This window comes from Trichoplusia ni, chromosome 10, assembly GCF_003590095.1.
Source record: "Trichoplusia ni isolate ovarian cell line Hi5 chromosome 10, tn1, whole genome shotgun sequence".
Taxonomy (NCBI): Eukaryota; Metazoa; Arthropoda; class Insecta; order Lepidoptera; family Noctuidae; genus Trichoplusia; species Trichoplusia ni.
Window position 1 is genome coordinate 8,036,228 of NC_039487.1, and position 114,357 is coordinate 8,150,584.

The following is a 114,357-nucleotide window of genomic DNA, read 5'->3' on the forward strand; positions in this document are numbered from 1 at the left end:
CTCATAACATGCTTCAAAATTCCCCGGATAACGGAGAGTTGTTAACACTTTTGCAACGACCGGTCCCGATGTGGTGAATTTTTGAACACAAAAATGCACTACAGGTCAAGTATAATGCCTGCCTTATTTTCAACCAATGCACAAAATTGCTGAACATGAAGGTATCGCTAACGAAACAATGTCAATAACTTCTTTTTTTCATTAAACTCCCTGTTAGAGATGATGTTTTGCAGTAATTTAAAATATGTAGTATAAACATATATTATAAATAACTATAACAAAATGTAATTTATTTTATTACTATACAGCGAAACTATTATACACTATAGGCTGGTATACTCATCAAATTGATTTTCATTTTCGATTTGAAAACTTTACCTACCTTATTTAGCATATCTATAGGTGATCAAGAAAGACATAGTTCAAAATATGTCTAACCTAAAGGATATCTACTCATTTAGATTATAGAATAATTTTGTTAGTATCTATTATGAGACAAAACTATTTTTCAATCAATCGATAATTTGCATCCTTTATTTGCAATAACTAGTCTTACCTGTTGATGTGATCTGGAACGTGACCATAATGTTGCAATTATAAAAAAATTGTTACCGATTTCTGATGGCTCAATTTATTATACCACAGACTTCCAGCTAACAATTTTTACTTTGTTTAAGAACTTATCGATTTTAGTATAAAGAATAGTATTCCTTTATTAAATTAAAAATATTCACAAAAAAAACATACCATCAGTGACATCGCCATATCATGTTTATTACATTTCATGTGTCGGAAAATGAATCGATTGTACAAATCTGAAAAATCTTCAATTAAAGTTGAATTTCCATGAACACTTACAGTTATTAAAATTATTCCATATTAGTTTAGGGTGGAAATAAAAACGTAAACTACCAAATCACTTTGTTTTAAAACATGTGCCAACACCAAGATTTTATCAGTAGGGTAGCAACACTGACAAGCCCTTCAAAAGTGTCACTTTTCGATTTGTGCGAAGTCGTGTGTCGCGTTATTTATCATGACATAGAAAATATTTGCATTAACAATCGTTCACGGATACCTTGATTTAATACAATGTTTACTCACGCTTAATTAACGGTGTCATGTAAATAGACTGTGGAGTCGTAGAGTTGTCTAAAGGGCTGATAAATGGGTGAAGTATTAGTGCAATTGTGTGAAGTGCATCAAGAGTAACGATGGATCGGCGCTGTTCACAGTCCGTCCGGACACTCGTGTTCGACGATTCAGACTCTGATCCGCCTAAAATCGGACAGAAGAAGGATCTGGTGTCGACTGCGGCTCCCTTGTCGTTGAACCAGAGCGCTGAAGGTTGGTGAAATTATCAATATTATGATTGGTAAATGTGTGAAATGGGAGACTGGAGCGCGGTTTCGAAGTGTTTTCAAGGTTTATCTGCTGTCAATATAATTGCGAGGGCGTGAATAAACGGCTCCTGTTCATTGGCTGATCACGTTTTGTGCGCCAATTCAAAACTACATGTTAATAATATTGACGCCTACTTTACGAGCATGTTATGATTGCGAAACGTTTAATTGCATTACACTGACCCAGATGATGGTTTCAGTGATAAAAATAAACATTATTACTTGACAATATTTCTTCTTTGTAACACACTGAAAAAAAAACAAAAATCGATTAGAAAATAATTGTTGACACTTATCTAAACTCCTTGATAATTTAAAAGTTATACATACATAATGTGTAATTCCTACACATTGATTTTAATCATAAACTCATGAATGAAACCTCATGTGTATGTGTCCAATATTAAAAAAAAACCCATAAAAAGCATTTCTAAACTTACCTACTTGTTCACCTTGAACCAAACTATAGACACAGCACATACTATTAGAGTTTATAAACTATAACCTTCAATTTAGATAAATAAAAAAAGTGCATTGTTATTATGTCTTAAAAGAAATATATATAATTAATTAAAATATTAATTAAAAGAACACTTGCATTAACTATGACTGTATGGTCAATTAATTTGTGTTAGTTTAAAAAACATAGTCAAATAAAATCTTTTTTCACCGAATTTTTAATAACACTTATCACTTACCAAGATTGTAGGTCTATGATTATTTATATTATGTGAATGATAAGACAGAATAGAATAGAAGTAAAATACTACTTAAAGAGATTTTTTTTTACATAAAAAACTTTGTATTAATATTTACTTTCTTGCTTTGCCATAGAACGTAACCATACTTGTCAGTAATTTGCAAAAAATATGCACAATTATTTTTGATGAAGAAAAACAAGCTTTAACTTCAGTTTATATAATTATAAGGAAATAATAATGAAGCAATGTAGTTCCATAATAAACTATCCTTATTGCTATTTATTAATAAGTTCTTTATTTATGCAATATACTTACCTATGCTTTGTTGACTGGATATTGTCACTATATTTATTTTAAAATTGTTATTGTAACTTAGTCATTGCAAGTGTCCACTGGACACACCATGTTGCACTTTTGTACTTACCCCTTTTAATTTACCAATTCCATTAAAATACTACTTGATCCAGTGTAATTTTTTTTAGCAGTATTTTCTATTATTGCCTATGACCCTCAAATAAATAATGAGAATTTCTATTCTTCTGTTTCTCTCTCTAATCTTTCTTAAATAATTTTTAACTCTGTTCAGTGGATGGACTAAGATTGCATTCAAACATTGTCACAATAACATAAACTTTACCTCTTTATATATATTTTGTATCTTATTTTATTTTTGAGGTTTGTTTCTGTAAAGAATATGTTACCCTGTCTTTATAATTTTAGTGTAGATTTGTTTTATTATCATAAAGAATAACTGCCCACAAATATTCTTTATTAGAATAAAAATGTTTATATATGGTGTACTATGATAGTAATAAATGTCTTTCATGGCTTATTGAAGGCCTTCATGGTCATGGTTTGAAGGTGGCCATGACACTAACAAAGGTATTAAAACATTGACTCCCTAAAACCAATATCAATTAATTGATGTTAAAATCCATGAAAAATTAATAATAATTGTTTAGCATTCTTGTCATACAGAATTGATAGATGCATAGAATAGTCTATTTTGTAAATCATAATTAAAACAGCAGTGAGTTTAATAACATTCAGTGAAAGTACTATAAAAACTATAACATATATAATTATACCATTATAAAATATAATTTACCAGTATAAAACATGCATCCCACTTCCGGTTCCCATAAATAAGTATATTAGAAAATACAGCTCAGATGACTAGGTTGTGGTTTCAACGTTAGTATTTCTCAATAGCAATGAATTTTGGAAGCTCCATTTTTATAGGTAATCAAAATTAACATATTCAGAGGAATAAAATGCTTAGAATTTACAGTTAATTGAAGAATTAAAATGGCAGATTTACCATTCCAATCTAATCATATTATGCAAAGGAAGTAAATACTCTACATATCTTTGAAAGGAGGTTATTATCATTATTGAGTCACTGACAAACACTTATGCACTTGCCACATAATGTTTATCATATAAAATATTATTTATGAGTAAATGTGAGTCAATCTTCTGCCAAGAAATATTTGTTTTTTATGTTATCTTGTCCTTTTACCTTGTATATGATAGGAATAATATTATTTAAAACTTTGCTAGTGCTAATTAAATATTATATATTTTTTTGCAGTAAAATTAAAAAAGGTTATTTATATTAAATACTTATTCGTTGGGTCTCTATCTGGTCCTATACCATTGTTTTTATAAATTGATCGACTTGTTTTGCTATGATAGTTCAACAAAGAAACATTAAGTTAGGATCACATGCGAAGGTTATTAACATACTGAAAATAATTATACAGGAATGTAATCTGAAAGCACAATAGTTCATTTTTGTTATGTAAACATCATATAAAACCTAATTTCAGTTCAAATATCTGTGAAAATCATCTAAAAGTCATTCAAACTCAATAAAATATTATAGATAAACTAACTTACTGCATTTCCCAGGAATCCAGAATGTCATATATGTAATATTCAAGTAAACTATAGTCTTATTTAAACCTGAATCATATTTCTAAGAATATATGAAAATTCATGGCATCTGTCACCATCTTAAGACTATTGATAGAGCATTTGTGATGCACTGTAGTCTTTTATCGTTCATTGTTAAACTTTGATTAGTCACCAGATTGGGTATTTTAGAAGATCATCGATATATCAATATATTAATGTTCAACTAGCTGTTACCAGTGGCTCCGCTTGCTACTAGAAGTGGAAGGTTACTATAAATCGAAAGTAACCCCACAAGTATATAAAACCGATATAAAAACGATCTTATGTTTTAATGTAAGTTATAAACTATCTGTCTACCAAATTTCGTCTAAATTCGTTCAGTGGTTTTTGAATGAAAAGATAACAAACATCCTTATACACTTCAAACTCGCGATTATGATGTGAGTAGGATAAAACACAATTTAATGTTACATAATGAAATAAAATATAAACAATGATTTTCATTTTCATAATAAAAAAGCAGATATTATAGCCCAAAATAGTGTAAATAGTAGACACTTCAATACTTAAATTTATTTCCTAAATTGTCTACACGAAAACATACGAGATTAATTCAAAACACAATATGACTACAACCTGACATATTTTTGGTATTCCCCACTGTGTTGTTGTGGTTTTGAACCACAAATTACCTATGCTTTTAACTAAATTGTAAGAGTACCTTCCTGTCCCTGTTTACAAGACAGACTATCTCTATCTAACCTAACCTAACCTAACCTAATCTATTTTACGTAAATATATTATTATTTTGATGTTGAATCTTTATTGGAAAGTTACACAGATTAATTGATTGATATCCTGGCTCACGTGGCTTTACGCGATCTTAAAATTATCAGGTACCTATGCTGATATCCTCGCGGTATTTTTGTTTACCATTTTTATCAAGTGAAAATTACTATTAATTAGTTTGTCAGACTAGATTAAACGTCTCTTCGTCTTCGATTTGTCAGTCCATCAGACATACCTAGCTTATCACTGGTTTTGTACATGTGACGTGAATGTTTGTGAAACACCTCGCGAGACAAGGATTATGTACGTAGGTACCTTAGTGTGGAGGTCAGTAATGAAAATAATTGAATAAATATGTTTACTTCACGTTCACGTCACAGTCAACGTAACAAACCGGTACCATTAAAATATGGTAATATTTCACCCAATTACATAGGAATAATTAAATTATTAATAATTATTATGTTAATTAATTTTGCGTGAGCCGCGCCCGCCCGGGGCGCAGCCAGTATTTAGATCTGACGCAACGTTTCGCAGCCCCAGGGTATTCCAGCTACATAAATCTATACTGATATTAAAAAGCTAAAGAGTTTGTTTGTTTAGTCGCACTAATCATAGGAACTACTCTTCCTATTTGAAAAAAAATCTACAGTGTTATATAGGTCATATAATTAGTGTAAGCAAAGCAGTATGTAGAACAAGTATATAAGTTAACTATAACTATGTAAGATAAAGTATATTCAAAGAAAAACTTCAAAAAAATCCGTGCACTGTAGTAATCCGATAAAAAAGGAACAAAACTAAATTAACTTAATATCTTGAATCTTCATAGAAACGCGAACAAAGTCGCGCGCAACAAATAGTTAATATTTTATACAAGGTACGTGTGAGTATCTTAATTAGATATCTAAATATCTTTCTAGTTTTATGTGACCTTTTTGCTACAGCGTGTTGTCTATAAAACTCTCCCGGATTCAGTTGGTGTGTGAATATTTGCTTCAATAAATTACTTGTTGATTCTATTGTTATAAGTGTTTGATCTAAGAATGCTTTTATCTTGCCTCCTATCGATAAAGTATTAGTATCAAAGAAGTTGTATTTGTTTGGAGAATAGTGTTCACAAATTAAACAAGAGATATTATATCTATTTAATATATAAAATTTACGTGCTACGGTGTATGTACTTGTACTTCTCCGAAAGGGCTCGACCGATTCTCATGCAATGTTGTGTGCATATTGGGAAGATCTGAGAATAGGACGTCTATTTTTCAAACCCTTAAACTTATTTGTAAACGTCCTTGTACCCCTTCTAAACGGCTGCACCGATGTGAATCTACTGACTGCGGAAGAAAAACCCAAATATTATTAAAATATGCTTTAACCTAATCTCTTATCTTAAAGGGAAAGGGGAATCACTTCGAAGGTTTTTTTGCAATGACATCCTGGACCCCTATTCTTTCCAGCAGTTTCGATTATCTTCTATTTTTTTCTAGTTCTTTACATCTGCAATGCCCATTATGACGGAACTCGGTATGTAGACCATACAAGTAGAATATGACCCTATAACATCCACGATTATCGCAGACGTATGCAAAGAAAACGGTACATGATTATATGGTGCGTTACCGCCTCAAAATACACATCCATTATGTTAATCATCAGCTAGCTAAACATAGGCTTTCGCATTATTAAAATTACTATTATGTAGGGCACATACGTTAAAGTTTAATGGACTAATGGCCGAATAAGGTACAATTTAAGTCATCGACAACCGCCATACTTGCAAATTATTGGTATTCCGTTAAAGTTCGCCCTGATATTCGGTCTTAAAATGTAGAGCCAAAATAAACATTTTAGAACTTTCAGTGTTTTTGTGAGTAGAGGTGTATTATGTCGCACTATCCCTTTGAGATATACCCACTCAATTTAACGATAGTTACCTTTAAACACTGAACTGATACCTTCTTTTTCAAGCTTTTAGTGTCCTAGACCTGGGCAAAGACCTCCCCCAAACTTTTACCAGATCGCCTGAGGCCATATCCCACGGCATTGTGAGGTTGTAGGGGTTATCTCAGGATCTGCTGAACCAATGTTGGATACCGCTTTTTACACAGCTTGTATGAGTAGGTACTAGATTTTTCTTCACAGTGTTTTTTCTGAAACGGAACTTTCTTGACCGTCACAACATTTTTCTATAGGTTACTGGATCACAGTAATTACGTTTATTGTGAGATAGTTACCATTGAAAACATTCCATTATGCGTTACGTACAGAATTATATACTTGGATGGGAATTCACTTGTTTGTTATTCAGGTTATGGGTGAACATAACCGCTGTTTTGAGTGAATGTGCTGTTATGTATAAATTAATGAATGATCTTATTAAAGTTTGGTACGGTTTTGTAAATTACTTGCTGAACCAGCGTCCATTTCTAGGCGTTGTTACTAGTTTCCAATATCGGTAAGGTGATCCTGAGATTATTCCTTATCATTTAGATGATTATTCGACGCTAATATGGCAATTTTCAAACAGGATGAAGGCGTCACACTGATTTTATAAATGCGAAAGTAAGTGTGTATGCTTGTGTATATTGTTCAGGCCAAACGGCTGACCAGATTTCGGTGAAATTTTCTATTTAGGTAACCGACTTTAATAAAAGAGGGCTATGTTTTTGCACCTATAACGGAATACTAAGCCACGAGCAACAGCTAGTTCACATAAATAGAAGTCGCAGATCGATAAACACACGTTCTGCCTCTTTTATCTATTATGCAACAGACCTCCTTGAAGGGAAACGCTTTAGTAATAGTTAATAGACCCAAAGACCTTACTTGTATGACGAATTGGGCTCAAATATTTTAATGGCATGTAACTAATTAGAAGCAAGTTGTTGGCTGGCTGCCAGCGATACGGTTACAACACATTTCTTTTTAATAGCTTACAAAAAATCTCAATTTCGCGAGTTTTTTTATTGTTTCACGATTGCTGCTATTGAGTGGGTCCTTTTTTGTCGCTTAGTCATGTCTTAATAGATAGTTTGAAGTTTGTAGTCTCTTAAATGTATAATTAAGTGCACGGATATATGAGTGGATGCCAAACCGACTATGCTCAACGTGTCGTAGTTCGATTCCCACATAGGACGAATGCTTGTTCTGGCTGGATCTAGGTGTCCTCGTGCAGGTGACTTTAATTTGATTAAATTCTATAGTGCGGAGAGTCAAAATGTCAACTTTCAATTAAATTTCATTATTTATTTACGCGATAAAACAAAATAACACACAGGTCTCGCTATTTTTTGGAAATATACCTGCCTGACTAATTTCTCTTTTTTACTCAGATACCTAACTCTTTTTATAGATGTACAAGTTCTATTTTCAGTCTAGTAATTTTCCTATTCCCTTTTTACTAAATAGTGTTCTGAAAATCTGCCCCTTCACGTGTTATCTGTATTTAAAGTGGCTTTACATATGTTTTAGCGGAGATAAAAGCTGTCTGCTGCACGCTCGGGTTTATCAGACCGTGTGCCTTGTTTTTATTTGTCTTTTGTCTTGCTCCGCGGTGCAGGCCATTGCAATACGAGTTTTATGCGAAACGTGCGGGAGAATATTTGTCGGGTCTCATCCCGGTTTCACGTAGAATTAAGGGTAATTAAATATCGGCTAGTGTGGAGTAGGGTATTAATTGTAACTAATATCTTGGCCTAGTTTTGAATCGCGATCGTTTTTGCTGTGGAAGTCAGATAACAGCTCTCTCTTCACTCTACATATCCACAACTGTTATATTCTTAGATTAGGGAGATTTTGGTGGGGTTGATGGGTACTTATTACTGAGGCATCCCCTTCTGTCCTGTCACCAGGCTGTATCTCATGTATCGTGATAGATCCTAGACATTTGAAATTTTTACACATAATATATTTCTTTGGTCGCTTAAACAAAAAATATAAAGTTCTTTACCTGATGTGAGTCTGAAATATCTCCACAACTTGACCTTTTCTTTTAAAAGCATGGGCAGAGCAGTAACCTTATTAGCTTATAAGCAAAAGAAACCCAGCAACCTCACCTTGCCCTAACCCACTCTTGCTTGAACCTTCTCGTGACCCTTAAAGGGTTCAAAAGTTGGTGATTGTCATTAAGAACTAAAACTAAACATCGTTAAGTTAAAAGCTTTCTTCAACTGTTTTCCTAACCCGCTTCCAATGTTGGTGTTAATGTTAGAAACATCAAATATTCATTCATTCCAACCGTTATGGGTTAAAGGGTTACCTGTACGGGACTACCCTCTTTGCAATATTAATACTGGGTTCGGATTAACTGTTTACATGTTAAATCTGACTTGTTTTGGAAAGGGTAGCTAGGAAGCTTGGTTTTCGTGAATGAGTCGTCTTTTCCCAAGTATGTTTGAGTCGGATTCCAGATCCGCTGTTTTCTATGAAGCTGACTATCTGACCTCCTTAACCCACTTATCTTGGCTGCACAGTACTCGATGCTGAATAAGTCAATGCCCTTAGAATTCAAATCAGGTACTTAACTAAGGATTTGCCTTAGTTAAAATCCTTAAGTATGCTGTATAGGTCTTCAATCGGAGAAAAAAATTGAACTTCTGCCATTCTTCTACCATTTGCTTTGTTATTAAATAATAATTATGAAAACAACAAATTTCACTTTATTTTTAGCAATAAGCTTGATAATTATTGTTTATCAGATTATTTTTAGTGTCTAATTGCTAATTATGTGGATTAGATAAGATTTTGCACTAATGACAATATTTAATCGTTTCATTTGATTTATTGGTGCAAGCGATATGATATAAGGAGGTATGAGGTCTTCTTATCACGCCCCTATTGGCAAAACAACATATATATGTATCTATTAAACATACCACGCACTGCAAAACACATAGCTATGCATCGTTCTTCCATACGTCAAGCAAGACGCATAGTAAAAAGTCGCTCTTATGTGTCATTTTATCTTTGTCCTGTTCGAGAGGAATATAGAACCAAAAAAAGTGTTCTTACATTATCCTCCATAGTATGTTTTCAAAGATTTTCGTTTTTTATACAAAAATACGTGAATGAATGTAACATTAAAATGAATCAGAATTTTCACCGCTTACAAAAGCACGTTTCCCGCAAAAAGTTTGCATTCTCCATTTCTGAATTTCGTCCCTCATTTGTGGTTTCCCGTTTGCGGAACGATGTGTAAACGAGGGAAAATACATGAATTTAAATTGTATATTATGAATAGCAAGGCGAAACAGTCAAAGCCTGCGCTAGCACCAACTGCGGTCGACCTCGTCCAAAATGAGGATCCCTTTATAATTATCATTATGAGGAGTTAATGTCACACTGCGGGGAAGCGGTTTCTCTTTCCTCTTTTCTCCTATCTCTGTTTTTAGCTATTTTCGACGAGAGCTTTTGGGAGAGGAGTTCGCTTCGCCATTTTCTGGCTCGAGGTCCCTTTTGCCGCTCAAAATCCAGTCTAGAAACTTTCATTTGATGTATATTAACTAGGTCTGTTAGGTAAGTCCTCCTAACATTAAAAAAAATGGATATATTTTATTTATGATGCAGCATTAAAAATACACACCACCCTAAATTTTTACCCCTCTACGATGTACTCTATGTTTTATAATTTATATGACTAAACAACGCTGGGTCCACTTAATAATTTCTGGAACAATATTTCACGGATTCAGTCATTGCATAAATTCAGACTATCCCACATTCAGTATGAAAGCTGCTCTAACTACGACATTGTACACTACAGGTCTGATGTTATCAACTCATTACAGTTTCGTAAGGGCTGTTGATCTCGATACCAATCAAACGATTCGATCAAACTTTAATCAACGATAAAGTTTCGCAATACCGTTATTTAATATGTACTTACATACAAGTGCTCTATATTGTGACGTCATGGTTGTGTATCGTGTACACTTTGGTAGGTACAGAATTAATACACAGGTGGTTGGTACTTTGACTGATTAAGCAAGTGTGAGTGTATTGACGTAAGCAGACGAGGTGGTTAAACATATAAACATATTGTTTGCGAAGAGGTTTCTAGTAAGCAGCCTTTAAGTTTAACTAAACCGTGTATGCCTACGAGAAATAAGTAGAACAATAGTATGCTGAGTGTACAAACCCTGTGTAAGCTACCCGCTCCCCCGGCATTGGCAAACGAAACCAGGACTTTAGAAGGTCCGACAAAATTCCCATACTTTGTCTTTCCCCTTAGTGAAAAACGTGTATTTCCATGGAATTAGGAAATCACTTAAAATCATAAACGTGTACGGTAAGGCTTGTAAAGCTCACGGGGCTTGCAACCTTTTTAAGGAAAACTCTTTTACCAATTTCGAAATTTAATGAGAACGCTTTTATTCGATTAACCTTTTAGCTTCTGCGTCAATGTTTACCTCGTATCAAAACCGATGTCCCTAAAACAAACAAGTTGACCCCTCTACACTAAAATCACACTTATCCACCTGCAATATAGTCGCAATTCCGACAGCATGAAGATACTGTAAACAAAAACACATGTTGCCAAAACATTTTGGCTTGTATCGGGCGGACATTGATAACATCTGTCGGACAGTGCTCGTTGAAGTGCATTCTGATAACGATACTGACAATTGAAATACAACTGAGTGTATAGATAACGTTATCAGTATTGTAAATGAACGGGCTTCGGTGAACCTGGGGCCCTTTACCTCGTTAAATAATTTTATTACAGTTGTGCAAGAGAGGTGCCAGTTTGGACGGACTATTGGGCAAAAAGTAGGACTCACAAGTCCCTCCCAGTTCAGTGTTGTTTGGGTATAAAGTATTTAAGGGTTTATGTTCAGTGTTGGGCAATGGCCAATAGTTTGTACAATGAAGCTGTTTTGATTATTAACCTTAAATCGTGTAGAATTTTCATGAAATATTATGTAAAATAGAATACCAAGTCAGTCTAACAAAATCCGGACAAACCGGACACCGTTTATTTTGACCGGACGCGCAATCTAAAAGCCTTGTGTGTATGTCCGGGTTTATTCGTTCGACAACCAACCCTACTTGGGATCGGGACTCGTTCTGTGTTTGCGGCAAATTTTAACGTTATTTATTCAATTACAGTTTTTTTCTCGAGTGAATTTCATAACTGAATGTAGTTTTACAAATTCGTGCAGTTTCGACTCAATCTGCAGCTACAGTTGGATATGGTCTCCCCAAGTTTTCCACAATTCCCGGTTCTCCGCCTTCCGCAACCATTCCGAACCAGCTATCTTTTTTTATCGGTCATCGGACCACCAGGCTGGAGGGCGACGAGTAAATTGCCAACTCACTGGTAAAACATCAAATTCTACATAAACAACGATTTCTCTTTACATTCAGATTTAATATCACTTGGAACAGTCTTAGACATGTTATATCTGTACCAAGGGAGCCGTGTTTCCTTTTAATACACACTTTGTACCTTGTTTTCATTGTAACGTCATGAATTTCATGTAAACGTCCAACTGGGGAATAACTGAATGCTTGTAGGGCGAAGCGCTGCTAACATTTTTTATTTACATAGTGTTGCCTGTACTATGAACTCTTCAAGTAATACTTTCAACGTCGTATAAGCGGGATGGTGCTATACACTGCGCGTAGCGATATCTCTTTTTCACAAGCCTTATAGTTTTGCTTGAGGGTTTCATGGTACGGGAGCAATACTTTTCTGAATAATGTGAGTTTATGGTAGAAATGTGGTCAAGGATCTACACGAACCTACAGACCATAGCATTTCTATGTTGATTCTGTAATTGCAAGAATTCGATTGTGTAGTAATTAAAATAAGTGGTTTATTTGTTTGGAAATTGTTTTTTGGTTTTGTTACTGTTGTTTTGTTTTGCTATTTGTTATTGTGTAGATGTTTATTTTTCTAAGTTGTTTCTGTGTTTTTCTTTTTGTTCTTATAGTTTTCAAATTATATCCAGGTTGTCGGATAACACTTTGATAAGCCTATTTCAAATCGTCGTAGCTAGCGCTGAATGTGCTGAACAGCGGTCAATAATTTAAATTACTAATTAATTTATGCTCCTTTATTAGTGCCACATATCACGTTCGAACGGTTTATTATTTAACCATTTCAATTTGCATTTTCCATTTGATTGTCCAATAATAGTTTCGTTCATTTTAATCAATACATCATTGTGAGGTGAAATGGTCGGGTTTTGACCTAGTTTGTTTCAAATTTCGCTTGGGATTGCACCCGAAACCGCGTGTGTAATGACCACGCGATATTGTGGGTAGTTTGGATGTTTGTGTAACTGTTTTGAATTTATTTGACGTTTGCGGTTTCAATAATGATCGTTCCGAATGTTTGTGTCCAGCGTCACTGAAAAGTAAACCCCCGAACTGCCCACATGCAAGCGTATGGGGTTATCAATAAATGGAGTAGTAGGCATCCAGTTTACCAGAGATTATGCCATGTCATCTGGAGTAATTGCGATTTTTCTGTGTGGTATCTAAGTTACGACCTTTTTGTGTGTATATATGACTCACATTTTATTACCTTTCGATATCGCCTGCGTAACCAATTCATCTTCAAGAGCTCAGTTTTATGCCCAAGAGTTATCTAAGAAAATTGACCTCAAACATTTTTTCCAAGGTGTCAATGCCTGTGATAAAATGCCCAACCTTCAGCCTTCGTTTACGGTGTGATAGTGAAACGCCCAAACATAATATACATTATCTATAAAGTATCTAAGATAAGGACTCTTCGTGCCGATTTTGGGACCTGCCAGATACATAGATATCTTCGGAGTAGTCGTTGGATTTTTATGATGGCTTCGGTACACAGCCACACAGCCATTTTCATAGCCAGCCTTGTAAGGCTGGCTATAAAAATGGCTGAGGTTTTATTGAACGTTTTCTTTTGTATCCGAGGTCGGAGCGCTTGCTTAGATGTTGTATATTTAGTAAGGTATTGAAATATTTATAAGCCCTTATAGCAATCAATCTAAATTGAAAGCATCTGTCAACTGGAGAACTATGTGAGTTGCAGCATGACACTTGAGAACTACTTCTCACCGAATATCTTTTTGGAATAATACGGCAAGAGTGAGCGGAGATGTAATTTCAAAATGGCCAACATGCCAAATATACCAAGACTAACCTTAGTATCCTTATAATCGCCATGACCTAGTTCCCTGAGTATTGATAAGTACTAAAATATAAATATTGGCAAAATATTTATTACAAATAGGTTTGATTATGTAAATTGTGCGCTTAGTAAGCGGAACCCCCGTTCCTACCGCCCTTGGACATAAAACTGTCTCGTAACATATCGACCGTCTATAAATAAGTGTAATTAAATTAGATTAAAGATATGACACAGTTTAGTGTTTGTTTTCGTGATTTGTGTGTATCTGTATCTATCGGGTTTTGGCATTGGTAGTCGCATGCTTTATGATCAAATTATCTATTAGGTATTTGATATTAACATAGTGTAGGACGTCCTCAGGCACGGTGGAGTGATGATCTACGCAGGATGGCTGGCAGGAGCTGGATGCGAGCAGCCGAAGATAGATCTCGGAGTGCGTGCAATTTGGAGGCCTATGCCCAGTAGTGATATTTGATCTGATATTTGACAGTTAGTAAATTACACTAGCGTTTGGCTTCGGTATCGTCGATGTGGAAAAAGAAGTAAAAAGCAAAGGAAAGGCTACTTTTCGGCCAGCCAGCTCTCTCCTCTCTTTCCGTGTTACAAGTCACATCATGCTAGTGATGCTAGTAAGCTAAACTTCTAAAAGAGTCATGCTTAAATTGGGCTACATACAAAAATACTTATCTTTCCGTATATCGAGCGATTTGGCGACATATCAATTGTCTGGAGGAGTTGGTTGGTTCATGCAAACCTGAATATTTTCCAACCCGCATTTCTAAAAAAGGACTCCTGCTGTTTTTGAATTTTATCCTCGCGTCGCGGGGCGCTTTGCAAACACTCAAGTCACATGTAGGTATAAAGACACCTAGACTGAGATCAAGGATTCGACGTGGGTATCCACGACAAGTCGCGCACAGTGGGTTGACCTATTCCACTCGGCTATCGCTGCTATCAGCATTGCAGAAAGCTAGTCACATCTCCCTTAAGACCTGAGGTTTAGTAGTACAGTTAACGCTAGTACGATTGTACAACAAGCACCTACGCATGTATGTCAGTTTCAATTGAATGTATTTCATCTCTCGTTCCGTGTGACAAAGAGACGTATTGTTTCTCGCATTTTGTTTACATAACATTCGCGTGGTTACCATGACGACGGACTTGTAGTAAATCAATCTTATCACGATGTTGTGTGTCATGCAAATGTTTGTGAATCGGTTATTGATAGTACGTTGTACGAGTAAAGAAACGACGGGTTACTGAGGGATGTGAAGGAAGTAAAGATTTATTTAAGCTTGTATGTGTTTTATTTATACAGGACTAGGTGTGGCTCGTGGATTTGCCCGCTTCGATGTCGGTTATAGCTGCGGAGACTTGACATGAAAGAAAGAAAGAAAATAAAAAATATTTATTTGTTACAGAGACTTATACAAAAAAAATTATAAATCACATTTTAATATAAATAATATAAAGATCAAGTTCGACAAGTAGGTGACCATTCAGCATTGTGCCGTGCTATGGCGCGGACCATAACCCGGCGCTGATTTTCAGTAATCAATAGATTTCAACTGATATTCCAAGTGGACCCGGACGGTTCCAGGGTCTAAACTAGGTATATAATATAAGATAGTCCCGGTGTCATACAATTCTTTCAAAATAATAAAAATAAGTCTCCTTGAATATCGTTTCAATAGTAACCATGTAGGGCCCGTCTTACCACTCACGCCTTAACACTCGTTCACGACATTCCAATATACGAATTAGTTTGATTCGACCCTGACTTAGTTATGTTTGACGCGGTTTGATGCCCTTCATTTAGTTATTGTTCTTGATTGATCGTGATTTATCAGACGATGTAGGTTAGGGCCGGTTAGGGCGGCCATCATTGCTTTTATTAATGGTGTTTTAGTGAGTTTGAGAGTATTGCTTCTTATATAAACTTCAAGGTCGCGAATTCGACCCACATTTGACCAGTTTTATTACCTACTAGCTGTCCCGGCGAACTACGTACCGCACAACAGTTGATGTACAGTTGAAGTTCTCATCGTTTAACCCTTCCCTGGACTTTCACGAATATTTCAAGTCTAATGTAAGCCAAATCGGTTCAGCCGTTCTCGAGTTTTAGGGAGACTTACAAACAGCAATTAATTTATATGTATAAAGAAGATTATCACTTATTGCAGTCTTAAGAGTACCAATCGTCCCTATCTAGGATACTTCACATTTCTTTTAATATTATTTATGTTTAATGCCAAGTACACAAGCTCGTAGTTCGTCAGGAAGTCGATTACCTCATAGCCGTAGGACAAACCGTTTTCGTAACGCGATGAGCTAACATCCTGCCATTATTAATACTGTAAACTTGCATCTAATTAACTTCACATATATTTGTTTGCATAGCCTTTTATTGCATAACTATTACGTGGCTGTATACCATTCCCAAAAACGTTTACCGTTCATTGACAGCAATGGATGTTATCTAAGTTATTGTACTTATAATATCTATATAAGAGCCGTGGTCGAGTGGCGTACCGGTTTCAAGGTGTCGCTAGCTCTGAGGTGCTGGATTCGATCCCCAACTATATTTTACTTACCAGCTCATGCAGCCATTAACTTGGACGTAATTTTTTGGGAAAATAGAAGATCTATTTTCCCATCGGCTACTTTCGTTTAAAAACAATTTTTGCCTGTATATTATTAGTTTAAAACTCTTTCAACTTCTAAATATATAGCCCAGGTGTAGCTCCACATATTCCAGGGTAGAAACAATGAGAGGCCGACAGGCTGACCCTGGAGAAAATAAATACTTTCACATATTCTGAGACAATACTATTTTAAATTACATTGTTCATTTCTCCATGTTACACAACGGCATGTGCTTCTTCTATTTGTGTACCATATCAATTTCATCCCGGGAATGCGGCCGCCCAAGTATAGTTTGATAAATTTCGTAAAACACGTAATTCCTGCACGATGCATGCCAGCATGCATGTTTTGGCATGCTCTCGCAATGTTTGTGAACTCGGGAATAAATAGGCTATCGGTGTGATAGTGGCGTCTAAATGTGGTGGACCTTGGCAACAAGTCAAGGTATGCTCTGCGGCTTCTGCGGTTTGTATATCTAAGTGTATGTCTGTTCGTTTGTCTGTATGTTTATGTTTTGATTTTTTTTCGTCTTCCGGGTCTCGGGAAATCTTGATAATGGATGCTTACTGTGGATTAAAAAATATTTGAGTTGATGTTTTCTATTTCCGTGATTGTTTTTTTTTTTGTGGGCTCGTAGAAATGTTGTATGTTATGCTAATTCAGGGCCACTTTCTATAATAAATTAGGAATCCAATGGTTTTTTTCGTTTCGTCAGTTTGATGAAACTTAGTGTTATTGTTTTTTTGTTATTGTCGTTTAACTCTACATTGTTACATAAAACGAGGCTCATACATTGCCATCTTCTAGCCAACTTTAAATCATGTTTTTTTTTTGTTTAAATAAATTCAATATTTGTGATGTAAACACACAATAATAATCCCTGCATAAAATATAAAGCCAAATGTTTTATTTATAGCCAACAAACACAATTTTGCTGGCTTTGATATTCAAATGATACATATTCGTATGCAAATTGAAGCACGTAAAAAATACTCATATGATAATAGGTAATTATGTATTAATAAGCGAATGAGTCAGTTGTAGGCGTGTGACCTCAATTTCTAGCTATAGCTATTGATTGAAAGGTATTCCAATATGTTTCTACATCGGGGTCGAAAGACTTTCATTAGTTTCTTTTGTATGAAGATTGTTACGCTTTTCTTTCTGAATAAGTGAGACTTTTGGCTATTATGAATGCATAATTCGCCTAAGTGAAATTGCTGGCGAAATGCAGTTTGAATTTCATTTGCAGTTTCTCTAGGTGCGAAAAATAAAATGGATATCCTTTTTTATATTATTTCGAGAGGCAGATTCATACTTCCATGATGTGACGGTTTTGAAATTGCCGACATTTTTGTATCTTACTAAGTCGCGAAAAGAATTGGTGTACATATGTGGAAGTCGTAGTTTGGAGTTTGCTAGTTACAAACTTTTCATTTCTTATATTTTGTCCACACATAGGTTAGGTGTTGTCATCTCGGCTCGCTGGCACATCTCATGCGTAGACATATTTATTATGACGTTAAGTGCATCCCTTCAAAGCGGATTCGGCAAAAATTGGCACGCGGGACACGCTAAGCTAGACTTATTAGATGCAAAACTTTAAATCTCGTTTTTTTGTATGGTGTATGGATATTGGATTGTACTATAGTTTCCCCCTTCTTTAACTGTATTTTCGTCTTAATATACTTGTAGTCTACTCACATAGCGTACTCACAAGTATTTAACTTTCTATTGGCAAAAGAATTCCCTTAATCGTTTCAGTAGATCCTAAGCTTATTTTCTACTACGAAACAGGCTCACATTGAATTTCTTTAAAATATATTCGTACTTATAGGTTAAACGGTTATATGTATTTTTTTTCGAATTCTTGGCCAGTGACCACGGTATCTTAGTTGGTAAAGCGACTTTTGGAATCCTGTCTAGGGTTTGATTCTCTTTCATTGTATTAATCGCATTGAATTGCAAATAAATGTATGTATGTTTGTATTTACCGAAATTGGAACTTATGCGTAACAATTTGCTCTCCATTATTCCATATTCCGGAGTGATCACGTTTTATGTTACATCATCGGCACGTGTTGCGAAATTAAAAACGAAATGCGAGATGGTTCCGAAATTCGTGTTTACCGTGAATCGAAAGTGCTGTTGCCTAACATTATTGGAGCAAGCCCGGTAGCGGATGTGTATGTCCTAGGCTTAAGTAGGACGAGACTAATTAAATTAGACTTGGTAATTTTTGGTCTAGTTTAGATTGTTTATTATATGGAAAGGATCGAGGCCTAGTGGTATTAGCTGTTGGTAAAAATGGTGGTTATAATCACATTGTTGATGTGTAAAACTCTTTTGCAGGGGAATACACTTGGATACTCACTTTCTAGGGGGACATACTAAACCTGAGCCACCGCGAAATGTTTTTAAGTCAACCATTCTTCTTTTCAACCGGTGAAGCAAAACTCTGCGATCGTAGAAAATTAAAGCTCCCAGCATTCACAAAACTCGTTACGAACACAATTTTAAATTCATGTTCAGTGTGCACCCTACCTAGAAATTCATTCACCCATCGACTTCAAGATGAAAAGTACAGCTTCATTCAAAAATAGGGTAAAAATGACGCAAGGCAGGGCTCAACCCCTAGTAATTACGTTGAGACCCTCAAATATTGCACCGAAACTTTTTTAAACCCTCGCGTTGCAATGATCATTTGAATGCGGACCACGTGTAGAATATTAAAAGGGGTTGTCAGCGCCCGTACCGGATAGAAACGAAAACTCATCAGACTAAAATAAAGCAAGAACAGCCGTGCGAAAATCAGTAAATCTAAATTATATTTATTAACTAACTTGGTGTTTAGATAATGTTTGGGTATTAATCTCTTTTGCTAAGTGTACCTTATTTATTGGCAATATAGTGGGCGTCTATTATAAACTATTGTACATATTTTTTTTTGGTTGAATATAAATTAAAAATATGAATTTTAATGAATTGACGTGAAGAAGTAACAAACATACACACTCACAAACTTTCGCCTTTATAATATTAGTGGGATTAGTGGGATAAATTAATTATTTATATTTGACTAGCATTATACTAAACTACATACATACACTATACACAATCAATTTAATAACCTCTAACTCAAATATTTGTCTTGTCAATAATATCAAACGGTATAAAAACTTTTGGCACTGTTTTCAATGTCGGCTCGCCGTGACGTAGATGTTACGTAACGTAATGTAGTTAATGTTTGTCCGTTTGTTCTATACTTCTGTTTATATTGTAAGTATGGTTGAGGTTTGATTCTTTGTGTGTAAAAAGATGTTGTTATTTTAACGCCCGTCAAGTTTAAGAAAGCTCGGTTTGATCAAGCGATTTATAAAAAAAGGAGCTTCTCAATTTATATTTATTCTTTCATGTTTGTTACCTTAGGTAAGGCTTTGCAGTGAATAGGTCGATTTTGTTGATTCTTACCTAATTCTTATTTTAATTGTTACGTGCTATTTGCATTCCACAAATCTCACAAAAGTTTAATTAACTTTTGCCGCGTAGGTTTTATTTCAAGTAGGTTGTATACTATTGTTGTTCAAAATAATACGGCTTTTATTCTCAATGACGCGTTCTTCAAGAAATCCGATAGTAAATATAATATTTAATTTTCTATTTTGGGTGAAGCGTAATCTAAAATCTATTTTATTTATTAATTTCCTAATAAAGTTACTCAGTTCCATTTATTAATATTACTGTAGTCTTATAAAATTTGAGAATGCATGACATTTGAATCGCATTCTTGATAATATTAATGATCTTATCTTTTCTTATCAACAACCGATGACATTTCAATTTATAACTAACCTTACATAATAATCTAATGATATCTCTAGATATTATCTATACAGCACTGTTTGGCATAAAGTGATAAAATCTTCTTTGATAAGTTGATAATGAAAAGTATGTTTATAGGTCTGTCCAACTGTACGATAGCGGTTTCGTAGGAAATTTTCCATGTTTTTTCAATACTAAGAAGGTATATATTATAAGAACTAGTAGTCGCCCACGGCTCCGCCTTCGTGGATCTCGGGTATCGCTGTAAAGCACGTGTTTTTAAGTCGAATAAAAGTACAAGTTCCATGATGATCGTTTCAATCTATATCGAGAAAGCGTAGCAAATAACCGACACTCATATTTTGATGATTAATATAGCTATAGATAAATCATTTCCTACTATTTTCAATTACACTTATTTATTGTATTTTACAATTGGGTAAGCGAAGCACCGCTATGACCACTTTAGAACTCCCAACTCTTATGTATTTAGAATTAAAATCCCGTCATTTCGCACCAGTTATAAAAACCCATAAAAATATAAAATATATCTACATTTCAAAGGTATACCCACGGGAGCGTAACGCCGAATATTATCCACGCTCGCACAGACATCCTAACGTCACTTAGAATAAGACTTGTGAAGAAGCGTGACAGCAATACAACGCTTGTAGCGCTGTCCCTTTTTAAAAACTGCAATAATATTACTTTAAGCTGTAGTGGTAGGCTCTAAGATCTTTGGACCGCTTAGCATAGTGAGTAATGCCTCAATGTCGAGACGTTTCTGTTAGTAGGTTACGCGTCAGTGGGTTCAAACTGTAAGGCCACACGATTCCTTGTTGCTATCAAAATTTGTGTCGGAGTTGAGTTTTTTAAACGATAAATCCTTACCCAAGCAGCCGAAGATAGATCACGATGGCGTGCAGTTGGGGAGGCCCATGTCCAGCAGTGGACGAATATGGGCTGATGATGATGATGAATCCTTATCCGATTGATAATTTCCCAAAACGTTTTTTCCTAAATAATAATCTTATGTTTAAATATGGGTTTATTCAATTAAGTTAAGAGCTTTGCGCCTACCACCACGTTCTAATGTAAAGTTATTGTAGGTGTGAAAGGGAGAGGTTCCTTTACGTCGTATAGTGCTGTCTCTTTTCCACTATAGTAATCATATCATTTAAGAAAAGTTAGTAGTTTTCGTGGTGAAACTTTTACCTAAAATATGATAGCACTACTCGTATGATACTGTTCAGTAAGTCTGTTTGTATGACTATTGCATTATCATAGTGAAATCAATTTCGATATTTGTGACAAAATTGATTTGATTCCTAGATAGAATTTAGTGCTGTGGTGTACAGGTACAGCCGCAAGCGAAAGCCAATAATAAACAAAAACATAATTAATTGACAGTGAGCTTGTCACCGTTATAAAACAGCTCTTTCATATCGTAAATCATATCGCAAGACAAGGTCTTCTATTGCAATTGAAAAACTTGATTCGCTCAGCGGTAGGTCGGTACTCGATATCTACGATGTATCGCGATTTCGATCTGAATTGAGTCTAACATATGATAGTATTGTATGTGCTCCGTTATGTTATAATATCGATACTACATATAAAAACACTATTTACACTGTTATTATAGGTACTCTATAAGAACTACAGGTGTAATGTTTGTAATGTTTAAACTGTAAAGAAATGAGCAATACGACAGTAAGACGGAATCATTAAAATATTGTGTTTAACTGATAAAACATTGTCTATGTGTTGTGGAAAACATCTCCTTTTTAAGATTTAAGACGAGATTATTGTTTTATTTTACAAAATAAAATTACAAAATACTGCCATCCGCCATGCTTTTTAAAACGCCAATCAACGTGTGTTACGTCAGCCCTCAGTAAATACTGTCACTGTCAAATTCTATACATTTAGATCTCTAATGTTTACAAGTTTGCTGACTGCGTTTTGGCGCGAAATTTTTTAATAAAAGTTTAAACTATTGTGTGGGTTTTTTATTGCAAATTTGGTTACAAGCGATCATCTCAGAAACTGCTGTAACAAATTGCACAGAATTTAACCTGTAGAATCACACTGATCAAAAAAAACGCAAGCGAAGTCGCGTTATACAGCTAGTGTAGGCTATAGACTAAAGTAAACCAATATTGTGTATCGTCAATTGGAAAAACATCTGTTGTATCGTTTGTGTCTTTGCTTAGCTTTTCATTTCCGTATCGGCATAATATTTGTATGTCCCACATACATATGTATGTGTTTGTATTCGTTCGTAAATGCTCTGTGACATGTACTACTGTTAGCTTTTGAAACTATTGTGTGTGCAAGCAAATGACAAACTTGGGGTTTTGGAATAAAGGTGATTTTTTATTGTGGAATTATGTTTTGGGCTGTTTTTTTTTTACGGTTTTCATTAGTTTTATTGATTTGATATAAGTATAATGTACTTGTATAACTAAGTTTGTATATTTTATTATTAACTAGCTGTTGCCCGCGACTTCGTCCCCGTGGGTAGACGCTATAAGTTATGATTTATACCTGCCCTATTTTTTCACATTTTCCTTTGTATCTTCGCTCCTATTAGTCGCAGCGTGATGGTTTATAGCCAAAAGCCTTCCTCGATTAATGGTCTATTCAACACAAAAAGATTTTTTCAATTTGGACCAATAGCTCCTGAGATTAGCGCGTTCAAACAAACAAACAAACAAACAAACTCTTCAGCTTTATATATTAGTATAGATTAATTATTTTGGTATTTTGATTGTGATTTCTGAGTATCATTTCTGTACCGTGCATAACCACAAATTATTTCAAACGTATCTAACGTAGATCAACTTTCTTATTGTCTAAAGGTCTTTAAACAAATGTAGCTTGAAATAACTGTTCGTTGAAAGACAAAAATCGTCATCCTCACAAAAAACAACTAGTAATATACCGAACTGTATAATGAATGCATGTAAACCAGATTCTCACCGAACACTTTATATAAGTCACATTGGTCTGATTTTAATTTCCTATATTCCGCCGGCAAATCCGGCTATGAAACCATTAAACCACTTGCGTAAAATGTATACGCTTAAATTAAAAAAAAAGATAATTGACTCTCCGTAATTGATACCACTTACACGGTAATTTATTATTTATCTCATGATTAACTCGTATTCAAGTTGTAACTGTAAGTAGTCTATATCTATATAAATAAATATGAATGTTGGTAATCGCATAATGGGTCGACCATTTCGGGTTATTCAATACAAAAAAAAATTGTATGTTTCTAAGGTCCACGGAAGGATTTTTATACCTGTTTTAGATCCCACTGCTATGCAAAAACCTCCCTGTTTCTCTTCCAAACCTTTCCATCTTTTGCGAGTTCTGGTCAAGTGCGCCTCGCTCTATTTGACTAGATCATCACACCATCTTCGTAGCCATAGGTTTTATAGTCAATAAAAAAAATAAGTTAAAAATAAAAAACAAATATCGGAAACCACCGCGCGCTGTAAACTGAAGTCCACGCGAACACAGTCGCGGACAACCGCTAGTTTATAATATAAATTGACAATAATTCTTGTTAATTCTTAAATGCATGTTAATGTGAATGGTTTCTCTTGTCATATTAACCAAGATTTCGAGTTTTCATTACTCGATAATGTCACTGAGTACGTTGACTCGTCGCGGCCTCCGTTTTAAGAAATTGCCTGTTGCCTTTTGAATATTTGTACCTACGTTTGTTTGAATAGCAAGTAAATATGTATGTTTTTTTGTGGGATTTTTTTTACTTCGTATATTTATTTGGGCTATGGTGAATGGATATGACATGAAAAGGTTGCTAGGTTATGAATAGCATGAATGCTACCAAAAAGTATTCGTATTCAATAATTTATAGAACGGTGAAGCGGTCAAAGCCAGTCAGTGCTCAGTTGACAGCATGTATAAAAAAAAAGAATTTATCGTATCCTCACGGAGGAACTCCGTATCAAATATATCTTAGTCTGTGATCGATCAAATTGTGCAGTTGTAATAGCCACGAGAACGAGAACTAAAAAAAATGAAGTTAAAAACTCCATGCTAATTGCAAGTTTAGTGTTAGAATCCATAGAGATCTTTGCTGAGTTCATACCTCACATTAAAGGAAAAATATAACGAAACTGACTATAACATTATTTATGTATATAAACAAAACAAACGTTTCAATGTTATCTTGTTTGTTCATAAGTAAATTAAAATACCAGAACAATTCGTGTCATGTGTGATACGATCAAGTGCAGCTACCTACGAATTGGAGCAAACGTAATGGTCCGTCCATTCGCGATATTGCAACGTTCATGCTCAACCGTATTGGAGTAATATAATAACTTCTAATTGTGTTACTACATTAAAAAGAAGATACTCTTTTTTATATTATTTTAAAAGGAAAGCTGTAATAGTTTGTGTATTAAGAGGTCTTAACGTTCTGAGAGTATGATGTCGCTCTGTGAGTCTTTTAGTGACTTCAAGTAATATAAATAGGCTGGTTTAGCGGTTAGTAGCCCTGACTGCTATACCAGTGGTCGTGGGTTCGATTCCCACCCAAGACAGTTATGAGCACAATCACTTTTTTTTGTGTGTAGTACTCATAATACAAGATTTGCTTGAGACTAGATGGCGTTGTGGAATAATATATAATATTATTGTAGAAGCGTAACAGCGATATACACGGTGTAGAGCGCCATCTCTCGGTGTCAACAATTTCATAACAACAATGATATTAATAAGACGTCCTCCATACTTCTGCCACCAGGACTGTTGCTACTGTTATTCCAAAATCTGAAACTTATATCTTCATAAATAACCTAAAGAACGAAGCCGCGCGCAACGACTAGAAGTCAAATATACGAACTCAGTTGGGTATAATATTTTATTTACAAGTTGTTACGATACTCGCTTTGTTACGCGATCGTAAACCATGAGAATTATTTAGTGGATATACGGTTGTGATTGGTTCAAAGAAACTGATATTTACTCTAAAAATATTGTTTTATTTTGATTTCTTGTACAAAGAAATACTTGTGTACGTTTGGAATTTTATTGACGCAGCTTTTGAAAATAAATTGTACAACATTGGTATCTTAAGCATTTAGTATTAGGCTTTGAGATAAACTGTGATCAAAATGTTATGAACTGCGTCTGCATGAATAACAATCACGTACCTAATTATTTATATTTAGCTCATTCAAACATGTGGGCCCCGAAATGTGACAATTATTCTCTAAATTACATTCACAGAATTATCCCTATTTAGAGTATGTGGATTAAACCGACTTTGCCAAAGGGAAAATCAAGTTTTATTTTATTTTTGTAAACTGTATTACATTTTAAAGCCGGATTTTCGAAAGGCTTACCGGGCTAGGAAAGCTCTGTGGTTAAGCACAGGCTTATGGACTTAATTCTGGGTAGTACCTAAGCACTAGGATAAAATATAGTATACGGAAATTGACATTATTAAGTGATGAGTTGTATGGGAGTATTAAAATTTTATTCATGATGAAACTGCTTTTTACAAAAAAATATTAGATCATTGATTGTTTTTTAATAAAAAATATTTCCATCCCATATTCCAAAGTTTGATTTATTTTCCATTGGACCTTCATTCAATTTTAAATAGCTATATTAATTTTAATACAATGAGTATGCATTACTTAAGCAACACTGTAAAGAAAAAAACCACCAAGGACTAGAACTTAAAAAGTACTTCCACACTAAGAAATTTAATCCCTGTGTCGCGTTTCACAAATCTCCAAGTTACACCCACAAAGACACCCAAACTCATGACAAACATACGAATTGATCAAACCGGCGGCACGAATTTCGCGTGCTGACCACAACCACTCAGCTGTCGTGAGAATGATTCATTCGCGACAGTTCGACTCGCGATCCCGCCGCGTCTGCTCATGATTAAGGACTCCGGTTGGGTCCGAAACTAGTCGGGCTACCCCGATAAATACGCGTGAGTAAACCGTTACATCATTTAATAACCACTCAGCTATCCGTGCAAATCTTTTACCAATGCACATTAAATACTAAGGATCCTTATAAAACAAATAACATGCCATTAAGTATCTATCTAGCTGCTATCCAAATATTTACACCACATATAATAACACGGTTGAAACATATTTGTCTGTCCTCAGTCTAGATAATATTATGTTGATTTGATAAGGACAATCAAACATTGTGTTCTCGATGTATACTATCGGACATCATATTTGACCTCAAATGTTTTAATGTGTTAAGTCCTTTTGTATTCGGGACTATCTGATATCAAGAGGATTCCAAGCGACCACCGTCATATGAGCTTAGGTTTTTTTTAAGGTTATGTAGTTGCAGTCTTTGTATCAGGTATCAACCCTCCTTGGCCTAATATTCAAATCTGCATAGGAGGGGACGATGCCTATTAAACGTGTCATATTGTCCTAATGTTTTCAGTAGAATTAAAAAAAATATGAAAAAGTATTTATTGTCTCATAAAATTTTACAGTCGTTGATGTAGCCATCAAATTTGCTTGAACAACCAAAATAGGGACCAAAACATTTTAAAGCTCAGAAGCTCAGAGGTTACTGAAGTATTTTAGAATTTAAGTTAAGAAGTAAATTATTTCTATTAAATCAGCTAAACATAAAAATATCTAAATCGGTCCATTCTTGTAGGAGATACGTCATCACAAACAGACATAACCTTTTTCTTGTAAGATTGAGAATTACTTTCAGTCGACATGCTATATTAATAATAATAATATAATATTGGACAACATTCACACAACGCCATCTAGTCTCAAACTAAGCAGAGCTTGTATTATGAGTACTAGACAACTAGAAATACTTATATATTTCTAAATACATACATTATATAGATAAACTACACCCAGACACAGAACAAATGATCGTGCTCATCACACAAACATTTGTCCTGGGTGGGAATCGAACCCACGACCTCCGGTATAGCAGTCAGGGTCACTAACCACTAGACCAACAGGCCCGTCATTGATATTATTTAATATGTTTTGAAAGTTAGACCAGTATTTCCTGATATTAGTGCTTTCAAACAAACAAACTGTTCAGTTTAAAATTGTATTATAAAAAAAAAACAAATGATATAAGCCAAATAGATAATACATAATAACTCTATACGCTCACCCTATTTCACGTAAACGTGCTGTTTATAAGACAACACGTATAAAGAAAACCAGACTTTTACACCCCATGATAAAGTCTAAATCACAATGTTACTTACCCCGCCTTTATTATACAATTATTTATAATTTACGCGATAAAATCTCAGCTACAGTTTAATTAGTTGATAGCTCTCTTATTTTGCTATAATTTATAACCCTATCCGTTAAGATTAAAAGAGTTAAGAACGGTTATAGTTATGTTCTAGAGGATTTGTGCCTTCATTAACTTCTCCTACTGAACGTTGAACAATATGCTCACCAATTACAAGTGAATAAAATAAGAATTATGATAATATCACAGTGCCTATGCAATTTGGTAAAGAAGATAAAAAGGAATCCGCAAAGTGACTAAGGAATTTAGTCCTTGTATCGTGTTGGGCATTCTCTGATCCCATAAATGTTTGTCCTACGCAGGGTTCGATCCCGTGACACGTCGACCTCAATAAGTTTGGCTTGGTGACGTACACCATTCACATATCCTTGCAGTCGATATCATAATTGATGTATCAAAAAACGGATTAGGTACATCTGTAAACATTATCGTCTATGTGCAAATTGATAGCTTTGATTAAATCAAAAGTGTGTTAACAATGATACGAAACTTGTAGCCAACATAAACAAAAACATTTTGTAGTTTTTACTTAGAGTAAATCACCAGGTCTTAACGTTTTTGCAGTTGTGGATGCGTGGCAGTGTAATATACGGTTGCAAGCGTCTCCCCTCCAGAACTGTGCTGGGCTTTTTGGTCATGACTTAGAATCTGGATTGTTTATTTATCAGAATGAGGTATAACATATTTATATATAGGTAAATATTCTGGGTGAAGTTCGGCTTGGTATATGAACTTTCTAAGAACGTATTGTCCAAGTGTGTATTTATGTGCAATAAATAAAGTATGAATAAATACATAAAATAACCTAACATAGTTCATGGTGTACCAATATGAGCAATTAGATGATAGCTTATTATTATAAGAACGGGTCTCAAAAAGATGCCTATTTTGAAGCTCGAATAAATTCACCAGTTTGTTCTCGAACATCTGGCTTTACTTGGGAAAATGGAAGAGGCTTTTAAACTAGATCGAGAATTGACATCTAAAATTGGATATCTCACGGAAATTAGATTCCGATTCGTAGATGAGGAACGGTTTCATTTCCGATACTCATCTGTAGCTGCCAGTGCTAATCTGAGTACCAATCTCCATATTTAAGTGCTATTGACATGGTAAATCGTGTTTGTGAAGGATTGCAGTAATATTCTTGGAAATGCTCGCTCTTCTGATGTCTAAAATTGATCATAATCAGCATTGAATAACCCATTGCTGGGTATACACCTCTCTTTTTTTACGTCTGTTTCTTGCCCTTTGCATGCATCCTATTCCAGCTTTCTTATTATCTGCCCCACCCATCCTTGGCCTGTAGAGATTTTGCCGTAGGTTTGCCGTCATTACATTCGATTCAGAAATTAAAGTAAATATTGCCGATGGTGATAATTTGATGATTGTTATTGAATCCCAATAGATCATATGACGGTCTTAAGTCGGATTACATTAAAGTTATTTCTAGTTTTAAAGTAAAAAGAATAATAAACAAAAGCTTTCACTTCTTTATAAATGTTTTTGTTACTCTTTTCCCACCCTTTCTACAATAGTGTTTGTCTCGACTGTCCACAAATATCTATGTAAGTCATCGGCCTTTAATCTGAGCATCGTGTTGGCGTATCTGATCAAATGTTTGTTCAAAATGCACCAAATCTAGAGATCTTGAAAGCCGACGACAAGAAAATATTGTAGTCTAAGAAATGCGGGTCGTGAAATGATTCGGCACATTTTTGTTTGGGTATGGATGTTTTTGGTTGAGCAATTTATTCATTTTTAGCCTAAAGACATCTTGCTTTATAGAAACCCTCGTAGCACTAATTTTGAATCTTTCTTTAGTGTTGAGTGCTGACAATTTAAAGAATTATTCTCTGCTTATTCTGGATGGAGGAGTTCTTAAGACTCAACCAGCCAGTAATTGCACACTAAACGAAAAAATAAACGGTTTTATGTTGCAAATCATCACTCATTGAAGTGAACGACACCCATCCGTCCGTTCTCTATTGACATAAGGACTTTGCTCTGCATTAAACCGTTACGAGCTGATATTATTATACTCCTTACAAACTCACTTGCAATGTTCTTTATCATATTCGCTACTGTACTGTACCTCCAATTTGCTATTACCAGGTCCCGTATTGCGTTAACGTTAAGGTTTATATTAGCACTACCAATTGTATTATTGATTTTCAATTAATAATCAAAGCTTTATCGTAATTTATTGCATAGATAACAGGCGTAATGTCACGAGTTACATTTATATCATGTTGACACACCTCTGCCACTCCTTGATGTCAGTCTAGTTAGATGAAGGTTGGGCAGGATACCATGGTTATAGGAAATGGGTTTGTTTTGGCATGCAAAGAGGTTAAGTGGCGGGAAGTTTAGAAGTATGGACTGTTTGTGTTTGGGGTTGGCTGTGATAATGATTGGTTACTGAAAACGTATTGCTTCAGTATGTCTTGAAACCGTGTTAGGAATATTATCAAGCAGTAAAGTATTAATTGTAATCAATTTGCGTTTATGACAGTGTTATGTAAATTTTGTCGTTGTTGCTTTCTGTTTTATCTGCCTTGTTCTCAATCATTTGAAGTAGTCGCAATATATTATGTATATTCGCAATCAATAATATTGATCACTTCAAATATTCTATACCTATCGTCTTTTCGATATTCACTCCATTCTTTCGAAACTTTTCCTCCAATATAATATTTTTCCAACTAATTGGTTCTTACTTTATCACTTCCGCTATCTGGAAAGAAACCATGACAGTGCTAATACAGCTAATCTTCAGCTTCAGCCTTGATGGCCGAACCTTGAATCAAGGACCGCAGTAATTCCGCGTACACTCCACCAAGTGTTTTATCTTTGACTTTGGCAGTAACACTGGAAACAAATATAGGGATTAGTTGGCAGGTGTGTTTGTTTGCTTGTGTGATTGTTCGTAATGTGTGTTCTGAAATGTAATCATTTGTTATGACTGTAGGATATATCATCACTTTTACTTTTTTGAAGAACGCTGGAGTCGACATTTCATATATGACTACTCTGAGAAGAAATGTCGAAACAAAGTCAGGAATTGCGATCGCTTTCAAAGTCCAGACAATTTTAAAATGCGACTAAAGTGTATACTCCAATGGAGAGTATTTTTCTGGACTGGCCATCAGACATGCTTCTGTGTCTGACCTGTTCTTTTTTATTCAATTTAGTAACCGATCCTGCAGTGTGCATCAATTGCCTCTGTTTCCTGTCGACAATTTGACCTTATCATGTGACCAATCTTCATTTTGATTTTTCTATTTTTATTGATAACATGAAATACAAGTTATAGTTATAAAATACAATTATCCATCCACGAAATAACCTTCAAAATCTGTATTCGTCCGGTCACGCAGATTTACATCTAGACAAACACTTATTTCTCAATTTAGTTAGATTGGACCACGTTTCAGTCTAGACACAACAATGATTCATATTTCTAGATGTAGTTATGTGTAAGATAATGCTGTTTCTAAACGAGTTAATCTGTGTAAACAGGTTAGTCAGCGGTACTAGGATATGGATAAATGTTTAATTGTAAAGTAGAATATTAATAAAGTATGTTATAATGTTACTCAAATAGAATTTTACATGTTTTTTTTTTATAAAGTAAATAATCCCTCTATTGCATTATATAAAGAAAAAAGAATTTGAATTTAATATACAAATTAGAATCATTCGTTGTCTTCGGGTAAAGCAATTGGAGTCTGGACTTACTTTGGAAGCTCTTCCAAATTCTTCAGTAGACTATATAATAGAAATAGAAGAGAATCGCAAAAACAAAAGGAGGCTTATGCCCGCTGTGGCTAAGGTTGATGATGATTATGGACCTACATATAATATATGAATTCAGGAAATCGTTTTTATTAGTTATTAACAGACTCCATGTAAAGAAATTACCTATTACCTATTACGAAGAAATTACCTATTCCTATATTCTGTTACCTATTACGCCTAAATCTCGTCCAGTCCAAAACCGTTTACAATCGAGTATGAAGCTAGCTTTTTAACATTCTGTCCACAGTCCGATCTGATTCTAAACTCAAAGGGAATTTTTCCCGTTTTCTCAACTGTTTAAAATTACTTCACGTGTATTTTACTTATACTATTCGGTGCACGGAACCACTTAAATATTTATAGGAATACTTTAGACACTTCTACCACCAGCCTACCACCGCTGCTCAGAGAGAGAGAGCGCAGTACACGGTACATATCGCTGTCTCTCTTCCGCACCCGTAACAATCATACTTTGAATGTTTCACGGTAGTCCCTTTGCCCGCGATTTCAATTTGTATACATTATGCATTAGAGTTTTGTATTTTCGTAAGTGCAAGCGAGGATTACATCCATAATCGTGTTTGATGGATCGTTTGCTTTTGTTTATTTAAATGGTTATGTAAACTTAATTTTGGATTGAAGTTTAATAGTTGTAGTTTTTTCTTTAGTTATAGGTATTTTTAACTCTTTTACTCTCATTCAAATATCTTAGAACGAGGTGTTAACGTATACAAGATGCATAATTATTTTGCCAGGTTTTATCTGTAGGAATGACACTTTGCCGCAACAAGTCATTACTATAAGGTTTTATAAATGCCTGGAAAACGGCCTATAAGAAATGAAAACTTTTGATTTTAATTTTAACAAGAAATTAATGATTGTGATAAATTAAATTCATCGCGATCGCTATTTATCTCAGTTATTTTAAGCTAACCTCCTTACACAATGTAAATACATTTTCCCTTCGGTATTTTCTCAGTGTGATCAATATCTCAACGTCATGAAAACAGCTGTTTACGTTTCATATTCGAGAGCTAATGAAAATATTCTCTTATTCACGAGCATATACGCTAATAAGTGGGACTAAGGAGTTTGTTACCGAGCTTAAACTGTACCATTTAATCCGATCACAGGTTAAGCTACGCTTGATACGGACGGTCCGTGGATGGGTGACCAACTATTTCATAACGAGTTTCGACCGACTGTAAAAAGGTGGAGCTATTCAATTCGAGTGTATTTTTATATACCTTAGAACTTCGTACTGGATTGCCGATTTTGTTCATTCTTTTTTCGTTTACCTAACGTGAAATAGAAATCATTTGGTCTCATAAAAAAATCAAGAATTTTGAAGTTTATTAAATGTTTTTTTTTTAATAAAAATATTTTAAGAGCGATGATATGATGGCTTCGGCAACGAAAAGTTACTAAGTCAAACAGCGGTATTAAGCTATTTTAAATTGAATATGTATAGTTTTTCCATCCAAGTAATCAAGAAGCGACGACATACGAACAATTAGCCTACAAATATCTTCGTTTACATTAATTAAAGCGTTTAATTGTAAGTCTGGAGATAAGATAAACATTTTAGATGAAGCATTGTAAATAATACGGCAATGAATATCATTTGTGTCAATAACTAGTTGGTTTATGTGACTTCTGTCTCTATATATCCATGCTTGTCCTTGGAAAATTTATCGATGTACAATATCTATACTTTTCTAGATAATTTCCTTCCACGTTGTAGTTTCCAAAGGTTTTATTTGTTTTAACAAATGAATGGCGTAAATGACAGTGTGGTTCATGAGTATAATTTGAAGTATGCATGGTATGTTGCGGCTGTGGAAAAGAGATGCCGATATTAACATCGTAATGTGTTGTCTCACTTCCACTATAATAGCTGTCCTACGTAGAAAGTTCTTCATTCAGAGCTCAAATAAAGCTGTCTGATTTTGCAACTACATGTATAATTTATATCAAACTTAATCTTGTTTCATTTTGTTTCAGATGCGACAAAGACTCCCCGCACGAACCTTGTGCGCATGCGCAGGTCCGCTCTCGGGAAGTCCGCGCCGACGCTCTCTATTCACGTCGTAAGTATACCTACAAGATATATAAATTATAAGATATCCGTTCTTAGAAAACAATATTTTCGACTGTATGAAACAAAGTATTTGAAGATATGGTACTTATGTGGTGGATTTTGGTCGAAAAATGCCATTGGGTTTACCGCCTATTAATGCTTGTGTGAAAGAGATATCGCTATTCGCCTTGTATTGCTCTGTCACGCTTCCACAACCATGTTATTATTACTTTAAGACTTGGGCGTAAACCCTGTATTCTTAAAAGTATTTATCCTATGCACTTTCGGGTCCGTTCGAATCAATGCGCTATAGAGAAATCGTTTATAAAAATATTACACTCTACAGGCTTTTATAAGCTGTTAAACTATAGTTTACCAGCTATAGTTTACGTCATAAGGAAGAAAACCGACAACTGATGTCCCAAGTATTTCGCGACATCACTAAACTTTTACCATCGGACCGCACAACTCTTCTTACGGAGGGACAGCGACTAAGTAAAGTCGCGGCAACAAACTAGTTTAATAAATCAGCTTATAACTCACTCGGAATAAAGTTCCTACCAACATCCCTTAAAGAAAAACTTCTACTATGAAAGAGACGCCGCTATACTCTCTGTAGAGTGCTTTCTCCCTCCCACACTGCAACAGGATTAGTTTAAGAGTTTGTGGTTGACTCTTACTAAGCTCCTTATTAGTTTGCTCTCAAAGCAGTGGGCGATGTTTCATTACTTGAGATCTTGTGACTTGCGTCTACTTATCACGTTTTAATTGGTTTCTGGATAAACTAATATTTATTGCCTTATTTATTGTATTTTTCTTGCAATGTGTCACTTTTTACTCTACATATTATTACTATACTTATTTAATACTAGCTTTTCGCCCGCGGCTTCGCCCGCGTCGATGTCGGTTATATCGCGTTTCCAAGATAACTCTTCAAAAGTCCGGGATAAAAACTATCCTATGTTCTTTTTCAAGGTCAACTCTATATCTGTATCAAATTTCATTAAAATCGGTTCAGTGGATTAGACGTGAAAGGGTAACAGACAGACAGACAGAGTTACTTTCGCATTTATAATATTAGTAAGGATTATAGCATCCCCTAAGAACTCTTCTCTACTCTGCTTAATAAAAGTTCTTAGACATAAAGACACGACCTTTAATAAGTTAAAGGTCGTGTCTTTATGTCTTTCTCTCATCACCTTAGGGTGATGAGTTCATTTTGCAACCTCTTTGAAAGCAATTTCCCTGCGCTTACGACAGAAAAGTAAGATAACAGTACTATACTGTTGTCATTTCAATACTAAGGTCAACGATACGAATGAAAGGTTCGTCAGTAAGAATGTGTTCGTATGACTCGAAAAATTAATTAACCTTAAATTAAAAGATTCGGAGAAACTCATATTACTTGTAGCTCGAAAACACAAGGCTGTTATGGTACAGGTTGACTTTGTATACATAGTTGACTGATAATATATAATATAGGCTAGTTAATGAAAAAAGAAATCCCGACTCCGCTTGTCCCGACAGTATTAATTAATTCTGATTACTTATCTTTCTTTCCCTCCTAATCTAATATCATAAGGTACAAAACTTTCAATAAGATCACGACCTTCACTTCTTACTTCAAGAGGTAATCAGAAAGCAAGCAATTGTTTTGTTAACAAGACTGGAACAACTTTTACATCTGGAGAAATTACGTGATCAAGAAATAAAACTGCTGAAGAAACTTGTATTAACTAAGGGAATTGCGGAAAGGGGAAGGGGAAAATTGGAAGGGTGGATACTGTAGATACCTTGTTATAGTTACCGGCACGGATCTTGAGCGCTGACCTTCACCTGCGCAGAAGTGATTGTTTGTGTACCTTTTGCGGTATGAAGTGAGGCGCGGTGCGGACTAAAGTGCAGTGATTAGCCCGCAGCGCATCGCGTCATAGCCGTGATCAGGGATTCGTTCTTTGATGCAGTTGCATACACCTCAAAACGACGAACACGCATCATGATGGGCGTTTTATTTTGTCATGAGTGTACGATGCGCAAAGCGATCCCTATTCTTCCGCCGAGCGCTCAAGATCCGTGCCGATACCTCTACACTCAAAAAGTTTAATCATAGAAAGTTCTCGGCTGCCAATGAAATTGCGATTGCGGTTAAATTTTCATTGGGATTCGTTTCACCTGAATCTTTAAAAGGTTTTTAAGTTAAAAGGAATTTTCGGGCAGCTTTGCTTCCTGAATTAAATGTAATCAGATAAGGTGAATAAGAAATGTTGTTCTGTAAATTGTTTAATTATTAAGCTGCACATGTTGGGAGAGTTTTATTACGTTTCCTATTTAGGATTTATTCATATCTTTAGGTCTTGTATGATCTGAAGTTTATAAGGGTGAAAATCGTAGCTCATCGAAACGTCAAATTATTTAGAAACAAATGATTGTGAACGCCCGCGAAAATGCGCAAAATTGGTTTTAAATCTATATCTGCCATTATAATTTCGCCTGAATGACTTTCGAAAGTTTATTGACAAAGATGACATCAAATATAAACTATATAACCTTAACCGAATTTGATTTGTCATGATTTGATCTATCGTTTTCTAAATATGGGTATGAAATTTCAGTGCTATAACTTTCGCCATAAGATTTGTCACTCGTATGATAAAGGAAAGGAGGTTAGGTGTACGTAGGCGTAATAGGTGGAAAGATTGTTATGTTATTGTAATGGTAATAGATAGATGATAGGGTGTAGGAGGTTACCAAGACAACAGACACAGTACGACCTTCTTTAGTTTTGACCCCTCATGTTTTGCTACTACTTTTTTGTATATAGGTAGGTAATTAAAGTTTTTTTCCAAAACAAAAATCGACTGCAGACTGGGAACAGTACTCGATATTTGTAAAATTTCCTGCGAAATTAATGTGAAAGCCAAAAAGGTTATATTTCGAGTTGGCCATTTTTCAGAAACTAAAAAGTTACAAGAATTACTCTAGTACGATTCCGTAATGTCATTTCTACGGGGAAAACCGACAAAAAATCCATAAGTTACTTAGTTACTCTTTAAAAAAAGATAATACTGATACAGTATTTCGAGATGATCATACTTTCTTTACCAACAAATAATAAATAAATAACTTTAAGAAATTTTATCAATGGATTAGTCACTTATGTTTATAAATAAGAGTTATGTCTTTCACATTATTCAATAAAAAAAAAACCCGGTACATTGTGAGAAGTTGTGAGTTTTCTCGTGTGAAAACGTCCGTCGGAGTCATCAAGCGTATAGTTAGACGAAGTGTGGTGTGTTCGCAGAAGGAGCCGTGCGCGGCGTCTCGGCGGCCGTCGAGGCTGCCGCCGCCGCCCCCGCATCACCGGCTTTCACTAGTGGTGAGGATTACTCATTATATTAGAGAGCCTATAGCGTATACTAGGTTTAAATCATTCGTAATCATGGACCTGCCTGGATTAGACATAACAGCTGCATTTAAGAACGTCACATCATTAGATCATGCCAGTAACTGTCAGATAGGACAAAGGGCATAAGAAGTGCATGGGTGGGTTTTAGTCAGTGAAAGTCTGACACTCCCATCCGCTCAACCCAAAGCTCTTAAGTCATTTGACGATTGTCCATCAGGGAAAAATAATACTGATTCTCATCATCAGATACAAGTGTATTTGTTGGTGGAGCTTTTCCATCTTCCTCTATCTATCTTGATTGGTGACGATCTAATGTGCATTTATCTCTTCTTTCCATTCAACCATGACACAGATAGCATGACGACTAAGGGCGATATTTTGCTCAGTTTCGTTTTAATACAGCTGTTAGTGTTTTGTAGATCTTGTATGTTCTATAAAATCATGACACGATTTTCATCCGTCACTTTAGTCCGGCATGTAAATAAGGTCTAGATTACTAGTACTTAGAAGTTTCATTATTAGATTGTTTCATGCGAAAATGTATTAGCTTGCATTGATGCTTTTAAAAAAGTTTCAATTTTTTTAAATGATGCATGAATGTGGAATAAATGTTATCATAGCATGTGCTTGTCTTTCAAAAACTTTGATATTCATTTCAAGCTCCTTGTCATCTAAATAATATGATTTTATCTACGCAAGTCATCGAAACCTGATCATTTTATCATCCAACTCTCAAAGCAAATCAATCACTGAACGGTTTAATATAGGAAGATCACAATGAATACTAGTGATGCATTTATCGGGATCGCCCGACTAGTTTCTGAGCTAACGCGTGAGGTGGAGCTGCGACTCTAACTATGTTTCAAACCTCTCTTTTACATGAAACTATAAAGTTGAGCTACCTATGACATCTAACCTGGTGTACAATGCGCCTAAATTGTAACAATCTGTTGTCTCCTAACACAATGTGTAGGTTCCCTTAACAAAGACAATATCAAACCGCATTACAATAATGTTTTCCTCGTACAGATTGAGAAAGTATTCGATTCTGTTAATTCAACTGATGCTGTGTGGGTTAACGATAACAATGGTTCAGTGACTAATAAAGTGGTTACTGTGAATATAGTTGAGTTCACTAATCTATATGAGAGTGAAAGTATGTAAATTGTTTTATTGGTAGTCGATGGAGACATTTCGGAGAAATACGAGTACATTGTTAAGTGGGTTGTTGAGTTTGTGACTAATTTGATACATGTGACAGTTGAGGTATGGAATAAAATTATTTGAATTGCCATTTTAGGTGAGTTTGTAAATTGAGTCATTTTACTTTTTTGCTCTGAAATGAAATCTCTGTACATAAGATTTGTTATTTCGTTTTTATCCAAAACTTCCAGCGAATTGGTTATTTCTATCTTCGTTTACAAATATTTTTTTCATGATCTCTTTTTTATTAAATCTTTGACAATGGATTCTGTTGTCAGCATAGCTGCAATGTCATTGTGTTTTGTCATCTGTTTTTGTTCTGATTCGTTCGAGTTCGATAGGGATTTCTTCATGGCACGTTAAACTAAGTTTACAGATAAATAATAAAGCTTTGTTTGTTAGTCGTTTGGTCCAAAACTATAGTCTGATTAGATCCGAAAAAAATGTTTTATTGAATGATCGCTTTGTATATCACTTATGGGACAGTAATTCAATCTGCCATATAATATATGAAAAGTTACCGTAAGAAAAAAATAAATATAGCACTTATCTTGGGAAAGTATAACTGAACTAATCTGTTGTAAAGCAACATTTTCTATAAATAGAAATTGTCTAAGTACGTGACTGGATCCGGATTTGAAGTCTAACCAGCCGCCAGTGGTTCCAAGGATTAGTTACGCGAAGTGCTAACTGACAGATCACGAGACGGATCTTAGGGCCGGCAGACGATGCAGAAATGTTTTATAATGACGAAAAGATTTTGATGGAAATGAATATCATTATAGTTATGTTAATACTAGACATTTTTTTAAAGCCCCCGACACTTAAAAAATTCTACCCCACAACTATTTAATGATTCGTCCGATTTTTATCAAACATGTCGAAGAAGACTTAATATATTCACAATTAATACAAACTACTACATCATTGGCCTAGCCTTTTCCCAACTATGTTGGGGTCGGCTACCAGTCCAACCGGTTTCAGCTGAGTACCAGTGATTTTCAAGGAGCGACTGCCTATCTGACCTCCTCAACCCAGTTACCTGGGCAACACGATACCCCTTGGTTAGACTGGTTGTCAGACTTTTCAAGCTTCTGACTACCTGTAACAACTGTCAAAGATGTAGGAATAACAGCCGGGACCCACAATTTAACGTGCCTTCCGAAACACGGAGAAACCTTGCAAAAGAAAGTGCCTTACAAAACACTACTACACTATACCTAAATTGAAATGCCTCAATCCATTTGCGAGCTATAATGCTATAGACGGACAGGCCCGTCAAACTTACAGCACCTCTTTATTTCGTCGGGTGTTTAAGAATAGCCTTAGCAGCTCTTGGAATCATAATTGAACATCTTTCGGACAAACGTCAACCATTGAGGTTCAATTTTATTACTATAATGGATCATTACAGTCATTTTCTAAGGTTTAATATAAGTTTAATTATAAAAATTAATACCTGAATTAAACAGGTTTTCCTCTTTTCCTCGAGGGTGGCATTACTTCAAAACGCCTGGCATTTCGTAAGTAGCGGAATGACTTTAATTATTATAATTGTTTTGTAGCAATTAAAGTCACTTAAAATTATTGTTTCATAATTTGTTTTCTTTTGCTAGATGAAAAGGAGACAGTTCTCATGGTTTCTAGAGTTATAAAAATAAGAATGTTTCTGAAACAAGTGAACAAAAACATAGTAGATTATGCAATTGTGCTTAGAGGAGAGGTATAATATGGTCTGAGCGAATTTATTTTTTTCAGCCATTACTTTCCCACTGCAGGGCAAAGGCCTCCCTTAGGTTCTTCCATAATTTTTTTTATATTTTCATTTATATTAAATCTTGTAAGTCTCCATGCAATTGTTGTCTTTATCTTTGACGAAATTAATTAAGGAATGATTGTTCAAGTAAGTCAAGACAAGCCATTCTATTTGAGTGTATGATTCGAACCGATATATCTGGCTTAATGATCAATAAATTATATTTTGACAATGTCATTTGTTTTCATAGAGTTTAGTTCGGAATTTATAGAAATCCTTTCGTTCCACGCATAAACCTTATTTAACCTCCAACGTAGATCTTCTAAAGGCACTCAGATATGTGAAGTTATTCCCACTTTCTAGAAAGTTCTTCGAATAGCGAATGCTTTTAATCCACTAGGGAGTCACATCTCTCGGTCTGGTATAAATCTTAATTTGTTTCGTGCGGTGTCCCTAGACTGAGGTCATTGACGGTGACTTTATTTTTTAACAACGCCATCTAGTCTCAAAATAACCAAAGCTTGTATTGTGAGTACTAGACAACTAATAAACAGACCTATATTGTATTTCTAAATACATACAAACCCAGACAGAACACACAAATATTCGTTCTGGATGGGAAACAAACCCACCCCCCGTCAGACCAACAGCCCAGTCAAAGAGTTTATTTACTTTCTGGTGGACGTCTAATGTTTGTCAATTAGAAGCCTTCAACACCTATCAGGTTGTCCCTGAAATGCATTTCTTGGATACTTCGATCGTCTTCTTTTCATATGATTGATGTACAAATCTGGTGTCCGGGTTAAAGCTGTCCGCAGGCCTCTGACGTGGCTTTACATGCCCCATTAAATTTTTGTAAGCGTGATTTGTGTTGTCTCACATTAAGGGAATTTCAATAGTTTATCATTTCAATCGATTTATATTCGTTTTCCCTTGAATAATCTTATCAAACGGCTCCTTAATGGGTTAAAGTCGTGAGTTCCATATCAAGCTTAATATGACATCATGAATCATCATTGAGAAATCTTAATGCTTGTATGTTGCTGAGAAACGAAGGGCTATCAAGACTACTTTCCAAATAGCCCTCGACTCAAGATTGTCTCAGCTGTTATGTTTACCCAAGACTGTTGTTTAACAGAGTGTGACGGAGAACCATTTTACTTTAATAGCTGTAGTGCTCACCAGCCCTGGTATTTATATGCCAAGGATAGGAATAGAGAGATTTTCAGAGTCAAGGTCCATGAGGGGTTGTTTGTTTATATCAACGATTTATAAATAAATTGAAATGCGTTAAGTTTACGTTGACCAAATATTAATCATTGTATAAATTAGTCAATAGATTTCTAGTAAACTATCTGTACCATCGACTTTGTTCAATTTTTCTAAAAAATCTTTGAATTTTTCTGAAATAAAAGTAGCCTAAGCAACTCCTTATTATATCAGCTACCTTCCAATAAAATGCTATATGTATCGTGTATTTATCTTATATGCATGAAGTATAAAAAAAAACGGTTATTCCAATATGTCAAAAAGACACCACAATTTTTAGATATAAAATAATCCTATAGAGTATGGAAAACATTTTCAAAAACAACAAATTGGATCATTCATCGTATGACTTTTCCATACATGAAAAATTTTGAAAACAAAATCTATGAAGTAAACTTATCTCATAAATTCGATCGGTTACTTCACCGCAATGACACAGTACGTCCTTGCTGTAACCACATTACCGAGCAACACGAAACCGATCACGCGCTCAACGCAATACTTATTTACATATCGACTGACAACTGACAATCGATAGGTATCTACTGTGATATTTTAGAAGAAATCATTGAATAGAAAGTTGCGAAAAGACCGCCTACCGCTACGTTCTAAAGGAATATTACTGAGGGAGAGGAAGAGAGATGCCGCTCTTTGTGATGAATAGCGCTGTCACGCTTCCACATAGTAATGTTACTTTAAGACACCACGTCTTAAAGTACCTCTCTGAACTTGTGGACAGGTTAAATTTCTCCTAGTGCTAAAGCTGACGAATCGTTCGTTAAATAATTAAAGGGACGTATACGATCAATGAATGGTCACTTGTAGAAAAGAATGTCATTTCCGTATGTTTGAAGTCTAGGCCCTCAGCTTTTTCAAAAGCTTTTAAAACTTATTGGAAATAGACCAGTCTAATAAAATTACATTAGGTTGTGCCAAAGTAGAGGATTTTTCTTTGCCGATCCCCGATGAATGAGGATAGTAACAGGAAAAAGTGCTTAAGTAACAAGTTACTTTGGTTGTTTTGCACTTTTTGGTCTCATTTAACTTGATTTTATTTGAACCCAATCCGGAACGTGATTTCTTGAACTCTCCGGCAAGAGTGAACCCTTAAACACGAGGGTTCATTCTTCGAAAACTTCCTTTCCCTATTTTTCCTCGTGTATTTTTAGTTCTAAACTGGAGTTTCCTTCCGTCGTTACAGCGAAAGTAAGAAGTGGTTTCGGACATTTAATTATAATAGTGTTTAGTATTTTTATAAGCAAAAATTAAGAATTATTGGTAATTGGTATTTCTATCTGTACTAAAGATACAACAAAGGGGCATAATTTTATGCTACCGGATATTCATCAAATTTTTCGAAGCATCATCATAGCTTGAATCTGCACAAATATAACCGACAAAAAAAAACAAGTCTATCCCAAATATTATTTCTGCCAAAACCATATGTTTCTAAAACAATATTCCCAGATTTGCAGCGTCGCCGCCATATTGTATACAACATGTGTTCTCAGACCGTGACAGCATTACAGTTATGGTCGTTGTTGTAACAAAACATGATTTTATACCACATACGAATATATACGACTTAGTTAGACCTTATATGTACTTCTTGCTGGCATAGTAAGAGGTACTCAGACTGTCTCGTGGATTACAGTTTACTTCTCTCGAGTTCAAGCTGTTTTATATACTCTGAATGTTATGTCTTTCGTGTATCCTTATTATCTTTTGGACTGAAATGATTATTTATTGGCTTGCCATGGAACGTCTATGTCCAGCAGTGGACTGAGATCGGCTGATGATAATCTATTTTATCTCTGGTGGTGTTATTCTAGTTGGGAAAATAGGAAATAGTGAGACGAATATGATATTATTTTAAGACTTTCAATGGTATCTATGTAAATCGACAGAAATGACCATTCGTAACTAGAAAAAACACCTTGTAGTTTTTTATGACGTTTAAAGAGAAACCTTTATTCCTAATTTACACTAGGTTAATCTAAAAACGTGGGGTCATTTATTTTAAATTGCTTTATTATCTTTGTCGTGGTGCGAAAATAAGCTACTCGACTAAATCGGAAACTGATCCTGATAAGTGTAATTTTGCCCATTGAAATGAATGTGACTTTTCTAAGATGAGACGAAATATATTCCCGTTGCTATATGATAAATCTTTCAGTAACCTTGATGACATTGAAAATGTCACATTAGCACTTAAGATTGACCTTGCAGTAGCGCATACGATATAACACTTGAAAGTAATAGGTACTGTCAGCAACTAACGGTGATGGATGAATAAGGGTATTTATCGGGATCGCCTGACTAGTTTCGGACCCCAAAACACCGGAATCCTTCTATATTCTCAAAGCTGACGCAGCGGAGGCGGAGATTTACCAAAATCTTACAGCTCATGACTTTGAAGGCTTTTTTAGATTGGGGCATGAAATATTGCAACCCATTGCCATGCGCCGACACCAAAACATGGATGAAGTTTCGCATCGAATTAGGCTTAGTCAGTAAAAGTGAGTATGGCCGTGATACCAGGCTTCTCAGGGGAGGATTTCTCCACCTTACCAAAAAAGGCTTTTCTAGACCAAAGCGGTAAATATTTGTAACAAACACAGTTAGTTTTCCAATCACATGCTACATTACATTGTGTTCAATAGGTTTTTTAAACTTGTTTATCAATTCTCGTTGCTGGCTGTACACAGCAATATAACAGCAGAAAATCGTTTTACAATGGATGATGTTATGCAAGTTACATAATCTTAGATTACGGTTAAGGTCAAGCGTTATACTTGAGGAAATGCTCTTAATTGCTTCGTTACTGAATAATACCTTCTTTTTTTTTGTTTTGAGTGTGGCCACGTAATGATTTTCGTAACTCTCTGCGTTTTTTGATCTGGACGTTCAGTAATTTGATGAGGAATTAGGAAGGATTTAATATAATTTAATTCTTAAGTAAGTTTAAATGAAACCAGTTTGCTAATTACCTAGATCTTTGATTTGGTTCGTGATGATTAAAATGATTTCATCATTTACTTTTTACAGCTATTGGTAGCAAAGTATCTTTAAAATAATTGCTAGTGGCTTCGTCGGCGTTTTTCAGTTGTTGAGACAAAAACTAGTCGATGCCAGGTACTTTTTAGATTTGAGTGTGTGGTTTAGTCAGACAACACTTCAAATAGACACACTCTTGTAATATACGACGAAAAACGAATCGTAAAGAACATTTTGCATTACATTAAATGTGACTTATTTTCATGTTGTCATAGCGATGTTTTGCTTCTTTATATACGCATATATTTTAGGGCGTTTGAAATATAAAATTAATAAAAGTCGTTCCAAAATAACATACAATAAAAATCCTCAACGTTTTCCTAAGAGCCGTTGATATTTTGAACTAAAATACGTTTTAGTAGTATTTGCGTGGTAGTAGAAGAATTTTATATTTGTTGTTAATAAAAATGCCAAGTAAATCACAATTTATGATCTTACGTGTATTCTTGATAAAATCATTTTGTTTTACAAGAAGTTTTTGTATTTGACATACGTAGCTGATTTGTTTTGTGTTTATGCAAAGACAAATATTAATTTACTTAATGTTAAATATTGAAGTTAATGTTCTGTTGACTAAGCTGTTTATATACATTCATAAAAGTACGGTTAAGTTGCTTTAGAAGTAAGGTGCCGCCGCTTCGCACATATTTTAATTAATAAAATATACATATATGTAAGTAATTTGCCCTTTCGTGCAAGAACGATCTTGCTTTCCTTGTGTCATATGCGATAACTTTTAAGTTTAATTGTTTTTCTAATATTTATAAGTATTTTTCTACTTGGTACCTGTATAAACACTATATTAAGTAATCTTATACTAAGCATGTATGCAGTCTTACTTAAAAAGGCAGTCATAAACCCTCTAGGTACCTATCCTAAATTTAGATCTATACATTACGCATTATGTTTAATACACATGTTAATAAGTAATTGTAAAACTTATCTAAACAATAAATGGAGACCGTAACAAATTCTAAGAATGCTTCTGATACCAGGGAAGGGTGCCAAAGTGAGCTGCAATGAAAATGCTCTCCGCATACCAGCGTGACTATAAAATTTGAGCAGACTGTAATTTATTAGAGGACTTATAGAGAGAGACTTTATTGTATAATTGTTTTAATTTACAGATGTTTCAAAGCTATAAACTTTGGGGAGATTATTTGTGTACGAAAATAGTTTAAATGGTAGATTGAAAAGATACTGCGAAGTGACAAAATATTTAAATTAAGACTACTATTTTTTTAATGAAAAACATTCCGACTAATTTTAAACCTCCTTTTTTATGTTTGTTGAAGGAAGGATATGAAGATAACTGAGTAGACGCATAAACTACTTTATATCCTGGTGACGATTAGTATACTCATTAAATTACATAACATGACAGCAATATTAATGGGCCAGGCACACCAAATGTCACCATAAGGTGTAATGCTGTTTGTGTCAATTCCAAAACATTTAAAAACTTTACTTGTCTATATTTTTTCTTGCATACGACTGTCAGCTGATAAATCGCGGGTAACACCAAGAATCAAAGCTAGTATAAATAAAAGACACGAATAAATTACCTAATATTCGTCAACAGAATATTGAGAACAGTATTTTTATTTTCGAGTTTCCATTTATTTTTATCCGACTCTATATTGGAATTCTTGCGTGTTTAGAACCAGAATAAATATATTTTTTTACGTAATGTTTGACGTTGAGACGATGAGATGAGGTTTGTGACGACTAATAGTCTTGGACTTTTGATATTATGACATGTAAAAATAGCTTGTCTGGATGTATGGAATGTCTAGCTTGATAATTTAGTGAGAAAGACTCAGTGGCACTGGTTGTCTAGCAGTTAGAAACCGACGCGAAAAGGACATGGCCGGAAATTGTATGAACCTGTGCCCCAGCATGTACACGAATAAAATCTACGTCAATTAATAGTAAACATCGTCAGAAACAAGAATAAAAAAGATTTATTTTGCTCAGCAGTCGCTGACAAAAGTTATGAAGGTTTAAAGTTAAGTAAGGTTAGGTTGAAAGTTAAACTATGGTTAAAGCACTTTTATGTTTCTGGTATATAAATATTTAATCTAGACCTTTAATATTCATAATACAATCACTTGAACACTGAGAGCAGCATTATTTTTCAATTTGAGTAAATCTAATTGATTGGAAGTTAGAACAATATCACACAATATTATTCTACTGATAACATTTTGGATTAGACAGCAAATAAAAGAAATTAAATTGTTGAAACATTTAATATCAATAAAACATTTATAAAAGGCGGCTGGTGAAAAGACAGCTTCTTGGTATCTCGTCCATACCAAGTACCAAAGAATTGTCATAATGTGAGCACAACATCCAACAGTCCGGTTGCCAGATACACAATTACACCAATAACTTAAGATACCATTTCTAGGTTGGTCTACAAATGAGGGAAGCTCGTCATATAAAAAATACGTGTAATATTCACGCCTGGACGTATGTCTCGATTTAATACGTCCTTTTAATAGAAGAGGATGATTTCCTTCAATTTCAAGTGCTGCGAAAGTATTTGTTAAACTTGAGTTCTCCAATAATAACTCCCATTCATTAGAATGCGCATAAAGCTTATTATAAAACAGCAAGGCTGATTTAATTAAGGTAGGCACTAAATAACCTGCACTTTGCTGACCATCAAATATGCATCACCTAGATGTATTAGCACAACATCTATAATTAGTTAGGGCAATTGATGAAACATCTTGACCTGGGCCAAGATGAAGTTGTGGGGCAAGTGGTGGAGGAATTGGCATTTGGATATTTTGATCAGGTTGGTGATCTTCTAAGGCATCAAAACGGTTGGAATCAGTACTAATTCTTCGGCTCACTTCTCTGTTAGCTCTCATGTAACAACCATGACATAAAAACTTGGCTGCTCTAACCTGAAAAAAAAAGATGAAACTAATACCACTCACACTTGACAATCAATAGCTTAACTTTCTATATTTGTAAACTGAAATGTATGTACATAACAATATTATTATTTTATTGCCAACATCAAAGCAAGACACATATTACAAAATAAAATACCCCATCTCATCTCTGTCAATCAAACGGATACTCATACAGTTTTTACCAATATATAGAGTGATTAATGTGGAAGGTGAAAGTATATAATACATCCATATTATAGCATAGAAATACAGACTTCCAAAGATTTGTAAAATCCATGTGGAGTCAGAGTAAATCACTAGTTATCTAAATAAGGCAAGTAAAGACTTGTCCTAACTGATTCTTACTTGAAAATATTCCTCATTAATAATAATTAATATAAAATCAGCATTAAATATTACTTTATAGTAACTATATTGACTCGCCTGTTACATTTTGAATTAGAACATCAAATAAGTTTAAATTATTTAATGTAATTGACTACTACACTATTAAAACTGTAACAATTATTCACATGTAGATATTTAAAAACGTACTACTTACATGTTATCATGTAAGTACTGCCACAGTGATACAACTGAGGCAGGAGGGCTTCCCTCCAGAATTTCGTGTCTTTTGGCATGTGTAACTGATTTACCACAGCCATACATTGATATGACCGAGTTGTCTTTCCCTGGAATTCGTTGCAAGACATTTTGATATCTTGTCATAACACGCACCACAGACATGGCTATGAGATGATAACTGTGAAGGTAAAATAAGTATCTTTATTAGTCTTGAGATTATAGATAGGTATTTAAATAATATGAATGCTGTAGAAAAAAGATTTAATGATGCTACAACATACCTCGAATGTTAACCACTCCGATAAAAGAACAGTCATATCGGGAGGTAATGATGATAAAACATGTCTCCTGATACGTTCTCCGATTGTGATCCAGTTGTAAAAGGTCCATTTTCCTTAAGTATACACAGTACGACTAGTTAGTGGAGCACTCACGTGGGGCTACGACATATTATAAACGAAAAAACAAACCGGCCAGTTTATTGTTTACAAATTATGTGAGAATGTGATTTGACATTGACATAAGACGCTCGATATTCATCACTTCAATGTTGTCAGCACAAAAGTGACTATCTTCCTTTGTACGCGAAGTTCGTTTTATTTACTTAATAATATTTAGGGTTTCATTTATTTAAATAAATCAGAAAGCTTAAAAAAATATGTGCTATGTAAGTTATAATTAATTATGAACATTTTACATTTTAAGCTCGATGTCTATAGTGACGGACTTTCCCTACTTTGTTCTTTGTGAATATTATATGGCAACATTAAGGGTACTTTTGAGTGGAGTACAAACGAAGAAAGTCTTTTTATTGTATGTTTTTTTCTCCCGCTGCTACAGTAAATTGAGCTTTTTTCAAAATTCCTTATTCGTTTTTTTATAATTATTGGTTTTATTTTGGTTCTTGTACACTCTGGGGCAGAATCCGGCCAAGTCCTTTTTCAATTAAACAATCAAGGTATTGCATTTGAAAATGAAATTTTGTTCTGTTTCTCAAGCTTCCAAATTGAAATCTATATCTTAGCATATTTATTACACTACCCAAATATTATTGAATAATACAATTTTGTAAAACTTATTGTTTTTTGATAATGATGTCGCTAAATTATTGGACTTGCAGGTTTGGTAATATCGCAGTCAAGCTGCTATTTGTAGAGCCATTTTGAGAGCATTAGAAAAGCCTTTTTTTCCTTCTTTAAATAGCTTGTTTTCTTGTTCATGTCGTTCTAGTACTTGTGAAGTATTTTAATAAAAATCAATAGGAACTCGCTCGAGCAATTTGTTCTAGGTAAATTGGTCTTACCATTGCTCTCTAAAAGTTTTCAGAAATAGTTGCCCCGTACCCTGTAACTAAAGCATTAAGATATATTAAAACAAAACTGTCTCATTAAGGTTCGATGATAACGGGAACAATAAGTACCTCCGAAACCACTTAAGTCGTCCAAGGAAACCATACAACACATGACAGAAGAAGGAATATTAGTATAAACCCGGTCACATGTCGCTAATTAATGGTCTCCAATTGATCCCTAATTACTATTCAAGTTGATTTATTATCATCCCAACATTTGTCATACGAACAGACATGAAGGCGCTTCTAATTGATCGATGACGTCTATTCAAAGATCAATTTGAGACAATGCAATTATGTTGAATCATTTGCCGCATGTGAAACGACCGCATGATTCAATTGGGCATTTCAATTGCCAAAAACCGTGTAAATGATAGATGCTCTGAATTAGTCTGTAGTAAGCAAAAAGTAATAGATAGGTCAGAGTGGAAAAATCTAAGGGATGTCTTTGTCCTGCAGTGGGCAGTGAGGGCTAAACAAAAAGACAGGACCGACTAGAAAACTAAATTATGAGATATTTTACGTTTAGATTAGAACCTTGTTGATTTATTAACTATTATAGATGTTTTTGATTGCGATTAATAACTAGCACGTTAGCACGAAAACGTTTAAATGCCTTTTCAAGAGCTAAGACAGCCACAGACAGACAGACGCTTTAAACTCATAAACCTGTATTTTTGCGTCAGGGGCTTAAAATACATACTTTGTACCAAACTGTTAGTTTTCTGTAAACGTCATATTAAACGTGAACATATCGACTTCGCCTTAAGCTCGTTAAGTGGGATCGCGTCACGCCCCTATAATAGCCTGATAATGTTGGTACGTGTACTGCCAGGGCTAGCAGAAATGTGAAATTGTTTGAATAACAACCGCTGTGACTTAGTTACACAGTATTACAACACAGTACTTCCCGTTAATGTGAGATTAACTTTATCCTTCATTTTAGGTAGAAACGATAGCTGTTCCCTCAGATGTTTGTATTTTGGAAAAATTATGACCTTTTAATTGACTTAAGACATTGCGTTTTTAAGAGAATTTGCTTAGTGCAGAAATATGTTTACTCCAATTATAAACAGGCTTACAGACATTTATACATAGTGAAACGAAATCTCTACCAATCATGCAAGTTTACAACAGGCTTTTTAAGTAAAATTCGAACGTTTTTAGATAACCTCAATACGAAACATCGTGCTTATTGATATTGCCTTTAGGGCGAATATATAAATAAGCACAAAACCGGAGTAAACACCTGAGCGAATAACTAAGAAAGTGATACTAGAAAATTTTAGAAATCTCAGCCGTTGGGCGTTGTAACCAGTTATCTATGATACACAGTTTAAATGTCAATGATATAAAGGTTAGGTAATTTGCTGACGGGTGTCTGCTGGATGACCTCATGAGGTATATACATACATAATAGAAAAGTGGTCAAGAGCGCGTCGGAATCTTGGGTTCCACCAAGGGTTCCGTAGGTAAAAGAAAAGAAATTGAATGGGTGACAGATTAATTTGTGGGTAAATCTGAACCAGGCTGTATATCATGAACCGTGATAGCTAGAAAGTTGTAATTTTCAATGATGACGTTTTTCTGTTACCGCTATAACAAAAAGAAGGTCGAGTTTAAAAATCGTTGTTGCGGTCATTAATTTAAAAATAGGTTCCCAACTTATTTGCTTATCTTTAGCCTATTTATACGGAGCGCTTGTTTTTTTCATCCATAATAAATACTCAGTGTTGTCTTATACTGAGTTCCTAGATCACTTTAAAAGCCTTACAATAACACTGAATCTCTTTGCGTAGAACACGGTTTTGCTCCTAGAGAAGTTTCTAGAATAAACTTCCAGGAATATTAATTCCAAAACTTGTACAAGAACAGCCCTAACAGTGACATTCGTTTATCTATTCTGTTATCTCGTAGTTTTCCATTTAACATTCAACAGATATTACTTAAAACTTGTTTGTTTACATTTCGAAGCAGTCGAAAGTGCCTTTTGGTTATTTCAAATTGAATAATGAGTTGTTTTGATGGATGTCTGTTAGGGCACTTGCACACCTACATCTTGTTCATGGTTCTTTTTACAGTTTATTATGAAACTTTCAAACGCAGGGTTTGATTATATCTTAAGACTATTTGGTGTGACTTCAAGAGCGTCTTCCTATTTTGTATATTTATGTTAATCTAAGTCGGTTTAACAAGACACTGTGAAAACGAAATGCATGGACTTTTCCTCTGCCATAAAAGAAAGCACAGAGAACCTTAGACTATCTCGTAAAGTAATACTATAAGAGTTATGGTAATAAGACGCTGTCATACGCCGTAAAGAGGGCTGTCCTTCTTCGACAATTGTAAAACTGAACCTTTAAGATGTGGGAGTATTCCCCCTGTTGTGTACTCTGACAATTAATGCCAGTGTGAAGACGCCCTAAGTGACTGAGCGATGAATAATAAGCTGTTAAAAGGTGTGAAAAATGTTGTTTAATTACTGTATTCTTTGTTTGGAAACTATCTTTTATGCTTTAGATATGTAAATTGAATGTTTTTTGGAACTCGCTATTCATAGCACGCCTATGTTTTATTGATTGACTTTTGTTGAATATGTGTTTGAAGGTGTTGGCTAATTGATTAAACGTATAATATATAAGTAATTAGAAAGTAGAATGTGATTTGATTCATGAACTATTGTTTTTGAATGTACCATGTATTTTAATTGTTAATTCTATTGTTTAGTTCTCATTATAATTTTCGAACTTAATTATGTGTACTGGTTCTCACATAGCCGAGTAAATACAGTTCTTTTTTTCCACTACAATATAAAAAAGGCATAATAAAACCATAAAAATTTACATGAAAACTCACAAATAAAAATTAACATACATAGAACAGATCACAAAAATCCGTAATCTCGGTGACTCATATCGAGCCATCTTTTCCACCCATCCATAAAATGACCTTGGCACAACCATTATGAATTGTAACAAGCGAGTTCCTCCATAAAAACAATAACAAACGCGTCTGTGTGAGTCACGGAGTCAAAGATCTTACAAGGTGAAACTTTGGATTCAAATGGTGTTACTGAGCTTTATAAGGGTTTAGAACTTTTATTGTATGGGATTTAGGTTGTAACTTGGATTTGTTAGATGTCTTAGGTGACTCATTAAAAGGTTGAAAACCCCCGACCGACTCATAAACCACATGACAAATCGTCTTCAGAGATTGCAAGGCTGAGATGTAGTTACTGACAATCCCACTTTCACCCCCAACTTAGGAACGGCTCAAACTATTTTCGTTTAACATTCCTAAGAACACTCACACATAATTCACCTTCAATATAAAATAAACTACTCAATCTGTTTGGGAGCTATGATGCCACAGACAGACCGACAGGTTTTTTTGCATCGGGAATAGTATTTGTTGTCACCATCAACATCACTTACATGGAAGTACACTGTCCCCCGATCTAAGTGGATATATTGTGACTGAAAAGAAACCTTGCGACATTAAATGTGTATACAAAATATGGTAAATCAAGCGATAAAAAACTTAAGAAAAGCAACAAAAAAGTTATGACAAGAGAAGTAAGAACTCTTGAATGCAAAGTAGGTACTAGACTACAAAAGTACACGTAGTCTGGTCTAGCAGACGAAGACTGCACACACACAGCGTAAATCTGTGCAAAAGATAACCAGAATGATTAAATCTGTACATCTAAAGAACCTATAGTACTCATAGATACGAGCTAGTTTTAATCTAGACTTTATTTGCACAGCCGTTTGATATTGGGCCGGGACGTGCGCTCGGCCTGAGGTCAGACTATCCCGAGAGAACTCGTTAAAATAAATAGCCAGGCAAATTGGATGGCCCTAACTTTATGCTAGGATAAAAATCATAAGATACACTGAACATAATTTGCTTTGATTGAAAGCTCGGTGGAGTTGATGCTATATTTTATGTTCTTAATAGATCGTTATAATTTAGATGACTAGTAAGGACTGGATGCGAGCAGACGAAGATAGATCTCGATGGCGTGCAGTTGGGGAGGCCTTTGTCCAGCAGTGGTCGAATATGGGCTGATGATGATGATTAAAATGTGCACTAAAGAATCTGCTTATCGTATGGTTATGAGCTTTCTGGAATTGTATAGAAGGCCACTCACCGTTGTTGACCACATTGTGTACGAAGAGTCTTAAAAACCAATAAACTAAATCACTATCGATCTATCGTTGGGTTGGAGCAAATCCTAGCAAGTTACGCCAATAATCGCTCTTTTTTACGAATGGAGAATCATCAAATGGTTCATTCCGCTTTGGGTTGAGTAGAAGGGAATACTCGATCCTCCTGGTCTCTGAATAAATCCGTATACGTCAGGAAAAGACAACAAGATCATTAGAACAACCATATGACAGCACAATCTGATTCCATATGACAGCCCCCAATGTGATATCGTAAAGAACTACTTGAAATGCATCAGATTAAACTCAATATAGCTGTTACTCCACTGTGCAAACATTATGTTTATCAATTGATAACTTTGTTATTAATTAGTTTATCTAAACCCACATCCGGTAAGTGTTTAGACCGTCTGTTGTATAAACAGTAGCTGTCCTATTTATACTTACAACTAATTGCTTTACTGCTTATTTGTCTTGTCTTATGGGTTTCCATTTACCCTTAATCGTTTAAGTAATTATTTAACTCATTAAAGGTCAAAGCCTCTTCTTTTCTTAATGATGACAGACTCTGCCTCAAGTTTCATAAGCATTTTCGTTTTGCTTGTTTTTGAAACAGTACAATTGCCTACAGTACAATTTGACAATACAAGTTTGACAGTACAATTGTCAAACTTGCTTCTAGAAACGTCCAGAATCGTTAGTCTTAGATAGTTTAAACTACTTTCAACTCTCAATATTGGACTTAGGACAACGCTCAAATTTGAATATTAAAAAAAAATCTCCGAAAAAGAACGTGATCCAGACTTGTGTGGGCATTTAGTATAAATGTATTGGGCACATTAGTCCATGTAAAGAGTCGTCGCTAACGGTACGAAACAACGGCAGATGATTGACGCATTAACGAAATGGAGTGAAAATCATATCACAACGCCATAAGATGATTTTAAGAACAATGGTTTTGTTTTAGCAATGACTGGCGATTTTTATGACGTAACCCACCATAAATTTCCTTCAAAAGGTTACCAAATCGAAGGTCAGACAACAATGAAATCAGGAAGACGAACTATAGGTGAAGAAACTGTTGAAACACGAAATGTTTCCACACAAAGAAGACCTTGGCCATCTGGAATATTCTCAATTGTATTAAATAGGCTTGAAATAGGATCGCCATGAAGTCTGATGAATGTTAGTCACAGTAATTAGGAAGGATTAAGGCTTAATAAAGCATTTGCGTACAGCGTTTATTCGAGCTTTATTTGGAAGCTTTGAATGGGAAGTGCTTTTTGTGATACGTTAAAAAATACTTCGCTTAATTATAGGTTGTATATCTTTTTTCAAACGAGGAAACCCCCATTGAGGAATTCAATCCTTGTGTCGCTGGGGGTTTCACAAACATTCAAGTCACATGCACAAAAACACCTAGATTCAGGGCTCGCATTAGTGGATCACACAAATGCATGTTTCGTCTACAATTCTTGACATTAAACATTATAACGTTTGCCACTATCGCGATATCGGTATCTCAAGATGAATATCGCCGGTCTATCTAAAGGCCATTGTGCTCGTAAGTAAAACTAGTTTTATTTCGGCGGTCCGGCCTAACCGCGCCACGACGTCTCCTATACTGATAGGTTAATGTTTTATGTGATAACTGGCAAAAAACCTTTTCAAAGTGAAATGTTTGGGCACTGTAAAGTTTTATCAGAAGGTACGCTTGGTATGATTCGCAGAAACAATTCATGCAAAAGAATTAGAATGATGTCCACTTAAGTTACAAGAATCTTTGAAATATCGCTAATCATTTTAAGATCATATTTACTATAGGTAAGTTTAGATTAGACTAAATCTGATGGTTGGTATTTGAAAAGTTGCCTTATAGATTTTCCATTAAAGTATTTTATTTCCAGAAAAAAATATGCGAACAAATCAATGTTACATACTAACCAACTTAAAAAGTCTCAAAGTTTGGTCGTGGTACTTCTGCATTTTCCTTTAATATATTTTTTGCGGTCCCACCACGCCTTTGTGCCAGTAGCCCCGTTATGTTCGCGTGATGATAAAAAAACGTTAAAGCACCGATTATATTGTGGATACGTCGTTAATGTTACATCTCCGGATTTTGGGTAATCGCCAAATAAATGGGATGTTTACGGATGTTGCGGTCTACGATGATATCTCTTCCCATATTTTCTGTTTAGAATACTGGAATGAACAGGTTTCTTCCAAGATTGTGTCAATAGAAGACAGATTTCACTGATTCTTAGGGTTGTAACATCTCGATAAATCTACGAACGCCATCAACTTCTGATAAATTTTATCATGACCAAAATGTCTGATGAGTCTTAACTTCATCCTTATGTAAAATTTAAGCTTAACTTCATAACTTACCTTGCCGAATTAGACAGACTTTTAAAGGCCAAATTCTCCCTTATGTCACTATCACAGAAAGAGCTTAAGCGATGTCATTTTTCAAGTAGCATGATAGATGAAGCAAAACCTAACCCTTTCTATCAGTTTTCCCAATTTGATTTGGCAAAAACTTTTAATATATCTCTCTTCCCCAGGTCGGGTCTGGTCGCTGCAGCTCCCCTGGCACAGGACCGCTATCACCAGCCGAAGGTCCGCGCTGGCCCCACGTGCACCACCCGCACCCGCTGCACCACGCGCTCCTCTCGTCGAGCGTCAAGCGAGGAAAAGAGCTGTGAGTATCTGGGAGGAATGCCAAGACTGGTGGTCATGGAAGTATCTGTAGATCAATCTAAGTGGGAAATAAATAAAGAAAGCGGGATCACGACTGTTCGATCAACCTAAATGGGAATTAAGAGGGATCGTGAGGTTAAGAAGTGCCTGTATAATATGTTCTGGAGGCTACTGACTTCAAGTATTGTTAGTTCTGGATAAGAAATTCAGCCGAATATGTTAGTGAGATTTTGTTTGAACGAGGACACTGGAGAATGAGATTATATCTCGTGATTCATAGACTGGACTAAAGATTCACCTTTTCTTTTATTATTTTCCTGTCTGTGTTCTAAATTGACTGAATATACTTTTTCGTAAAAATAACGCCTTGCTATTCTGTCTAGTACATCCGATCCTAGGGATTTTTTATCCATATATGGTTGTTGTTAAGTGCCCAAGCGATGATTTAGTTACAATTGAAATGCCTACATACTTTTAAGCGGAAACAAAACTATAATAGGATGCTTGCTGTATTTGTGTGAAATCTTCTTTTCTCTAAGACATTCTGTTTCATGTAATGCAACATTGGATAAACGTCTGACAAAGGTTATTAGAGTAGATTTCTTTTGTTTAGCGATGGCAACACTGTCTAATAGACTGAAATAACTTTCTAAGATTGCTTTGTGCTAAAAGAAGATTAGACGTTTAATGTTGCCAGCGTTAAATAAAATGATAGTAGGAATGGTAGATGACCATTATTATTTTTACCCACCACGACCGTCACGTAACAATTTTTAAACCTCCCCTTATTAATACTAATTAATAAAATCCAATTTTGTCAATTTACTAATTTCTTTTACAACATTAATACTCCATTCGCGCCGTCGCAATTCATTATTTCGCCCAAAGATCAATTAAACCTCAAATACGGTATTTATATACACATTAATAATGTTCTCTTCACTTGCTGGTTGAGTAACAATAATTTTGTTGCTAACCATATTGACATTAAAAAAATTACATTATGTATGTTTTGTTACGATCCATCATCAATGCACACCCATCTTATATTCTATAGCAGCATCTCTTTTTCTAATCATTCCGAAACTTTTTATGAAAGTCAGTCTGACTGAGTTCTAGGCTGACAGTCCAGATATACAGAATTGTCTAATGTTTTTATTGTATTGCCTACATGTCTAACCGAATTAGAACTAAGGATATGTAAGTATGGGTCTGCGTGTGTACGTAAATGGGGTTCCTTATTTTTGTACTGTACATAAATCCAATTTCACTTTATTGATATTTTTCATAAATTTTTTGCACCTCTTCTCACTTTAGGAGCTACTATCATATTTTATTTACAGCTTAATGATATTAATATATTTTTTTTGTATGATGAGCCTGAGATTCTTATGAGAGGACATTATTTAGTCTGGCAACTTCAATATATCTGTCACTAGTGTTGCCAATAAATTGCTTTCTTTATTTTTGCGTTCCATTTTTTTTTGTAATTTATATATTATGACGTGTGTTTTGTTTTTTATCTAGTTATTAATGTTATTCTGTTTAACAGCGATGGTCGCAGGTGGTCGGTGGCGTCGCTACCGTCGTCCGGGTACGGAACCACGCCGGGCAGCTCTAGTCTATCAGTAAGTATATAATATTACATATCTATGTATACCTATGCTTAGGTCCTGAACTTTATTTTGACTTGTTCCGAAAAAGGATCCATGCGCGGTCTTATTCTTTTTACCGAAAATACAATACTAGAAATAACAATAACTGCCTTTTCGTTTACGAACTTCTGCTTTCATCTTTCTGTAAGTCATGATTTTGATGTATTTTTATGTATAAGACTCTGTTCTCAAACAAGTAGAACGCAGAAAGACAACCTAAAAATTCATCTGATCGCCTCGTAAATAAGTAAAACATTAATGTATTCAGAGACTCGACGAAATAATCTGATATTACTTTTCAACGAATTGTCCAGCAAAACAAAATTAATGTCCAATTCTCGAAAATGCTATTTAAGTATCGTCAACGTTCACCGAGTGATGTTTTCAAACAGATCTAGTTGGCTAGTTTCGCGGAAATATTTGGCAAACGTAATTACTGAATACTGCATACACATGCGCCCGCGACTGTGTCACTGGGCCATGTTTGTTTCGGGAAATCGGTACTTCGGTCATGGTACTATTGGCAACCAATTTTAAAGGACCATGTTTTTGCGTTTTTTTTGGCATATAGTCTTAAAAGGTATAGTGAGATCTTATTACTCCGTTGTCTCCTAATTTACTGTGAGAGCTTGACGGTTTAAATTTTTAGATTATATATTTTTGTTGCCTTCCATACAACGAGCATGTTTTGTTTGTTTTTGAATAATTATAATTATATATTTTTACCGTTTACTAGCACTAGGTCGTGTTTTTATTTTTTTTCCCTGGTCATTCGTGACTGCCGTTGTAAGCGTTTGATGACCAAATAGAGTGTGCCTTCATTGGTGTTTAAGCCCTTGTATAGTATTGTTTAGATAGCTAAGTCGCACTAGTCCTGGGTATTCGTTTACGGTCTATTTATTCCAAAAATATTTATTCCATAACACATTGTTATTGTTTTCATTTGTACCCAGAACTTTATTAAGTCACCAGGTTTTTGGGAAACGTCTGACTCAAACGGGAATTCCGTGCTTAGTGTGTCAGGTCCGTAATTATGTCGCCTTAAAACACGAAAGGCACATTACGAAAAAAGACAAAACATTAATTGGGAACAACGATGAGGAAAATGTTTGCTTTTCTGGAGATCAGTCCCGCCTTTTGTCTCTTTCCTACTTCGGAAAGGGACGCTGTGGACAACTGAGTCAACATATGGATTACAAGAGCCGCAATAAATACTCGAAGGTTCTCTTCAAAGTAAATGAGTGTCCAGATTGCCTACAGACACCTCTTAAAAAAGATCATATAACAGTTCTTGAAGCGAGATAGAGATAGCATTTCACGGTGTAGTGAATCTCTTTTCCGCAACAGAAATAATATTACGTCAAGTGTTAGTAGTAGGCTCTCCGTTAGCGTGTGTATAGGCCATCGAATGAGTGTATAGTGGACGTATGTCGGAAAACCCTCCATTCTTACCGAAACGCTAAAGCTTTTTGTGTGGGTAAAGGAGTGGTGAACTATTTCCTTGAGTTTTAGACGTTTTTCTGTTGCGAAAGTATAAAGAAAACGTTCTGGGAAATGTTTGTTTATGACCGAATTCAAATACTGCAACATTTTTTTTAATGAAATAAATTTTAAGTTTTATATTTATTTAAACTAAAAGGTCGGATGAAAATTAGAGGAACGTAAAAGACGAAGGTGAATAAAGCCAAGGAAAAAGTACAGAGTATTTTTATGACTAATGTTGAAGACATTAATTGTGATTGCATATTTGAAATGGAAATAAACAATGTGCCTTTGAAGTAAACGTACAGAATGTGTTGTAAATCTTTAAGATATGATCTCGAGATGACTGTAGTATCTTGAAATTGAGATACAACGAGAATAAATACTCTTTCTTTGTTTTTATTTACTGCTAATAATTAAATTTATCACGTGCAATGAACAGACATTTTTTCACGTTTTTGTTCTTTTAAATACACATGAAATAACTACGTCCAGACATTCTAATGGTACCTAGTATTATTCAACAACAGCTTTTCATCCGAGTGAAAATAGATTTTTCTCAGGCATTCAAATGAAAATATCATCAGAACTTTTACAATGTACATTACGACAAAAACAAAAAATAATCGCCCTCAATAAATCGCTTATCAACGCAATAGAGACTTTAAATCTAAGACAAAAGAGTTCTTTGTCATTTGACACATTTATGTCATAGTAAAATTGAAAGATTTCCAAAATGGTTGCGATACGATGTGAACAGATAAATCACGGTTTATCTTTGTAAATAGACAAGAGGTTTGATGACCGGTGGTACAGGATTTTAGGGTTGTCGACAATATGATGATATAATAAATTAAAAGTTTGATGAAGTGGTAGTTTAATGTGATTGTCATGATTATCAAGGAATAAAGTAGATGCTAACGTATTTCATATGTATTTATGTTTTTTCTGGAACTTAACAACGTATGTACCCACTAGTGACTGTGCCTGTTAATTAACTATAGCAAAATTTTTGCAATATATTTTCCACACAATATAGTTTTCCGTCGCCGTTTGTCACTGTTGTCTGAAAATAACTAGGAAAGAAAGTAAAAAAGTCATATTGATATCGAATCTCTTCTTCATGTAAATAGAGAATCGCGCGACTACCATACATACGATATACACCACTATATATTCAGGAAATATTACAGGTAGTTTCTAATTATAATTAGCAAACAAACAGAAAACAATCTTCCAAACAACAACTGACGCATTTGGACAACTTGCAATCAGATTAGTTGTTTATCTTGGTACTACATGTTTCAGTTGACAGCCCTATAAATACAATACAAATTGTTTTATTATATTATAGAGACTTTGTTCTTGTTTAGATGATAACGTTTGAATGATCGACAGCAAAACAAATATTATTTATGTCAAGACGCCAGATTGCCGATTGAAACATTAAGGCGAATAGCATGATGAGCTGTGGAAAAGTTTTGCGAAATAAATGTTTATAAGGTCCAAATGAGTAATGGAATCGTGGGTAAACTTATTGCACTGTATGCAACAATTTAAAAAGAGGTTAGAAAGTATTACCCACAATCGTTGATAATACACGCGGTAGTGATTCCAGGATACAAGGGCAAAAAAATAGGTTTGAACACACTACCCATGGCGAGAAGAAAGCTATTAGCATTACTCGCAAATACCACAAGAACATGGAGTTTTTCTTTAAAAATTAAAAACAGATCCCTATGAACTTTGATCTAAAAACTCAAACCATTGAATATCTGTAACGTAGTTTGAATATTTGTCTTCACATACATAGCTTTAATCTTGCCCAATACATCATCTCAAAGTGCGTCATCACGCCTAATGATTTGAGCACGATCTTGTTTTTTTATGATAGGTAGATGTGCTAAAGCATCAGAATCGATTGATGTATCGATTGAATCGATTCGACATTCCAAATCTACAGGGCCTTTTAGCTATGGTGATTCTCGGATGACGTGTGTTTTTAAATAAGTTTAAAAAGATAAGTCATTTTCAGCTTCTAATTCTGTAGTTCTAGCATAGTCAATAAAAGGTCGTTTTCGCTTTAAAATGTGCTTACTCTTCTAAATAATTCACAAAATAATTCGAGACTGAAAATAATTCTAATGAAGAGTTATTGAAGAGTTATAAGTTAAAAAAAAAATACTAGAAAAATAATAAATGATGGAAAGAAAAAGCGAAGTCAGCACATTCGCCACGTTTAATATATTAAAAGAACTTTAAGAGGCCCGAAGAGGAATCTGCCTCTAAAAGGCAGTAGGTACATGGGCCAACATAAGCAAAAAGCAGAAATGACAAGGATAACATACGCTTAACATAAGAGTCGTTCGACAAGTGCCCAGAGCACTTCGATAATCTCTGTTAGACAGTATAGCCAACTGCAACGAATACAAGTTTACAACGCCAAGGCAGCCACAACACGAACTATAGTCAAACATGCTGGTTTTCAGTCAGATCCCATAGGTGGTCAAAAGCCTCCCCCTTTTTTCTTCCAGACTTTTCTATCCTTCGCTACAACACCACGGCAGTCACAACATGACCTATAGTCAAACATGCTGTTTTGTTACCTTTGCCAGAGACACTGCTGGAAAAATGGCTCCATTTTATCTTCCAGACCTCTCAATCCTTTGATATATGTCCTTCTGAGCCGCGCGTATCCGAATATATCATCATAGCACCGCGGAACATGTTATTGTAACATAATTCGATGCAACCACTATTGGGCAGTTAGTATTCATAGCTCGTTTGAAGGAACTCTTGCGTAGCGACACATTGTTTGACTACTTGAGATTTGTTCCCCGTACAGTTTTACGACACTGCAAATGTTTTTAACATGCTAAATATTAGTTTAAGAGGCTCTTGTGTGCGTTTAACCGGTTCTAGCTTTGTTGAGAGTACTTTGTTGATAAACTGTAAGAGTTGTTTTGCTGTGAAGTAGAATTTTTTTTTTTTTTAAACTGAAACGTTTTGAGCTCGCGCGAAGGGGTTTATTCGTTGTGTCTCGGAGGTTTCACAAAAATTCAAGTAAGGTACAAAAACACCCAGACTCAGGACAATGATTCGTGGATCAGACAAGTGCTTGTCTTCAGTCCACTACTGAATATGGGCCTTTCCAAGTCAAGCCATCAAGCTCCATCTCCCGCTCTCCTCCAATCCCTGCCGCTATCTTACTAATATCATCGCCGCGACCGCGCGTCTCTAAACGTGGTGTAGGGCGCCCTATAGTCAGGTGAAGCGATGGTATTCCCTCTACAGTTGCATTGAAAACAATAAACATATTATTATAAGTAATGTCGTTCACGATATGGTGAGAATAGTAAGAGTAGAAACGATTCCTATTTAAATATAGACAAAGTTATCCAATAAGCTTTCCTTTACAATCAAATTGTGACGTAGTTTAATTAACCGTTGCGTTTGATTACCTCTAAGATATATGATACAACTTAAGTACCAAAGTGATTACAAATTTCACTTAGCACTATCACAATTCACACTAAGTGCTAACACAGAATAAAAACAAACGACGTTCAGTTATTACAAGTACTGCAGTGTACACAATGTTTCATGTTAAAAACCAATTCTGTCAAACAAAATATACTTAAAACCACGCTATCTGTCCCCGGTGGTCTAGAACTGGGCATAACGTATATTTGTACACGCACAGGACGATGGGTACAAGCATTAGGTCATGTTATTGGGCGAGGCGATTATTCCCTGGTTGGTTCAGGTCATTTTAATTTTGGAGTGTAAAACCCTTTGACACAGCAGGGGTCATTCGAGGAGTATTGTATGTCCGTCTAGAACAAAGCCGCCGACTATGTTATTAGATTATTCGCATGAGTGACAAATATTAGTATTAATGTTAGGTTATGATCAAGTACTATGGTACAGCTTTACGAGTATCTTGAACTTAAGGGCTGTTTGTGTCCCACTTTAAAGCCGGCAGTCATACTTATTTTCGAAACAAAAAGCCTTAAGAATTCTATCCGTGTATAAGAGATGTCTTCACAATCTTTCAAGCTTTGAAAAAAGACACACAGACTTAGAACAAGTATTCGTGGATAACACAAATGCTTGTCCTATGCGAAGATTGAACTCACTTCTCACACTTCGACATTTCGCTAAAAGGTGGTATGGCGTGGTAACCTAAACCCCAAGGCTACTTGTGCAGAGTATTACTTAAAAACAGGGACCAAAAAATATAGCAAAAAAACCTGTCTCATATTTCGACTTCATCATAATGATATGCGGTGCTGTCCTTGTTGCAGTCGCAATGCTCGTCGCAGGAGCGCCTGCTGGCGGTGCAGGCGGTGTGCGAGCCGCCGCGCGCGCCCTGCCCGCACTGCCACCAGCACCAGAACTCCCTCAAGTAAGTACGATTGACGATAGAGATGACAAGGGTCCATATAAAGTCATTAAAATCAAAGTCAGCTTCTTAGCAGAGGAATATCACCAAGAGTGGTCCAATTGTCCACCACCAGCAACAAGGATCTCAATTTCTTTTGGGTAATTGTCATTTATGAAAAGAAGCATAAGTATATTATAACACTTAAATTGTAATACTCCTAACTAGCAGCGAGTACCAATTTCTTAACTCTTTTTAAAATATTTATGTTGATGCTTAGTGCAATCAACGAGCAATGTCATGCGCCCTTAAACTATTATTCGTTCCCCCTCCATTGTGTGGGACCGTTTTATTTACATCTTACCCAAATTACACATTGCGGAGGCTTTCCGTCCTTTTATCCATTTTCTCATATCTTTAGCCAACATTGCAGGCCATTTCTTATAAGTGGCCTCCAGTCTTAGACTTACTGAACATGCATCTAATAATATTGTCTTTATAATTTGCAGCAGTTCCCAAGGCAGCGGCATGAACAACTGGGCGTCGCTGTCGGACAGCGGCGGCAGCGGCAACACGGCGGCGCGCGCGCCCTCGCCGCAGAGCCCCGCCAGGCGCGTGCGCAGCAGGAGTCTCAGGTATTAGAAATGAATGAAATTACAACCAGTTTAGACAATACGGGTTAATGAGTAACCTTTCTTGGTATTAATTAATTAATCTACTTACTTGGCTTATCGCTGTCCTCAGCTGAGTACAGGTCGCTCCAAAGTTGCGCTACAAATTCTGGTCCTGATCTTGTCCTTCCGTATCCAGTTCGTTACAGCTACTTGCTAATAAGTGTAATAGTTAGGTATTCATTTTTCGAAAGTCAATATATTAAATATGGGATGAAAGAGTGCTCCTTTTTACAACATTTTCGATGAGCAGAGAGTGAAGCTGACTCTTAGATTTACACTCCCTTGGGCTCAACCCAAAGCGGAAGGAGTCATTTGATGATTTCCCATCCGAAAAAAATGCTGACTCTTGATAAAGATCTGTCAACTGAGACCGATAGCGGTACCGATATAATAATTGTAGGTTCTCAAATGAAATTTGAGCTTTCAAATGATTAACCGTTTTTTTTAATCCATTCAAAGAAATAATCTGCAAACCAACTCACATAGTTCTCACTTATTAATTGACTTAGCAAAGTACACCTTTCGGTAATCCGTGCAATCTAAAACTCCTAATCATAATCTTATGACCAGCAAACCTCACCTTTACGTCTAACAGGCATGCTAACACACATTTGTCACAGTAAATAAGTTTATGTGTTTATTAGACACGTCTCGCTCATGACTCAGATTCAGTCGCCAGCGGGGATCTTGGCAACTGTATTGTTTACTACATACATACATACGTATATATGTCTGTGTGTTGTTGTTATGTAATACTTGATGTAGGACGCTTTTGTTTTGATTGTGTTGGACGCGGATCTGTGACCTGATTACCGATGATTTTATGTTACACGTGTGGTTGTAGGGATGCGATTCTGTTTGTAAAGGGATGTCTTAATCGATTGTTGATCGTATAATGCTGTATCGATTTTAGTACTGGTTTTGGTTAACAGTTATTCACGTCTTGTTTTGGGGTATTGGTAATCTGGATACCGACGCGCGTTAGAGCGAGCTTTTGTTGTAACTTGTTAATATGAAAGGAGATTTCAGATTTTGTAACAGATTTTCTGTTATTTGAACAAAAACAACATATTTTCAATTTTTCTTTAATTATCGATATCCGATTAATATCGATAACCGATATTTAATAATAGATTTTTGATTTTGTGGCTGCTGCAGTAAGGTTTACTTTCATCTACCATTATTAGGAGAATAATACAAATAATCACGAACATAGCAGGATGTTCTTGACATGCTATCTTGGTCAATTATTAAAGCCATCAGCCTGTAAAAGTCCCATTCCTAAACAAATGCTTCTTTCTAAACACCAAAATTTTCCCTGTTAATGAAGTATGTAATTTCCCCTGTTGTTCCCCAGTTCTCCATCTCGCAGCGGCGGCGGCGGCTCGAGCGGCGGCTCGGGGTCGCGCGACGACGCGGTGTCCGCGATGTCGGCGCTGTTCGCCGCGCGGTTCCCGGCTGCACAGCGCGCGATGAACGATAAGTACGATACGCTTTGAGATTTAATCTATTTTGTATGGGAATTTCTCGTGTGTTGTTGGTGTTTGGTTGAGTTCGTCCGAAACGGCTTGATTGATTCTTACAGTTTGTGTGTATATTGGTCTAAAAATCGGACAACGTCTAGCTTTAATACCCGTGGGTTCGTTTTATGCGTTTACAATGTTTTTCTGCTCCATAAATTTCTTAGATTTATTTTTATATTCCAAAAAAACGTGAGCTGGCAAAGCTCGTACTAAGAGAATGTTTACACTCCTTCATTAAGAAGTGTTCAATTTTTCCCATACAACATTCCGGCAAATCACTTTTAAAATCGTTTTGTATGCGTAACTTCACATAATGGCTCAAATAATGCCAAAATTTAAAGTTGAAATTTTACATGATGCAATCTACCCGAAAAACCATTTCTTGATATGAGAACGAGGATTGAATATAATGTTAATATTTTATATTTCAGATTAAGAGGCTTAATAGATGAAATAACAGAGTTAGATAAGAAACCAGACCGACCGCCCATTGAAAGATTCGTCCAAAGACAGGTTTGTCGTTTTTATAATTAGTTGCCTTTAACCTCATTAACTTTAATAAGTACAGCAAGTCTTATCGACATTTATTAACAATATCAGTTGATTTTTTTAAACGTGTCTATTATCGATCTTATAAAAAAAAACCCTTTAAATTGAGTATACATGCTCGTCTAAAAGGAAAGTTAGTATTAAGTGACCAAGGAGTTTCCACTTTTTCTACAATATCTGTATGTCTACAGGTCCTGGAGATGGCTCGCGACTGCCTCCACAAGTCGGAGTCGAAGCAGGTCACCAGCACGTACTTCTACGACATGGCTGACAGCTTAGACAGACTACTGGCTGAGGTATGCTGTTTTTCTAGTAAACTGTGTATAAGGACGGCATTGGAGTATAAAAAGGAACGGTGTAGACCTGTTGAATTATGTATTTGATTTAAAAAAGATCTTATTTTTCAAAAACAAAACGAAGACAGCTAAATCTCCTACGGTAGATATTTTTACCCTCTATAACTTTTAAATACATCTTTAATATAAACCGAACTAAATTCAAGTCGCTCCATTTGCTTGGGAGCGAAAATTAATAATTTAATTAATAATAATTTATAAACTCCCAAAAACACCTATAAAATATTGCTACAAATTCCAGACACGTGAAAAGTCAGCTGACGCCGGCAACCAGGTGGCGCCACTGGTCACACGGCTGATACTCGCGATGGCGCGGCCGGCGCGGCTATTGGAGTGTCTCGAGTTCGATCCAGAGCGGTTCTATAGGTTGTTAGAGGCCGCTGAGGGGCACGCGAAACATCAACAGGTGGGTTTTTAATTCTTCCATTACTATTTGTCAGTAGACATAAAGAGCATTTATATTGAATACATGTATATTCATGAATGTTATCTCGTATTTTATAACGATGAAAAGAATTTAGTCTTATGTAAAATAAATTTTATTTGTTTTCGGTTTCAATATGAGAAGACTGAATTTAATTAAATTACAACAATTACTTAATAAAAAATTACAATCGTCATGCCATTAATGTTATAAAGGTGAAAGTATGTGTATTTTGCCTATTAAGAATTATTAAACTGGTATAGAGTATGGAGTGAGCTATCACCACAGATCAGCAGATATCCTTTTTTTTTTGTAATAATAGTAACTGCCAGCTTTAACTGATAACGTTTTACCATGAATTTCCTCGTGTCAATCAAATGCGAGAGATACTCCACGTCAGTTCAGGTTTAGTCAGTAAGAGTCTGACAGTGCACGTTTCCTCCGACGATATGGGAATTCTAAAAGATTCTTCTAACAGAAAAGTGTCAAGTGCAAAAAATAGATAGAATATTCTTTATTGCAAACCACATCAGTTCAGGATTGGATACAAACAAAAGTTACATGGTGCATAATCCTCAGGGCATAACATCGGACATCCCGCAGTACATAATCCACAAGCTGGGCCTGTCGCGCGACCCGCTGGCCGAGCTGCACGCGCCGCCGCCGCCGCCGCCGCCGCCGCAGAACGCCTCGCCCTCTAAGTATGTTACATGAGACAAATACAAGAGATAATTAATTTATAGAGCTTTCATTATATGTTAGACTTACTGACTAAAGACACCGGCTTGAATCTTGTTTTGGGCAGGTTTGGATGGCTGATTGCTTGGAAGTTCAAATTTTATGTTTTTTTTTTAAATAAATGAAAACCAAAATCAATTTATTTAAACAAGGCTATTAAAGCACTTATTTTTTGCCTAGCCTTTTCACTGTGGTTGTTTAGTTGTCAACATAACCTCTTTGGTAGATAGGTAGGGTAGGTATTTGATCATCTACAACCTCAAACCTATTTATTTCACAATTATCCAAAATATATCTGCTTCAAAATCAATTTAAATCTGTATTAACATTTCAAATTGTTACGAAAATAAATGATCAGACCATATACGAAAAAATCGCATTATTTTCCTAAAGTAATTTCGTTTGATTGTATTCTATTCCTCGTTCCCCAGGACCCGCGGGCGGCAGTCCCCGCCGGGCGGGCAGGGCGGCGGCAGCGCGCCCCCCTCCGAGAGCGACTACCACGTCATCAAGCTCATCTCCAACGGCGCCTACGGGGCCGTGTACCTCGTCAAACACAAGCAGACCAGGACAAGGTAATGTGGACTAATATTCTAATATATAAAATTCCCGTGTCACGATGTTAGTTACCGTACTCCTCCGAAACGGCTTTACCGATTTGTACCAAATTTAATATGCGTATTCAATAGGTCTGAGAATCGGTTACTATCTATTTTTCATAACCCTAAGTGATGAGGGTTGTCCACCCTTAATATTTTGTCTCCACTGTGATCATCGACTGTTAGGCGGTACGTAATTCGCCGGGAGAGCTAGTAATAGGTATATAATAATAATTATAACATATATCCTGTAGTTATGTGATATGTAATAAATGATACTCTATTGTATCCTATTTGTAATAAACGGTCGCCCGCTCCGGCCGCGTCTTTTGTCGCTATAAAACATGGTCCTGGAAACCTATGTTACTTCTAATCTCTCTAAGAGCACGTGTGCAAAGTTTTATTCTGATTGGTGAAGTATTTTCCGCGTGAAAGCGTTACAACAAACTTACGTTCACTTTTATAATATTAGTATTGAAGCAATAAGCATGTACGCAACTTATCACTTTAATATAGTAAAGGCAAAAACTATATTCAATAGCAATTTTTTTATAGTGTTTCGTGTGGAATAAAACCTATGTAGTGTTACCCCTTTCCCAGTACTGGTAAATATATATATTATGTATAGATTCAATGTTTAATTTATCAAATTTGTTCTTTTATTAGATACGCGATGAAGAAGATCAGTAAAAACAACTTGATATTAAGGAATCAAGTTGAACAAGCGTTTGCTGAGAGGGACATTCTCAGTTTTGCGGATAACCCCTTTGTGGTAAGTTTCATTAAATGGTGTCAAATCTATTAGCGGTTTACGATTTTTGTGAATCAACGGACTCACACACCAAACACAGCGATCGTCGTTAAAATTTAAATTCAACAATTCTTAAAAACATGTAAATGTTAATGTTCTCAATTTTTTTTCAATTATCCGAAACTATATCTATAAATACCATATCTATTATAATCCTTGTGTAACTGATATACCTAAACTTTCTCATACTCGTATATCAGTATCCATAGTCCTACCAAGCAATTGTCCATTATATAAAATAGTTTATTATTTATTGTGTATATATATAAACCTTTTTGTTTGAATTACTTTACGTTCCTGTATTTCTTCTTCTTTATATGTCAAGTTACATTCCGCAGGTGACGATGTACTGTTCGTTCGAGAGCAAGCGCCACCTGTGCCTGATCCTGGAGTTCGTGGAGGGCGGCGACTGCGCCACGCTGCTGCGCGCGGGCCCGCTGCCGCCCGACATGGCGCGGCATTACTTCGCCGAGGCTGTGCTCGCTGTCGAGTACCTGCACTCCTACGGGATCGTGCACAGGGATCTCAAGCCTGATAAGTTAGTCTTATTGGTTACTTATATTTATATTTACGACTTCATGGATAGCCGAGTGGTTGAGGTCATCACGCCAAGCTCAATGAGCGCGATGTGTCGCGGGCACTACTACCCGTGCCCTTAGTCTCAGTCTTGAATGTTTCTGAAGACCCCGCGACACAAATATTAAATTCCGTAATGCGGGAGCTTTTTTTAAAGTTGTTTGAAACTCGTCGGTTGGTCATATAGAAAATTAATACTTTAAACTTTTTTGTTACAGTTTATTAATCACGGCAACGGGACACATCAAGCTCACAGACTTTGGGCTTAGTAAAATGGGTCTCATGTCATGTAAGTACTAAAAATCTATGCGATTATTTTTCCAAAAATTAATCCGTTTAAATCGTCTCATCCGAGTAGAACAAATATCTAAATTATTATTTTTACTCGTCATAATTTATATATATCTTTTGAAATTAGACGAATTTCATCTGTATACTACAACTGACATTTTCTCATGATAATGACGCCGTTATCGTCGACTCAAATTATCAAAATGTTTTATAAACTTAATAATAAAAAAATCTATCTTCCAGTGGCTACTAATCTATACGAGGAGTACGCGGACCGCGAGGCTCGCCAGTTCTCCGACAAGCAGGTGTGCGGCACGCCCGAGTACATCGCGCCGGAGGTCATACTCAGACAGGTGAGATACACGCACTACTTATATGTATAGTGGTCATCATGTATGCTGTCTATCATTAGAGCATCTTCCATGTTATGATCTGTCAATTAAGTGTACAACGCCACCAAAAACTGGTTGATCTGTTGGTCTAGTAACTAGTGGCCCTGTCTCCTATATACTCGGTATAATGATGACGCCTTCCCAGAAAAAATGTTTGCGTCATGAGCACATTCATGAGATCATTATTTTGTTCGTTGTGTGATATATGTATAAACATGCTTATCAATTGTCTAGTACTCATATTACAATTTTTGCTTAGTTCGAGACTAGATGGTGTTGTGTGAAAGTTGTGGAATATTATTATTATGTTATATCATTAATAACTATGAGCGTTGGCTGAGCTCTGCACTGCTCTAATCCAATATGGTCCTATTGAGATACTACGTCGGTGAATACTGAGCTCACAATGAAAAAAAAAAAATGGTTGTAACAAATTAAAGATCGTCCATAAGCTTTAAGCATTACATACATCCCTTTATCCCAAGACCATCTGTTACTGCCCTATATTTATACTAAGTATTATTATTTCTAGGGTTACGGCAAGCCGGTGGACTGGTGGTCGATGGGCATCATACTCTACGAGTTCCTGGTCGGCTGCGTGCCCTTCTTCGGAGACACTCCTGAGGAGCTGTTCGCGCACACTGTCAATGGTATGGAATTGTTATGTCATATAGTTACAGATTTTAAAGGTGAAAGGAACCATTCCTAACCTTGTTTTCTCTCTTTGTTACGGTATTCTGTTACTTTTTGCTGTCCGACAGGGTCCATAATTGAGCTGTAAAGTTAATTGACCACCTATGTAACATTATGATAGGCGATAAAGAATTGTAATTGAAATATTTTCTTAATTATTGTGGATTAAGGATTATTACTGAAAGCTAAAAGTTTGTGTGATGAGCACATGGAACACGATAATTTTTTTTTGTGTCTGTGTGTACGCATTTTGAAATATTCATTCAGTATGTTTACCAGTTGTCTCGTACTCATAATACAAGTTTTGCTTAGTTTGAGACTAGATGGCGTTATGTGAAAGCTTTCTAAACATTTCTTCATTTAATGCCATTTGTTCAGATGACATCGAGTGGCCCTCGGAGGAGGACTTCCCGATCGCGGTGGAGGCGCGCGCCATCATCACGGAGCTGCTCGCCAGGAACCCGCGCGACCGCCTCGGGACTGGCGGGACTCACCAAGTCAAGGTACTGCTGAAATTATATTTATATACTAAGGATCTCCTCCGACAAAAAAAAATACACCATTCATGACATAAATATAACAAAGTGAAAATGAATTAAATATGCAGTGACCTGAAATTAAATGATATGAAGTATAATGAAATTATTTATTTTGCAAGTAGGATATATAACTGTTTCTGTTGTCAAGGTTTAGTAGGTCAGATAGGCAGTCGCTCCTTGCAAAACAGTGGTACTTAGCTACATCTGGTTAGACTGGATGTCGAGTGTCGACCCTAACATAATTGAGAAAAGGCCTAGCCTTTTTTTGTGAATATACGCGACACACACACTCACATACCATATGTTACAGGATCACATCTATTTCTGCGGTCTGGACTGGAACAACTTGTTGCGACGGAAAGCGGAATTTATACCGCAGTTGGAAAACGATGAAGATACCAGTTATTTTGATAGTAAGTATAATAATAATATTTATTTACTGATAAACAACTACGACTGTTTTAACTTTACCCGAGCGTTTTGTATGGTAAATGGGAAAATATCAATTTCTTTGGAAGGTTATTAGAATTGCTTATTTTGCATCTTGATTTTGTGAGAGCATAGTGTAAATAAGACAATGTCTTATGTATGTAGTGTGCCGTAAAAGGAAATTTGATCACTAACAAATAAAGACTTAAAACAAGTTTTATTTAACTCAAATATCTTAGACTGCATTTACAGCCGAGTAGGATAAGTCAACACGCCAAACTTACTGTGCGTTACGTGTTGTAATCCCAGCTTCTGTGATCCATGAATACTTGTTCCGAGTCTATGTCTTGAAGATTTATAAAACTCCCTGTAATACAAGAAATAAATTCATTACTGAAAGAGTAAAAAAAATCACAATAACAGTGGAATGTTTTTCGCCACGTCCACAGCCCGCTGCGACCGCTACAACCACAGCGAGGTGGACACGGACGAGGCGGCCGAGCCGCCCGAGCCGGCCGAGGAGGCGGGACTGTTCGCCGCCTTCTCCAGCACCTCGCCGCAGTGGCGCCGGCACTACCACCACTCCTGCGCCGAACACGACTCCCGGGTGAGTGGACTGACGTCTGCCGGCAGCGGGACACCCACTCCCTCGGGGGAGGAAAAGGGTAGTGTCAGACTCTCACTGACTAAACCTGAACCGCCGTGCTACGTCATCCGCGTCCTTGTGTCGGTGTATAGCAATGCGTTGCAATCCTTCATACACCGACAAAAGGGTTATCTTGGCCCCGGTATACGAACGGCAAAGGAATCAACGTGGGTGGGTTTTAGTCAGTAGGATTCTGACACTCCCTTCTGCTCAAACGGAATGTGTTATTTGATGAAAACTTATCAGAAAAGAGGTAGGTAATTGTAATGACGTCACGAGATGATACGGAAGTGCGACGTGGCTGAAAGACTTGGAGAGTCACCCATGTGGTATTGAAAGGTAAGGTGTTCTGTATATTTAAAATTGCATAATACATTCACCGGCGGTCGGTGTCTCGTTGTTTAAAAAGATTGGTGTCTAACTTAGAAATGCAATAGTATAAACTATGTATACATCTTGAGCTTTATAGAAGCATTCGTTGGTAAAACTGATTATCCTTCCAGTCTTAAGAGTTGTTAATGCTAAATATAACTTGACATTTATAACTCCTGTGATCGTCGTACATTCTAACTACGGAGCATCAAGGTAAAGTTGTAGCTTTATAAAAGAACCATAACCAGTTCATAGATTTTAATTTTTTAGTAGTTTTTGCATATATCCTCTTGGCTAATAATAATTGTATGAGCTCGTATAACGATATGTACTCTATACTCTATTTGTTAAGGTATTTAAAAAAGGGAAACAATCTAGGCGTCTTTTTGTCTAAAACTGACTTTAAAATGCACCGCGACTAAATTAAAAACAAAAATTCTATGTGTTTGTTTAAAAAGACACAACAAGATTGTTTGCCTTTCTTATGTGCTTTAAAAAGAGAGTCCCTTAACGGTGTACACGTACAGCAGAGCAGCCGTCGTGTTCATAAGGTACGTATTGTGTAACTTCAGCTTGTGTTAAACTTTTCAGATTTTCTTATAACCAAACTTATTTACTTCCTACTTCATTCATTACTTCAAGTTTCTATAAAATATATTTTTGTTATTACAAAACATTAAAAAAAAAACTCGTAAATTTTTATTCTGACTAATATTGGGTTTGAAATTGAGAATTACTTTAAAATTTAATGAATTTACACACCTATTTAGTATTGTATTCAAGTTTTCAATAACACTTACAAATTTTTATTACAATTTTAATCAAAAGCGAATTCGGCCAATATTGAATATTACGTGTTATCTACCTACCTACGCTTGAATTTTCTTTACAAATTCATGCACATTTCCATTAACCCTTTGCAGTAATCTTAAAACATGTTACATTATAATCTTTTGCTTATTTAAATCCCTCTGTAGAAATTCACAATGCTTTCCCCATTTGCTCTTTTTCTATTGCTCAAGACCGATACCCTTGAGTTCTCATTAATTGAGATAAATAAATATAACCAAGCATGTTTTACAATATGAAACCTTGCGACCTTAGTTTAAAGACCAATACGTTACAATAATGTTGCAATGATTTAATTCAATTGCTTGGTAAAAAAAACACTTCTGAAAATAAAGTGACAGTGGTTTCCTTGCGATCATATGCATAGATTTGTATGCACGAGGTAAATGTTCGATCCCAACGCAGGCAAAGTACCAATGTGATTTTAAAACAGCCATATCTACTTTCTTAAATATTCTAAGATAAAGATATTGACTTTGATTTTGACACCACTGTCAAACGGTTAAGTAAAACATCGCGATGAACCCTGGATTCCAAATATTGGAATTAAAAATCGCCAACCCTCAGTGAGCTAGCATGGTGATCGATGTTCAAACCTTCCCACAAGAAGAGGCCCAGCAATGGGTTATGTATAGGCTGTTATAATTATTAAATAAAAACAATAACGCCGTTTTATTTCATCATTTCCTTCGCTTAATGTTTATTTATCTCTCTCTTACCTTCATATCTAGTTAACATTATTTCCCGTTACGCTTGCCTTATTGATTTGCCGTTATCTGTACAGAGTACGGACAGCTGGCCGGGCACCCCGGACAGCGCGGGACCGCCCACCACCCCCACTGCCCCCCTACATCATCATCCCAAGTGCCCGGTAAGTACCATGGTACCATATAGTGTTACTTACTATCTACGTTTTAATATAGGTTTTTGTCTTTTATATATAGTTAGAAGGTTTTAGTTGTTGAAAATGTGTCTTTGTTTCAGATGTTTGGAATTAATTAGATTTTGTATGAAATATTTGTGTTTGAAATTATGTGGGATTGTTTTTCAAATTCGGATTATAAAGAAATTAGGTGACTGCGATATATTTAAAATACAATTTTATGTATGTTTTTTTATATGTGATTAAAAAAATACCCAAGCAATATCGTCAATTTTAGCGTTGTTATAATTTCAAATGTATGCAATTTCCTGATTATGGTTTTATAAAACTTATCACTGAGTTAAATAAATTTTTTGAAGATTCTTCTCATTCTTATCCCTTGAAAAAATATTACTTCAAAATGCCTCAGAAAAAATATTATTTTTTCGTGTTATTGTCCACAGATACTGGGCGGTACATCAACAGCCGAGTCCTCTCAGACCGACAGCGATGACGTGTCCCCAGCGGCGCGGCGGCGAGCTGCCCTCCGGCCACACACCACTCACGCCGCTCACGCAGCTCACGCCACTCACGCGCCGCACACCACGCACGCCGCGCACGGGCTGCACGCGCTCCCGCCCAGTCAGCTGCTGCATCCGCACCCGCCCACAACGTCATTGGCGTTGGTGCCTAGGATGTGAGTATTATGATTAGTCGTTAAAACAATAATATATTGTACTCTATCATGTCAATATTTGCTGGAGAGAAAGGTTGCCAACGACTGAGATTGAAGTTACTGTGTGGAACAAGCTATCCTAATTTACGTCATTGAATTAATTGATCGACCTATTATTAAGTAAGGTCCATTTCTAAATATAGGCAAATACGGGAAACGATAGAAGCTCCACCAATATGACAAAGTGCTTATCCCGAAACCCGATAATGTTACCCGAAACTACATTCTACAAGGTTACATACAAAATTAACTGATGAAACCCGTTAACAAATAGCTCAAAACTCCCAAAAGAACTTAAACTAATCATGTATCAAACCTACAATCAATTTTAACTACCTCCCTTAACCCACAGATCGGACATACCAAAGAAAGAAGAGACATTCAAGAGCATAAGTTTAGATCGGCCCGACAAATCCGATCGGCCCGAGCGACACGACAGGCCCGACCGGCCCGACCGGCCTGAGAAGACTCGTCCGACGGCCATCGTGGCCAAGTCTATGAGGCGGTCTGCTAGCACATCGGGATTGTCCTTGGTTATACATCCAGGTATGTGCATGTTTATTTATTTGATTCAAGAAAAGAAATTCATTGTTTATCATATGCCTTATGATATAGCAAAAAGTTGGAAGGTTCGCAATTTTTCGAGAATTAGAAGAAAAGTGGAATATCAAAGTCTACTAACTAGCCCACGCTAAAGATATCATTTGTATTTCCTTTCAGGAACAATGTGTAAGTCGTGGAAAAACAGTGTCAGCGATATAGCTGTGAAAATCATATTGTCAGAAAAGTAAATTGCAATTTCTTGCAACGAAATCTGTTGTGTTTTTTTCGCAACTTACTCAGTATTCCTGATAATTACCAGACCTACGGGGAATTGTAGTGCAAAATCTAATATATTCAATTCTCGTGTCACCGTGTTCGTAAATGAACTCCTCCGAAACGGCTCGACTGATTCTTATAAAATTTGTGTGCGTATGGGGTCCGAGAATCGGACATTTGTTTCTGTTTCCATTCCTTTTTCTTTCTCATTATGGAGTTTCTTGACTGTTCTTCTTCATACGAATGACATTTTGGAACTATGTGCCGCGAAATCTTTTGCTTTTTCTTATGGAATAACAACGTTTGTTTCGTCAGCTAGTGCAGAATAAAATACTCTTTATTGCACACCATAAGGACAAAACAGTACTAAAAAATAGATATATAGGTATATCACAGTAAACATGCTCCCCTCTCAGCAGACGACAGCACGCTGAGTTTCGGCGCGGGCTCCCCGTGCGCGGGCAACACCTCCTCCACCAACTCGTCGCGCGACTCCTCGCCCTGCCGCGACCCGCCATCACCGTTCGCGCTGCCTAACCACTCGTGAGTATACACTACTGCTTATTTACTGTAAGAGTTAAATGATACAGTCTTCCAAGCTAATCGTGGATTGAATAAATTAAAAAAAAATAATAGATTTTAAAAATCTAAATACCCACCTTTTTAAATGTGTTTTTGTCAGTTATTGTTTTTGTCAGCTTGCTAGCTTATTGGGAAGTGCCTCAAAATTGAGTTGCAAAAATCCAACCGGAACGACATTATACAACACATTATAAAAACGTGGGTATAATACAAACTCTAAGTAACATTGTGCCAGTGTCGGGGCCTTCAAATACGAAATTAGAGTGTGACGAAAAAAAATTGTTTGTATGATTAAAAAAAAAACAGTCGCCTTTCAAGGCATTTTGCAAGCATAAGCGTAAAACCAATGTTTTCGATCAATCGATCTGGGGTGTGTTTGTAAACGTGACTTGAAGGTTTGTGAAACCTCTGCTACTCAAAGATTTGGAAACAGAATGCTGAAGTTAATTATCTTTTAAATTGAAATAACTATATTCTCGCTGAATGATTGTGATTGGTGGAAAGTCACAGTCGTAATAATTAACCTTTACTAACACATTTCACGAAAAACGTTTCATTTGTTAAAAGTCAGAAACCAATTGATTTAAACCAATTATGTACTTAGTCTAGTTATACCCAATATTTTAGTATATTAATACAACGTAAGCATAATTATATAGTAAGCAACTCCTCGCCCGCAGACAAACCGATAAACCGGTTTTGTGGGAACTATGTTAAAGATATTATGTAATTGTGCAATAAATAAATAATAAAATAAAAAATAAAAAAAAATTCATTTGAGAAACCAATTTTTTTATATCATATTTGAATATTATATTTCGACTTTCTAGCAGTCAAAGGAAATACATTAAAAACTTATATTCATAAATATTCTCCTCCAGGTTGATCCAATCATCGAAGCCGCCGATCGTAGTCCGTCGCGGTCCGCGCGGCTTCGGCTTCACGATCCACACGGTGCGCGTCTACTACGGCGACACCGACTACTATACCATGCATCATCTGGTCTCGGTGAGTCAAGTGTAGCTATGCAATGTAAGCGAAATTATAGGGAAAATTGGGTTAGTATTGTGGAGGCAAAATGTTTTGAGAAAATATGTTTTAATTTATACTTCTGAAATAACTTCTTAATCGTTTTTTTAATATATTTTGCTAAGTGATCGCATTTCTGAGTGTTTTAATCGGTTGCGTTGCGATTTTCAAATACTTGTGCTGCTCAATTGGAAGAAAAAAATGTTATTCAATGTTTTTTTTTTCGTTTACAACATCCGGTCTTATTAAATTATTAAAAAGTAAATTAAATTTATTTAGACACAATTTTAAGCTTAGTGAACTTTAGAGACGTTCAATATACAGATTTTATTTTTCTACAACACTAAATGTCACAAATGCAGTAAATCTTTGACAGAGACCTGTAGAGGCTTTCATTATTTCGAATTACTCTACTTATCTACAATTTTATTATCTGCATAGACTGTCATATTTAACTATTCATATGTATCCAGGCGGTGAACGAGCAGGGCGCGGCGTGGGCGGCGGGCCTGCGCGCCGGCGACCTCATCACACAGCTCAACGGAGAGTCCGTGCAGGGCTTGCTGCACACACAGGTACACACACACGCACTTGTCAATAATGTACATGATGTATTGTTATTATATATAACAAGAAACGTTAAATGACGGTTGGCCGAAATCTAATCCTATTGTTATTATTGAAATATGAAAGAATTCGAACAACATATATTGAGTAATGTTTGTGTTTTTGTCTAGGTTCTGCGGTTGCTGTTAGCAGCTCCACACGCCACGCTACGGGCTACGCCTTTAGACCAAACTACGATACAGGTATGACGAAGCTTTATTTAATGTTCTTTAGCTATGTGATTCAAATGATAAACTATATAACATGAACTACCCACAAACTAAGCATAGCTTGTATTATGAGTATTACACAACTGATAAACATACTTATATTTTTAAATACAAACATAATAATGGATTAATTACACCCAGACACAGAATAAACGATCGTGTTCATTACACAAACAATTTCCCTAGATGGGAATCGATCCTACGACCTCCGGTATAATAATCATTGTTACTAATCACTAGATCAACAGGCCAGTCATGATAAATACATGATTTCATATTCGACGAATATGTTTGACGTTTTGACAGCTTTTGTATAGAAACTATGTCAAACGACCATATTTGTTTTTCAGATAAAAGTTGACTGATGCTTGAAAAATCTTAATAAGATGAATTCGAGTGCAATAATTAATATGTTTTGTCGTGTTGTAGGCTGGCGGCCGCCGCCGCGCGTGGTGTGGTCGCCGCGCCACAGCCCCGCCGCGGCCGCGCCCGCGCCGCCGTTGCTCGCTGTTCAGGAGGATATCCACCAAGAGGGCCTCGCAGGAAATGCACCAGGTATGCAGTATATTGTAATATATCTACTTCTAAGTAATGAGCCAATGTTAGAAAAAATATACTAAAGTTCTTTATAATATCTGTTTCATAAATGTTTGTGACACACTCAACAATCAAAGTTTTAAATTCGTTATGCACGAATCGTTCAAGGAAAGTCAATTATCGCTCTATTTTTTGTGTTATTCTGGTTACTTTATTTATTCATTTGAATTTATTCCTTAAGTCGCGAGAATTTCACAAACATTTCACAACATTTTGTGTATTATCAACAGATGGTGTCATCAGGCGAGTGCGCGTCGTCCCCGTCGCCAGCGCCCGCCTCGCCGGCCGCGGACAGTCCGCTACACAACACCACCACCACTCATTATCAACGGTAATAATTTTTACGTAATTTCGATTTGTAGAAGATTTATCAACGAGTATTACGTAATAGAAAAATATGTATACAATTTGAAAAGATAAAGTTTGATTTTTGATAGTATTGTAGCAATTTTTGTATTTCTATACATTGAGTAACTTTCGTAAAATTTGAAATTTTCTTTTTTATTGCAAGTACATAATTCTTTTCATTTTAAATATGAAGTTTTTTATTGGATAAGCGATAGCCCTGATGGATATAAAAGTTTGTTCACCTAAAAATGATTTTGCGGCATAAAATCGGGATAGAAGCTACTCCCGGTTGTAAACTATCTTTCCAAATCCGTCCAGTGATTTTTCCGTGAAAGGGTCACAAATTTCCAACCAAATAAACTTTCACGACTGTAATATTAAATTCGTACTTATAGTGTGCGATGTTTTTTAAGTTAATTTTCGCTTCCCAGCCCGTCGTCCCTGCACGGCCTGAAGCACAAGCTGGTGGGCGGCGTGGGCGGCGCGCCCGACGTGCGGCGCGCCTCCCTGCAGCACATGCCGCTGTCGCCGCTGGCGCGCACGCCCTCGCCCTCGCCGCAGCCGCAGCCCGCCTCGCCCACCAGGTATCACTGCTAGCTCTAGCTCACCGCCATACTAATGACTTCGACTGAATAAACAAAACAAATTGTGAAAAACACCCTATCGTGAATAGTTTTCTCCAAGAAAACAAATTATTTTTATTTATTTATTTACCGGAGGTCGTCGGTTCGATTCCCGCCCAGGACAAATGTTGTGTGATGAGCATGATCATTTGTTCTGGTGTCTGGGTGTAATTTATCTATAATATGTATGTATTTAGAAATATATAAGTAAGTTGAATATAATAATAATTTTCATCAGTTGAATTTTGATCAACTGATGAAAATTATAAAACGGCAGACTATTTTTTGTATGAGCTGTTGAGTTGGTTTTCCTAATATTGCCGATTTACATGCACAGAATCTGTAAAATACTTTCAAATCGTAATTTAGATTACTATTAGATTATTCTGCCACATGATAAGTATAGTAAAGTGTCCACATCTACAAAATAAAACTTGTCATTCTATTCACTTCATGTTATAATGCGCAATGCTTTCTCATGGGAAATACATGTGCCTGTGTGTGTCCTCTATGTTATCACTTATGCATGTCTATTCAATATTTAAACTATGGAATAAAAATCGCAAAATATTTAAGATATCTATTGAAAGTCGAAATCCATTTGTGTACTCTGTTTTAATGGTACGCGGCGAGTCAATCGCGTGGACAAGTCCAGTTGATGACCGCTCACTTGAACAGTATTACCTAGTACTAGTACTGATCAGAGTAGTATATTGTATGCAAGTGCTACTGGCAAGGGGTTCGCGGTTTAAACGCACCCTAATTCTTAAATATTTTGTATCACGATCTTATCATTTAATGTGTTTATTGTCCGTGATGGTTCTTGTTCCTAAAATTGTGATTACTTAAACAATAAAACATTCTTTTCCAAAAAAAAAAACGCTGGATGAGATCGCCATTTGTCGCTGGAATATGAAAGAACAGGTTGAATAGCACATTATCAGAGCTGATAATCTAAATCGAACTAGAACGTAGTATATAAAACTATTTACGTCAGCATCGCTTGAAAAAACACATTTTCTCTGACACTTAAACAAACCATATTCTTTCGGAACAACCATTTCTTTCAACACCTGTCTTCAGTACTCCTAACCCACCACGTTATGCATCATGTTCACTGTGGCACTAACTCGTAGCCGCTGCGAGGCGCGCAGCCCGTCCCCGCTGGCGGCGCGCGAGTGTGCGGCGGGCGGGCGCCGCGCCTGGCCGCGCCGGGACCCCGCCTCGCCGCTGCTGCGCCGGGCCCTCTCCCCGGACAGGTAACCACACACTCACTAACACACTAACACTCCCAATGGAAACCAGTCTCCAGATGCTACGTATCATCGTTTTACGAGTATAAGGAGCGACCACCTCAACTTAGTAATGTGGGCAACACGATACCTCTTAGACTGGTTGTCAGACTTTCTAGCTTCTGACTACCCGTAACGAGGATTACGAAGGAGTGTAAATAGCAGCCGGAACCCACAAAACTCAAAAATTCCGAAACATGGAGGAACTCGTTACGACATAGATGACCTACATAATAACGTCTATAGAGCGACCGTATCAAACGTAGCTTAACCTGTATTTAATTACTTCTTTATGTATTGGTTGTGCCAGTATCTCGCCATTCGCAATATTTGAACAACAGACAAACGGGTCTCTCTGGTGACTCGCTCCTTGACTTAACATTAGTTCGGTCTTAGAGACAAGAGGCAAGTAGATAGAAGGACGAGTCTCGAGTGTTAATGAGGTATTTGACTTACTGAAAGAGCAGCACTCAAATTTTGGTAAGTCAGGTGATACATGTGGGTTGGATTCTCTTTTACATAATGTTATATTGGGTGCGTTTGTGTGTTTTATACATTATGTTACATGTTTTCTGTTCATTTCGTTCGCTACATTTGTGTTTAACGCATGCTTTATCATTTTACGTTCTATGACTACAAGTTTATATTATTCGGTAGTTTTTATTTTTGACTTTGTATGTTGTATTTAATTTTTTAATACTCGTGGAATAGGTCCAAATTCTAGAGTAAGCTCAGTGATATGAGTTTTCGGTTGATATTTTAGCCGTAATTATACTCAACATTCACTTATACAGATTGCATCCACGCTCAGCGGAATCCAAATGCTCAATCTCCCCACTCTGCTGCGGTGGGTCTGGGGGCGTGGCTACAACGGCCGGTCCCCGTAGAGGCGTGGCCTGGCGTGCCGCCGCCCCCGCCCCGCCCACACCGACCCCACCCCCCGCAGATAAGCAAGACGATGCGCCGGCGCCGCTGCCGCGCATCGCTGAGGAGAAAGACTCACCTACGCATCATGCCAGAAACTTGCCAAATAGGTAAGATCTATGTAAATCTAATAATTTCTAGAAGTTGATATAAATTATAATTTTTTGATGTCAAAAGAATCACATTTAGTTTTGTTTGATTGTTATCTGCCTTGTTAACTTGCTAACCTGGTACTTATTTCATAAAAGTTCTCTTAAAGAACCATATCCACGTATAAAACTGAGATAGCAGCGCCATAGTTCAGACAGAGTGGAAGTTACAAAAGGCAAGTAATCACAAGAGCAAAATTCACCGCTATTCGATACGAACAACATTAAAGAGAACGTTCTATTCCTCCCCCTACATTAAACATTTGATGCAAAGAGAGAAGACTTTTAGAAGACTAAAAACTCATTCCACTTCATCAATAACACCTACAAACATTACCACAACCAACAGAACTCCCGCTAAACAATCAACGCCCAGCATCTTCACGTCCTCCCCGAAGCCCAGTCTGGACCGCTCGGCCTACGAGGCGTCCGCATCCTTCGCCTCGCTGTCTCTCTCCGACGAGTCCTTCGCGAATGACACGTCCGCTGACATGTCTAACTTGGACACGTCAAGGGAGGTGTATTTAGGTAAGTTAGTGTTGTATAGATGTTAGAAAACTGTTTGTATAAAGTATGCTATATGTAACGGAGAAACAAACGCGACCGAAAATTCGTTTTTGTTTAATAGTGTCACTTCACTTTATCGTTTTATATACTGTCTAGAGCGTAATATTAAATAGGCCATGCCTGCTATATTTAAATACTGTTTTGATGCTTGGAAATAAGCTAACAACTTTCTAGAATGTCATTGACCAATCAGATGATTAAGAATTTTTTCTTAATCATCGAACTTTTTATCAGCTGATAAACATTAGTTTGGGGATACCTAGATTTATTTCCGAAGTAGGCTAATGCTCAGAAATAACATGAGTTAATTCGAAACAATTCGTTTTTATTTTGCCAATACTTATTTAATAATATTTCGGGACAATAAGTAGCATATTTCCTTTCTCAGGGGTGAATCAACCTCCATATCAAATAACTTCAAAAGAACTTCAGCAGTTTCGCCGTCAAAATGTAACGTCATCATAGAGTTTATTTTGCATTTTAAAAGTTATATTTCAAACGCAGTTACTAACAATGCTTAATTTTTATTTCCCTGTGCATAATAATAGATTTTAAATCAAGACTTTGAAGCAGTTTAATAGCTCAAAGTAGTATCCCTCTCCTAATTAACATCTTATTCGCGTCATTGATTGGCGATTGCTATAATGTTTGAGAAATAAAACCACACCCTCTATTTTTATACAGATGGTAGTCTTTTTTGTCACGCTGTTTTACAATATGACATGAATAACATTATAAACATGAAAACATTAATTGATTTGTATAATTACCTTTCTGACTAAAACTTGCCATTTCTTTCTCACCATCACCAGCCATCGTTTTAATTCCAACAAAATATGTAACATATATTTAATACGATATTAATTTTTCAGATGACAGCCGATCAAGTACAGAGCCAAGCATGATAATCGAAGAAAAACCAAAAAAACCACAAGTCCAAGAACAACCCGCGATCGAAGTCCAAAAGACCCGAAAGAAGTCCGACTCAAGTCTCAAAGACGAAGACTTGAAGTCGAAAGACAAGCAGAAAACGAAATCCGATAAACCCGAATTGAAAAAACAAGAATCGATACGTTCAGAAGAGAAACAGGAACTAGCTTCTGTTAAAGAAGAGAGTAAGAAGGAGAAGGTTATGGAGAGGACTGGTTCCGTTAAGAAGGTTGAGAAGCAGGAGAAAGATAAGAAGGTGGAGAAGGAGAAGAAGCAGGAACAGAAGGAGGCTAAGAGGAGTGAGTCTGTTAAGAAGATTGAGCTTAAGAAACAGGAGTCTGTAGACAATATTAAGGTAATAGCATAGTTTTATAATAACATGATGTGATCTATTTTGTATGAGATTGTGGAAAACAGTTCAAATTTTTTTGAAACCTGTAATGTTTCATTTATCAGGCCAACAATTAACCCTACGATGGGAAAATTGTAGGCATAAACATTTTATATGATAACTTACATATAAAACTGACTCCTTGGTGTTTGGCGCCTCAAAAACTAGTCTTATTTGACACTAAGACCAAAAAATAATGTCCAAAGTTGTTAAATACACTTTGCCAAAAATTAATCCCTAATCATTCCAATATTCTCCCCAACAGTCACCAGAACCACTGGAATCCGAGAGCCGCAGTAAAAACAGTATGGTGAGCAAGCTGCTCGGCGTGATGGGCCGCAAGGGGGCGCGAGACAGGGACGACGACGACCACAGAGCCAGCAAGAAAGCCGACAAGCATGCCAAGAAGAAGGTAACACAGATTATTGAATAGAAAGATTTGTGTAAGAGATTACGTGGTTAACACATTCTGACTTCATGGGTAGCCAAATGGTTGAGGTCACCACGCCAAACCCACTGAGCGTGTCGTGACGCGCGTAGGATAAGCGTCTTTAAGCATGTGATTTGAATGTTTGTGTAATCCCTGCGATACTTAAATTCCTTAATGCGGAATTCGTTTCCTTTTTTAATCGCAACGACTATCTGATCGCAAAACGATTGAATAGTCTAATTTCTCAAAAAATCACACTGAGAAACGTCAATTCACTATTGACGTTTCTCATTACTACACTAGTTCTATTCTACTTACAGAGTGGTAACCAACCGCCTCCAACTCCTCAACCAGCCAAACCGGAACCACCTCCTCAAGACAAGTCCTCAGATAAGGAGCAAGACGACAAGAAGACCAAGAAAGGCCGCGGTCGAGCCTCCAGCTCATCCTCAGGCGAAAAGTAAGACAAAACATACGTATACCTTCAAGTGCGAGCGAGACAAGCATATTTCAGATTACTCTTAAATAATACGACTGAGATATATTCACAAACTATGTGAGACAAACATGTTCCTGATGTTTTGCAAATGTGCGAGTGGGACAAACATATTGCTAATTATACGTTCGCTGAGTGCAAGCGAGATAAAAATAGCTTAAAGAGACTTGCAGAAAGACATTGACTTAAGTGCGTCGTAAAAAGCTTTATATACAAAAAGTCTTTGAACCTGTGAAACGAGTGTGATGGGTATAGACTAAGAAAGAGAACACCAAAGCAAGCTTCCAATTAAGAGTTAGGGAATTATATATAATACACTTACTGGCCCACAGCTGGGCAAAGGCCTCTTTCCATATCGTTAAGAAATTGGGCAAAAATTGAAAAGGCATTTAAAACTTCATTACATGTCTGACAACCAGTCTTACTACTGAATACTGTGATATCCAGTCAAATGTATTGTAGAGGTCAGATAGGCAATCGCTTGTAAAATATTATATTTTCTGAACTCGGTGAGACTGAAAGCAGACTCTAATATGACTTGGAAAAGGCCCGAAAGCAGAAAAAAACTCTTCAAAGGTTTGAAATCTGAATGAGATTTGAAACTTCTTAGGTATGTTGATTCTGTAAAATGTTTTTTGCCTTCATACGAAACTGGCCCATTTAACAAAAGCTCTTAAAAGAAAGGATTGGTTGAAAATTGTGTTCTTATAAAACAACTTGCTTAATACTGAAAGATATCAAAGCATTGCAGGGCAATGTCTTTATATTTAACCGACCTTAAAAAAGAAAGTACTTCTCTACGAATTCTTCGATCTCTAAAGAAAAAGCTCAGGAAGCCTTCAGGCTTTAAAAGACTTACAAAAGCCGATCTAAATCAGGTTCAAGATATAAAGCTTGTATTAAAAGTTCATCACAATTGCTAACCATCAAGACTGCTTCAATACGGCGTCAGCAGTGATCAATTATGTCGCGAGACAGATAGTGAGACATCTAGGTTAATGTTAATATATAATAATATAAGATTGTATGTCTTTGTGTACACGTCGATTTGGGGGTAGGTCGTGTTTGAGAGTTTTGTAAATAGCGACGGTAGTCAGAGATTTGATTTATGATTTTGGTTATCTAAATTTTTTTTTGGTAAATTGTTTTAATATTAAAAATCAATCATCTTTTTTTAATTTCTTTTTTAGTTTAGACATCATTTAAATGCATTTTTTATTTAGTTTTAAAGCATCGTTAACAAACTAGCGCGTTTTTTAATCATAGATCGAAACTCTGTCTATTAGTTTTAATCCTTATTAGCATAAATTAATTAATATTTGTCTCAAATTCTTCGGCTTATGAAGATTTTATAAAAATATAACAAAATCGAAATTATGTAACTTGATTCTTTTTATTCTATATTTATTTATTAACGGCTATGATGTTTATAATTATAAAATATTCATAAGTCCTTCAAATCGGCGTTCGGTGTTGTGATTGATAAAAAAATTAAATAAAAATCATTGTAAAAATATGTAAGCTTTGTTTAGACTGTCTTAGCTTTAGTTGTTAAAATATATATTCGTGCTGATAGCTTCTTTTGTAGAAATATTAATGTTTGAAGACATCATCTTCTATGAAGTCGGTCAACGACGTTATTGCACATTTCCATGGGTTAATTGACGGTTTAAAATAAGGGAATTGAATGATGCGTTTTTTGTTTTCGACTTGAACAGTAGACGTTGTAATCATATTTAATTAAAATCTAAACCAATTGTTTGTTATGAAGTTGCCATCTCAATGGCAAATCAAAGTGTTGTCAGCACGAAAAAAGTCGCGATCTTTTTTCTGGAAAATATTTCGCTTTCAGTATTACAAAATTGAGGCGTTGATAAATTGAATCGATTAGTTTTTAATATGGTAACATTTTTGAATGGAGTTTGTTAGCACTGATGTAATTTTCATTGAAATCATTGCCTTGTATAAGTTTTTATTAAATCTCATTTTTAGACTAGTTTTAAGATTGTAGTGTTGTATTTTTTAGGCTTTAGTTTTGTCCCTGTTTTATTGTCTCACACAAAAAACGCAGTCAAAATAAATTATCTATCTAATTATTTTCAAAATTATTATACAAATAACTGCTGTGTATCTCAAGTGGTTTTGTTGTTTAATTTTGTATACGACCTTACTCCAAAGAAGTAATCAATGATCTCAGATTTCCAATATTCATAAAATCGTAAACAAATCAAGCGCTTTTGTGTTAGACATATTAAAACAGGGTGTGTGACGTAATGTGATATATTTTATAAAATGCTTTCTAAATGTCTTTGAATGCAATATTTTTATCCCCGTTTTTTTTTCTCGTTTTTTTAATCATGTTTTTGTGGTATATATTTATAAATTAATATCTGCATAATATTATCTGAAACGTTAATTTTGTAAAAAGGTTTCAATTTATGTCTCTACACGCGTTTATATTGATAAAAATCACTTATGTAAGTGCACGTATTTCCACGTCACGTGACTAGAACTGTCACTTCTATATTATATGAGTAATTCTGTGTTAATAAATTGTAAAAGAACTGACTTTTAAAGATTACCCTAACAGTCCCGTTTCAATATACTTAAATTCATTAAATTAAATCGGATAGCCGAGTGGTTGAGGGTTCGATCTCCGCGTAGGACAAGTATTTGTGTGATCCACGAGTGCTTGTTCTGAGGCAGGCTGTCTTTTTACATGAGATTTGTATGTTTTTAATTAATCCCCCGCGAATAAGTAATAACTATCAATACGTATCATTAAGTTTATATGTGTATACCACAAAGACAAGAGATTGTTTTCGTGTTTTTATCAATATTCGTATCTTATTATTCATTAACTCTTTAACTTAATAACAGAGGTATATCTATCTATCCGCTGTACCCGGGTAGCAACATGCAACCTACTACCAACCCGGGTTGGATGGAGATGGTATTTACAATGTTATATAACATTCCAGTAAGTTATTATCAGTGCCATATGAGGAGCCTCTCTGACTTTTAATTAATTGCTCAGATTGTAACATTTACGTTTTGTGTAACCTTTTTTTTTACTTATAATGCATAAAGACCCATTTCGGTTTAAATTTGCAAGTTGTATTAAAAATAGTGTTGTTTGAAAATATACATTTAAAATTATATTTTTTCAGTGTAACCTTTATGTCACATATTTTTCTGTAACTGCACTAAGGAGGTTATTAATATTTATATTTATATGGAGGTTATTATTAAAATATGTTGCTATCTCTTTAGGCTATCAAAATTGTTCATTTTCATTAATTTATAACTAGTTGCAAATAATTACTATTGTTAAAGAGGAAATGTTACAAACTGAGTAAGAACAGTAATCAAATAACTAATATTTAAATCGTTTTAACACAAAGGAGGTCTCCATACGTCTTCCTTAATAAAATGTTATGTTTGCTAGATATCTCAATGAAAAGTGACATTTACATGCCATTGTCAATACTTTAAGTTTTTCTCATAATTTTAGCAATAAAAGCAATAGAGAACTAATCAACAATTAAAAGCTTCAAATCAATTTTTAATCTTCAGAAAGAGTTCTCTGCAGTGACTTTTTAATTTTTATAAATTGAGTACTTGTCTGTTCCTTGCACGTTTGCAAGATTGAATAAGTGGTCTTTTTATATTTTTAATAAATGTCGAATACAGCCAACATATAATGCTAATGTAGAAATGGTTTTGTTAACACGACATTATTAATATTAATCGTTAATTTCGTTGAGAAAAATATTACAGTTATGTCGTAAATGTTCACGGTTTTTATTCGAAACATCCATTTATCACTTTTAAATGCATATGGTAAGGAATACTTTGTAGATACGTAACTGCAAGATACGTCTAACTATTGTTTTAATACTATTACGTTATGGCAAAAATACATTACTTTAATACTCATTGGTTAATTATTTGTATATTAAGTAAATTAGTTTTTTGTGCATGGTAACACAGGGTGGAAATATAATTACCCATTATAATGTTTTCGCGCTCTATGATCAAATATGGCTACTATATTTTAATGGCGACCAAATGTTACAATGAATTTTTGTAGATTGTTTTCGAGCGTATGTATACATTGCTTTCGGGACCAGGATTACTTATTAAAAATACGTTTTATCGCTAATCATTAATTTTAATTTTAATTATATGAAAGCAATTTACGTATTTCTCTGTAATTGAGCTCGCTCAAGTACTTTAGCTGATATAATGAGCGTGTTCAAATAGGGCCGCGACACACGAGTGGATCTGCCGCTGGTGTGCCGAGCCCTTAACAATATTGTTTAATATTTTAATCTTCGTGTATCGTGTAGTCTGCCATACAAAATAAATTGTACTTCAGTAATAGTTTAATTAAACTAGCGTTTAAAATGTTAAATGTGATTTATAAATAACGAGAAATATCTACATATAGTGAACGAGGAAATATTTTCTCTAGTGTAACGATTATGTATGAATTGAATGGATAATGAAATAAAGTCATGGATTAACTGTTCTTAAATAATTGTTTCTTTTCTGAACTACCTCATTTACTTTCTTTTTTTTTGTATTTATGGAAGCTGGATTCCCGTGACTGGATCGACTAACAATTGCAATAATTTTGGAACCGTGCATCTAGAAGGGAGTATTGTTGTTTTAAAGTGCCTGGAAAACGGCTTATACTTTAAAAAAAACCTTTTGATTTTGATCCTCCTCTTTAATTGAGATGTCTTGACTAAGTTCTGTATCATAGCGTATTTAAAACTTTTTGCTTTCTGTGTAGGGCAGTGAAGGAATACTTACAAAATAAAAAACCAAATCATTTTCAATATTTTATTTAGGTGTCCATTTGATGTTAACAACTGAAAATTAACACACGCTATTATAAACCCGTAGCAAAGCTAAAAATTTTGTAATTATTATCTGCTATTGAGGGAGTATTATTACTAAACTCTTACTGGGCAGGGCTCTTACATTCACCACAGAAAAACTGAACATTTGTGCGAAAACAATAGACTATAGGAACTTACATAAAAACAACGTGAGTTACTAAACAACATTGAATTCAAAACAAGTGACCTGGTCTATAACCATAATCTCTTAAATCAGGACTATAAAAATTGTGTGAGATGCCTAACTCAATTCTAATGAGTGCGTCTTTCTTACACAACGGCTATAGGCCTTTTTTGAGAGTTCATGATACAAACATTGGGATCTTAAAATCTTTAATAAGCAAACCTCTTTGATATAACATTATTATATCCCTATACCGTAGTCATTCAACTTTCTCAGGCAATCTAGTATAAAATAATGTTGAATCAATAGGCTTGCTCATAAGTTAGTAATACCATTGGATTCTTAAATAAACATCTATAACAAAAACAATCTAGGATTATCAGACCATTATTACATATACTTATGGTACATAGATCTAGATTACAGTAAAATTGATGATTACCCTCATTTATGGTCAGGAAAAGGCTTTAGTTTTCAGTATTTCTTGTTAATGTCAAAATAGTAAAGTACCTTTGCTCAGGTGGCACCAACTTCCACCACCTCTCAAAAATAAGTATTGCATGCAGAAGGAGACGGCGCTACAGCCTGTGTAGTATGTTGTCTCACTTCCACTACACACTGATACATTTATCATATTAAATGCCTACTTTGGGGGTAGGTCATCAGAATTGGCTTTTTGAATCAGTATTGAATATATTTCATCATATGCACATCATTGGACAACCAAGTGTATATGAAGTAAGACATAAATGCAATTTGTAGCTATTTGTAGATACATATTAATGATTAATCACCTTTAAAGTTCCTGACCATAAACTTAGGAGAACAAAGCTTTAAAAAATAACATTTCTGAACAAACTATTTTATTACATGGAAGGATGCGAATGGACTTCGATAGGAACTAAATTAAAAATATACTTTATAAACATTCTACACAATTGATTACATGTCTTACAAAACAATGCTTGTCTCAATAATTCCTATTACATACAAATCCATACATTTTTGTATGAGCTAGCAAATCAGTGGGCAGTTCCTGACATTTCGTGGCCTTGTTCCTTTCAATGAGAAGATTAAATAAATTTAAAATTGCTTAGACTGAGTTGATAAGAGAACTAAAGAAAAATAAAATGAAATTTAGGTCTGATGAAATGTAAAAGTAAAGCCATCATTTTTATAGGCTGTCCACACTTAAGCTTTATAATCATAATAAAAAGCTTATTCTTTGCTTTTAATTATTTTTTACAGCTTTCAAAGAAATTTAGTTACAGTCAGCCCAAGCAATATTTTTAGAAGTCACAAACAACAAGTCCATTAATCAAAATCAAGAGTTCTAAGTACCCTGTCTCTACGGTGTCCACTGAAATCAATATTAAATAAAATATAAACTTTATTTTAAAAGTATTTATGTCAAAAATATCTAATAAATTAATATAACAAACAACAATTGAATTGCAAATAACTCTATCCTATATTACACTTTGTTTTTTAAAACATTTAAATTAAAAAGAAAATTCTTAGTAAAATAAGATGCAGAATTGCTGTAGTAGTGACGTGAAATAGACAAGTTAAATTTTATGTTAAGCGTAGATGGTAAAAAGTTATATTTAATTTTAATCTTGGTTTTAACCATTTCATTAATAGTTAACTTGTTTATTTTTCGGTTACACTAAACTCTTTAAATAATTATTCATTCACTTTTAAACAATTCATAGTAATTTTTGAAACAAATAAATATTACATATAAAGACAAATTTCATATTTTAACTTTTAAGTTATTTCTATGGAAAATCCATAAGAATGCTTGCCAATATGTAATTAAAGTTGTGACTTCCCACTGTCAATATCATATTTTTAATGTAAAAATAGTTATGACACAATATGAAGTCATACAATTGGAATTTGTTCTGTATTAAACCTATATATAATAAAGGCTTCTAAATGAAAGTATTACAATAAGAATATGACGCTCAATTAAATATCTACCTTACCACATATATAATTAAGTGTAATATAGGTCAAAACACAATAAACTAAAAATCAGACCGACCAAAACATTTATCCCTGACCCGTTTCATGATATTCTCATCTGGTGTCAGTTTCCAGTCTAAAGGTTTTAGTTCCGACTCATCTACATCTTGCGATTGGGAATCAAACAAGTCTCTGGAGTGGTGGCGCGGCCTCTCGGGCCCGTATTGTCTCTTCACCTTGTCCTCCCGTCTCAACTCACGCTTGTCGAGATCCTCCCTACGCGGCTTAGGTGTTTTCCACACCGGCTCCTCGCTAGCGCGCTTCACCAACATATTTGGTGGCGAAAAATATGAAAAGAACGGACTAGATGCCCCTGGCTCCTGCTTCTCCTCGTTGTTAGGCATATCGAGGAACGAGAACGTATAGTCGGCGTCATACACTTGCTCTCTGACGTATGACGCGATCAGTCGACGATTAACTGAATTTTCCATTGTTCGCTTCGGTTCGACCATTTTCGTTTGTGATTTCTTTATAAACATAACAAAATCGTAATACCTTTCGACGTTATCGGCGCATCTGTAGCAAATTGTGTTCAAATAGTCGCTCTCTTCGATTACTAGTTTCAGACAAACTAATACTTTGTCTACTATGTTTGTTCTTCTGCCATAATTACCATATAAAGATACGTTGAATTCAGTCTCCGATAAACAAAGACGACAGGACTTTCGCGATATTTCCATTTTATATAATTTGTTTAGTAATATTCAACTAGCTTTTATTTAATTATATAGTTTCCCGCCTAAGTCGAATGACATTTATGACAAGCAATTTGATTGGCTGAAGTCAAGATGCGTTCGAAACTTCTAATTCGAAAACTGCAATGGCAACTAAATTTAGTATTTGCCAATAAACACTACATTGGACGGCTTTCAATTATGTTATGTATACTTTACTGCCTTTGATAATTTATTTTATTAAGAAATCACATTAATTGCATTCCTTTTCTGAAATGTCATTAATTGTAGTGTACTTGACAAAATATTCCTATTTTATTTTTGAACGTATTTTTTTACATAGGATGTAAATTATTTGGTTTGGAATGTTTAATTATAATTAAAGCAAAAGTAATATGTACTCTTCAGGTCTCAGACATTGGGGCTAATTTTCGCATGACAAGCTGTAGAAACCATACATATTTATCAAATAATCTCAGGAATAATTATATGTTTTAAATTTAACGTTAATTAATATTTACCTACACATTAACAATTTCATTAAAATACATCAAGTAAAACAAGACAGCAAATGGAAAGAAAGTGTACCGAGTTTCATAAGATTCAACAAGATTATTTTGGGTCTTATTCTAAAAGTATTTAGATCGAAAATCGGTCATACGTAGATATAATAAATTAAATGATTTTTCATAATAAATAAATACATTAATTAATAACTATTCATCATCGTTACTACTATCACAAGCCACCACACTCCTATTTAATAGACAGTGATTTAATGATAATAAAATATTAAATAATAGTAAATACATAATAATACAGTCGTCGTTATAAAGCGAAGCTTTTTTTCATATTTTTTCAGATTTAAACACAGCTTTTAATTTTTTCCCTACTTTTATTGAACTTTCGACTTTACCGACTGGAAATTGTGACAGCTTAACAAAATTTTCGGAAAACACTGAACTTTTTTCATCAAGAATTTGTCATCGAATTATGAGTTCTAAATTTTCAATTTTGTTTGAACACTGTCACAATTTTGAGTGAAAGTGAAACTAAGAGGTTAACAACTAGACGTTGTCCTCTTCCTTCTTTCCCCAGAACTTGTCGAACCTCGTGCGGGCCCTGTCCAGTATCTCGGACGCGGTCAGCCCGCCAGTCGGGCTCTCATTCACCACGTTAGTGTCGACCACACCGGGGGCTATCTGAGTAGCCTCAGTCGACTTTTTAATGACCTCCTTCTCCTTAAGCGGCTCCTCAGTAGGAGTTTCAGGCGTAATATCATTGCTATTAACGCCGTTCACGCCGTTCACACCGTTAACACCATTCACGCCGTTAATTCCATTGACTTTGTTCATATCTAAGGCTTTGGTTTCGTCGATGGGGGTCAAGCTGATGGGGGTCGTGGGAGTCTTGTCTGTGCGCTTGCTCAGGCTCGTTGGGGACTCGCTCTTTTTCAGCGAACGTATTGGCGACATTTGCTGATGATGGATTGGAGCGATTTCTGGAAAAGTTATTGTCGATATGAGTTTTTTGTTCCTCTAATAAAAAAAAAATGAGAGTTGCAAAAGTTTGTAAATTTTTTCTTCAGTTTCATTTAAAGGATATTTTGAAACTCCCAATATACATCAATAAAGCACATACAAGATATCTTTCATGGCCCTTTTAATTTCCAACATTTACTTTTCAGATTACAATCACAGTATAATACACAAGTATTAAGAAGCACAGAGGCATAGAGGCAAGTATTAGGGGCAGAAAAAGTAAGGATAATGAAAGATCACAGGTCGAGATACCTCCTAGCCTGTCATTGTAGGGTGCTCAACAAATACTTCAGCGCTATTCGTTACTTACCTACTTTTCCTTAAGGGACAGCAATACCTAAACAGTAGGTATTAAAACAAGTATCTCAACTAACTTTTAAGTTTATTAAGGCTTTTTTTCACTTAAACATGCTACCCTTTAATCTTGAGTACCCTGACAGGATATCATGCGAAATATTGATCTATTTACTCTAATAAACATTTCGATTAATTCCTCTATTTACGAAGAAGACATGCAAACTATTCTGTTATCAAAAATATTCAACGCAAACTTTATGGTTTATGCTTCACTATGTAGATCAAATAAAATACCTATTACCTAATATACTAGCTCTGAAAACGGTTTAACTGATAGGCTATAATGAAACAAATACTACTCTCATGGAATGGAAGCGGTACACCGAGAGTTTCCCAAAGACAGGCAGCATGCAAAAGTGAACGATTATAATGGCATGGGGAAAACAATAAGAATTCAGGTGCCATACAGTGACAGTGTACGCAAACATCGAAACAGACACACACACAGACAAGTGAATACATACGTGGTAGACGCCTCAGCGGAGTACGGTCAAAATAAATAAAAGCATCTCAATTATTGGAGTAACACAATTTAATCATGAACTATTCAATAGATATAATATAAAACAGATTATATATTTTTTTCTGGTGTCATTCGTGTGTCGTGCTTATGTGATAGTGAACTCTATTCGTTAGGTATAGAGTTCACTGTCCCATCGTCTGTCACACTCATTAAAACGTGTATGGCCGATGGTCTAGGCGGTGGCGGTGTTCGTCGTACCTGCCGGCTTCACGGAGGCTTCTTCGGCTACGGAGCCACCCTTAAACTCAGAGCTAGGGCGCTTAATGCTCTCATCTGAAATGGTGAGCGAGTTGTATGGTCGGATGGAGTGAACTAACGTTACGTTCTATGTCCACAGAATATGACAGTGACAGTTTTAACTTTTTAAATGATTGTATGATTTCGACAGTTAAGTTTTTTTTCTCTTTCAAAGTCTGTGGAATTAGAACTGCAATTAAATAAAACATTTGTTGTGTATTAACAAAAGATGTGAAATGTTCAATGGTCAGACCTTTAATGAGTGTTATCCTCTATAAATCTCTTATCGATGCACATGATTTTATTGTGTTCATCTGTGTCAGTGTTGCAAGCTCTACTTGGTCCGAACTAGGGTGGTCACACTTTACCAAATGCTTGAATGACATGATTCCTCTTTTCTACCAGTGTTGTGACATGACAGTGTGATGGCTTACAATCGATAGTCAAAATTATTTCCTAGTCTTACCTACGTTATTTTAACAAGTCAATGATCTTAGATTTATGTTTAGAATACTGTTCATTCGAAGAGTATCTCATTCGCAAAAGATTGATAGTTTCGAAAAGTGTAATATTTTACATGGCAACACCATCACCATGAGTAGGTATGTAATAAAGTTACCTACAGAGAAAAAGATACTCCTTTGTACATAGAAAATTGTAGAACTAATTTTACGAAATAAATCAATATTAGTATTTAAACTTACATTATGATTAAAATACTTAATATTCATAAGTTTTGACTTACATCTACAAAAAAGAAATAAAGAATGGCATAATTAATGACAGTGATACCGTACCCAAAAAAAACCTATCATTTTCCATATAACTTTAACATTAGGGTTTACTTAGAACAAATCTCATTCGTAAAATCAGTTCTACATACTTATCCTAAAAATCTAGCTACACTTCCCGCCCAATCTGAGTAGAGTCCTACACTCACCGCTTTTCACATTCTGGGTGACCGTGAAGGTCTTCCCTGTGTCGAGGGGCACCGTCCAGTTGACAGGGTCGGGAGACCTCATGTTCATTTGCTCAGGGGATTTGACCCTGGTCGGTTCAGGGGGCGACTTGACCACTGGGGAGTCATCGAAGAAATGATCCTTCGCGACCGAAGCGCTGCGGTGCGATGAAAACTCGTCGTCTGAAAACGTGAGACATTTTTCAATTTCTCATAGACAAAGGTCATGTCCAATGATGTGTACCGTTACAGTATTTTTTACTTTTAAAATAAGCTACCGTTTTAGTATAAAACGTTTGGATAGACGACATCTGTCAGTAAGATTTTTAGGTTAGAAAAGCATTACGGCTTAACCTAAAATTAAACCTAAGTACCTACTTTAGTTTAGTAAACGACTTTGGTTAAACAATTTTAAACTCAGAAGCAAGGTTTTTTATATTAAATAGCTCGACAGCTTTAGAAAACACCATTCAAAAGACAAGATCAAATTACCATGCTTTATAGCCACACAAGCTTTTAAAAGCATTTCACGTCAGCCATCTTGTGACAACTTTTTGACAGATAGTGATGTCAACTCAAGTAAATTTTTCGATAAACTTTTTCATTAATTTAAAAGGGTAATAAGTAAAAATACAACATTCCACATTTAAAGCTTCTATTCATGTACAAAATTATAATATTCTTAAAGCTAGAAGCATCGGACTGAAAAATTTAAATACTTTTTTTGAACTTACTTATTTGATTACTGTAACGATACATACCACTAGATTGCAAATCAAGTGCCTAACATACATTGCTGTGATAAACCTAGTTTAGTATCTTACAATATTTTATAATAGTGTTGGGAGCAAAGATACGTGATAATCTACCATCACCTGGTAAAACAAGACAGTGTAGTGTTGTGGGAGCGAGAGAGCGATACTTGATGTAGATCGGCGTCTCCCTTCCACGATTGCAGTTGTTTTGTTTTAAAAGGGTGATGGTAGGTGTTGGTTATTTGGACAGGAATGTTCGGATAAGGTTGCTACCTAACTACATAAAGACTTATTTATAAAATACTTATATTATAGTTTGATTTTATACCTATAGATAACTATGTTCTTGCTATGACCACATAGTGCTTTAGGGTTTTCGTAGAAGATCCTGTGCAGGTATGGGTACCTAATTTAATTTGAGTAGATATAAAATATATATGTACCATTTTATTAAAGATATTCCTAAGTTATTAAATAATAAAATATTTTATTGTAATTCAAAATCAACAAATAAATAAAAGGAAGTCCGCCATGTTTTTTATACTCATCTATGGTATTTCTTTTTTGTTATAAACATACATAAATAGGTTGTTCATAAGATAAGGTCGGGTATAAACTACACTAAAAACATTCAGAAGAAAAGTTTGCTTTTACTATAACACATTGCATGCAAATTATATTTTTTCAAAAAAATAACACTATTGAAAAACATCTAAAACACAATAGACAAGACTTAATACTAAATTGCTCCTAATTCCCTATAATTACTTAATATTTTAAGAAAGTATAACTCAGTGTCACTATTAGTTACCCTCCTAAAATTCTTTCAAACCTGTTTTACAACGAGTTGCTGTATCGCCCAGTATTTAAATGATCGTTGCGGAGACAAAATTGGCAGGCGTTCAATATAAAATACTCTATTTTTATTGTAACCCACGAAACTGATGGACAAATCAAACACAGTTTGGGAAAGGCTAGACTGAAGGTTAATTGGCATAATGCAGTATTACCTGTGCCCTATTCGCTTGAGTTATTTTAATACGAGCACATTTTCCCCAAGACAAAAATTTAGACAGTTGTTTTTTTTATCTAAGTTGTGTTTTTTTGACATCTAATTGTTTTTTCCTCTACGAGTGTTTGTGCAAGGTGTTCACACGGACATTACAGACATACATTCACACCTGGTGACGTGTCAAGCCATTCCCAGTCGGTGCCAATGCGTTTAGTGACCAGAGGTTGCGTAGACGCACTAACCGAGATCAATATTCAAAGCTCACAGAAGCCTTAAATTTTAAATTTTGGTGCTTAAAACGTAGTCCTGTTTGGCACTGATTAGTTAAAAAAATCACCTTTATTAAAACGCCTTCGGACAAGGCAGATGCAGTTTTTTTTTGCAATCAGTATTATGATTTAATTTTATGTAACCGCCATTTTATTGAAATGACAGCTCTGTTAGTCTCCTTTCTAGATGGCTTAGCCTTTACCAAAAGAACCTTAAAATAAAGGCCAGGCCACCGAAAGACAAACCCTGATTACTCTTAAAGAAACAGGACTATGTTTAAAACAGAAAAAAACGCTCTTGCTATCTCTTATTAAAGAACACTTCAATAAAAAAAGCAAAACCAAGAAACAAAATACTCAGACAAGAGACAGCAAAACCAACAAAACATCAATTTCTAAAGCCACAGTAGGCCAAACCAAACGCCAATCGTAAAGACAAGTCACAAGACACAAGCTCACGGGCTATTTAATAAGCATCAGTTATGAACATAGAGCGTCGACGCAACTTAACTGTCACCTGTATTTACGCACCCAACTTTATGCCGACTTTGGATACGCTCCGACTGCGGCGGCCCCTGCCTGGAGCCCCGTTAGGTATTGTAGCCCCTGTGGCCCCTGTAGCCCCTGTAGCCCCTGTTTTGCTTGGCGCCGACGGCGACCGTCCCCCTCTTGATGTCGACCTAACTCTATTACTACTCCCTCTACTCAACGGCAAACCTACAGAAGAAAGTTTTTTTTCTACTTTTTTGGCTATTGAGAATTGGCTCTTTTATGTCAGGTTTTAAACTATTTGAAAAGCGATCACTAATAAGGAGCTTTTTTTAAGAAAGAAATAATTTAGTTTAACAAATAAAAGAGGTTGATAAAAGAGGTTATCCCACAAAAATAAGTTTTTTATTTTAGAGTCGGTTTTAAAATTTCTCCATGCAATATTGTAGTTTTACTAGATAGAGCCATATTCTCATGGTATATTTAGCCACATAGGACAAGGGACAGGCATCAGGCAGGAATACAACAATCATTAGTACACATCAATTAGCTTAAATCTAGAAGTCTAGACACAAAATCTAGGAGATTAAAGAAGGTTTCCACTACAGAGAAAATAATCTAAGACTGGCAAAGAATCTAGCTGAACTGCTATTTGTTATATTTAACTGCTATATTTATTTAGTGTTAAAAGACTCTACCTTTGAGATTTAAAGTCTCAGTAGAATATTAGTTCATAACTCGGGCAATTGGTGATAAAGTCAAGTTATACGATGTTTGCCATCGTATCAACCAAAATTCTCATACTTCATCTTGCCCGACTATAAGTATTAAAAATTTCTGTCTTTGGATTTAACTTATGTCTGTCTTAGTTGTCGTTTTGGAAAAGCCAAATTTCGACTAACTTCCAGTACTGGAGTTACGCTACAATTTAACCTTCCATGAGGTAAATTGTGTATTTTAGTTCTCAACTCCCAACTCCTTGGCCTTATACAAGCCACAATTCTACCAAAGACATCGGTTAATATTACCATAAGTATTAACCAACGTAGAAAGTCCCGGAAAACGTTCATCCCCTTTAAAAGTTTCTCCGACTTTTTAGTTCTTTCGGTCGACCTACCTCAAAAACTATTCTATTTTTCCGGGTATCTGAGACACCATAATTAGACTGTCCCAGAAAACGAGTATCCCCTTCAAAGTTTTACCACTCCAACCATTTATTGCTTTCGGTCGGATTACCTCAAAATCCTATCCCCCAGTACCTCAAAAAAGGAAACCAAGAAGTATCATCAGCATTAACAACAGTGTCTACATCTACTGTCTCACTCACCCGTGGGCTTGATGGGCGCGGGATGCGGCTCGTGCCCGTTGGCGAGCAGCTTGACGTGCGCGGCGGCGGGCGCGGGGTCGGCCGAGCGCGGCCGCCGCCGGGGAGACCTGAATGCTGCGTTGTCGCCCGACTTCGCTCCTGGATGCGAATTTTGGGTAGATTATGGTTAACAATTTAAAATAATAGCTAAAGAAATTTTCTTTTTGAGGAGGGAATGTAGTGGTGTATTTATACTTACAGGTGATAGATCAGATACTTTTTTAAAAGGTATGAATTAAAAACCAAAACAGAACTTCAAAAATTTTTCGTATTATTTTGAATAAGTCTGTTTGTACTTTTTAGGTTTAATAATTAGATTCTCAAAATCTATATGTATGGAGTTACATAATCATACACTTAAAACGTTTATTTCCTTTATAAATACTGACCATCCTGAGTAGCACCTTCATCGAAGCTGTGTCCTTGCAGCTTCTTCCTCTGCTTCTGTGGCGAGGTCTTGTGAGGAGACCTCTCCAGTGCCTTGGTCTCCTGCAGCTTGGCATGGATCGACTGGTGAGGCGCCGACCGGAACGACCTGAACTTCTTCGGAGAATGCCCCTTCGATTCCTTTCCATCCTTCTCGTCGCGAGGCAGTGCCCTGCGAAGGGAAAACTTGTAAGACCACTACTCAAACTATGTATTCATCACCATCCATCATATCACTATTGTCTTATATCTAGTTGCTTATAATATAAAAAGCCGTTTTTGGCGGTCCGGTAGACCTTGAGAGCACGTGGCATGTAGTTTTCATCATGTATTTAGAAACACAGATGTCTCACCAGAGCTTATTAACTCTAAAATCTACCTTCGCCTTGTTTCCTCTTACGTTGTGCTATAAACTCGGAAGCAAGGTTTTTTATCTTAAATAGCTCGACAGCTTTAGAAAACACCATTCAAAAGACAAGATCAAATTACCATGCTTTATAGCCTCCGTCGTCCTATACCAAATATTCTTTGAAGTTCTTGAAGACACCTTGACTTACCCATCCAGCCCCTTCATCAAAGTGTAATTTCTACAATCGTCAACGTCATTAAATTACGACCAAATGTAAGGCTATGACATTTTGTATTATCAAGTTACGTGAATTTGATCCGTCATCTTCATACATTCAAGCGTTTTCTATTGATGTATAACGATTGCAGATATTTCATCTTGGCTAGAGGACCAGACGTTCGTCTTCATCCTCACTTACCTCTCTACGAATCTAAATAGGCTGATGATATCTACTCTACAGTCGATAGCATGGTTACCGTGGCGTCCTCTCGCCATTTAAGCCATTCGTTGATTTGCATCAGCCTTATTGCCACTAAATATACTTATAATATGATTATATAAAAGCGGATTGATTTATTCGGCTTGAAGATCTTGAATCGTAATTGAAGCTGTGTTCTGGACCAATTCGTTACATGTAGCCATGGTATTTTAACTTAAGGTTCCTACAGAGCTTGTAACAGGAGCGATTTCGACAAAGCACTCATAAAAGTAACGTTATGATTAGTAGGAGATTATGGATGTTGGTTTCCATCATCTATACACATCATGACGCTACGCTATGAACACTTTGGACCAGTCAAGTTCATCTACATTAATTTTCTCGTCTAGAAAAAGCTATATCACTGTTCTGTCGTCTACGAAATTATCACGAATTAAATCTTTATCATTTTGATTCCTCTAATTGTTAAATCATTATCCCTAAGTTTTAAGTATCTACAACCATCAACAAAATAACTCGGTCCTATAAATTTATGTCACCATTAGTGCTCTCATTCGTAAATTCGCGTTCTTATAAAATGATTTAGTGACTTCAAGTGTCGTTCGAGCCGTACAAGCCAATGTCGCTTAGTGCATCACTTACTTGTGATTGGTGGAAGCTAGTGATAATGCCGACAGCGAGGATCGTCGGGACACTTGGTACCAGAGTTCGATCTGCTTATTGTAAAGCTGTGTGATGTGTTCTGGCGCCATTTCAGTCCCCCAGCCGCGGTACTGTCGAAATATTGCCAATATTGAATACCAAGCATGATCATGGTCAAGCGTTTGATACATATGAGTGTTGGATTCATGGGTTCTGAGGTTTTGACCTGCCTAGCTTCGGGGATTTTAGTTTTTAGATCATTGTTTTTTTTACAGACATTTTTTTGGAACGTAGAACAGAGAAATTCTAAATTGTTTTGGCATTTTTTACAAATCAAGATAAACAAGTATGCCCGTGAGATCTTCAATAACAGTTGGTGTTAGTGTGTACGTACGTTTAACTCGTCAGAAATCCAAACCACAGATACCATTCCGATGTAAAACTTCTCTGTACTCTGTTCTTTCAATTCGTTTTCCAAGACGGAGGTTGTTTTGTTTGTCGGGGCCTACTCTCAGAGTTGTCAGTAGTATGTAATGGCCGCAGACCTTGTACTCGCCGGCGCGCTTGCGGAGGTCCAGCACCTCGCGGTACCAGGAGTCGCCCTGGGCCAGGCCGAGCGGCTGCAGGCCGGCCGCCCGCAGCGTGTTGGCGCTGTCCTCCCCCGCCTCTACTGCCCCCGCGGCCCCCCCTGCCCCCGTACTCGCCCCCGCGACCCCCTGCCCCGCATCCCCCAGCATCCTCTCGCTCGCCTCCTCATTCGACTTCCCTTTCCCCCTGCATTTCGTAAATGTCCCTTTAGACGCCTCGTACACGTATTGAGAGAACGGTCTAAATTTCTTTTTGTACTCGCTTTTGTAACGTTTCCTATTATCTTTGGAACGATCCTCCCCGTTGGATATGAGGGCCGAAAGCGCGTTACGGAACGTCGATTTTCTGGAAAATTCCATTTAAGTCTTAGACGCCTGGTGTTTGTTGTCTGTGATGATGATGTGGCAACAGAAACGACTCGCGCCGAGCCGGGTTAGTAGTACAGACATGCTTCAAATAATTGTCAAGCTCGCAATGGTGAGGTTAGGATGTCGAAACCTAGAAGAATCTAGAAGGACCGACAGAGTGCGGGCTGCCGCCCTGTGCCCCTCACAAACTAACTCCAGTGTTTAAGTGTGGTGATACATCGACATACAGGTTCTAAGTAAAACATTATCAATGAACGTTCACATCGACAAAAGTGCAGGACACATTGAGGAATCAAAAAATCTAGCTGTCATTCCGAACTAAATGTTAGTTGTTGTTGAACTAAATCTACTCGGCCTAGACACCGTCACCGTGAGGAGTTATGTTAAGCAAATATCAAAAACGAAATTTAGACTTTGTTCTGCTTTGAAAGGCTTTGAGTAAAGAATTGGGGGCAGAACACGGCGTGAAGGAAACCTTTTGTGTCGGCTCGCGTTCACAAAGTAATTTGTTCACATTCGCTTGTTGGGCTTTGTGAAAAGAACATGCTTTTGTTAAATTAATAAAGGAATTAAAAAAGGTAACAGATGTTTGAGTTAATTGGGTTAAATGTTCTTTATTATTCCTTTCAAAATGATTTCTCTGAAATGTGGTACGTTCATTGTTGTGTTAGGTACAGAAATAATTACAATCTAATTAGCCCATTCCAAGCGTAGTGTTAGTACCAAAAAGTTTCCTCCAAAGCCAGGTTAGTTACACAAAGCTAAACACATAGAAATTTGAAAGCTATAGCAATTGTAGAAAAATAAAATATTCTAAGTTCTTTTTTTAATCTTCACCTGAAAAAGTTTCGAGATTATTTGATTCATAATACATATGTACAAGAAAATGTAGTTTACATAAAAAAAGTGTGTGAAGTGTAAAGTCCGGATTCTCACGGATTTTTCGAAATATTCTTTGTGGATGTGTGTAATTTTGAATTTGGTGTTTCCAATGTTTTCGGCGAAGATGTGGTTGTAACTAAACTCATTGATTTAATTAGTTTTATTGATGATACAGTTCGCTAAGAAGCTGCTGCTTTAGCGTAAGCGAAGCATTTTGTGGCAATGAAGTTTTTATTAACAATATGGTTACAGACTGTTTCTGAATCATGAATTTCACTGTTCAGTGTTAGCATGCTTATATGAAAGATTAATAAGAAAATATGAAACAATCTATAAGACTAGAAGATATGGAAGCTTTAATATTATGGGGATGTGAAAAGCTTAAGCTGGTAAGAAAATATTTCTACAAAACTTGTTTGTGCAAATTTTGTTAAAATATTTTTAATGTTGTTAGACAATGTTTTTAGGGCTACTATATAAATTAATACATTAGTTTATCTTCGATAGCAAAGCAAAGATATCAAAATCCATAACATATCCATAAAATTCATATAAGAACTAAAAATTCCAAGGAGTTTTTACATCTTTGCTTAAAAATTATAACTTTCTCGAGATAAACCAACCAATCTTTACAAGTAGCCCCATCTATACAAGTGGGATCAGCTGTTCCATGACCAACCTCTGCACTCCTGGCTTCTGCCCGTTCCAGAGGTAGTCCTCGATGTACCGCTTGTGGTCGTCGTGGTCTCCATCCACGTGGTTCATCAGCGGCTCCGCTTCAACTAACCCTGGAAGACATTTGGCAGAATAATCAGTATTTAGAATTTTTGTTTTATTGCGTACACATAAATTAAGATATGATTGTTATATTCATCAGATAGCAGTTTAAATTTTGTTGTTGCAGATCTTTCGATATTTAATAGGTTTATTTTTTCTTTAATGATGATAGACAAAGCAAGACTCACATTAAATTTGGTTTTATTTGTATATTGGATTACTTGTCAGAAAACCAGCAATTTAAATGACATCAAATAATTATCTTTATAATTTTAGACTGAGATGACTTTTTTCATTGTTTTATAAACCGTAATTGCAAATCCAATTGAAAACAAAACTAGAAAGACAAATTCCTCAATAAAATTGGCCTGTAACACGATGATTAGTTAACTCTTTAAGCAAAAAATTCAAACGGTCTTCCAATAAAATAACATACTCTATGTATTTCCTTTCTACCTTCACAAGTTGTACCCAGGTTTTGTCGGTAACTAAATCTCACGCGACCTCGTTAATGCAATTTCTTTTTAAATGTCGCAAGACCTCCATTGTCAGGTCTTTGACATTGATTCCCATTCTAAGTTAGAGAAAAACTGTTCACGAGTTTTTGTCTGACGATTTCACGGCGTAATGAGAATTGGAGACATAGTGTCAGTTTTAAATGTTAGAATTAAGTATCTTTAAATGTGTGTAATGATGTGTTTTACGGGTGATTTTTCGTTAGTGAGTTTGTTTTAAAATAGCTGATTTAATAGATGGTAATAATATTCGTCAACTTTGACACAACGCCATCTAGTCTCAAACTAAGCAAAGCTCATATTATGGGTACTAGACAACTGATAAATATACTTATACATTTTTAAATAAAATAAATACATAATAGAGATAAATTACACTCAGACTCTGAACAAATGATCGTGCTCACGAATATTAACATTTTCCCTGGGTGGGAATCGAACTCTGTACTAGACTAGAACTTTAAAAGACTATTATAGGGGGTGTTAATAAAATCACAAGCATTAATTTGTGATTGATATAATATCAATAGGTACCTTTCTAAAATAGCTAATATAATTTGGGATAAGGCATGTTAATAATTTATTATTGATATTTGAAATAAAACAACGTGCTCTCTTCTAATGCATAACAAGACTGTGTAGTTTATTATAATGCATAGATAATAGAAGAATAATGTTGTACATAACTGCTAATAGAGGGCGCTGATATTTGTATTTTGAGAAAACTACAACAGGGCATTATGTTGAAAGAAAATATCTTATTATATTATGTCACCTTATTAGAACACTTTCAACCCAATAACTAGATCTCAATTTAAATATCACTGCCACGCAATATCTAAATACCCCTAATGGAAATCAGATAAGGTCGTTTAACCCTTATCTTCAAGCCAAACAAAGAACAATTATTCAGTCTATTTAGCATTCGTTTAAATACCAAATACTTCATATTGCTATTTATTTATAGACCAACCGTTGCTAGCGTCTGGGAAATTTGAATAATCTCCAAATATTTCATGGGAAACTGGTCTTATATATAATGGATTTCCATACACCCATTGTGCTGCGAGTTGTTGGACTTATTTGAATAACTCAGGAGGACGTAGGGTTGCCGCGTCAAACATTTTTAATGAGTTTTCGACTGTGTTTACTTTTCTGCAGTTTGTGTTGTATATTTGATGTTAAAATTAGTTTAAAGTTGCTCATTTTTGTGGAATACTTAAGAGTTTTCATGCAAAGATATGCCTTATTTATGCGTTGTTAGTAACCACGTCATGTTTCGAAAGCGTGCTGCTGGGAAGTTTCTTGCATCGTTTCTTTCCACAGTAAGAGCACTGAGGAGACCGTGAAAGGTCCAGTGGGTGAAATGGCGAAAAACAATTGCAAGATCCGACCACCCAAGTTGAAAACCATGTTTAACCCTAAAAGTGGTTACCTACTTTCTACCTAAGAAATACACAGCAAATTTCGGAATCAGATTCTTCAACTAAACCATTTTTTACACATATTTAGAAATACTATAAAACAGTACGCTGTGCCAACCCTAAAAGTCTGAATTATAAAGTTTAACTGACAATGCGCTCGCAGTCTCTTGCTCGGCGCAAGTTTTGACTATGACGTAGATATGAGTACGTTCGTCTGAAGTTCTGGTTTCGGCTGAAATTAGTTGAGGTTTTGTTCATAATGGTACGGCAGTTGATGTAAGTTCTACTGCTTTTGATGTGTTTAATTTGATCGTTTAGAACTAGATTTCTGAAGTACATTCGTAGGGAAATTAAATGAAAAATGCTTTAAAATAGTGCCCTGTATATTGTTTTCTGTCTAGGTTTAAGTAACTTTTTCAAATAGAATATAGGACAGATAGCCTCTTACACCTAGCATCTGCTGCATTCCTTGGCATGAGTAAAATAATATTGAACAAAATACGGAGATCCGATTTTATAAACCAAGTAAATGAAAATATTATAAGCTTTTCATACCCTGCGAACATTCCTATTACAATGAAGTACCCCAGTTGACTTCACCTAAAATACATTTGCATCTTTAATGAGGAATAACCATCTTGGGATATGAAGGACAGTGGACGTCGAGAGGCTAATCATCATCGTCTACCTATCCGTCTTCCTCAACCCAGTTACCTGGCAATGCGATACCCTTTAGACTGGTTAGACTTTTTAGCTTCTGACTACCCGTAACGCCGTGCCAATTTAACCTGCCTTCATAGAGGAACTCGTTATGACATAGACTGTCATCCACCCACTGACTGACCGTATCAAGATCCACTTGTGCAGTTGTAGCTTAGCCACGAGCCTCTCTGGAGAGGCTAATGGAAATCAGATAAGATGGTTTATCCCTTATCTTCAAGCCAAACAAATAACAATTATTCAGTCTATTTAGAATTCATTTTAATACCAAATACTTCAAATTTCTATTTTGAAGACGAACCATCGCCAGCGTCTGGAAAATTACAATGATGCCCAAATATTTCATGGGAAACTGGTCTCATAAATAATGGTTTTCTATGCACCCATTGTGCTGCGAGTTATTGCCAACGTACCTTCAGCCACGGCCGCCTTCTTCAGGGCTCCCATGGAGATGCTCTTCCGGGGCACGGAGTCGGTGGTGTCCTTGGGCCACGCGAACTGGTTCCGGTACTCCGTGCTCACCACTTCTGGTTCCTTGGCTGCTATCACGTCTCCCAACGCTGTTGTAGCCTGGAAGTGGGTGAGGTTGAATGATTAGTATTGGATATTGTTATGGTGCTTTCAAAGGTTGGATCATGGATTATTTTGTATACGGAGTTGTATCATTTTTGGATTTTCTGCTTGATGTTTTTGTATTTTTATTCATTGCTATAGAGGGTCATAAGAATGGAGACATGACAATAATATCGAATAGTTTAGAAGTGCCACGTGCAATCTTAAATGGAATTGTAATACACAATTATCCGGTAATCGTAAATATAGGCAACTAGTAGATTGTGTAAACTTAACGTGAGTGGTTTAATCATTAGACCGATTGCTACAAAAGCTGCTTACGCTACGCTAACAAAGACAAGTAATCAGTACGTAATATAGCCATATTAGCCATTATTTTATTTCCATATCCATGAAAACCGAAAATACTCAAATAAAGAAAGCGCAGGATATATTTAATAAATTACAAGACGAGTCAATAATTTTTAATTGCAGAGGACAGAGATTTACACATAGTTGTTAAGGAGTGGTTTCGATGATCGCCCGACTAGTTTCAGACCCATCCGGAGTCCTTAATCACGAACTGACGCTGCGGTGGGCGAGTGAGTCGAACTTACTCGCGACCAATGAAATACGAAAGGGTTCTAATTATCACTATAAGTATAAAGTTTAATGTAACAACTTATACATTGACTGGCCTGTTGTTGGTTCGATTCCTAGCCAGGACAAATGTTTTTGTGATGAGCACGGTCTTTTGTTCTGTATTTTAGTAAAATATTAGTATGTATATCAGTTGTCTAGTACAAATCTCTCAAGCTGTGCTTAGTTTCAGACTAGATGAGGTTGTGACAAAGTTGTGCAATATTATATTATTATATACTCAAATTTCTACTTTAAATAAAAAGTATACTATAAAGATATAAAAAGATACGTAATTACTTATTAGTTACCGTTTTAATTAAGAATACTTCAGTAGCATGTTGATCGATGATAAATGATTAGAATCTTTACGCCACAGAGTTTCATTGATGAATTAATTACTCAATAATTAATGTTCACGCCATTTTGTTTTACGAGACTGTTGCTAGGTTGTTAAGATTTTTTTTATAACTTCACACAAATCTATCTTTGCTCAAGCAGCTCAGCAAATCTTGTGTTATGAGTAATAGACAACTGACAAAACATACTTAAATATTTCTAAATACATACATATTATAGATACATTAATCATAATAAATAACCGAGTTCATCACACAAACATTTGTACCGGGCGAAAATCAAACCCACGACCTGTAAGTTATAGCAGTCAGGGCCACCATTAGGTCACACCATATGGCTAAAATTTACTCAACCATTGTTGCAAATATCCAAATTCGGGCACCGTTGTACATAGATGATTTAGCAGCCCATTAGCAATTACCATAAACTTATCATCCATACCGGATTTGGCACCCAATACAGTTCTTCGTCGTTCGTTCCGGTAAAGTCAATTTTGGCACAGAATACTGGCCCAAAGTACGCCCAGATGTAGCACTTATTGGTGCATTCATTATAGACTGGCTTTGATTTAGAACAGGGCAAGTTTGAGTCTTACTTGCGACATTGAGTGTCCCGGTCAAATAGTTAGATAATTTGTTCACATCGGACAAATAAAAGCAAAAATAGTAGATTAAAAACATCTAAAATCCCACGTTTTTTAAATCCCATTCAAATTTTATCAAAAGTCCAGTCGTTTTTAAAGTTGTGTTTGTAGAGATGAAGCTACTCTTCAAAAATTTCAGCCTGCTAGCTTATTTAGGAGTCCCTTAAAATTGAGCTGCAAAAATCCAACCGGAAAGACACACAAACAAGTGAGAAAAGGAAATGTTTTAAAACGTGACTAAATTGCTGAAATTGCACAATTCTTTCGGTATCTATGAAGTCACAAGCAGACAGAAGACGGACTAATATAAAGACATACAGAATTACACCTCTCTTTTTGCGTTGGGGGTTAAAATATTCCATTTAAACGCACCTGATGGTAGTTACGAAGATTAGGATACATCCTTCTAGTCATCGTGACGACCACTTGTCAACTGTGATTGCATACTGCATGAGATAGTTGTGATAAGATAACGAGTTATGAAGAAATTATATTGCATGGCCGTGAATGCTTAGTGTATGTCTATAGTGTTATAACCTTGAAGTAAGGCAAAGACATGTGCCTAATAATGGGCTGAAGTGAAGCTAAATATTGAATTTTGTATTCTTAGACGATTCCCGCACGAAGGATTGAGCAGATTTAGAAAAATCATTCGTGGATGTCACAAATGCTTTTTCTACGCGGCGATACTGAAACCCGCGACAAGTAACGCACAATATATTTGACTTGGTGACCTGTAACTTTCGAACTAAAGGGTATGCGCCATAACTGCCATTAAATTATTTAATTTACGACCTTATTACGACACCCTTTAGTCATGAAATCAATTTACACCTGCTACAATTAAATCCACCTAAACCAGAAAACAGTTTCATCTCAATTTGCTGGCTTCCACCTGTCGGTCTAGGTAATGAAATGCCATAGTGATGCGTAGTCACAGCTCGCGCCATGCATATTAAATCCCACTTAGTTAATTAACTTTGGAAGGCCGCGGTATTTTTGGTTGTTTGAGGTCAATCGATACGTATACTATCATTTTATGTATTGGTGTGTTTTGGGGTTGGGTCAAAGGTTCAACTGTACGCTGCAATGACTGAAATGATTGTGTTTTAATGCCTTATCATCAGTCGTAAATAAAACGCTGCTGGACATAGGCCTCCCCTTATTAATGTGTATTCCTATGCTTTGTTCTTGAATCCATCCTATTCGGTATCGGAATCCCATGTATTTGTCTGCCCAATTCATCCTCGTTCTACCGAGATTTTGCCTTGTCCACCATTCATTTATAATTTCGCTTCATTCACCATCTGCCCAGTTCTATTTAATATCCGCTACTCTGCTGGTGATGTCAACTAGCTTACAGGGTATTCTTCAATGAGAGTCTATTTTTCCTCGTCTTCTCGAATACTTGTTGTAAAACCTGGTGCAACTTTTACAACAACCCTATTCTTCTGACGTGGTTTTATAGACGTCCTTAAATAAATCTATACAATGAATGATGTCATGAACGTTTCTGACTATATCTTTCTCGTGAACAACTTTTTGAAATTATTTTCCCTACTCTAGTTCTCTGCTTCCAGAAGGCTGATAATTTTGATCTGTAGCTAAGTAACTGGTAAATAAAAAAATCGTCTAATATCAAGTGAATTGATAAATTGCTTCGACACGCAAAAGTAATCATAATGTTTGTATTGATCCGTGTTCTGATTAACCACCTGAAACCCGCAGTTCAGTTTCCAGAGATTTAACTCAGTTGTTATTATTTGTATTTTAGTATCTAGTCATAAGTAGTGGTCTACAGAATTATTGCAAGTGTTGCAATAATGAGCATTTTTAAGTAGCTATATTCGTATGAAAAAAAATTTTAATACTAAAATATAATCTAAGATATCCCTATTTACGATTGTACATTTCCTTTAAATGTTCATACTAAAGTTATTTTATCTGGTAGAGTGGAAAATGCTACCGGATATTTACGCCTTGCAGTTTCCTGTAGTTTACTCTGAAGAAATAGAAAAATCTTTTATAGCAGACTTATAGAGCTTGTAATATGCATGTGTACGTACCTATGCGGGCTACTTTTGTTTTTTTTTATCAAGGACAAACTACTTCTTTTTAAGACATCCAATGACAAGAGGTGAGGGAAAATGTCGCTTGGAGGAGTGGAATCAGGAATAGCGAACACATCATCTTCTATACGAAAAGATGCAATTCCTAGCACTGGGACAATTGCAGGCCCGTAGAATAATTGTTTTATATAAAGCTATTTAGGTATATTCCAAATTCCAGACTGCTTATAATATAATTCGTCTGTTGTTTATCGAACACATAATAGCAACGAATTTTACTTTCTAAAGATAGCCATCATATTATGCAAACATGCGCAACTCTTCCAGATTAGATTGTAGCGGTATTTGTAAACATTGAAATATTTATTCAGTGTATGGTCGGCAACAAAAGAAATCAGTCAAGTGCGAGTCGAACACGCGACATGGGGAGTTCCGTACAATTAGACAAAAGGAAATAAAAATTGTGGGTTCCCAAATTTATTTGTCATCCACCAATAAACTTACGTCCGTAAAAACGTAACGAAATCTTAATCTAGTTCTTTTTTACAGACGGAAAACACCCACAAATACGAAATAAAATTACCTTAGGAGATGGAGGCCCTCACAAAGTTTTCAGCAGAGAAGTGCTGTGCTTTGTTTACCATTACAAAATTATTGTATTTAGTACAAATTGTTTTTTTGCTGACCCTACAATGATGTCATCGTAGTTTTAAAAAATGCAATGTTTGGTTAGTTCGTTTTTGTGGAGGTTTGCTGTTTTTTAATTGGAACTTGTTTAAATTTGAACACGTTTTAGGAGTAAGCGTTCATTTGCATTCTACTTCTTCGAATATTAAAGCCGAATATCTCATTAAGAGCTTATTAAAATTAACCATCACCACCAAAATTGAGGTCTGGCTTGTACGACTGCAATAGTAGGTATTGCATTAAAAGGCAGGCCGCCAAAATACAGAGAATGAAATACCTAAGGTGTGATACTGAATTATGGATAAGCCAACGTCCCTTGCTTTCTTATGTGGTGAACTATTCGGAATAACAAGATAAGATATGATATAATCATTACCTTTGGCTCGACGGTGTCAGTCCACCTCGGCTGGCGCGGGCCCTCCGACTTGCTGCGCCGCCCGGCGCGGTCCGCGTCATTCCTCTGCGCGCTCTGGTAACAAGTAGAGTAGGTTAAACACATTTTGTGGGTATTGGAGAAGAATATATTTTGCGGAAGAGATTAGCGAGTTGACAATAAAATATATTTTTCCAGTCCAAGCTTGGTTTTGAACTAATTTTATTTGCAAGGGAAAAGTGAACTAAAATTTGATCGAAATCTCAAATAAAACATTTGAAACCAAGCTGAAATAATTAAGGATAATGAAGTGGGCACTGCTTCCTGGTCCAGTCAAAGGTGATCTAAGGTGATGTAGTAAGATCCCATGAGCCGTTTAAAATAGACTAAGGTGATAACGCAGGAACCACTTGTATTGTTGTTTACTGAAGTTACTTTAAGCTGTAAGTGTAAAGGTCTTACCCTGGCCCTGTCGAAAGCCGAGGTCTGCTGCGGCCGGATGTCGTCAGCAGGCGCGGGGTCGAACAGCTCGTTCGTCTTGTACGCCACCCCCGGGTACTTCTTGCGACGAGGCATCGCTGGCTCCATCGGCCCTGGACATACAAATATTAGACTTAAGTATATCCTAAACGTAACTTGAAAAATTGTCTGGGTTTGACTGGACAATTGCAGTGGGCTACATCAGACCTGCTTAAGCGCTCTTTATCTTACCGAAAAGTTGATGTATGTAGCCGGTTGTAACTATTTCTAACACTTTGGTATTGAACTACAAGTCATTCTTACTTCTATGGGAAATGATCCGTATTATTTGAGGGGTTTTGTTACAATTTATAAAAGGCTCAAACATTCAAGACCCGAATTTACATAGAGGTTAGGCCAATATACCGTGGTCGAGTGGCGTACGCACCGGTTTCAAGGTGTCGCTAGCTCTGAGGTCCCGGGTTCGATCCCCGGTCGGGTCAATGTAAAAATTAACATTTCTACATTGTCTCGGGTCTGGGTGTTTGTGGTACCTTCGTTGTATCTGAATTCCATAACA

General features: G+C 35.8%; 2 protein-coding genes across 9 annotated transcripts; one reads left to right on the forward strand and one right to left on the reverse strand.

Moving 5' to 3' along the window:
• The first annotated feature begins 920 nt into the window (after nucleotides 1-920).
• LOC113498080 (microtubule-associated serine/threonine-protein kinase 3) lies at nucleotides 921-86,292 on the forward strand. Of its 5 annotated transcripts, none has more exons than XM_026877988.1 (36): nucleotides 934-1,347; nucleotides 33,546-33,631; nucleotides 36,923-36,997; nucleotides 55,891-56,027; nucleotides 57,579-57,654; nucleotides 63,471-63,571; nucleotides 64,057-64,182; nucleotides 65,579-65,704; nucleotides 66,176-66,257; nucleotides 66,485-66,589; nucleotides 66,891-67,055; nucleotides 67,653-67,774; nucleotides 68,243-68,386; nucleotides 69,077-69,182; nucleotides 69,560-69,759; nucleotides 70,016-70,086; nucleotides 70,332-70,441; nucleotides 71,013-71,130; nucleotides 71,552-71,676; nucleotides 72,023-72,125; nucleotides 72,591-72,748; nucleotides 74,793-74,879; nucleotides 75,335-75,567; nucleotides 75,959-76,152; nucleotides 76,842-76,968; nucleotides 77,889-78,015; nucleotides 78,510-78,611; nucleotides 78,774-78,845; nucleotides 79,302-79,427; nucleotides 79,700-79,800; nucleotides 80,249-80,401; nucleotides 82,527-82,766; nucleotides 83,155-83,333; nucleotides 84,245-84,657; nucleotides 84,959-85,105; nucleotides 85,444-86,292. In XM_026877988.1, the coding sequence occupies exons 1-36, from the start codon at nucleotides 1,215-1,217 to the stop codon at nucleotides 85,585-85,587; spliced, it is 4,914 nt and encodes a 1,637-aa protein (XP_026733789.1). In that variant the 5' UTR covers nucleotides 934-1,214; the 3' UTR covers nucleotides 85,588-86,292. The 5 variants fall into 5 exon arrangements, with proteins under 5 accessions (XP_026733793.1, XP_026733791.1, XP_026733792.1 ...); XM_026877989.1 differs by having other exon boundaries at nucleotides 76,845-76,968; XM_026877992.1 differs by lacking the exons at nucleotides 84,959-85,105; nucleotides 85,444-86,292 and adding an exon at nucleotides 83,761-83,822 and having other exon boundaries at nucleotides 921-1,347; nucleotides 84,245-84,369.
• A 4,164-nt stretch (nucleotides 86,293-90,456) lies between these two features.
• On the reverse strand, nucleotides 90,457-113,942 carry LOC113498082. 4 transcript variants are annotated; one of them, XM_026877994.1, is made up of 12 exons: nucleotides 113,781-113,942; nucleotides 113,322-113,414; nucleotides 108,409-108,565; nucleotides 105,239-105,347; nucleotides 103,267-103,495; nucleotides 102,722-102,852; nucleotides 101,255-101,463; nucleotides 100,827-100,964; nucleotides 99,542-99,727; nucleotides 96,957-97,157; nucleotides 95,978-96,052; nucleotides 90,457-94,859 (listed from the first exon to the last, which is right to left on the reverse strand). In XM_026877994.1, the coding sequence occupies exons 1-12, from the start codon at nucleotides 113,904-113,906 to the stop codon at nucleotides 94,426-94,428; spliced, it is 2,088 nt and encodes a 695-aa protein (XP_026733795.1). In that variant the 5' UTR covers nucleotides 113,907-113,942; the 3' UTR covers nucleotides 90,457-94,425. The 4 variants fall into 4 exon arrangements, with proteins under 4 accessions (XP_026733795.1, XP_026733794.1, XP_026733798.1 ...); XM_026877993.1 differs by having other exon boundaries at nucleotides 103,267-103,654; XM_026877997.1 differs by lacking the exon at nucleotides 99,542-99,727 and having other exon boundaries at nucleotides 103,267-103,654.
• Between the last annotated feature and the right edge of the window lie 415 nt (nucleotides 113,943-114,357).

Coding starts and splice junctions, on each gene's coding strand:
- LOC113498082 (XM_026877993.1), bottom strand. CDS start 113,906: ATGGAGCCAGCGATGCCTCGTCGCAAGAAGTACCCGGGGGTGGCGTAC. Junction 97,158..99,541: donor CAAAGTCGGCATAAAGTTGG/GTGCGTAAATAC, acceptor TCACGTTTTCAG/ACGACGAGTTTTCATCGCAC. Junction 94,860..95,977: donor AGCCTCCGTGAAGCCGGCAG/GTACGACGAACA, acceptor TAACTTTTCCAG/AAATCGCTCCAATCCATCAT.
- LOC113498080 (XM_026877988.1), top strand. CDS start 1,215: ATGGATCGGCGCTGTTCACAGTCCGTCCGGACACTCGTGTTCGACGAT. Junction 78,612..78,773: donor AGGGCTTGCTGCACACACAG/GTACACACACAC, acceptor GTTTTTGTCTAG/GTTCTGCGGTTGCTGTTAGC. Junction 82,767..83,154: donor GCCAGAAACTTGCCAAATAG/GTAAGATCTATG, acceptor CACAACCAACAG/AACTCCCGCTAAACAATCAA.